This window comes from Nannobrachium achirus (assembly GCF_963921795.1).
Source record: "Nannobrachium achirus genome assembly, chromosome: 17".
Taxonomy (NCBI): domain Eukaryota; kingdom Metazoa; phylum Chordata; class Actinopteri; order Myctophiformes; family Myctophidae; genus Nannobrachium; species Nannobrachium achirus.
The window spans coordinates 37,084,730-37,221,546 of NC_137824.1; the positions used below are offsets into that span (position 1 = coordinate 37,084,730).

At 42.4% G+C, this 136,817-nt stretch overlaps 4 protein-coding genes across 4 annotated transcripts; 1 reads left to right on the top strand and 3 right to left on the bottom strand.

The window, feature by feature from the left end:
• The first annotated feature begins 351 nt into the window (after window positions 1–351).
• Window positions 352–25,561, top strand: elovl6 (ELOVL fatty acid elongase 6). The gene is made up of 4 exons (XM_080746277.1): window positions 352–617; window positions 19,016–19,147; window positions 20,546–20,697; window positions 23,774–25,561. Exons 1-4 carry the CDS (start codon window positions 535–537, stop codon window positions 24,211–24,213), a joined length of 807 nt encoding a protein of 268 aa, XP_080602403.1. The 5' UTR covers window positions 352–534; the 3' UTR covers window positions 24,214–25,561.
• Window positions 25,562–38,051: 12,490 nt separating this feature from the next.
• Window positions 38,052–64,422, bottom strand: egf (epidermal growth factor; the record flags this gene model as incomplete). Its single annotated transcript, XM_080746709.1, has 24 exons — window positions 38,052–38,762; window positions 39,324–39,420; window positions 39,682–39,772; window positions 41,277–41,438; window positions 42,029–42,185; window positions 42,943–43,065; window positions 43,441–43,566; window positions 44,303–44,422; window positions 44,891–45,043; window positions 45,134–45,286; window positions 45,791–45,958; window positions 47,832–48,055; window positions 48,145–48,249; window positions 48,668–48,816; window positions 49,700–49,833; window positions 50,884–51,009; window positions 51,974–52,096; window positions 54,363–54,485; window positions 54,995–55,123; window positions 55,301–55,431; window positions 56,239–56,469; window positions 57,835–58,016; window positions 58,726–58,925; window positions 64,296–64,422. The coding sequence occupies 24 exons, from the start codon at window positions 64,420–64,422 to the stop codon at window positions 38,533–38,535; spliced, it is 3,564 nt and encodes a 1,187-aa protein (XP_080602835.1). The 3' UTR covers window positions 38,052–38,532.
• A 4,949-nt stretch (window positions 64,423–69,371) lies between these two features.
• Window positions 69,372–81,793, bottom strand: lrit3a (info leucine-rich repeat, immunoglobulin-like and transmembrane domains 3a; the record flags this gene model as incomplete). Its single annotated transcript, XM_080746710.1, has 5 exons — window positions 69,372–70,453; window positions 72,852–73,157; window positions 78,829–79,096; window positions 79,543–79,741; window positions 81,672–81,793. The coding sequence occupies 5 exons, from the start codon at window positions 81,791–81,793 to the stop codon at window positions 69,372–69,374; spliced, it is 1,977 nt and encodes a 658-aa protein (XP_080602836.1).
• A 5,388-nt stretch (window positions 81,794–87,181) lies between these two features.
• gpm6aa (glycoprotein M6Aa) lies at window positions 87,182–120,788 on the bottom strand. Its single transcript, XM_080745559.1, has 7 exons — window positions 120,547–120,788; window positions 98,982–99,174; window positions 98,193–98,349; window positions 94,476–94,629; window positions 93,388–93,464; window positions 92,442–92,507; window positions 87,182–88,329 (listed from the first exon to the last, which is right to left on the bottom strand). Exons 1-7 carry the CDS (start codon window positions 120,581–120,583, stop codon window positions 88,177–88,179), a joined length of 837 nt encoding a protein of 278 aa, XP_080601685.1. The 5' UTR covers window positions 120,584–120,788; the 3' UTR covers window positions 87,182–88,176.
• Window positions 120,789–136,817: the final 16,029 nt, after the last annotated feature.

The window sequence follows — 136,817 nt, forward strand, 5'->3', positions numbered from 1 at the left end:
AAAAACAATGTTAATTTAACTCTGAGAGCGTACAAATGTTCCATTCCTAACTATCATTTATCTGGGGACCACTGGAACTCCCTCAAGGACCCCTGGGGGTCCCCGAGCCCCACCAGTGTGCTAGAGCAGTGGTTCTCAAAGTGCATTCCAGGTACTCTGTGGGTTCCTAAAGGGCAGTCTAGTGTACAAATGGAGCCAAATGAACCCGTTAGCCGGGGAGACCTTGAAATGTGAAAGTTAGCTAGAGAGTAGGTAGGTAGAGAGTAGAGACCAGGTAGAGATCTGAGTTTATACAGTGCCGTGGCAGGCTCTAGGACCCGGGGGCCTCCTCCCTGTGCAGAGGGCGTAGTCTGCCAGCCCAGCCAGCCGGCTCTTCTCTTAGAGGAAGGAACGTTACAGCAGGAGACATGCTATGAGACACGCTGCTGGAAGGAGGAAACAAACCGAGAAATACCATATAAAACGGCACTTAATGATACCGTTGCGCTTTTATTGTCGTTGTTAATTTTAGCCTGATAGGCAATAGCTCTCACCATGTCGGTACTGGCCCTGCAAGAGTACGAATTCGAGAGACAATTCAACGAAGACGAAGCCATCCGATGGATGCAAGAGAACTGGTAAGCGTTGCTGCTGCTGCTGCGATGAAATGATGAACATTTTATTTGAACCAGTTCAGTGTAAATACTGCGACTTGGCCTGTAGACTGCGTCATTATGGTCTCATTTTGGGGTAAAGGAGGTAAATGTAAACGTATTATTATCGAATATGGGCTATATGGAATATGAATGAGTACAATGCCGCCTCACGTGCTGCCTGCATCCACTAAGCAAGGATTACATCTCGCAGTGTCCTCTTATATTTATCCTATTATAATCATCATCATCCGAAAATTGTTGTTTACTGTAGGCCTACATCATGACCGATAATTCACCTTATCTGGCCAGACTGGCCTAGATCACTACTGGTTCTCAAAGTGGGGTCCGGGGACCCCCAGGGGTCCTTGAGCGAGTTACAGGGGGTCCCCAGCTAAATGATAGTTAGGACCAAATGGACCCTTATGGGTATGTAACTCGAGTGTACAAATGGAACCAAATGGACCATAACTGGTCCATATGGTTCCATTTGTACACTCAGTTAAATTAATATTATATATTATATTATATTGATTTTACAATATAAATTGTGGTCTCAGTGATAAGAAATGCCATTTAATGGGGGTCTGTAGCCTAATGTATGTCAAACTGGGGGTCCTTGACATTATAATGGTTCAGAATCACTGCTCTGTTTTGGGGTCCCTGGCATATTATTTCAAATGGGGGTCCGCTGGCTAATACTTGGGTCCTTGACACTACTTGCACTTGACTACAGCTTGTCCATCTGAGCCCGGATGATTTCTGAAGCTTTTCCATCACAGAACACTTCTCAATCCCCCCTCAGACAGGTCTGACCTTCTGTTGTGATCCGCCCGTCTGCATTTGGTTTTTGTTTAGTTTTTCTCTATTCCTTCCTTCCTATTCCTGTGGCCCCTCACAGTCACATCTCACATCACAAGCTGAGCTCTTCCTGGTATTGTAAAAGGTGATGGGCTGTTGTTTCCTGGCCGAGGAGAGAACCACATTCCTCCTTGACTCTCTCTATGGGGCCCTTTCCACCGGCAAAGAACCGGTTGGGGTTCTTTCTCCCGCCTATAAGATGGCAATGTCTTGGAACCTGGATTCGTTCTTGCGAACCGGCCGCGAACCAACTTTTACGGTTCGGAACCAACTCGGTTCTCTGTGTAAAAGCTCACCTCTGGTTCATCCCATAGGCGGGAGAAAGAACCTGAACCGGTTCTTTGCAGGTGGAAAAGGCCCCCATGTGTATAACTTAATACTGAAATGAATTACTGGACATGTGTTGTTGCAATGCAGCCTGGTTTATCAGATCAGCCTGATGGAATGTAAGACCCCCCATAACTGCATCTGTGGTGGTACACTGTGAATCCTTTTAATTTGTACACTTTCTGAGTTACAAATAGCTAAAAATGACCCTGAGGATTTTACTATGTAGGCTGTACCCGCCGTGGCTTGGCTAGTGAGCCAGCTCTGACTGAGTTATTCTGAATTAAACATGATGTTTAATGTTCTGAATTAAACATCACAGCCTGGTTTTGTGTGCCTCTCCACGGGGTCATAAGCCGGACCTTTATTCCCCCGGCAAGAATTTGGAGCGTGAAATCGGTCATAACTGTCTTTTTGATCCATGAGGATGCACAGTCAAGGAAATGGCTTTGGGCAAAAAAACTAAACAAACAAGTCATATTTAAAATAAACATCCTGATTAAACTTCCAATGGCAGCGGTTATGGCAAATTACCCAAATAAGATTAAAAGCGTTATCTCTAAATAAATGTAAAGCTTTTTAGTGGCCTTTTTAACAGCCTGCCTTAGAGTGATGACTATGTCTTTGAGGGCTGGAGGGGTCTTTTTTTGCAGATTTCTATTGCTGAGCATAGACCTGTAATGACACAGGATTGTTTGGAATAAGCTCAATTCCCTGTGAATAAGATATCCATTAAGTTAAACAATCCCTCTCATTCTGTAGCTTGTAGCAGGGAGCTGTCCATAACACAGGGCACTGTTCATGATAACATGGGGGTACTGACAACTGGCCAATGAGATTCATCTTATGATGTCTGCTGACAGAGCACCAGCCAATCGGGTGGCAGCTGAGCGGTGCTGTGGGCTGCGTGTTAACTGGGGTGTCAGAGTGAGGAGCAAGCACATGGCTGAGGATGGATGGAAAGACTTTCTGGGACGGGAGGACGTTCTTTTACACTGTTAGTTAGGGTTTTCTGGAATGATGGGGGAGGATGGGGTGTGAATGTGGAGAATAGGATTGTAAAATATGATATATGCGTGACAAATAGTAAATCTACAAGTTCACAACATGTCTCATTGTAATTGTGATGTTGTAGATCTGAATGATGTAAAAGAAAACTTGAATGTATTTGCCTAATGCCTATAATGACTTGCCCAAAATTAGGAGGCCAGGATTAATGTGCTTAACAAAAAGGTTTTATTTGAACCAATCTGTGATGGAGTATATTAACACAACATTAACACAACATAACTAGCATATTTGCAGTGGAAGGAAGAGGTCTACTCTTCCATTGAGAAATGTCCACCCTGGTGTCAAGTAGGGACACCTACTGGTGTCAAGTAGGGACACCTACTAGTTGACAATGTGTCAATAGCAGATGGCCAGATTGGACACTTTTTGTAGTTTGGATTTAGACCAGACCAAGGGACATGGGGAAGACTCTCTCCTTTGGGAGAATGAGACAGTCGACATAAAACTTCATGTTGTAGCTTTTAACTCGTACAATACTGTGCTGCTCTAGCAGTGCTACAGGCTCATTATGAGAAGTGCAGTTCTCAGACTAGATCTGACACATTCATTATCCCTAGAAGTGCAGCATACCACAGTGCAACTGCAAACGCATGCACTGTGCCGACAGCCCGGTTCAGAGCTGCAGGGTGATATATGTTAATTTGAATAAATATAATTTCTCGTTATGTTACGCTTACCGTGTGCACATCTAAAAAACTCAGTGATGAAATGTAGCTCAGTTTGCAGGTCAATACTTGCACTTTGCTTGCGTGATTTGTGTCCACAATCACATACAGCTGAACTACACATGACCTTAACCAGCCTCTAACAGAGCAAGAGGGGAACTTCCAACACAACCTAACTGTGTGTGTGTGTGTGTGTGTGTGTGTGTGTGTGTGTGTGTGTGTGTGTGTGTGTGTGTGTGTGTGTGTGTGTGTGTGTGTGTGTGTGTGTCAGATTGAGAATATGTTGGCGTGTGCATTTTCATGCCATCCAGTGAAGTGGGCACAAGGGTGTGGCTTCCTGGTTAGAATTTGTCATGTAAACTGAAAACTCATTGGTTAGAAGCACGCTTTCGTGACGCGTTGAGAGCTTTTAAACTGTTCCCCCGAGGTCGATTATTGTTATTCAAATCGGCTATCGATTATTTTCAATAATAGATTAAATGCATTAGTTAAATTAATTATTGCATCCCTAGCTGCATGTGAAAGACTGAGTCCTACTTTACATTTGCTGACAACATGACAGTCACGCATGTCAGAGATAATGTGGTGGATAGTAATTCAGGTCATTGGGGATGGGACATGGAATTGATGGGTGCCATCTGTGCATTTGCTTGGGCGCAGCACGCACATCCGAACTATTATCAATTTCCAGGTGCCGGATAAAATAATAAAGAAATAATAACAATTTAAAGAAATTAATAATATAAATGTAAAATATGGAAAATGTGAGATGTTGGCATGCAATGTATTTTATTAAACCGTATACTTAGGTGAATTGATAGCTTGGTTGCATGATTGATTCATTCCGTTATTGGCCTAATGGGACATGAGGGCAATAACACACTAAACACACACACTCTGCTAACACCACGCACAACCATAGAACACTACAGTAAGTACAGACTCCTCTAACACCAATTACAACTGTAGGACACAAGTACACACAGTCACACCAGCACCAATTACAGCTGCAACATCAAGTACAATTGTAGAGCGTTCTCCTCTAACACCAAGTACAACCGTAGAACAAGGTCTCCTACGTTACAAGAACTGCTGAGGTCAGCTGCCTAGAGTTGACCGGATAGTGCATCGACCATGTAATCGCAAAGTCCCTGGTTCGACTCCGGCTGGTGTTGCATGTCCTTCCCCCTCTCTTCCCTCAGTCTCCTGTCTCTCTAGTCTATTATATCTAAATGAAATGGCAAAAAGCTGCCTAAAATAAATATGTAACAGCTCTGACAGCTCAGAGACTATTTCTGTGATCATAGAAGACGTAGGTTGTAGTGAAACAATCACATTTCCATATTTGATGGAATCAATCTGATAATAACTTTCATGATCTTCCTTCTGGGAGCAAACCTGATACACAACATCCTTAAGGGACTGTGTGTGTGTGTGTGTGTGTGTGTGTGCGCGCGCGTGCGTGCGCACACGCATAAGGTGTTGATTTACAACACTACATCAAGCTGGCTGTTTGCCTTTCAGCAGAAACCAGATCTAGTGCTAAAGCGATCCACTGTGTAAAGTAACTTCTATTTGTTTCTTAAATCCTCAGTTTTCAATGCTTTTACAGCAGATGCTCTCAAAGTAAGGTTGTGGGATGGGGAAGGTGTGGTCACACATTGACAACTTACAAGTCGTAAAAAATAAGTAAAAGATATAGCCTGTTGAAAGCATGTACTTTGTTTCATTTAGTAAAGTTCTTCATAGCAACAGATATAGGTTATGTTTCATTTTCGAAATGTGTAGATAATCACTTTTCCCATATCTAAACTATGTTGATGTTGATTAAAGATCAGTAGGAATTTCAGTGTTGTAACTGCTTTTTTGGAGTGGCCGAAAGAGAGAGTGAAGGTGTGGGTGAGAGAGGGAGACTAATCATAACACTCAAATTCTTTGTTCTGTGTGCTGTTATGTCAGGGATTCCTGTGGCCTAGCTGGTTACCTGGTTCATGTTAGTGTTTCTTGTAGCCTAGCTGGTTACCTGGGTTCTGTCTCCTGAGAGTCTGTGTGTTCAACAACAAAGTCTGACCAGAGCCCCTGACAATTCTACAGTAGCAGGTTCTTGCAGAAGATCACTTGATTATAATGCATGGTAACTGAATTTAGCCCCTTGTAGATACACATCCACACAGTCCCTTATATTTAGCTTAAGTGTTAAATCGGAGAGGTATTTCATGATATGAAAATAGCGAGAATTCTCCCAGCCTAGTTGTTATGGTTATTCAACTGAAAAAGAAACAAATGTTGTTTTACGAATCGGACTATAGTATACCTGTAGTATATATTTTGCACGTCTTGTTCTGGCGTTGGCCCTTCTCTGTGGACCTTCTAAAGGTTTTATGAACATTGTACTTGGTTATTGTAATGGAGGAGGGCTAATGCGAGTCAGTTGTCAGTGAGAAAGCGTCTCATGTGCCCAGCGTCTGCAGTCTGACGAGGCTGGAAGTTCAGGTGTCGCATTGGGAGGAGAGATAGCTTTGTAAGATTAGTCCTGTCTGAGCGTCCAGTTTCTTAATTGTCCACTGGTCCAAAGTCTCAGTGTTCCTACAGCTCTGTAGAGATAAGACGGTATGAAGATTGTGTCACGATTATTGTGACAAAAAAATAATAATCTAAATATCCCCAACGTCCACTATCCTGGCGTGGAACATTTGGCAAAGAGATTTGGTAGAGAGTGAAAAGAATAGTCTGTTTGACCAATTATAGAGGGTTTAAATGGTACCAGATATGCAGCTCGGCAAATAAAGGGTGAATTGATCCCAATGCATTTCACCACGATAAACGATAATAACGATTATCATCCCATCCCTACAGCTCTGCCCCAGGACCATAACCCTCCCTGTTATTAGTAAGGACTTACAAGCTTACGTTCGTACATTAACATAATAAGCATCCCATAATAACTGCTTCTGACTTGACCGCCTGCTCGAACGAACACAGCTGGTATTTGCAAGTGGGAAGCCAGCAGAGGGTTGTGTCCTCGTTGCTGCGGTGTCGAGTCCTGGTTGGCTGGGGTGCATGTTTTAAGTGAGGGAGGATATCTAGGGAAGATGGTTGGAACAGCAGTAATTTTACTGCTGGTTCCCATAGTCACACATTATGCACATAATCCTTGGACAAGTTGAATGCCTTAAATTCTATACTGACATAAAGGTCTAGTCAGATTGGTTCATTCCACAGAAGATTGTCTTGCAGTTGGTGACCGTGATTGGTTCTGACTTTGTCCTAAGGTTTGTCCTGCTCTCTGACCTAAAGTAACACCCGCTCTCTGCCCTAAAGTAATATGGTTCATACTCTGAAGGTTATGAGTGTGTGATGGCCTCAGTGACCAGACGCTTTCAGGGGGTCACAGTGACTAACCTGGATGACTGACTGAACTAACAAGCGGAAACGCAGAAATACACACTGACCTCACTGTAGCCCTCCAGCTAATTTTATTTCCTGTGTCTTCATATTTATTCTCTTCAAGCCATGTACAGTTGTGATGTGACATCACATACTGTAGTTCAGTGGTTCTCAAAGTGGACTTCAGGGACTCTCTAGGTTCCTTTATGGGGGTCTAAATTGACCCTTACAAGTACTTTAGCCCCTTTTCCACTGACATGGCCCAACACCACACCACTCCACACCGCCCACTTGTGGCAGGTTTTCCACTACAAGGACCTGGGTAGAGTGGTGTGAAAGCAGTACTAAACGTGGTACTAAAAAGTATCCAATCCAGACTAGGTCTGAGCTACACAACACTTCATAATGACTGATCACTCATTGACTTTTCATTTAGACCACCAGGATATAGTTGTACTACATGATAATAGATTATATTGTGTTGAATCTAATTATCGTCGTAATATATTAATACTTTATAGTTTTATAATCACAGTTATACTCCATTATAGTGGATCGTTGTAATACAAAATAATGTATATTCTATTATAATCATAGTGAAAAGGGTACATTTGTTTCTTATCGATAGGGGTTAGGGGCTTAAGCAAATTGACCCGCATTTGTACACAGTCAAAGTTAAGGGGAGACGTCAAGTTTGAGAACCACTGCTGTAGTATGTCATGCCGCTATGTGGCAACCATTTGGACCAAGGTTAAACAATGTAAATCTTTATGCAAATGAGGAGTGTGACGGTTGCGTCTGAGAGCCATTGTCATCTTTCAAACAGGAGGCTGCAGTCTCAGTCGCAACACTGAACCCTGCCTGTATAGAACCAGAATGCAGATGCGTGAAGAAATTCAGTGATTAGTTGCACCATCATTGTTCTGAATCTGTACTCTTTTGTACTTATAGGGGAAATATATTTATATAGATCATGATTTCTATTTGGAAATCTATTTGGAGTCCACATACCACCTCTGACAGGTTGATAAACCGGTTCTGGAAATGGTTCCAAATCGTCCTCGTCATGCACTGGGATCAATTTACCTTTTTTTTTGCCGAGCTGCGGTACCACTCTTAAACCCTCTATAATTGGTAAAGGTACTTGATACTGTCTTTTTTCAGTCTATCAAATGTCTTTGCCAAAAAATAGCCGATCTACAAGCTCACAACATGTCACGTAATGCGTTGCGACGCGTTGTGAGCTTGTAGATCTGCTATTTTTTGGCACATTTTCCGCCCAGGATAATGGATTTTGATTATCGCGATATTGTAAATCGCGATTTCTTTTGCACAGTAATCGTGATATGAAATTTTCATTTAGTCCCATCCCTAATCCCAACCCTAGCTCTAGCTTGGGTCTGAAGTGGAACATAGAAATTTGCTAAATGATGCCTCTGGAATCTATCTATATAGCATTTGGAAATGGCACTGAAAGCAGCTGAAAAATGCTGTAGAGGCACAGACAGAAACATGATTTATTTTCTGTCTCCCAGATCCTGTCAGACTGGCAATGACAGAGACATAGACTTGGCACGTTGGGTGTGTGTGCATGATGTAATTTCTGTAATAAATGCGTGCTGAAGAAACATCACTGGGAAATGACAGATGATCTTTTTTGTGACAATATCATTCAGAGGATAAAAAAAATCACATGACATTCTGTTCAATTTGTTTAGAGAGACCTCATCATTATCAGCATCAACAATGATGGTTACCACCCAAAACTAAATGTATAAACCTCTACCATTTGGACCTGTTAAGTTGATTGAGTACATTATCTTTCTCAGCACATCAGAATGTTAACCTTTTGTTTAGTGGTACATTAAATCGGTGTGTAAGAGCAGAGGAGTGGTTTCAGAGCTTTTTGTTCATACTGTTCAACTGACCTGTGATCAGGGTGGGTCTTTGTAAACACTGTAATCTGTGATATCTCATATTTACATTACAGTAACAGTAGTAGGTTGAGGTATATTTTATCTACACAGCAGCACAGAGAATATAGGTACTTTGCGCACTGAGTTACTGAACAGTAACACACCACAACACTGCATAGTAACATTACATACCACCTACAGTAGGGAAAATAAGCATTTGTGATTGGCAGAGACTGGGGCGGGGGTTGGCATTAATTCTCTGTAACAGATGTGTAGAATTTATTCAGAGCTCATCCTGCAAAACTCTGTCTGGGAAGGGAAACTCTAGCCTTGGCCCTCCCCCCATCCGTCCCTTTCTTGCACTATTATGCTTGAACAGCATCTACTGTACATAGGATATAGTGTGAAGCTGAATATACCAGTAAGACGCCTAAAGGCGACAAGCGACCTCGCCCTGTGCCATGTCTTGGTTATCTGGCCAGTGATGTATATTGGACCAGTTACCCATATATGGAGACCCCTGGTACCCATATATGGAGATCAATGAATGTACTGTATATGGAGATATGCTGTGAGAACCCAAACATTCTTACTCAGTTATTCATTCTGTGAAAGTCCTATGACATATATGACATCTCACATCATACATACTTTCCCTTTCATGCCTATATATGGAGATACCTGTCTGTAGAACCAGCCACACAGATATGGGCTGTCTTCTCTAGGCCATCTGTCTTGGCCTTATATGGATTTGTTCCTCCATATATGGGCATTCCCATATAAAGTCCTGTTAGATATGGGCTTAATATTGATGACATCAGGGATCTTCATATATGGCCATGAAAGGATTCTGTTAGTGTGGTTCCCCTGACATCATAGTGATGTACATTTACAGTGTATACAAGATGTAACAATAAAGTACAACCTTGAAGAGTTCAGTGCAAAGTGATGTTCAATTAAAGTTGCATCATTTAAACGTAATATCACCATAAAGATACAAATTAATTATCAAACTTATTAAAGCATTGGTATCTGTAGAACTATGTACAGCAGTATTGGAGTTGAGCAAGACGCTTATAACTATCATTTTAAATATCATAGTATAATCTAAAATACTAAAACTAAAACAAATTTTTGTGGACTATGTGGTTGAACTTGACATTCACTGGTGCACAACACACTGATACTTGCACCTTAATGTCTACACTCAAACACTTTATTTCTAATGACACATGTATATAATGTTCGGATGGATATAATAGGTGTAACTTGTAGATACCTTTCATTTCTTTCTTTTATCTCTTCTTTCTTTTTTTCCTGAAACAATCAAAACGATGGAGCTTGCACAGAAACAAATCTACCTGTAAACCTGTGATGTGACAATAAAAGACGATTCTGATCTGTAAAGGCCACTTTTAACCGCACAGATTCGTCGACGATTCGGCGGCGGAAGGCGGCGGATAGCGTCGGTTGCCGAACGGGAGCTCATCGTCAGGTTTTCGGCAGCGGGTCGGGAACGTTATCGACCGAAAACTGGAAAACTGGACTTGCCCGGTTTTGTTGAGTCGGTCCCTTGCCCGTCGGCAGTGAAATGAGCCAACGAGAGCGGATAAAAGACAACACACAATCCGCTGATAGCTATCTGTTTGGCATACATACTGTTTCCACACAGTCACAGAGGACACCGAGACAACACACTACACACAACTGAATAAAGTGGGCTAGTAATAGTGCAGCAGCTGCCCGTGTTGTTTTTTTTTTTTTTTTCTTCTCCTCTGCACGGAGAACAGTCACGTACAGAGTGCCTCCGTGCCTACTAGTGGTTAGATTACCTCCTCTTTCAGCTGTGAAAAGCTGGATGTGTGCTTCAGCGTATGACGGTGCGTGTCGAGCATAGCAGACATACAAGCTCACAACGCTTCAAGTTCCGACATGTTGTGAGCTTGTAGCTCTGATATTTTCAATGCGCGACGTCACACCATCGTATCGTATGACAAAATAATACAACTGCACACAGCAGCGGAGGCAGAACGCTGAAGCAGCAACAAGCTGTTGTGAAAGTGTCAGATCATGATACAATTTTAAAGGATTATGATTGGTTTTAAAGGTTGTTCTACTTAATCCAAATAATAATATTAATAATAGGCTTAATAACAGCATTTTCCGACAGCGACGCCATGCAGGGACGATCAACTATGGAGTGAAAATAGCCTTTCAGACTACTGCCACCTCCTGGTTTGGAATGGTATTTCATGCGATCTCTCCGCGCAGGCGCACAATTGCATACAGTAAGTACAGTCGGCATACAGTCGGCAGACGAAGTTCTGTGCAGTTCTTTGCAGTCCTTTGCAAGTTCTTTGCAGTCCTTTGCAAGTTCTTTGCAGACTTTTTGGTGTGGAGAGGCCTTAACATTCTACCACAGCCTCTATACAACGATGCCTTGTCATAGTAATTTACAAGTCCACGTCGGGGTAATCAGGCATGCTGTGAGATTGTAACAAGTTTACTTGTCTGTGTATTGCTACGTAAAAACAATAATAAAATAAACTACCATCACATCTGGATATAATGTGTGTGAACACAAAGTCCCCATGTCACCGCAAACAGATATGGCATTGCAGCGTGCACGCATACTTAAGCATTAAGTGTTTCTTTCCAGACGTTAATATAGCCTTTTATACATTTATTTTCATAATTATTTCAGCTGACTAGTGATTCTGCCTTCAGAACATTTTAGACTGGTTGGAACCTGTTGGAATAATTTCAGGATGACGCTGCACTTTAATAATATCACCTTTTTCACTCGTTTATGACATTTAACACACACACACACACACACACACACACACACACACACACACACACACACACACACACACACACACACACACACACACACACAGCAGTGCCAAGTGTGTATTATGTAAGAGTTGAAATCTCCTGTCAGGCTAACACTGATCCAACTTCTACAGCAGGTTAGCTAACGGCTCTAATCGGTCAGCTTGTTATTCTGTCTGTGTGTATGTACTGTATATGTCAAATTTATTTTTAACGTTCTCAAAGCTAGAGTTCAGACAGCTACGTACTGTAGGCTGTACATTTATTTATTTGTTTATGTCAGTACCAGTTATCACAGCAGTTTGATGCACTGAAAGGCAGCAGGTATGGTATTTCCTTGTGCTGTACAGTACATACAGTGGTTTCTTGACTGCTGTTGGGTAGTTGACCTAACCAGAAAGTACCACTTTTATTCTGAAGAAAGCACGTATGCTGAAACGTAATAAAGAAAAGGTACATTGCGTTGTGATCAATTTAGTTATTTTTAGTATCTTTTCCAATGCACCTTTCCAACATTTCTGATGCGCGTTCTATTCATTTTGTTACATAGTTTACCTAACCAACCTGATAACCGTCCCAACCTTATTTTTGGAGTGCTTATAGGAGCTGATAAAGTCAGTCATCCCTTCAGAGTTCAGACATTATCTGCCTTTGGCTTTTTTTTTATGTCAGGCCATGCCTAGGGCTGTCACAATTATGACATTTTACATGACGATTAACTGTCACTCAAATAATTGCGATTAACGACTTAATTGTGTTTTTGTCATTACATTTCTGTTTGGCTTTTAGGCTTTGAAGTTGCACATGGCAGATATGACACATAACCTAAATATACAAAGAAATGACTGACATATTTGACTTTATACTTAAAAAATAACATTGATAGTGGAAATAGCTCAAGCTTGTATACAGTATCTGCTATTTCCACTATTTGACTTAAAAAAATATATATATGAACATTTTTCAACATGGAAATGATTATGACGATTATGTAATAATTGTAACAGCCCTAGCCATAACGCCTAGCCTAGCCCTAGCCTAAATTGCACATAATGCGGGAGGCAGCAAGATGTTGTGTTGTTGAAAACGATTGCTTCCAAACTCTTGACACTTGAAAAAATAATCACCTGCGCAGAATGTCTCGTCAGAAAGTAGCTCATAACATGTCTATGGTGGATTTTTATGAAACAAAAACTTTGCAGATAGAAAGAGGATAATTAATTCATGCTTTCAGTACAGCTGCAATGTTGGTGAGTTTAACTTTGTTTAATACAATCAGATAGGACTTTTCTGTTTGGATGTACTGTATGGGCTGTCAATGGCAGAAATGCGTTTTTTGCCACTCGGTAGGCGTTCAAACATAACTTCCAGCAACAGTGATGTCACGCACATACCCTCTATTGTGCGGCAATCCGTTCATGACTGCTCAAGATATCCTTTGAAGAGACCCACAGACGGGCAGATAGATGTGAGCAGAGGCAATGAGAGGACTTGCGGGCCCGATTTCACAATAATGTAATATCCTGTAGTGGGTTGTATGGACCTATTTGGAAGGCCATTTAGTATTGCCCACAGGCCAGGAATTTGAGACCCCTGCCTTAGCTTAGATAAACCTTTTATTGCAGCCTGTTACAGAACTCCAGTACTGTGATTTGAACAGCGGCTGCAGCTTCAGTTGAACTCTTCCCAGTCGTTTTGTGTTCAAGCTGCAGATGTCCAGAGGAGGAGAACTCCAGGCCTTTACACCACCACAGAGCATCACGTCACTGGCTCTGTTTGCTTAACACAAAACCACACACACACACACACACACACACACACACACACACACACACACACACACACACACACACACACACACACACACGCACACACACGTGCCCGCGCACTCGGCCATCGCCCAAAGTCTCGCCCTGTGAAAAGAACCATACAGAGGGAGAGAGAGCATTTGGCTTATTTCTGGTATTTCACAAACCAGATTGAAATGGTTAGTGGTTTTGATTGACTTTAATATTTGTTTTTATTTAGGCTATTTCAGAAAAATATGCAGATGTCCTTAACATCACAGCTTATAGGAAATGTAATTTTATATACAGTTCCTATAAGCGTACACTTGCAATTCAGAAATACCCCCCCACCCATTCATTTTATCTGAGGTACTCTACTCATTATATATCTACCCATTCTACACACTGCCACTTATTTTGGCTAGAGGCTTAAATCTCAACCAGTCAGTGAAGCTGATGTTGAGACAGACAGAGAGACCCTTTTGGGAACCACTGTTAAGATGTAGTGCCGTGGCTACTGTTGCATGTGACACATGCTTTTTCTCTTCATAGAATTCAGTTTGAAGTGGATGCCTATAGGCTGTTCAGTCTGAGCCACAGGCGAGGACTATGCACTCGGTGACCATTCAAGGCTGGTTGCCTATAATTTATTCATCACAGTCTCATAATCTTACGTCACAACAACGAGGAGAAAATAGAATTGGATCAACACAGCAGTTGTGGCGGCCACGCAAGGAACGACAGTTCCTTGCCGTTCCTACGCACTGTGGCTCTGTAGAACTAGTGCTGGTCGGTCTGATGATTGGATAGGACTGTTGATGATTTTTGACTATGGGTTATCACCCAAAGGCTAGGTATGTAATTAAGCCATTTAAGTGATCATCATCACTTTTATTTATACTCAAAGTGATTTTTCACTCAGGCTATATTTGTCCAACGATTCTTAGGATTCTAACTTATTATTCACACAGTGAATACTGGTCTGATACCAGTTTACACAATGGATACTTATCCATTTATTACCAGTTTACACAGAGAATACTGGACTGTGTGGTGCTGTGTTTTTCCCGGGTTTACAGGACTCATAGCTACGGGGACACTCAACTTCTCCTCTCTCTATTCCTTCTGACCTTCTCTTCCAAACCACCCCTCCCTCCCCCACGCCATGTTCCTCGCATCCTCACCTCTTCACATTCTTTGTCTCCACACTCCACAGTCCACACCTCCTTCTCCTCTTCCCATCCTCCTGCTGTCCTCAATCCCTGACTAGGTTTTTCATTTTGTGCTGCCTCGGGCAGTTTTCACCCCCCGCACTGATAAACTTCTCTGCAGTTTTGAGAAGGCCTGTGAGTTATTGCTTATTAACTCATCCAGTGCCAGGAATCTCCACTAGAGGGCGCCCAATGGCCAGAGAATCCACCATAGACATACGCTGTATATGCACAAGCCGTGCGCACTTGCGCAGCCATGACGCGCCTGAACACTTTCCTTTGTGTCATGAACAGGAACAGGATGAAGTTAGCTATTGGCACCAAGCATTTTAGAAGCCCTATTTTCGGTGATTTAGCCGTGATTAAACCTTGCGCACCTCATGGATATGCATGGAACAGAGAAAATGAGCTCTAAAGATCCTGGATTGCATTGGAGTGGACGCCAAATATCGGCGGCGCGACGCTCTCGCAGGCCGATGTAAACAGATCGCGGCCGGCGGCCGGCTCGAAGATTTAGCCCGGTGCTTCGGTAAGGCCTCTGGATGTTTTTTTTTATTTTTATAAAAAGCATAGGCACCCCGAACGATAAAAAGGCCGAAATAAAGCCGAACTAGTTCGGGATAGGCACAGTAAGAGTTAAGACTTAACTGATCAATTAATTGACTAAGGGACAGCCCTCTATACTGTATACTTTCCCCATAGAAATTAATTCCGTTCTCTCTTTGTTTGTAAAATAAATTATAATATATACTTTCCTACTACATCTTCTGCAGAAACTGTGACCTTGTGACCTTTTCCAGTGTTAACTGTTCAGTCTATCGTCCTTCCTGTCTCTGCCTGAAGGAGAAGCAGCTGTTTGATTTCTGAGTGGTTTCATCCTTTAAAACTAAAGTATCTGGTGAGGAAAATGGCCATAATCAAACAAGTTTTTTAAGGACAGAGTTGTCTTTTGTCTTTTTTTTTAAGTTGAGGAGGAGAATGACAGATATTAGGTAAGAGAGACACATGAGAGACTACTCGGGGATGCTGTACTAAGCCAAGAAAGCTCATGTGATTCCAGAGATTGGGCGTTGATGAGGAGGACACAAGTTGATGACATTGACTTCATTTTATAAAACAGGAGCAGGTGTGGCAGGTTTCTGTCCAGTGATAGTTTTTTGTAATAAATAAACCATAAAACTGATCCTTTGGTCCTTAATAAAATAAGGCAAGGCAAGGCAGGAACGCACGCATGCACACGCGCACGCAGTCTTCGAAACAGGAACACGATCCCTGAGTATATGTGACTTCGAGTTCTGTCAAATGATGAATGAGAGAATTCAATTCATAAAGTGGCAGACATCTTCATTTGAGACATTTTGCAGCAGGCAGAGCTGTGTAGAAGCAGCCCAGCTTGGACTACATGGCCACAGTGGAGCCATGATGAGAATTCACACTGATGCCTCAAACAGATTCCTGTGACTGGGGGCATAGCTAGGCTGCAGCTGCCACTCCAGAGGCTCTGCAAAGACAACAGCCCCCCCCCCCCCCCCAGACGCCACACACGCATGCGTGCGCACGTGCGCACCTACCAGCACATTTACCATTTTTTACCATGCCACAGGCTCTTTGCACCCTCAATGCAACACCTTATTAACCCCAAGAGGGTCAAAAGGGACTCTTGTTCACTCGCTATTAACCACTTAAGCCCTACATTCGTACAATGGTATTGTTCTAAAATATATAGGGACCAAAATAGGGAATCCAGACTGAAAGTGGTTAAGTGAATGCTCTGGATTTTACTGTGTTCTGTTGCTCTTAGGACTGTTCTCTCCTTTTTTTAGGTTTTAGTTTACCTGCAAAACTTATGTAGAACACAGAGAGTACGAGGATAGAATTGAAAACATGGATTGTGTAAATGAGAAAAAAAGAAACTCCCAAAGTGGCTTACCGAAGTAACTCTCCTCAAAACAGAAAACGAAAATCAAAATGAATTGTTCAGTGATGTCTGAATTAAATAGAGGAAAACAACAGCAGCAATATTGCAATTTTTAATGAGGAAAATGTCCTTGAAAAGCAGACATAATTAATGTTTTTGCACAGGGAGAAACATGCACGTTAATGATGTGTGTGCTCTCTAGTTGAGCTAATCAGATGTAAAGAAGTGTGTGTTTTAAAGGAAGATAATGATCTGAACCCTGCCACTGTACTGCCCTCTGTGACATCGCACATCACGCCATCTATCGCACCGGTGACCCTGACCTTCTTTTTTCCCCCGTTTCCAATCGAACTCGGGGGACGGCGTAAGGAGGAATGCACTGGACCGCTTGTCCAAAGGGCCTCCTGTCTTGTCCTGTCCTCCTTGGCAAAGTAGGCCAGCGTCCCTGTGTGTCCCTCTGTTCTCCTTCCCCGGCCAGAGTGGTCGGGGAACACTGATGTCATTCTGCAGTGCTGGCCCCGTTGTCATTCTGTGCCTTTGACTTTGACTGGGACGTCTTTGTCCTTTGTTCAGTGGAGGTGGGAGGTCCGAATAGCTACTGTACAGGGACACTGAGGGACGGCCACCTACATCCTGACAGTACAAATTTCACAATGGGATCCATTGTCGGCGCCAGTTAGAGCCACTGCTTTGGTACTGTTTGGATTGGATAAATTACAGCGTAACTAATTTGCTGCTTCACTGTCGTTTATTCTAATGATAATGACAGTGCAAGTAAGCTTAACTGTTCTTGTTGCATGCACAGTGAATCCTATTGATTCAGAGGAGGACGTTGGTTTCATTTGGAGAGTGGCTTGGGAGTTAAATTGACCGTTCGGTGTTAAACTGAAATCATTCTTTAGTCCATTGACCATCAGATTTCTTTTGCCCACAAGCTTTCTTCAACATCTGATCTTATCCATTGACAACATTACCTGCTTATCCAGTTACTGAACACGCCTTCAGCCCTGGGAAATGCCCAGTGTAACCACAGTCCTCTACCGTCGGTCACTGGGAGCGCCCCAGTACAGCAACCGGTGTTATCCAACAAGCAGCTTCAATGAATCATTTGCGGGTTGGTTGCCATGCTCAAGGACACACAACCCCCCTTCCCATCACAAGCTACCTTCACTAACCTTCAGGCCACTGCTGCCCCCAATTCATTTGACTCCCTTCTCGGTCTGTTAAAAGAAAAACTGCTTGTTTTGGTAAAGTGGTGTTCGTTTTTTTGTTTTTTTGTATTTTCTCAGCACGCAGCAGCTGGTCTTACTCAGCATCTAGCGTAGCCTGTCAGCTCTCACCACCTGGCTGTCAAGAGAGTGCTGAGTGCTGGGACTGCTTTGGTCTTCGCTCTGGTGGTTGGCCAGGTGGCGTTTCAGCGTGGCACGGTGGCACCGCATGTTCATGATGCACAACAACAACTCTCTGACAAGTTAATAAAAACAAACGCACGCAGTACGGTGGTAGCCTTGCAGCTACGGCAAACTCCTTAAAAAAATAAAAAAAATATATTTTTTTTTTATCCTGAATATAAATCCTGTATGTTATCCTGAGAACGTTTTTCACTTACTGCTGACGGCAGCAACCAAAATATTAAGTTACTTTATTTTGAGGTTTCAAGGGTTTTTATTGTCACCTGCTGACAATACAGATGTCGCAACATTGCAAGCAGAGCAATTCTCATACGTTCTCAACACAGTGGATATAATAATTGTAATGCAATAAAAAGAACAATAAGAAATGTTGATGGATCGGAAGAATAAAGTAAAATTGCATAATATAAACAATGGTGTACAATTAGCATGCTGTATAGCTATTTATAGCAAGAATAGTCAAATAAAATTAATTCCAATAGCATCACTACAACTGTAGATTTGTGAAATCAGAAGTGCTGTTTATGGTCTGTGAATGGCACCTTGCTCAAGGCCATAGTGGTCACTTAAAGCTTAGATAAGCAGGAATGTGACTGGAAGGTTTCCAGCTCAGTTCCCTGTGGCTGTTGGGGAAATCTCTTTAGAGGCTGTGTGGATGAGCAATGTATCAATGTTCTCAGCTTCATTTAGATCTACTGTTGAAGACAATGCCCTTGGGCAAGGCATGTAACACCCAACTGCTCCAGTGGAGCTGCAGAAGAGCCAGTAATGGAACAATGTGGTTGTACTGGTAAGCTCTCCCTCAAGAGCATGTATTAAACCAACAGTCCCCACTGAGATTATTAACCCCTGTAATTTAAATGAGACCTAGACAAATGAGATCCGCACAGACCTGAGGTGTACAGACGGCTCACACAACGGCATGCTTGCTCATCTGTAAAAATTATCCCTGTCTTTAATTAATTCTCTCCCGTGCTTGTTTGATCACAGGAAGAAGTCTTTCCTGTTCTCGGCGCTCTACGCTGCCTGTATCCTGGGAGGACGCCATGTGATGAAGCAGAGAGAGAAGTTTGAACTGAGGAAACCTCTGGTGCTCTGGTCCCTGACCCTCGCCGTGTTCAGGTGAGGATGTGTCCAGCACGGTGCAATACTTTGCTCATTTAAATAGGCCTTTCAGATGATCGTAATTGTTAACAATTTACAATTTAGGCATTTAGCAGATGCTCTTAATCCAGAGCGACTTACAATAAGCAGGTAATACATCAATACAATAAGCACAGTAATAAGCAAGATAATACGTCAATAAATCAACAACAATACAACAGTACAACATATGCATAGTTATATCAATCTCGAAAACAATAACGTAGGTAGACCACGCACCTAAGTAGTAAAAAACTATGTAAAAAACTAAAAATGCTATCTAGCTTTCATATGGTCATCGATGGTAGGCGAGTGCTACAGTAAGTACTATGGGTTTAGGTGGAGTCTGAAGAGTTGAGTTCTCAGTCCACGGCGGTAAGCTAGGGAGTGAGTCTGTAGTTCTAAGTGCGACAGGGAGTTTATTCCACAGTTTGGGGGTCAGGAGGGCGAATTGTCTAGCATGAGTGGACTTTTGTCCTTTTTTGTCAGCTGATTGTTTAGCATAATCATCCGTTTCCATGTTGAAGAATGTCAAGATATTTTCAAAACAATTGCGGAAATGGCTGATCAAGCTTTGTGAGCTTGTAGATCTTGTAGATAACCTCTGGGACAACAACATTTTTACAGAGTGGAAGACTTATGTCATTCCATGTTTCACTGGATGGCTCAATGAGTTTGTTTCACTAATACATGTGGAGAGGCTGCATTGCAATAAACAGGACAGGACAGTGTGATTGCTCCACTTTTTACTAGCTTTATATAATGTGTCCAACTCTTGTATGATAGGTTAATTACTCGTCTTTTATTTGCATTTTAGTCTGGTGTGTGTTGTTCTTGTTATGTCTTCTTGATGCATTGTTTGTATTATTTGCAATGTCAAAAAGCTACAACGCTTGACCTAGCCTAAAATGTAATTGTTAGATAGAATGTTATTTAGACAGATGCTAGGTTAATTTGTTTACCTGGCTGGCATCATAGATTCTTTGGTTTAAATGTCCATTTTTTTTTTTGATATTATATTGTTTAGACTGATGCTAGGTTCTTGGTTTACCTCTGATCCCACTATTACTGAGTGCATTTGATGTACTGTATGGTGTTTGCCTTGCTTGCTATAAGTCCATCTGGATAAAAAGCGATGCTAAATGCCTGAATTGTAAATTGTAGATCTGTCTAAGGAAGCTTAGACAGAAACCATATCATCATGTCATCATATTCCTCATGTAGCCTATTACATTTTATGTTTGTATTCCTGTTTCTTATCCCTGATTGTGGTTTGTGTGACATGGAGAATAACCTAGCCAAGTTTAAATTCCTTGTATGTGTGAACATATTGGACCACTTAACGGTCTGATTGAGTCTCGCTGTGTGTCCCTGCAGTATATTTGGTGCTGTGCGTACTGGGAGCTACATGACGTACATCCTGATGACCAAAGGACTCAAACAGTCCGTCTGTGACCAGAGTTTCTACAACGGACCAGTCAGCAAGTTCTGGGCATACGCCTTTGTGCTCAGTAAAGCACCAGAACTGGGTAAGATTACACATTATACTGACTATCCATTCATCTTTGTCGCGTTGCGTTGTGGGGCTAGTAGTTCCAGTAGAGGATCCCAGACTTTGCTTTCCTCAGCCACATTAGCCAGCTTTAACTGGGGCATCCCGAGGCATTCCCAGGCCATCATGAAGATATAATCACCCCACCTGGTCCTTGGTCTGCTCCGTTGTCTCTTACCAGCTGTGTGTGCCTCCCTGGGGAGGCACCCAGGAGGCATCCTTACTAGATGTCAGAACCACCTTAACTGACTCCTTTATAGGCAGAGAAGCAGCAGCTTTACTCCTAATTGACGGATTATTTCTTACTAATTGACAGAGCTTCTCATCGTATACGTAAGGGAGATGCCAGCCACCCTCCTGAGTAAACAGTCCTTAGCTCACTGAACTGCAGACCCTCTCCTTGGTTCATACGCTCCCACGGCCCGTTATCACATCCAGGGACTTAACTGGTTACCATGGTAACCGATAGCGCTGCGGCGTCTGCAAGTGAGCGGGAAAAAAAACGAAATTTTCTATGATTCCTAGCAGAAATAGTATTTCCGGCTCCCATTGCATTGTATACAACCTGCAGAAACATGGATATATCTCCACTTCTTTTTCCATATTGCTCGTTTGGTCAAACGTTTTCTATGGACCATAGCTTACAGTTACACACAGATCATTGAGGTTGTATTTTTTCTTCTCTGTGTGAAAGAAAAGACTTTGAACGGCTGTGAACGGCCGTGAACGGCCGTGCGCACAATGGGCGCGCGCACAATGGGCACGCGCCTCGTGCATGGAGCCATCGAAAATCTGGTAAATACAATAGTCAAAGTGTTAACTTGCGCTTCAACATTCTATCCATAAATATCGCAAACAGGATATGTGACATTATGCAGCACTGGCCTAGGCCAACCTGTTCGGCAATAACATATCTTTTGGTGTCTCACTCTCAAACACCCACTAAGTGTGTTATAACATTTTTGCCCATCCCTCAATCTCGTACAAATGACCTCCTTTAGACCAGACGGCTCAAACAGTCTTTCCTCTAGCAGGCTCTGGAGGGACTGGAGGGATTTTGTCTCTCAGACTTAATTTTCTGCCTGTGTAGTTCTTTTGTCTTTGTCCATTGCTGTGTTCAGAGGCACTGCACCCTGCCAGCTCCCTGGTTCAACCCAGAAGAGGACCTCCTCATAGGCGGAGAGGGGGTGGCTCATAGTGTGTGCTCAGCAAACCACCGGTCGACACATCTAATATCTCATGTATCTTGAGTGCTTGTTAGAACTCAGTCTTGTGACCATTCTAAATATTATACATAATATACATTATACTACTAACTAAGCCATACATCTTATCTCTGCTTTCTGAATATGTGTTCTGCGTTGTGCACTAATGTGAGTGCTCTGCTGTATGTTTATGGTATTCCTTTGTTGTGTTAAAGCCAAAAACATTTATGAGCATTGTCCGGACTACAAGAAAGATGGTGGCAGACCGTGGCACATCTAGGGTCCAATCTCATGCGCAAATAACTATTGATATTGTCAACCAGTATATATAATACCTGACACCAGGGTTAGCAATTCTCAATGGAAGAGTAGGGAGACCCCCTCCAACCACTGCAGGTGTACTAGTTATATTGTAATAAAATTTGCTAGCCTGATCTCAGACTCTCGGACTGTTCTGAGCGATTTACGGGGGAGGGACTTTTTTGCGAGCGTGCGTGCACGCGCGCGTCCGCGGCGCACGTGAGTGATCGAGACGCACGGTGGACGCGACGCACGGTCGCAGAGTGTGTGTGTGTGATTGTGTGTGTGTCTCTGTCTGTGCCAGTGACTGCTTCCACACAGAACTGTGACCAGAAACATGTAATCAACATTAACAGCTTGGTGAAATCTCACACACACACACACACACACACGCGCGCGCACGCCTTCCTCAGCCTGCCTGTGTGTGTGAACTTCGTTTGAATCGTTTCAACTGCTGTGTGGATTGGATATTCATTAGACCCACCCCCCGCGCTCATTGGATCAGCCGCAGTTTTGGTTACTCAATGCCGATTCATGTACTTGGCTCCAGACCAGAGAAAGAGTCCACTCTGAGAGTGGGCGGGGTCTATGGTCTGGAAGCAGGCTAAAAATTTGCTACAATACAGAATGGTTAAAATTACATTTAGTCATTAAAATAAGTCCTGGATTGATTAGAAAGAGTTCAGTTAACAGTTATCAGTTGAATGGCAAGAATGTAACCTGTGTGCTACTGGCTGTAGTGAGGCTCAACTGACCGACTCTCTCTCTCTCTAGTTAATGTTACGACTGGAGGCCTGGTAGATTTCCACTACCTCATCAGTCTGTATGTTTGCTATCCTACAGTAATTAGTCAACTCAAATGAAGTGCATAGTTTAGCAGCCTGGTGCTGCGTCCCTCCATGACCTAGATAGTCCCCAGGTTTCCCATGCAGTATGCAAGGAATCTTAAACTACCCTTGCATTTTAACTTAGAGCTTTTTACAAGTTCATATCTGGAGTGTTTTTGTTCGGTTCAATGTGGTAAACTGTTTAAAAATGTTACTCATATTAATGCCGAAGTGCAATATTAAAGACACCTCAATAGACAGTACAGTGGGCATCCACCTAGGGGCGCTCGGGAATACGTTGTGGGTTCAGTCAGTGTCTTGCTCCAAGGACACTTCAACAAAAAGCCAGCAGTAGCCCGGGATCGAACAGGGGCAATCAATTCGTTCATTTTCCTCTATGGGGCTGTGTCCACTAAAGAGTTTTTCCATGAGGCCAGTGTAATTCTAAATTGTTTGCAAAGGGAGTGCCACATCATAGCAGCCCAAGTGTCTCAGCTGAAATAACGTGTAAAATGCATTTATTTTTATTTTTATTGGTTGTCATGCCTTACATTCCAAACATTCCTTGTGTTTTTTTGGACTGAATCAAATACATACTAGGGCCTTTCTTTCTTCTAATGGATTCATTTTCTGCTCCCCTCTTGTCAAACACCCAACCCCCCCCCCTCTCCAATTCCCTCCTCCTCCAACCTCCCTACCCCTCCCTCCAACGCCCCTCCAGGTGACACGCTCTTCATCGTGCTGAGGAAACAGAAGCTCATCTTCCTCCACTGGTACCACCACATCACCGTGCTGCTCTACTCCTGGTACTCCTACAAGGACATGGTGGCGGGCGGCGGCTGGTTCATGACCATGAACTACCTGGTGCACGCCGTCATGTACTCCTACTACGCCATGCGCGCCGCCGGCTTCCGCGTGTCGCGCAAGTTCGCGATGTTCATCACGCTGACGCAGATCACGCAGATGGTGATGGGCTGCGTGGTGAACTACCTGGTGTACAGCTGGATGCAGCAGGGACAGGAGTGCCCGTCGCACATGCAGAACATTGTGTGGTCGTCGCTGATGTACCTCAGCTACTTTGTGCTCTTCATCCAGTTCTTCATCGAGGCCTACTTCAGCAAGACCAGAGCTGCTCCTGTCATGGCGAAGAAGGGCCAATAAATTTTACGTAATTCTTTTTTTTTTAAAGAGGACAAAAGAGGGAAAAAAGGTTATGCCATAGGCGGGAGGAGAATAGAGATGGATTAAAGGGAGGTAGAGGAATTGGAGAGCAGGGACCAATGACTGCAGCAAATCGGTGAGCAGATGGAGGGGGTGGTGTTAGTTGGGGGAGGGGGGCCTAGAAGCGGGTGTTAGGGTGAGGTTGTGGGGGGTACTTTGTGGGGGAGGGGGGGGGGCGTGTGGGAGGGGGGTTTTATGGCTGATGTTTTGTGCTTTTAGCGTCATTACTAATGAGCAGATCCAAATGCCTCCAAGGGGAGCGGGGTGCAAGTGTCCCGGCTGGGGGGCACCTGAGAAGACGGCGCCCCCTCCCCCTGTGGTGGGAGGTCGTCAGTGAGTTGTCCACCTGATGTTTCCATGTCCCCTTTTGATTCACATAAAATGTCCTTTTTTTCCTGAGGATAACAATAAAAAAGAAACGGTTGAATTACCAGAAAAAGAAGGAAGTATGTCTGCCAATAGCCTATTTTTACTTGATAAATACGAATTAATTGATCATTTGAAGACTGTTGGGCTCAACATTGGCTTGAGCAATGTGAGTGTTCTCATTTTCTTGTATGCGTCTTTCTTCAATGTTGTCTGTTGGGTCTGTTTTTCATCTGTCAAAGAAAATGTTTGAGACACTGGCTGAGTGTGTTGGCAGTTTAATAGCACTGAACTTTGTGTATCTTTCACTGCAAAACATGATCTTTTCTCAGGTCTTAGGTTATCTCTTTCTTTATATAATATGCATATCAGAAACGATAGACCTGTTTAACATCAGTGCTGGTTAGCAATATAGATGAAAGGCTTTAAAGGTCAGAACATCCAGATGTTAAGGAATGAAGCAGTTTGGAGGAAGACATGTCTTGTGACCAGTGGACGTGGTGCATGATGGGAAACCGATGCTGATCTATTGCTTATTGGGACGAAGGGAAAAGTCACCGACCACACCTGGGAAGTAACTTGCCATTGATTTCCAAAGACTCTTATTTTGAAGGAGTAGGCCGCAGAGCGGTAAAGAGGACCAGTGTTGGACACTGAATCATCCGTTTGAAACTGTTTAGAGTCATAGGCCTAAACGTATTTATGTTGAGCAACATGTAAAAACAAAAAAGAAGATACTTGCAATTGTCAAAAGTAGCTGTATTGACTTAAAAAATCTAAACTTAAAAAAAAAAAAAACATTAATGGTGTCTGTCCTGCTATTGTGCGTTTGCACTGTTATCGATGTATAAAACAAATGTTGCTGAAAATCTTTAACGTCTGAACAAAGAGTGCAAAAAAAAGAACACAATTTGTCATTCTACTTGTGGTGGTGTGTGATCATTTTTTCTGAGCTGTTAACATTGACATTACACACTTTGTTATCGCTGCTAATCCAAAGGCTGGGGATGGAGATTGTTTTTTTCACTATTGTGTCTTCCTGGCTAATCTCACAAACCACTGGCACTGGGTTTTGTGCACCTTGCCACTAGGCCAAGGAAGATAACTCCCCAAATATTTTGCCAATCCGTCTTTGACGAAGGCTATTGGACACCTCATGCCTGGAGTGGGACTAGGTGGCGAGTGGCGACATACTTAAGTCTGAGGGTCCAGTGCTCGCTATTTGGCATCAGGAGCATATATACATCCCATTAAAGGTAGGGTAAGTGAATTCATTTAAGTTTCAGTTCAGCCCTCTTCCAATCATGATCAAGTGGGGGCAGGCCTTGGGGTGCGTAAGGCCCCACTCTATCCTGATTGGTCTCCTCCACCAAAACTGAAACATCCTTTTTTCTGGTTTATAGGTGAATAGGTTGATTTCAACAGCATCCCTATTCTACACGTCATAATAGGTGAACATTTTGTTGGCAATAGGCGAACATTCAGTGACACATTTGCGACCTCGTTAGATTGTAGATTGCCTATTTCCGCCGTGGTCATCAAACTACACTCCTCATCCCATGTGAGGTATCCAGGCAAGTGCCCTCCACACCTGCAGATGATCCTGTTCTGTCAAAGCAGTCTATATAACACTGAGATATATGTAGTCCTTGACTACGTTGTACGTCTTGCTGGCAGGGGATAGCCTACTCTCTTTGCATGGCATACTTGAGCACTCCTTTTCTACTGTTTTTGGGCTTTTTTAACTACTTAAACCCTGTTTACTTACTAGTTGACCAGAGTCTCCCAGGGTTCTACACTTGGCCCCCTCCTTTTTTCCTAATACACCAAATCTCTTCACTGAAAATAGCCACGCTCACCGCAGCTTGTAGATCTGCTATTTTCGCCAAATGTTCACCCCAGAATAGGGACACTAGGATTCGTGCGGTAATTTGTATTTATTTGATCAGTAGGTTGACATGCTTTGTCATATTTAGATGAATAACAAATGAGCGCCTGTGTCATTTTAATTACGAGGCTAGTGGTGTATTTTCACTGTCAAAAATGTGTCTCCATAAAGCCTGTCACTCTGGTTACACCTTAATGATGTCATGACAGTCCTTTATTATATCCATTCCCCACAATGCCTTGTGCCTTTTCATGCATGCTAAACAGTGTCATCACAAGATTCCAGATGGAGGGAGGTAGGGCATGCCTCCTGGTGGGGTTTTGCTTTGTGCACCTTTCTATTTTTAGAGTATTGTATTAGTCTTTAGGCCAGAAATCTAGTAATTGAGGCGTCTTACAGGGTCCACAGTTTTAATAAAGACTAAAACTGCATTGGGTGTATGTAGGCCTACTCTGCAACACAGTATTACGACCATGTAGGCTCCCATTTGTTAACTTTTAACCTGTATCTATCATCAAGGGGGGATTACATTAATGTAGCCTATATGATTAATTTGTAACAGAACAAGTTAGTCAGCGTGGAGGTGTTCTGATTAAGTACAATAGTCCTCAAAGTGGGGTTCGAGCCTCGAGGACCCTCAGTGCAGTGCAGTGGTCCTTGAAGTTCCTTCCAGGGGGCCGCCCCCAGTAAAATGAAAAGTGTAGGCCTAATCCTATTCTATATTACACTTGGTTTAAGGGAGGACGGTGTTTTGTTTTAGTTTTTTTCCTCACGTAAATCAAAGGTTTTGTGGTCATGATTCACCAGGAACCTGGATGGCTTAAAATAAGTATTTTTGTAAATATAGGCCTATCTATTTGGGAAAACTGAATGGCCGATTTTTTTTTTGTGGCACCAGAAAACGGAAAACCCCATAGGCTATAGAGCAGGGGTGCCCAACCAGTCGATCGCGGTCGACCGGTAGATCGCGGGCTGGTTACCAGTGGACCGCGAGATGATTTCAAAGAAATAATTTATTAATTCGGGGGGGGGAGGACATACATCGGGCGTTTCAGTGAAACGACTCCGAGCGAGTGGATGATGTTGACTGGACTCAACTCAACGTGTAGCAGAGCATGTGAGCGGAGTGGAGCGGCAACTAAAGCCGCTCCGCGCTCCAGAGGGCTCTTGTCCCGCTCGCTCATCGCTCTGGTCGGCCACCGCACCGCTCCGCTCCCCGCCGCTCCGTCGCTCACGTTGATTTTCGCATTTCTCGCTCCGCGCTCGCTCCACGCTCCGCTCAGGGTCGTCAATCAGAGTCACCAGCCAAAATAAAAAAAGGATTTTGCTACCATATGCGAAACACTTTCTCCTTTGCTTTGCACAACAAGTGTTCCCAACACAAATGCCTGCGGTAACGTTACTTGAGCCTCGGCTTGATGGAGACCTGCGTTCACTGTTACAAAAGACGCCATCTAATCTAAGGCATTGTATTTTTTAATAAGACGGGCAATTTTAAATCCAGCTGGTTATTGATTAATCACCACAACCGAGAGACGGAGGCGAGTCGTGGCGTGTGTTTTTCAATCAGTCTCACTTGAATTCGTATCCGTTGACTGGCTGGTGATATATAACTTAACTGACACAAGGTAGGCTATGTATTATAAACATAGCCTACGTGTGTGGATGAGTGAAATCGTGATAAAGGGAATTCTCTGTCTGTTCTCCTCTCCATCTCCGCGGTGCCAACAAGGCTTCACTGCACTAGTAGGCTACTGCGCACGGCTCTGTTTTGTTGGAAACATGCGGCGCGCGGCCCCAATAGGGTCGGCTTGGAGCGGAGCGGAGCGGAGGAATGGAGCGGAGGAAATTCCTCGCTCCAAAGCCGCTCAGACCCATTTAAATTTGGATCAACCTACCTGTGTGAGTCTGCTTTTTCTCACATGAAGTTCATCAAGTCAAAGTACAGAGCCACAATGACGGATGAGCACCTTGTGGCCTGCCTAAAACTTGCAACCAGCTCATACAACCCTGACTTTGACAAGCTAGCCTCCTCTTCCCAGTGCCAGGTTTCCCACTAAGGTAGAGAGACTGACATGGAATAAAGGACAAAAAAAAAACTATAAAAAAACTATAAAAAAAACTATAAAAAAAGAAGAAAAAAAAAAACTAAACTGTGTTGTCAGTGCATAATATGCAGAGTGTGCAATAAATGGTCATGCTGTCTGTATGCCCAATGTGAGAAGTTGCAATCGTTTCATTCAATTACAATTCCTACTATACAGTATGATTACAGTACAGTACAGTGAGTACAATGTTATAATATCTATTAATATTTTCTGTTTTTTACATGTATATTGAATGGGTGTTACGGTACATTTTGGGCTGGTAGCCCTCAGCTAGGTGGCACATTTTCAAAGTAGACCTTGGGTCAAAAAAGGTTGGGCACCCCTGCTATAGAGCATCGCAGCGGAAGTGGATTGCCTGGGGTCACTTTCACTTTCACCATTCATTTTCGCCATAGACTTTTACAAAAACATTTATAACAATTATGTTAAGCCTCGAACCAAGCCATCCAGGATGGAGGTGAATCATGACCATATAACCTTTTTTTCTATGAAAAGAACATTTTGAAAATCGCTAAATAAAGGGTAGTTATTAAATGTAGTATATCAAATAATGTATGTTTTCACATAGGATCAACGGTTGTATGATCATGATTCACCTCCATCCTGGATGGCTTGGTTCGAGGCTTAACATAATTGTTATAAATATTTTTGTAAAAGTCTATGGCGAAAATTAATGGTGAAAGTGAAAGTGACCCCAGGCATCCACTTCCGCTGCGATGCTCTATTAGGGCATACACTCATCACGTTGTTGAAACGTGGTAATTAATTACACCTGTCGATTCATTGTGCCTCATAGGCTATGCTTTCAAGTGTTGAGAATGTCCATGTGAAGAAGCTCGTGGAAAAGAGGAGATATTTTGCTAAAACACACGTTTCCTCCAGAACATGCACAATAGGAAACGTATTACAATTATAGATGATCTCATCCTAAGCATCGTCAATTAATTATTGGGTGAGTTACTGTATTATAGGCAATAATAGGCCTACCGCCTACTCGCTCACTGGCCGCGTTGGCTACATAAATGCTACGCAGCATTACGCGAGGCCTCACCTACACTCTAGTCTACACAGTTAGCCTACACAAAGCATAATGATGAGTGATAATGTGTAGGCCTATATGGAATAAGCTACATGACCTAAAATCTACATTGCGTTGATTTTTGCGTTAATGTTTTTCTCATTGTAGATAAATAGGCCTATGCTATGCCTGCCTACTAACTAATCACAAGTTCACAACCAGTGAGCCGTCCCTGGCCTGCAGCATTATGTAACTTTGTTTAAGTTCAATATCGTGTAGCCTATAATAACCTTTAAGGTTTCAGCAGAAATGAAGAACTAATGTAATGTAATATATTTTCTTTTTCTTTTCTTATTCCAAAGTTCTCGTACAATGGGCTGTATTTGAATGTAATTTTAATGACATTTTAATTTTCTAGATTTCACAGTAGGCTATGGTGGAGACTGGGGAGAAATGACATCTACCTACAGTAGCCTATAGCCTATGGCCAAGCCACAAGAAGAAAAACACATGAGAAGGTGACTACTACTACATCCATGTCCATATAACAGCAGCCTATAGGCTAATACTGAACTGATACCACTTGTGGAGTAGGCCTACCTAAAGTTTCCAATTATGGGATTTTTTAGTCCCAGGGTTTATTTCGCTAAACCTCTATAGTCTCTCAAGCCAGACAAATTCCACAATATTTTAATGCTACATATAGTCTGCAACTACACTTCCTGAAATGTATTAAGATATAAATAAATAATATTCATTATAATAATATTATTTATAATATAACAGAACTTCTAGTGGTGGTTAATTGGTTAATAAGCAACTAGCGATATTAGTGGATGTCACCAGTCATCAAAAGGTTTCTAGTGGCCGTTCTGGTTGGTAACACAGGACTGGTGATAAGTTATCTCAGAACATTTGACCTGGAACCATCAACTGATAAGTTCTGTCTGGAGATAACACACTACCATTTGACTTGCCTCTCTTGTCACATCTGCAGTCTATCTACACTAATAGCTCTGAGGTAGACTTAAAATACACACAACAACCCCCATAAGACACATAAGATCACTTATTTGTACCAGGGCCTCAAAAAGTGATATGATTGCAGCATAAATAGCTGTTTAAAATATGACCTTACACTTTTTTACAATCCGACACTGCCATCTACTGGACAAAAGAGTCAACTAACTCATTGGATAACATGTCTGAAGGTTTTAATGGTAGTACAGAACAATGTAAAATAATTTGAGCAGTTTCCATGAAATATTCCTGGTTAATAATTACAGAATCAGAAGCAATTGTATTGTCACATCACAGCTTTACAGGTTTGAAGAAGTGGGTGAGTTTTTTTTTGATGAGAGGATCAGGATAGAGGAGTGTAAGAGCTGTAGAGAAAATAAAAACGGGATAGAAACAGGTCAAAATATATATTTTGAATCAAAGATACAGTATATATGTAGCAGATGGGTGTTCTTGTACCTGATATTCAGAACATGGAGAGACACCCTAACTCGGCCTTTCTCAATCAAGACATGCAGAGCTTAAAATACTACACACACACACACACACACACACACCGGACAGAGTTGTCTCTGTTCACAGGGGACTCGACTACTTACTCTGTATTCTTGAGCTTCAGGATCACGTCTACGTTCGATATGCACATTAGACACACACAATACACGCACGCACGCGCGCGCGCGCACACACACACACACACACACACACACACACACACACACACACACACACACACACCTACTTGGATACACATATTCTAAATCTACCTAAATCCCACAAACTAGTTGTACTGGGTGGTTGTGTAGAGCCGGAGGGACCAACCTGTGACCTGCAGGATCAACACAAAGCCTTTGAGTGGCTGACTAATGCCTCATTTAACCCCCTTCAGCTGGGATCCAGCCCCCCTACAGCCCCCCAGGACACCACATGCACATACACATCCATCTGACTGATGCATCACACTGCGTCTGAATGACATATCACCCAAATATATCACACTGAATTACATATCACATAATATCAGACTGAATGACATACAGCATCAAACTAATATATCATCCTGAATTTCAGTCAGTGAGATATTGGATATGTCATGTTAAATTAGATCAAACATGTCAGCCTGGATGTGATATCAGAAAAAGATATCGGATTGAGTGATGTGTGCAAAAATATTGGACAGAAACAGGACATCATACAAAGACGAGATATATCAGACTGAACTAGAAATACTGTTCCTACGCCTTTCTGTGTGGAGTTTGCATGTTCTCCCCGTGTCTCCTAGGGTAGATACCCTCACAAAAACATGCAGTAATCCTGGTCTCTATAAAGCCTCCCCCTGGCCAGCCGGGGCGCCTGATGGAGGGGAATGGAACTGGTTGGAATAACGTGTTCCTTCCACGCGCTACGTCCAACCGGGGAAGCTCCCCCTGTCAGGTGATAAGAAGCGGCCTGCTCACTCCTCATGCATTGAAGGAAGCATGAGCTCAGTTCGGGGCCCTCCCCAGGTTGGCAGAGGGAGAGTAGAGCCCAGGATCACAGCTTAGGCAATTGGCACCGGGTGAAAAAATGGGTTACAAAAATCGTGGGATAAAAATTTAGAAGTAAAAAAAAAGAAATACTGTTCCTACAGAAACAGTGTGTGCTTGCATGGAACACCATGTATGGACACAAAGATCTACCCTTTGGCTGCTCCTCATTGGCTCTGCCTTTGTACTGTCAGCTATTTTTTTTTAGAAGAATAACGTTGGTCTTAAAGTTTTGGTATAACATACTGATATAACATGCTGGTCTCGAGCCCGCGTGTTGTTGTTATTTATATCAGGTCGCACTTGTTGGTGGCGATGTCACCAAGAACGCTGCTCCTCATTGGCTTTGTAGTGTCTGTACATTTTTTGAGGAGAATAAACCTGACCCATAAAGTTTTGGTATGACATACTGGTCTCGCCTTTCAGCGAGCCCACAATGAGATGATATACTAAGACTGAATGGAATATACAAAGATACCACACTAAATTAGATTTGGGACTGAATGAGATATCAGACAAAGGCTGAATGAGATATCAGAAGATATCAGACTGTATGAAATCTCTAAGAAAACCTAGCAGACGTGGAGAGTTCAACATTTCCTTCCCAGGTATGAGGTTCTTGCACAGCTTCACCCTGCTGATCACTGCTCAGATGGTTCTGATGAACCCTCAGGGGAGCTGTTAGGGGATAAGTGTCTTGCTCAAGGACACCTCGTCACATAACCGGGGCCGGGAATCGAACCTGTGATCTACTCTTTCAGCTATGGCCACCCCAAAACAAACAGAACATAATATATGTTTTACAAGGCTATGATTGACAGACAGTACATGACATATGTATGTGGCTTCCTTCTAAAGCTGTTGTTCTGATAATGCTGCATTGTGTGCTCTTTGTTGTACAGTCTTTAGATGCTTGAAATATTCGAATAGACGCGCTTTCTAACGTCTTTCATACCGCCTGTTTGTCTCCATGTGGTCTGTCCTTTCTGTCGCACCTTCTGTCTCTCTCTCTCTCTCTTGCTCTCTCTCGCTCTCTCAGGGTGAATTAGATCACAGCTCTCATCTGTGTTTAATTCCTACCAGCTGAGGCCAGAATGGGGGGCAGCACTCATCTCCAAACCATCTACCAGAGAGGACAGGAGAAGATAACTTCAGCTGGAGGTATACAGGTATACATAATTCTTTCTCTCCCTCTCTGCCTGAGCGCTGATGCTGATGATGACATTAACTAAATTATTCAGGTTGGTGGAGAAAAAAAGACAATAAATGAAAAATATGATAAGAAAATTAATCACTTAAAAATTGTCTGTATTGAGGCTGGTGTGGTCCTTACTCTGCACACCAATAAACTAAAACGGAATAAAACGAATACCCCTAATGATACCATTATGAAGAGCAGAGCTTTGTGGTTGGAAACGTAACTACTGAAGTAAATTCTACATTGATTGCACTTTAAACACTTAAAGCTTAATCAGTTAGATTATTGTTTAAGGCAACACCAAAATGTTCCATGTAAAAGTTCAAGTGTTCCTATTAGTTACCAGTGAGTCTGGCCCCTATTACCCCCATTGAGAGGAGTAATATAAAATAAATTGACGCTGGGCCCCAATTTCATCTTTTGTTGAGAGTCAATCTTTGCTGCTGTTTAGAGTGGAGCCCTAACCTCTCTGTTAGCTCCTAATGGGGGCCAATGTGTATCTAAGTGTGGCTCGGCAGGACAAATCAATATCGATGTGGCCCCTGATGGTCTCTGAGTGAAAGTGGTTTTCGAAACAGAGAGGAGGTTGTGGGTGCCTCTCCATTAAAGATCCCCAGTCAACCTTGAGAGGGGCACAGACGGGGAGGCAGGAGTTAGAGATGGACTGATAGAGTGTGTGTGTGTGTGTGTGTGTGTGTGTGTGTGTGTGTGTGTGTGTGTGTGTGTGTGTGTGTGTGTGTGTGTGTGTGTGTGTGTGTGTGTGTGTGTGTGTGTGTGTGTGTGTGTGTGTGTGTGTGTGTGTGTGTGTGTGAGAAGAGACAGACGTCACCGGAGCGTTAAGTTTGATGGAGGAGAAGAAACTCCTCCATCTTCGTCTTCCCTCATCACTGGAGGAGGGAGGGAGAGAAAGAGAGAGAGAGAGAGAGTGTGTAGTCAGTGTACTATATGTCTGGAATGAGACGGGGGTAGGGGTTCATCTCTGATTTGACTGAATCAGAATAAATGATGTTTTGTTTATGAGGAAGTAAGGATGCTAAAGACAACACCGTTGAGAGGAGGACTCACTCCTCTGTATAAAGGTTATTCAGTGTTTTTTGTTGTGTAGATAACAGAAGTGATTTTATTGTCGGCCAAAATATACAAGCATGAAAATACAATTACCGTTCCAGTTCTGTGTGGTTGCTGAAAATTCGACATAATCACAGTTGAATAGAATTGGTCTAACAGTGGCTGCATTTATACTAGTCCAAATATAATGAGCACATACAGCAACGAAATGAGAACATAAATCAGTAGCATCACATTATAAATTTAACCTTCCCTTTGCCAAACCAAACTATAAACTCCAACCAACCTCCCATTTGACTTTAGCATAAAGTAAGAACCAAACACAGCTCTAAATAGTATCTTTGTATAAAAATAAATATAGCATTAACGTCGACAATCTACATTCTCACAGTTGTCATATTAGCTTGACAATGAACTTTAGTAAATGTAATTCTGGACTATAGTATTATAATACACAATGCCATAATATCATCAGATACATAAAAAAATGAAATTATCTTCTCTCTCACTTTAAACAGATCATTTAACAATGTATGGCTGACTGTAGTGGACTCGACCTCTGAGCTTGTAAAAACATAAAAAATGCGGGTGTTCTCTCCAAATCCAAAACCGTCATCAACTAACCTGTCTTAATGCTTAAACACATTAATACACCAGAAACCTCTGAAACACAATACATTGAAGACAGTGATTTCACACGAAAAATGCATCCCTTTCTAGACAAATTAAGCATCACATTCAAACTACAAAGATGTAACCTAATGTTAAATCACCTGAACAGAAAATATTTGAGACAGAGGATTGTCGATTTTTGTGTAACTGAACAAACAATTTAAATAGCCGACCAAAGCTTATTCAGGAAATAAAACATACTATACAAGCATATGACGTTTTCATCATAAATATACATTTTTCTTCCAACAGACCATGATACTACAGGTGTCCATTGAAATGACTCAGAATGTTATTTTTACGTCATTTAGGCATGGTGACCCACATAAGTTATTGTACAGCAGGGAAACAAACACATTATTGCAAAATTAAACATTAAAGTCTTATCTAATGATATCTAATATCTAATGATAATGTTTTTGGAGCACTGACAATCTAAAACTGAGCCATCTTATGTGTCTCTCTGAAAAGCCACTTAATTTGTACCGAAAAGTTTACGGCAGTAAAATCTGTGAATGTAAAAACTTTAACCTTTTCTACAAGCTATCTAGACCAGGGGTGGGCAAAATCTCTTTCCAGGGGGCCATACTGACTTTGATAAAGTGAGTGGTGGGCCACATATTGGACAATTGAAACTTGCAACACAAGCCAAATTAAGTTAAAACTACATGAATTTGATTTGGACACGACAGATTACTTTACAGTAGGGTCAAGTATTAGATTTCAACTCATTAGACATATACATTTTTAATAATTAATTGGAGTCGCGTTAAATTAATTAACCTAAAAAACATTAACATAATGCTGCCTTTTAAGATGACCATATTCACACCCCGGCCATCTTGGATCACATGACCACATAGGGTAGCAAGTAGCCAATCAGAAGCTTCCGCGGGAGGGTCTTGCCTTACCCAATATGCTGTTTTGAGCTTCTGATTGGCTGCTTGCCACCCCATGTGGTCATGTGATCCAAGATGGCCACGTTGTGAATATGGCTTTGAGGGCCGGATTGAGATGGTCGAAGGGCCCGGGTAAACGAACGCAGCATGAACAGTCTTCACAACCAGAAAATGCATGGTGAAATGAACGTAAAATTCATGAAGAGAGAAAGTTTAATCATAGTTTATAATCTACAGTATGCATGTAAAAATTAAGTTGTGAATCGCTTAGTTAGATCAACATTGTTCACGTGAAGCCTGAAGGCCATTGACCTCATCACAGTCCACATGCCCACAATCGGAGAAGGAGGTCAGTGCCATGCCAGTTAGACTCTATCTTTTTGCAGCAAAATGCTTGCCTGAGAAATGCATCACGAGAGAATAATGCCAAAAACAAAGGTTTTCATGTGATGTTGGCATAGACTATGAACAACTAATTGAAATGCACTTCAAATGCATGCTAGTGTCCTGTTAAGTAAATGTAGATTTGTTTTTATCACATTTTCCAGTTGTTATGTTGTACTGTTGTCATTAATCCAGAGGTTCCCAAAATTCTGTAGGAAATGACATGCTGAGGGATTTTCAGACATGTTTAGGTGCATGCAGGGGTGAAAGTGGGTTGGTACACAGTACTGGGTAGAAGAGGGGACATCAGCTGTCAAGTGTCAAGTTAGCAGCAGCTGGACTTCAAAATAGAATTGGGAACAGCAATAATAATAACTAGAAATACTGTTCTTACGTGTGAACAGTGTGAACTTGCATGGAACACCAAGTATGGGCACAAATATCTACCCAACAGGCACTCCAACATATATGGGCATAAAAACATTTTTAGTATCTAAAGATTTGGGAGAACATACTACAAAAGGTTTCATGTGGGTGCTGTTGTTATTGCCAGACCCATGAAATGGGTAGGCCTACATAAGCAAATGTCGGTCTGTCCGGTTTTTCTCCATAGATGGTCATGATGATGACATGATGATGACATGAGGGAGGGATAGACCGACAGACAAAGCCTTCATGTCATCACAATGACATGAGGGAGGGACAGACCGACAGACAAAGCAAAAGGCTTTGTCTGTCGGTCTGTCCCTCCCTCTTTTCTCCATATTTGGTCACAATGATGTCACAAATGATGATGACATGAGGGAGGGACAGACAGCCTATAAAGGGACAGACAGCCTATAAATGTACCATTAAATTTATAGGCCCAGAGGGTTGGCAGAACCGGGGTCTGGCACAACCAGGTTGACCTGGTCTAGTTTATATCAGGTTTACTTGTTGGTGGTGATGTCACCAAGAACGCTGCTCCCTCATTGGCTAAGGGCCCTGCTTTTGTACTGTCGGTCATTTCTTTGAGGAGAATAACCTTGACCTATAAAAATTTGGTATGACATACTGGTCTCGCCTTCCATCGAGCCCACAAGCCTTTCAGCGAGCCCACGTGTTGTTGTTATTTATATCAGGTCGCACTTGTTGGTGGTGATGTCACCAAGAACGCTGCTCCTCATTGGCTAAGGGCCCTGCTTTTGTCGGTAATGTTTTTGAGGAGAATAAACTTAACCTATAAAGTTTTGGTATGACATACTGGTCTCGCCTTTCAGTGAGCCCACAACTAGTTGGCACTCGGGGTGACAAGTGTGACCAGCAGAGCTCGAAAGTAAATGAGTTCTGTCTCGATGTGGGTGTACTTATTGGTTGGTGGTGACGTCACTGAGAACGCTGTTCCCTCATTGGCTAAAGGCCCTAATCGTTGCCACATATACTGTATACAGGTTAACTTCAAAGGCCCTGCTTCCACTACTATTTATAGTCTGGATTGTTTATCCGGGAAAATAAAACTAGACTTGAACTATAGTGTGTTGCCCTCTAGCAACCACACTAATTATAAACTACTATATATATATATATATATATATATATATATATATATATATAGAAAGATGTAATTGGAAATTGCAAGTGTGGTTGCATATTTATTGCCCGGATAGCCAGAACGTCACCACTCCCCCATAGAACCCCACTACACTAACTACACCAATCGGATTATGCCTGTACTCAATCAGATGGGCATAAACGGGCATGTGTCCGATAAGTTTGAAGATTGGTGGATTGGTGAGCTTCACATGACATTTCGGCCAACCAGACTATAAATGGGCCAATCTCCATGATTGGTCAGGTTTCACGTGACATCATAATACCTTACTGTAAAACGGGGGGAGTGGGCGCAATCCTCTAGTAATTAGAATCAGGGATACATGAAGCTGCAGGCAGGAGGAAAACAAGTGATGAAGTGAAGGTTAGTAGTTGTACAGGCAATATCCACTTTCACCCCTGTTTACGTGAATTGGAGTACTGGGTTTTAGGATTTGAGATGATGAGAAATAAGCTCATCCTTTCAAGTTTGTACGTAGGTCAAATACTGTAGTAGGTGAATGTATATGGTTCTAGAAAGGTCTAGGCCTCAGGTGAGCATGGGGCTCCAGTTTTTAGGCTTTGGGGTCCGGGGGTTGCGGTTTCCAGGTCGGTTGGCTGTGGGTCGTCGAGAAAGATGAGGTTGTCGATAGATTTGAGCTTTTGGATTCTGCCGTTGTTGGTTTCCATGGCAGCAGTAGGTACCATAGAACACTCGTATGCCTGATTGTGTCTGGGTAAGGACCCAACCTCCTCGGCCACAACAGCATCACCTGACAAAAACATAATAGTTTTTCATTTCTGGACCAAAGCGTATTACTGTAGTTACGATTTTTGTTCATTCACACAATCAGTCAAAATGAAAAATTGTTTCCCCCCATTTCTTGATGAGCTCTTATACTGTTTATCACCATAACTGTGATTTGGCCAGGCACAAAAACACACGCAGAGAAGAAGCAAATCAGTCCTTTTTTAATAATTTTAAAAGTAATCGTTATGCCAATTCCCGCCATGTTTTATAGTCCTTTCACTGTCAATCCCTACTGTTGGTCTGGGGCGGTCGATATAGACAACCAAATGGCTCATCCAATTCACGAGGAGTCGCCCCATATCCCTCCCAGTTCCACTCCTTGCCGAACAGGCACCCCAAAGCAACCTGTAGGAGTTGCTAATCTAGTGGCAAAGATCACCCTCCCCTGCCAAGTTGTGTTTGTTAAAAGTGCCTGGCCAAGTCGGAGGCACCGTGGAGTAATAACCTCAATCTTCCACGGTGGTCGTAGGTGCTTTCCCTCTGGACACCCCTGAAATAAAAGTGTTTAGTGTGTGTCATGTACCTGTTTCTGAGGAACAGGACGGACACACTGCTCGCCTGGGACAACCCGTGACATGAACGACCTTCCCCTGCCCTCCGTGTTCCAACACCACGTAGAACTGGAAGGGAAAACAACAGACAGACAAATACATTGGACAGGTCTCAGCCTACGACTCAGCCTTTAAATATTTCATACATTAAAAAAAAAAAAAAAAAAAGCAAGAAATCTACAAGCTCACAATGTGTCGTGATGCGATGCACTGTGAACTTTGAAAATGATGTTGCTTTTAGTTTTTTATTAATGAAAATAGAAATACAAGTGGATACATCGTATGTAGAACAGAGAATATTATTATTCAAATGAATTGATGTTGGCTTACCCTGGGTGTCTCTGTCACACTGTCATCTGTCGTACTTAACTCACTAATGTTGTCCACGGATGGATGCTTCTTCTGGAAACATCTTCTAATTCTGGAGAGATTAATGGATAGATATATAGATACATCATTATTTTAACTTTTGTCATTTTGTATTGGAATTCCAATAGTTCCAAAAATACAGTCATAACACCCATCTCACACCGCCTTCTCTCTGAAAACAAATCTCTTCATCAACCAACATCGTCCCCAGTGGGGTCAGCCTTATGTTCTACTCGGCCCTGTGTTCCATCCGGGTTGGGGTTGGTGGTAGGTTTGTGGTTAGAGTTAACATAGAGCTGAGGGAACTTGAAGCTGATGTACTCACAGTATGAGTTGTATTTTGTTAAGTGGCTTATAGCCATGTAAATATATGATCTCTTTAATCTTATACTGGACCTGAGGAGATGGATGTGATTTAGTGCAAAGCGTGCGTGTGTGTGTGTGTGTGTGTGTGTGTGTGTGTGTGTGTGTGTGTGTGTGTGTGTGTGTGTGTGTGTGTGTGTGTGTGTGTGTGTGTGTGTGTGTGTGTGTGTGTGTGTGTGTGTGTGTGTGTGTGTGTGTGTGTGTGTGTGTGTGTGTGTGTGTGTGTGTGTGTGTTTTTCTGTACGTCTGGTGTATGTGCATGCATGGTTTGTGTTAGGTATTTGCGGGGGGACAGATGAACATAAGAGTGTGTTTTTTTTTTCCTATCTTCAAAACGAAACCCAAACCGTGCAGTGCGAACGCCCCGCTAGCAGTGGAGTGCGAAAGGCAATTTAATGCGGCGGTATTGGCAGAGGCCATGTTGCGTTTCCACCGGGGTCATACCTCACCGGCTCCATTTTGTGGCCGAGAAATGACCTATTTTTATGTGTAATTGCAGTAGAACAAGGTAAACCAAGCATGTAATTGAAAGCGTGCCACTTCCACAGAGGGAGGCTGAGAGCACAACCCACCAGAGGGAGGGAACGGGAGAGGACCGGGAGAGAGAGAATGGGGAGGAGGAGTGTGGGAGGTTGCTTTGTGAGTCAAAGTAGTGTAGAATAGCGACAGCCTTGTCCTTAAGCCTCCAAAACAATCGTAAAACAAATCAACCCACTTAGACTCAGATCAGGTGGAAATATAGGCGAGGGGAAGGGTGGGTATAGGGGGGTTAGGTTTCCCTGTGCTCTCTCGCTCTGTGGAGAAGCGGGGTCGCATGTCGCCATTCGTTCCACCTGTGAGCGGTCCTCAGACCCTCTGCCGTGCCCAGACACCCGCATTACATGGATCACATCCCTGTGGGTTTGATAGACACCCCTCAACACTGTCAGCTTACTGGCTGTCAGGGAGGTTAATCTGTCCCGGTCTTATGATTCCAGCGTCCATAACATGAATAAAATACATGAAACATTCTCTCCCTCCCTCCCTCTTGCTTTCTTGCTTTCTTGCTTTCTTGCTTTCTTGCTTGCTTGCTTGCTTGCTTGCTTGCTTTCTTGCTTTCTTTCTTGCTCTCTTGCTCTCTTCCCCCTCTCTTTTCTCCTCACTTGTCTATCTTGACCCTTTCCACATCCAGTTTTTTTCTCCTCTCCTCTCACCCGTAACAGTAGACGGCAATGCCAGCGATGGAGAGCAGGGCAATGACCAGCATGGAGGCTGCGATGGCCACATTCCTCCTCTTCTCCTCCTGGGCCTGTTGGAGGTCCCACCACTCTAGGTCACTGAACTGACACCTCTCACCCATGTAGCCTGACATACAGCTAGGACCAAACACACACACACGCATAGATCAATAGTGACATCTAGTGGAGATACGCTGTAACAGATACTGTACATGCTGGTGTGAAAAATGGTCATAGCATCCTCCTACAGTAGAATACATACAGTACAAGGACACTTAACGCGCACAAAACAAATTAAGGGACACTTTTATGGCACAGTGGACTGATTAAAACACTTAACAGCCCATTATTATGAGCTGAGCTGTAAATACTAGTTACATGTCATAAGAAATCTAGGCTCATGACTGACAAATTTGAAATATTATTTTGTCTTTTCAAATGAATTATTACCCAGGCTGTAAATACTGATTACATGGCTTTGACATGGAATTTGTAGCCATCTGAAGTTGGATAATGTACAGTAAGGTGGTACAAAACAAACCCCCTACAGTAATCTGTAGGGGGTGTAGACAAGATCTAAAGCGATGTGTTAACATTTGTACAGACCAAATTAACCTTGATTTATACTTTGTATGGCAGCGTCACACGTCAAAAATAGACAAACAACAAGCTCACAACACGTTGCAATGTGACACTCCTGAGCTGGTGTGTGTGTTGGGGGGGTTTACTTGCAGGCGTAGGACTTCATTTCAGGGAAGTAGAAGCAGACCCCCTGGTAGAGGCAGTAGGAGTCATGTGTGGAGGGACAGCTTTGCGGTGCGTTACTGTTCTCAGTGGTGACATCGGCGGGACGCCTGGTCGTCTCTGGAGCCATGCTCTCTGCCTCTGTAGACGGACAGGGCAGGAGGGTTGTTGTCTCTTACACAGTACGGGTTCATTTGGTTCCCTTTAGTTCACACAGACTCAACGTAGCTTTTATTTGTGGCGGTTTGCAGAGGGAATTGCTCCCCCAACCCCATAAGTGTGTTAATGCCTTGCTCTACCCAATGACTACATCATGTCATTATGTGTTCACATGCACCTGCCACATGTATTCCAGTAATATTCCAGTTCCTCTCTGGTATGTTGGTTGTTCGATAGGGGTTTTTCAAGGCAGATAACTGATTCTGATATTTTAGAGAACAGGAAGGTTCGATTTGTTGTTCTCTCTCTCTCCAAGATTCAGATTCTGAATGTATTAATGTAGTGAAGTGTACGCTGTACCCTAAGACATCTGCTACTGTGTCTTTCATTCTATTCAGAAAATATTTTGTGCTGGGGACCACCATACAGTGTTTGTGGTGTTACTGTTTCAACATTTATTTTTGTGTGTGAAAATGGCAGAACTAGAACTAAAAGCTCACAACATGTTGTATTGTGATGCGTTGTGGGCCTGTAGATTGGCTATTCTCAAATCGACTAATATAGATTCAAGGCGGTTTACCTGATTTTGATGCTATATTAATACATTTTGCGGGGGACCCCCTTAGACTCCCAAGAACCCCGGGTCACAATCAATCAACCAAGGTGTTGCATAGGGAGACATGTTGCAGCGCTCCCAGCCCACTGTACATTGTTAGTAATAGTAGAAAATCTGACACACCTTGACAGACGTGTCCATTGCCGTGGTAACCAGGCTGACAGGTACAGAGGTAAGTCCCTGGGGTGTTTTGACACACTGCGTTTTGGTCGCATTGATGTGTTCCTAGTTTACACTCATCAATATCTGCAAGAGCAATGGAGAGCAGGGCAAGATGAACAGGATGATCATATAGACTTGAATGAAAATATGTGTGTGTGTGTGTGTGTGTGTGTGTGTGTGTGTGTGTGTGTGTGTGTGTGTGTGTGTGTGTGTGTGTGTGTGTGTGTGTGTGTGTGTGTGTGTGTGTGTGTGTGTGTGTGTGTGTGTGTGTGTGTGTGTGTGTAGATATATATATATATATATATATATATATATATATATATATATATATATATATATATATATATACAAGAAACAGCCTTAATGTCAAACAAAATTAAATTCAACAATGGATCTTTCTCTTCAAAATAGTTTTTTGTCAAAAACCATGAGACAGGTTGCATTAAGGTGTTGTCTCACCAGCACAGTGGCGTCCTTCTCCAGTGAAGCCAGTCTGACACTGGCAGCGATACCCTCCTTCTGTATTGATGCACTCTGAGCCCTGAGTGCTGCACAGAGACAGGCCGAACACACATTCATCCACATCTGAAACACAACAATACGTTATTAGAGGGAGTCGGCAGGTCTGTGAATCCTCTGCTATATCACGATTCGATACAAGAAGGACCATTTCTTTTCATCTGGACAACAAAGTGTAGCCTAGTTATTTCCAACAGCTCAAACAAAAATGATATAATACCAGATCAAAGCGAAGAACTTTTACATTTGACCCTCAATTGTAAAAAGTCTTCGCTTTGATGGAATCTTAGATTAGGTGTAGTTCTATTTGATGCAGAAACACAACATATTAGCAAGTGACATTAACGAGTGTCAACAAGTGTCACACCTCAGCTCTGCTGAACTGAAAGTGACTCGAGTTGAACATTTTCCCCTAAAGCCCTTGAATACCTGAAGATATGATAATGTTTACTGTGATTTTATGGTAAGCTTACATCACACACATCATACAGTAAGAACTCTGTAGCTGTAACATTTCACCAGCAAAAAAAAAAATAAGAATTGCGCCTTTTACATGAATCGATTTTTTTTGTCTGACCTTTCCTCTGTTGGTCTGGGATCAGATCCCACCAGATCCTTCTCCCCTGTGTATCCCCAATTCTCCTACATTGTCACCTTCCCAGCTTTTCTACTGTTTATCTCCTACACTATATATCGCTATCAGCTTTTCTATGAATCAATGCCTTTTTACATTACAGGATGGTTGTCCAATCACCAGGCCACCAAGCTGACCCGAACAGAGTGTACTGAGTGTGATACTGACCCATGCACAGCTTTCCATCTCCTATGAAACCCTTCAGACAGCGACAGGTGGGGCTGCCTCCTGTCTCCTGCTGGCACTGGGCGTTCACACCACAACGCAGTGAGTAGCACTCATCCTGGTCTGAAACACACAATCACATTCAGGATCTCACATTCACATTTCACACTTATGTTTTAGGGATTTTAGCTGGTCACACTTAGAGTAGATCAGTAGATCAGTAACATTACACTCACTAATAAGGAGAACAAGCGTCATTCAGATCTGACATTGGTAACATTACAATCAGACAATATTGAGTAAGGATCAAATCCTATATGAGTAACATTACACTCACTAATAGTAAGGAGAACAAGCATCATTCAGATCTGACATTGGTAACATTACAATCAGCCAATATTGAGTAAGGATCAAATCCTATATGAGTAACATTACACTCACCAATAATAAGTGAGTTCAAGGATACCAAAATGAAGAGAAGAACTACGTTTAATCAAGAACCATAATCCTTTTAGATTAATTTAATATAGCAGTTGTTCCTGGCCTTTTTTCCCCCCTTTTTTTCAGGAGGACACAGCTGTTGCTGCTCACCAGCAACCATCTTCTCTGTGGGCTGACTGCCTTCATCAGAGTGTACAGTCTGCTCTTCATCTGAGGGCCCAGGTATGACCAGAGGTGTGCTCTCATCGTTGAGTGTTTTGTTTCGGATGGAAATCTGGTCAGCCGATTCACCGTCTCCAGATTCTAAATAAAATACATTACATTTTGTGGTCATGACTACATTTTAACATTTTACATTTAACAGAAATATCCAGAGCTTTGATATATTATCACCTGTTGTCACATTGGATGCCCTGTCAACCGGCAAGCAGCCCTTCCCGTCTTCTGTTTGGACGTAGTGTGACAGACAGGAGCAGTGGGCCAATCCCAGCCGGTTCTCACACACATGGGTACAGCCTCCATTCTGGTGGAAACAAACGTCTCCCCCTGGAGGTAAGCATGGTACATGAGACGCATTGTGAGCTTGTAGATCTGCTATTTTCAAAAGATTCTCATACATTTGAAAACTTGAAATGGGACATTCTGCATAATGAGTACGTTTACTTTTGGTACTTTAGGTACATTTTGATGCCAATACTTTTGTACTCGGGTACATTTTGAATTCTGGACTTTTACTTGTAACTGACACTTTTACTTTAGTAAAACATTTGAGTACTATTTTCACCACTGATGTTGTGTTTTGATAACAGACAGAAGGAGTGACCCGTCCTGCAGTGGCGTCAGTTCAGGAAAAGCTTAAGGTATGGCAACATGACTGGTGAAGGCAACAGGCATGATGAATTTTATTTTAAGAAGTACATTTTATTTTTTCCGGCAAGATGAATATTATTTTAAGAAGTACTTTTTATTTTTTTTCCCTGTAGCCAAGGTATGGCAGCTGCCATACCTTGCCATACCCAAGTGACGCCTCTGACGTCCTGTCTTCCGTACCCGGTTTTGCCAGGGGATGCACCACTACGATGGATGCCGGTGTGACCTGGTCGCCATGGATGCGTTCCAGTTTCCTCCCGGTGCGTTTGTCGATGCTCCTCAGGTTTCTCCCCTCCCAGTCGGACACCCACAGCCTGTCCTCAAACACTGCCAGGTCGAACGGTTGCCCTGGACCAATCAAGGAGGAGAGCAACTGAACATGCTGATTACATGAGGACTTGCCTCACCTGTCCTCTTTCCTGAAACCAGGTGAGTCCAGGGAGAGCTGTTATTAAAGAGGTGGTGCCATAGTTTTGTACTTTTTATGTTTTTTATGTGTCTAGGAGGTTGACAGTACTTCATTAGACCCCCTGGTGTGGTTGTTATGAGCAATTATAATATTCCCTTTCTATTTGGGTTTTTTCCTGGAGGCTGCCACCTTGTGGGTCAAAAGTGCCGGTCCAAAAACACAGATACAATTACATCATAGAATCAACCCCTCCCATAATTACCATTCACCCAACACACGTGGGTGTGGCTAACTTCAGCTGGGTCACCACACACCACGACAACCAGGCAATAGGCATACTAATGAACTGGTGGGTTTGGCCACATAAAAACCTTTTAACTTTCTGTACACTTTTTTGGAAAAAAATCTTCCTCCTAGTATAATCATAATACCTGATAATCATGTTTTAGAGGGCTGCAAGCGTCGCCTGATTGGCTGAATGGTTTTGAACCAGGCCACCTCCCATCACGTGCCCCAAGCTTACAGCCTTGATTGGCTCGCCCTTTCTGAGGGCTGGTGGAAAAAGCTTATTTAATGTGAAGGGCCAGACTAGGAAAATCATGGCACCCCATCTTTAAACACATGAGAAGCAACGTTTGGGTCAGTGACGACAAAACATTGGTTCAAGAAATCTTATCCTGTACCGTGCAAGTTGGGTATATTTTGCCTACGCACCTAAAATCTTAAAGGCTCATGTCTCTCTATGCCCCTTTTGCAGTCCTATCTTATGGGCAGCAGTCAGCAGGCAGAGTGGGTATAGAGGCTGCCTGGGAATCAGAGGTTTCGCTGTCTAACCCTCCTATTGACCAGTCTACGTATCAAAGTGTCCCTTTGCAAGACACTTAAAGGGGAATTTCAGACTAGCCGTCTTACCACGTTAATCTGATGATGATGATATCCATGAACGATCCGTACATTTAAAAAAAATTGTTTGCAAGTCCTCGGCAGCTCTGCCCGCGAACAGTGGGATTTATTGCTGAATCGCTTATTCGTATCACTTGACAATTCATTTTCTTTGTTTACATCTGACTTTCATAATGGCGAAAATGTCTCAGTAGAGTTTCGTGTCTATGCTGCTGCTCTAACAAAGCAAACTTTTACTGCCATTTAGGGTGTTTATAGTCCGCTCACGGCCATCAAAGTAGCTTACCTTTGTGATTTTATAGAAACATATCCATCCATTATTTCTAACCGCAATCTTTTGTAAAATATCTATAAAAAGCGTATGTCTCATTGAGTTGTGAAAAAAGTTGACCGGGCGCTGCTGTTCCAATGAACTAGGCTGAAGTTTGTCCCTCGGTTGCACCAGTTGTAAAGCATAGAAATGGAGAAACTAGATCCAAGCATAGAAAACGACCAGAAAAGTGATCATTATTGTTTATGTGTGCTAAAGATTTGAGACTAGTGTCACTGGAGCTGCTGCTACTGCAGACACCCGCGCCACCCCTCATCTCAGACAGGCTCTGCCGGGGAAAGGACGAACGCTCGGTATGGCGGCCTCGCCGTGTGAAAAAAGAAACGAGCGTTCATTTGGCGGCAAAAGAGTTAATGGATGGAATAACATCAGATTGCCATAAGAAAAGCACCCTCCCCCGTGCACTCATCTGAGCCATCTGAGCAGCCATGTGCTGGTTGAATGCAGAAAAGTAATTTCCCATCCACCGGGGACCCTGATATACTCACCTTTCCCTGACATGCACATACAGTGTGCGCACGTGTACTTGTACCTGTGTCTGTATGCATTGTCGTGTGTGCGCGGCACACCAGCCTCACCTACTTGGTTCTCGGTCAGGACCCGTCTGTCTGCCCCGTCCAGGCTGGAGGTCTCCACCACGCCCCTCCTGCGGTCGCACCAGAACAGCCTGTCCTCCGTGTAGTCGATGGTCAGACCGCTGGGCGTCAGCAGGTTGCCGCTGGCCACCACCTCACGCTCCTTCCCTTCCAAAGACGACCTCTCCACCGCAGGCCTCGAGCCCTGGTCTGTCCAGAACAACTTCCTCAAAAAGCAAAGACAAGGAAGATACTGTTAAATGTGCGGTTATAACCCGTTAAATTAATCATAAAGTTGTTCAATTCAGTGTCTTACTTTGCCTGAGGATGAACTGCGATTCCTCTGGGTTTGTCCAGACCTTCGCTAATGATGGTTTCTCTGTTCAGTCCGTCTAACGTACTGTAGTCAACAGCTGACCGGCTGCAGGATAGATGATTAGATGAGTTATGCATGGTGTCCACCTGGCGGCCCTATTTTGGGCATGCCATTATAGGCAACATTCTTCCCAAATTAATTGAAAAAATAGTGGATAGCTACAAGCTCACATGTGGGTGTGCAGATTGTCTATTTTCATTGTGCGAAACGCATTCTACAAAATATAGAACAAATACAAAAAACACCTCAAGGCCGACTGTAAAATGCCTTGTATGTAGAGTTCTATTTGTATTATACAAGTGTGTAACAAGCCTATTGACAGTAGATCTAGTTTGTTTATCTAATTTTAAACAGATTTATATTTTGATGAATTTATACCCATCTATCCCAAGCTCTGAAAGGTGTTGAGAATACATGATGCAGAGATCTCAGATTTTCACACATATTTGTTACTGACAATCACCTGATATCGGTCCAGTACATCTTTCGGTTCACCCAGTCGATGGCCAGACCCTCTGGAGAATCCAGACCCTCAGAGACCACGACTTCTCTGATCCCACCACTCACATCAAACCGCTCAATGGTCTTCAGAACTGTACTGGCAAAGTACACCTAAAAACACGAAACAATACATCAACAAGCCTTAGCGAGGCTATAATATCAAAGTAGATCAGATCATTTATCATTTGTTTTAATTAGGGTAATGGGCAACTGTAATTGGGGTAGCTGTCAGCGCTACAACCATGGAATACTGGACATAAAATAATGTTTTCTGTCCAGTAGGTGGCACTGCAGTTGTTCAAAGTCCAAATACTGAACTACAGTATGTAGTTCCATTTGGGCTGTGTTTTTGAGCGGTGGTCACACCGTCTCCATAGCGTGGCCGTGTGTGTATCCGTGCGTGTGTGTGTGTGTGTGTGTCTGTCTGTGTGTCTGTAGCCTCTGGTGTATGTAGCCTGAGTACCCTGGGTGACCAGAGAGGTGCTGTTGAGTCTAGCCTGGCCTGTGCATCAACTGCAACACACACACACACACACACACACACACACACACACACACACACACACACACACACACACACACACACACACACGCACCCCCCCCCCCCCCCACCCCACCCCACCACCGCTCAGTTCACACGAGTGTGATTTTTTAACTCCTGATGACCCAAAACCTTTAAAAGCTGTTGGTTTCAATCCTAGTCTAAACAGGAATTAATTTAGGTTCAGGACACCAGGTGAATGCAGTTAATAGAATATAGATAGATTGATAGAATAGAAAACTAGCACAGTGGTTCTCAAAGTGGATTCCAGGGACTCTAGTGGTTCTCAAAGTGTATTCCAGGGACTCTATGGGTTCCTTTAGGGGGGTCTAAATTGACCCATACAAGTCTGTAACTCTGACAGTGTACAAATGGAACCAAATGAACCCGTTAGTACACTGTTAGAGTTAAAATGAGTTTGAGAAACACTGAACTATCAGTAGTTGTTCGTACATTATTTTGCACTGGGTCATAGTCCAGAGCTATGATGCTTCCTCTGGGTTCCTCCAGTAGCGTGTGGTCACTGCCATCCAGGTCAACTCTTCTGATGTCCTGCAGGTTGGCTACCAGCAGATAGGGAGGAGGTCCTGCACATGATGAATTAGGGGTGGGCGATATGGAAAAATACAATATCACAACATTTTCAGGCAGCTTGTCTGTGTGTAGGAGGAGGTGCTATGTGTATCCTTAGGTGTACATGAACTATCAACCCCGTTAAATTTGTTTCCCTGTCAATTAATTGCAATTTGTGGATTCAAATAAATAATTAAACTATCTGCGACAGACAGATGCTGATATGCATGCTTGCTGATAGATGACCAATCTATCAACAACAGACATTTGCTCATAATGTTGGTCTGGGAAATCGAATTTTCATTTTAATTTGGGTGGGTGCATCTTGTCTGTCCATCCATACATCCGTACATCTGTATATCAGTGTTTTTGAGGTACCAGTGAGATTGGGACCGGAGGGCTTGTTTTGTAGTTCACCTTATGGGCTGTCCCCGGAAGGAGGCAGTGCCATGGCATTGGTCCGATGTCTCATTGTTCCGGCATCCCATTAGTCTGACGCTGGTGAATGCTAACCTGCCGACACTGGTGAAGCTAACCTGCCAACGCTGGTGATTGCTCACCTGGTGAATGTTAACCTGCCAACACTGGTGAATGCTAACCTGGTGAATGCTAACCTGCCAACACTGGTGAATGCTAACCTGTCGACGCTGGTGAATGCTAAACTGCCGACACTGGTGAATGCTAACCTGGTGAATGCTAACATGGTGAATGCTATCCTGTTGAAGCTGGTGAATGCTAACCTGGTGAATGCTACTATGCCTAAACCTAACCCTAAACCCCTAACCTCAGTAAAAATATGCCAAAACCTAACCTGGTGAATGCTAACCTGGTGAATGTTAACCTGGTGAATGATAACCCTAACTTCAGTAGAACTATGCCTAAACCAAACCCTGTAGGACTAATGAGATGTTGGACATATGGGCGGTCCCCGGAAGGAGGCACCGCTTGCTCCACCTCGCGCCCAAAAACGAAATGAGCGCTCCTGGTCTCAATCTTACTTAATCTCAAAAACACTGTGACATGTGTACTACCTATCAGATCCTGTGTGTGTGGGTGTGACTCACCAGTGGCTGTGCAGTGTTTCCCATCCTGGCTGAGCAGGTATCCAGGCAGACAGCTGCACTCCCACACTCCTGGACTCACAATATCACACAGCTGACTACAGCCCCCCCTGTCTGCAGAATGACAACCTGCAACAGACAGACCACATGATTTATACACGCACACACACACACACACACACACACACACACACACACACACACACACACACACACACACACACACACACACACACACTCACACGCTTCTGTCTGTGATTAACACACTTCAGTTCGTCACTCTGAGTCAGTGTCAACCTGTGGCTGTTTACTCCCGCACATTCTCTCCCTCACACACTCACTCATTACAATGTGGAGCGTTATTGCGTTAAGAGTTTGACTCCATTAATGCTGCTACGGACTCATCATAGTTCTATACAGAATCTTGTGATGTTGACTAAAGGCAATCGTTTTCAACTACTACTCTACTACAACTAGTCCAAACACTTGTACTATTATTGAGTATTTTAGTTTTTGAGTTTATTTCTGAGTAAAATTGTTGGTGAAGGCGGTTTGGAGCCGTGGTTAGAGTGTCATTGCCATAACATAAAATCCACAAGTTCTAATATACTCTGACTGTGGCAGATCCCTGAAGTGCCCTTGAGCAAGACACTTTATACTTGCTCACTCATTGCAAACCCCTGTGATTTAATCGGAGCTGGTACGCAGTGGTGTACACTAGGCAGTAGCTATTATTATTTCCGATTTTCAATACTTTTACTTCTACTCCACTACATCTCAGAGACAAATATTGTACATTTCCACTACTATTATTAAAACTATTTTGATTATTATTACAAAACATACATTAACCACTTCAGCCCTATATACATTTTGGTCTTTTGAAAATTTGTGAAATGGGACATTCTGAATAAAGAGTACTTTCTACTTTTGGTACTTTAAGTACATTTTAATACCAATACTTTTACGTAAAGTACATTTTGAATTCCGGCCTTTTACTTGGAACAGAGTATATCTACATTACAGTATTGATATTTTTAGTTAAGTAAAAGAGTTATTTATCCATCACTGCTTGTACAGTAGGCCTACATACCCGTGCAGGTCCGTCCGTCCTCCTGCAGTCTGGAGCCTTCTGGACACACACAGACAGGACCCTGGTCTGTGGACAGACATCCATGACCACACTGGGTCATGTTAGCTTCACATGGGAGGATCTCTGTGGATGGATGGAGCACATCACTGTTCAGGCTGTGAACAACGGCAAAATCTCCATATTTCATGGAAAAAATAGCTTTTTGGGACCCAAAGGGACCCATAAAAATCTGTCTGCGACCCACAAATGGGTCCCAACCCACTGTTTGGGAAACAGTGTCCTAGGTTATGTTTGGACCAAGAACTGTAGTAACTTCAAACAAAGCCAGATGGTTGGACAGAAAGCTCCTTAACCTGTGCTCCGGTTCAATCCCTTTATGAAATGGGCTATAGTCCCCAAGAAATAGGAGAAAGTGTGATTACAATACAGAAAGAGGGAGAGGGAGAGGGAGAGAGAGAGACGTAGGGAGGGAGGATGTTGGTTCAAAGAAAAGTCTTTACCTGTGAAGAAATACAGTAGCCGGATAGTACAGAAACAATAACTCATTACACCTTATTTTGTGTCTTGTAATTCTGGTAATCTAGGAATTAACATTTATCCTAATTACACTGTAATCTATGGGTAAGAGCTTTGAGTAAAGGTCTAATATGTGAAATGTAAATTCAATTCTGTAAACGACAGAGTCCGTTAGTTTCAGCTACAAGAGGTCACAATATAATAGCTATAAAAGAAATAATGTGGACATGTGTGCTTACAACTACAATTACAGTGTTATAAGCAGATTATAATGCATTATAGACATAAAAAATGTTACCAAGAAGACTATGCAGATTAAGAACATGGGGATAGCCTAAAAATGACGTCAAGTGTAGGAAATGTTGTAATTGTGATCTGGGCCTATTGTCTTGGCAACACCTATACTATCTTTCCCTGCAGACCAGATTAGCGACCATGGGCTTGCTGACTAAATAATTCCCTATTACTCATGTCACCTGCTCATGTAATCCTATTGTCCCTGTGGACTGGACCTTTCTTATGGGGGGGGGGGGGGTCCTCGATGATAGTTGTTTAAGGTACAGAATAGATCCCCACAGTCAGTGTTTACATTACATCTACAGCTCTATGAAGGTAAACTGTTCATTCTGACTCCACCTCATGTACGTCATTCTGCGTATGCTCGTGGCAGATGACAGACTGGCATAAGGTTTCCAACAGAGAAGGAATTTGTTGTTGTAGACACGGACAAAAGGACATCAGTATGAAGCAGGCATACCATACAAATTTGTTACATAATATACGTCACCTTAATTGGTGGATATAAGAGATAGGGCCGGGCAATAGGGCTATATCGAATTATATATCAATTACATTGATATCGTGATAGGTGTGTGTGTGTATCTAGGCTGCTCAACAGTGGTCATCTATATATTCCTGTTTTTATAGTTAAAAAATCCGGCCACACACCGTTGTACTAATGAAACATAACTCCGTCCACGCACCATTGTTCTAAAGAAACATAGCGCGCAGCTGTTTGTACTGCATGGGATCTGTTGCGCATGCGCAGGTCCTGTTCATGCTCAAACGGGACAGGGTTGAAGACAGGTCCAGTTCATGCTCAACGGGACAGGATTGAAGACAGGGCCAGTTTTCCACACACAAAGCTAAAACGTGGGATTGCTTCACCGCTTCAAAATGTTAGGGTTTGATTTTGTCTAAAGCCCTAATAATAGGCATGGAGGTAGATGCCTAAATGAACCCTGGTAGTGTTAATGCCTTGCCTTACACAGCGAGATCCTCAGTGTTAATCTATCTCAGAGTTAAAATTTTATAAATGAATCCTGAGGATTTGACTGTGTACCCAATTGAGCTAGATCACAGGGAACGGAAGCCCTCACCCTTGTGGTGTAAATGCCCACACAGGAAAAAGAGAGTAAAAATTGGGCAGTTTTTACACACTCTGGGTTAATTTGACTCTCCATGGCAGATAGTCTGTGGTTTGACCCATGGGTCCCAACTCAAAACAGACAGCTCATATCTGTCTGCGGCCCCTAGTCTGACCCGACCCGCTTTATTGGCCTCGAGGGGCTTAGAGGTCAGGGTGTCTGACAAACACCACCTTCCTTTCATCACCACTACAGCAAAAACCAGAGCCTACTTCCACCACAAAATGTTCACTTTTTTATTTGTGGATTCGATTCATTGAGAAAAAGAAAATCAAAGAAGTAATTTTAAAAACGTGATAATTCGATTAATCGAAAGAATAATCGCTAATAAAATAATTGCCAGTTGCAGCCCTACACATACTGAGGTAAAAATAAACTGCATTTTACGTTGAAACGGCATAAACCAACAGAGCTTCACTTGTTAATGTACATTTTGTGCAGCTTACCTTGGCAGGTTCTCCTGTCCGGAAGCAGAGAGTATCCCCGTGGACAGGTACACACATAGGACCCAGGGAGATTCTCACAGCCCAGAGAACAGCCGTGGTTCCACAGCGCACACTCATTTATATCTATGGAAAACGCATCATGTTTCAACATATTATACAAAACAAACATCCACGTGGATAAAATACAGTGTATCCATCTATCCACACTGAGCACACAATCTGCTATATTCATAAATACCACCAACATTTAACCATATATCATCTCTATTCTGAGGACAAACAAATAGAATATCTACAAGCTCGTAGCTTGAGCTTGTAGATCTGTTATTTTCACCAAAGAGATTTTCATCTGTGCCTTACCCTAAACTATCCCTAAAACTGTTTTTAATTTTTTTTTTTTTTTTACAATTTTGAAAGACATTTTTAAATTCAAATAGCCGATCTACAAGCTGTAGATTGGCTAGTATTTAAAAATATTTTCCAAAGTAGTAAAAAAGGGCAAATAAGTTTAAGCGCTTGGTGTGTAGAGGGAAACAGGATGGGGTCAAGTAGAAAGCCCTCGGGTCGCCGGTCAACTAAGTATAGAGTTTAGGTGGCTGAAATGATGAGTGTTGTATCAAATGGCTACTTACCTTCACAGTAATTTCCCTGCACATTGAGGGAAAAGCCTTCACTGCATTGACAGACCCCCTGTTCCAGTGGCCCCGAGCAGACATTCACACAGTCCTCAGTCCTCTCATCACAAGCTGCATGGAGGATACATAATCAGTGATACGTACTGTATAGGTCTGGGCGATACTACTTCAAACTTTTGCCTTGATTAATGAACGATATATACTGTATATTCTTAAGTGAAAATAGCAGGTCACAATGCGACGCGTGAGCTTGTAAATATATTGTTGAGAACCACTGCTGTAGATTACAGATAAAAGTGTAACCTGGAAGTGCTGGCAGGAGGTCTTCTATTGGCTGGTTGAAGGGATGTACCACTGTGAGGTCAACAGGGGGTTTGTTCATGCGCTTGGTGTTGACATTCACTGGCTCTCCTCCAGTGTACTTATGGACTCGTCTTATGGCACGGGATGTAATATCAGTATAATACACATAGTCCAGAAAGACTGCCAGCCCCAAAGACTGAGATCTATGATAAGAGAAGAGAAGATACTGTACAACTACAGTATAATGGTCCCAAAGGGAAATGTGTGTTGTTACAGAAGCCAATAAATAATAATACTAATAGTAATATCTTTCAAGGAAAACGTACTGTAAAAACTTAAATTAATCACATCAAAGTCAAGCACATGTCATGCAGTAATTACTGCAATAAAAATAATAATTACGATAAATACATTAAAAAGTAAGAAAAGAAACACTGCAAAATAATTATTTTAAAGGATCACTTCACCCATTTTTATCTTCAAATAAATTGTCCTTACTAATCGTAATAAGTTGGCACCGTTTCTGACTACTCACTCTGTCTCTCAAGGGAGGGCTGTGGACAGTTGTTCATTAAAGTAAGAATAAGACTCTTATTTCAGTGTGCACACTTTCCAGGAGGACAAAGGCTGTAGTTTCCATTAGCTTGGAATCCCTCTCAATGATGTCATTTATTGGTAGGCTGGTGTCTGAACTGTCCACATAGTCTACCAATGAGACACAGAGTGAGTAGACGGAAATGTTGCCATTTTATAATGAGCATTTTCAGTGAAAAATTAAATAAATACTGAACATAATATCTGTATGAAATGGTTTAGATGTGTCTAAATTAGAAACTAATGGACAAGAGCTAAGAAGAGAATGGAAAGATTATTAAAGATCATATACGGTAATAGAAGTGAATAGAAGGAGATGTGGGTGATGGGGTGATTTTGCTCACCGAAGTGGCTGATCAATGCGGTTGATCAGGTTCCCGTCGTAATCACAAGAACCAATGGTGCTCTTTCCATCTGAGCTGAACTGAACCCAGAACAGCCTCCTGTCTGCGCGGTCGATGGAGAGAGCCCTCAGTCCCTCTGAGATCTTCAACAGCGTTGTCACTGTTGTCCTCCCTGCTGTGTTCGACCTCTGGATGCTGGGGTTCATCCCAGCAGACAGCCAGAACACAAACCTGCAACGCAGCTTCTGTTAGGTAGGGCTTAATGGCCATATGGACAAAACCATACATCACATTATTTTTAGTCTCGCGGAGCCAGGCTAAATCAAAATCATCTAAGCATAAATAACTTGTTGCTTATCAGAAATGGAAATACAAATAAATAAATGTAAAAGATATTTTAAAATATATTTTTGTGCCAGCTTACGTTACTCTGATTTCGGGAGGAGTAGTTCCAGGCTCTGTATAGCATTCGGAGATTGTGGAATAGTTGTCTGGCTACGTGAGACTACATCATTTTTGACAGTGGGATCTAACAACTAAATGACAAGAACCATTGCTTTACAGTGCAATGTCATGCATAGTGCATTTGAAATTCATGCTGTGAACGTCATCAAGGCAAGACATTATTTTGTTAAACAAAAAAACAAACAAAAAAAAAGCAGTAAATGGCTGGCATCTTGTAGCCTGGTCAAAATGTCTCCGTGCCGTGTCTCTGAATAGAGCTTGTTGGTATGTGAGAGTCAGTCAAGTCGTGTTGCACCTATGTGCCAGCCACGCTGGTTGGAGCACCAACGTTTCTGGAAACACACAAACAATGCCAGGGAAGTTGACAAAGAGGAGCTGCATTGTGTCATTTTATTGTGTTTTATTCTATTTGAGTTAATTTTGTAGTCATTTCACTTTTTATGGTGTTACTAAATGTGTTATATATTTCCATTGAGATAAAAAAAGAATGTCTCACCAACACAGTAGCATTATGTCATGTTTTGTGTTACGTCACATGACATGACATGACATGACATGACATGACATGACATGACAACTGTTACATAAAACTTCTTAATAACATGCTAACAGGAATGTGGTGCTTATTCTGCACAAAGCCAGCAGTCCCACAGAAGAGTTAAGGCAATATTATGCTTTAACGTATGATCATCCTTTACTGAAAATGCCATTGTTACTAAAGAAGCCATAACCAAATCAACTTTGAACTATGTCATTAATATACCTTAGAGTTGTTGTGTGGACATAAGAAAAAAGTCAGTGACATAAGCCAAAGAGTACACCTTCATGATGTCACTGATCACATGACCCCACAATCAATCCTCTAGTTCTAGGCAACACAAAAGGGGGGGGGACTTTTTTCTTATTTCCACACAACAACTCTAAGGTATAGTAATGACATAGTTCAATGTTGAAAATGAGTGGTATTCCCCTTTAACCCCAGCATCCGTATTGTGGAGAAAGCTTCCGCAGAAAATAGCAGATCAACAGGCTCACAATGCGTTGCAGCGCCTATAATGACATGCCCAAAATATGGACGCCAGTGGTTGGTGAAAGTGACTAATGTTAGACGTACCTGATAAACAGACATACCTGTTATGGGGATCAACAGCTATACAACTAGGCTGGGTCAGATGTCTTATAAAAGTCTTCTCATTTTCTCCATCAGTATCCATTCTCTTGATGGTTCCCTTTCCCTCACTGGTCCAGTACATGCGGTTCCAAAGCCAGTCCACCGCAAGGCCTGATATCTCTTTCTCCGATGAGTACAGTTTCTGGGAAAGGTTTTCAATACGAAACATTCGGTTATTTATACCGTTCACCACTTTCCCATGGATTTGTACATGACAAATAATCCAATTCCTTCCCATCTCTAATTGTGGGATTAACAATACAAAAACATTTTAAGTTGCAGGGCAGTGGCCAATGACTTGTTATTTCATTAAATGATGTAGGTGCATTGCATGGTACCGGCTCAACTCCATTAGACTGGACTGTGTTTTGGGGCTTTCTGTTTGGCAAAAGTAGCACCTAGTACCTGGTCCTTTTTGGTTTCTCCTCTGTTGAGATTCCAAGCAAAGCTGAGGCACTACCAAAAGCTAATGTGAAAACACTGCAGACTACTGAGAGAATCATCAGTGGCATAATTGCATCATTGTGTCATGATGATGGACTTTCCTACAATGCTCCCAAATACTGTTAACAAACTTAACAAACAACTAGTCGTAAATGTGATATTAGTCAATATTGAGCATGGCCTTTTTACTCAACTAAAATGTTAAGAGAATGTTTTTTTTTTTTGGGGGGAATAAGCTTTTTGTTATGGTGTACCTCCTCCAAACAACAAAACAGAACAGAACAAAAGAAACATGCAGAACTTCATGGGTTCTGGAGTCTCTGGACAGCTTCAGGTTATAGAAGGTTCTAGGAGATTTGAACAGGTACCATAAATTGTTTATGTGTGTTTGGTGAATGTGTGACCACCTGTCTCTGAGTTCCTGTCATTGATGCTTTGTAGATGACCCCAGTGTGTCTGTCCGCCCAGTAGATCCTCTCCTCTCTGAAATGGAAGTCCAGCAGAATGGAGCTCCCCACCCCTGCCACCAGTCTCCTCTGGTTCCTCCCATCCAGGTCCATGCGATGGATGGCTTTACCATGGCCAAAGATCAGGTAAGGCTCTGGAGCTTTGCAAAAACATACGTTTTAGGTACTCCACTTGGCTGATGGACACATACTAGTTGTTTGCTGGGATCAATCATGTTTGTGGATTGGATTTTACAATTACAGTTATGTAATAATTATCTATCTGAGAAAAATACCAGCCGGCTCACCCAAGAGGTTAATTAAATGGCTGTCCTTAACAAAGGCATCGCAGTTTGTTTGCATTCTGTGCTATCAATCATTTGATAGCCTGTGTTTTTTGCGAATGGTACGCAAACTATGCATATCATTTTGGGTCAGAACTCATCAAATTAGACCATTGCAATTCAAGCAATAGCCCAGACTGAGAGCATCCACGCTGGTGACCTTGGAGTGCACACTGGTGCAGTGTATCTCTCAGTCCAACCACTGAATAAAACCTGGCTTGCTTTTTGTAACGGCAGGCAGCATTTAACATCTCAATAGCTGCAGCTTCACACTTTGTGTCCCTCCGGGCTAATGGCTCGGTTAACTGTGTTGAATCAATAAGTCAATGTCGTTCTCCACACAATCTATTCATGGGTGTAACGGGGTGAAGTTCAAGGCAGCCGTGTCTCTTAGCAACACAAAGGTCCAAGCGCTTTGCTTTCACACAGTGAAAAACCTCACATATGAAGGAAGATACTCAGACCGTGGCATGGATTTTATCATCAAGATATGTTTTTTAACAAAAAATCCATTGCTTAGTCAAAAACGTGGATGGCTCTACTGTTTTTTACACTGTTGCAGCACATCTTACATTTGTGCTAAGGACAGAGAATTTGGATAAAGTTTATGCAGTTTTCTTAACTTTCTATTCATAAAAATGTATGAATTTAGGGCTGATTATTTGTAAATTGAAGAATGGCAAGTACCAGTTGGATGTCAAGTGTGTGAAAGAATATGCATTCATCTTATATTTGATTTTATATCTACATTTACGTTACAAATGAGGGGCCAAATACATATATTTCTGCAAACGCTACACATTTCTACCACAGCGCGCTGCGAGCTTGTAGATCTGCTATTCTTGAAAAATCGTGAAAAGTTTTGCAAAACTCAAATCCCTGCTTCTGGGGGTCCCTGGAACAACATACTTTTTAGATGGGGGTCCACGGCCAAATACATGTCATTTTGGGGGTCCCTGACATGAAAAAGTTTGAGAACCACTGATTTAGAAGAAGGATTTAGAAGACATTTATAGAATAGGGTCAAAATATTCAAAGACTAAAATAGCAGATCTACAAGCTCACAGCGCGGCACTCGGTGCCATGCTGTGAGCTTGTATATCTGCTATTAGTTAAAGCATAAAATAATGGTTAAAGTAATAATACGTTCCAGTAAACAAACCCAGTCAATTTAATGTTGCAGTGCCGACAAGATTTAGCCGCCTACTGGAACTGTATCCTGTGAAACATGCTGAATATTTACGTTCATATTATGGTACATGCTGTGTAGTGACCACTCCCTTTAGTCAGGCTGGGGCTATGGATTCAAAACAAACATACGCCTGTCCGAGACTCATGGTAGCTAGACGAAACACTGAACTAAACACCGTCATGTGTCACCATGGCTACTGGTCAACGATGCTCTGGAATGATCGAAAACAATGCAACAATGAGCCAGACAAGACAAACAAGAACAGAGAGCAGTTTGGGTCGAGACTCGGCTGTGACCGCTCATGACAAGTTCATGTGTCGTTGTTGACGGGTGGAAACCTTGTATGTACAAAACAGTTTGTTTTGCATTTATCATTTTATAAAAGAAATATAAAAATAGCATATCTACAAGCACACAACGTCTCGTGGCGCGAGGCGTTGTGTGCTTGTAGATCTGCTATTTTGTGCGACAGTCTTATGAAGCAGAGTTTAGCTTTACAAATGTGAAACTAGTTTTCTGCCTGACAGTGACGATAATGTGGTTCATCTTTGATTGACAAGCGCAGAGAGACACCATCTTGAATACTGTTAGGCTTCCTATAAGGTTATCTGGTCTGATTGTACCTTTGATGAATTGGGGACAATTTTACTTTGAAAATACCCCAATAAATACAACATGAAGACTAGCCATGCCTCATATACAGATTACAGAGGTTCATATGATATCTTGTGAATAGTTACATCACATGAGCCCTGTGAGATGCGCCCCAGCAAGGCATAACCCGAGCGATTACCTGAACTGAGCAACTACATGGCCTATTTCTCCCCTAAAATGTCATAAGAATGTATTTTCTGATAACTTATAGTGGGCTCTGTGCCTGTGCTTCAGGTCTGCAGCCTCGCTATTCTTGAACTGCCCAATACAACCTCTACAGTTGTCCAACTGGGAGCTGCCCAGTGCAACCTCAGTCTTCTGCTCTTGGCCACTTGGCCATTGGAAGGTGCCCAGTACAACCCCAGTGTTGTGCTGTTGGCTATTATGTGAATCCTGACCACCATTATAATAGTCTTCTACTGCTGACCATTACAGCAGTTTGTGTTAAGTGTTGTTGAGGGCTGGGTACAGTAAATCCTTCCTCAACCAGATTCATCCTGGGATTTGAACTCATGATACCTCTGCTCTGGACCCAAGCCATTTAAATAACAATTAGGGATAACAAGGCTGTGCCTACTGGCTAGATTGTTTCAGGATCTCAAATCAAACCCCCTGATAATTTTTCGGTCTATTAGACGTCTAATATATGTCTAAAGGCTAGTCTAAAATCAACGTTTAGAAATGAAAGTTTTTTAGACGTCTAAGCTATATATAGACCGTCTATATATAGCTTAGCCGTTGAAATAACGTCTAATCAACGTCTATAGTCTAAGCTTAGATGTCTAAAAAACGTTCATATCTAGACGTTGATTAGACCGATTTTAGACAGACGTCTGATAGATGACTATTGCTCACTGGGAAGCATCACTAGTCGATTACCGACCAGAATCAAAATGTTTATTTTTTGGGTCTACAGAAGGCTGGGACAGATCAGTTCAGAAGATGTATGTTATGGTTGAAATGCATCTTTAAATGCCTGACAGTTGGTGTGTATGTAGCAGAGTGACTCACAGCCTCAGCCCAATTGCTTCAAAAGTCTAGTATCTCCCTTTGTCCATAGATACAATCTATCCCTTTGGAACAATGGTTAAGTGCGGGAGACTCGAGTTTGAATCCCGGGCGTTACATGTCATGATTATGACATTTTACATGATGACTAATTGTCACTCAAATAATTGCGATTAATTATTTAATTGTGTTTTTGTCATTGACACATTTTTGCATTTGTGTTTGGCTTGTAGGCTTTGAAGTTGCACATGGCAGATATGACACAGGGCTCTATTATGATCCAGGTCTTATGCCTTATGCCTTAACTTCTTTGCCTTTCTTTTACTATTTTGAAAAACCTTTTTAAATACTTCAAATGCTGATCTACATCTGCACGTTGTGAGCTTGCAGATCAGCTATTTGAAATATTTAAAAAAATATGTATATATAGTAAAAAAAAAGGCAAAGAAGTTAAGGCATAAGGCATAAGACCTGGATCATAATAGAGCCCTTACTGTACACAGAAATGACTGACATTTTTGACAACTCTATACTTAAAAAAGGACATTGATAGTGGGATTAATAGCCGATCTACAAGCTCACAACGTGTCGCGGTCGCGATGAGCTTGTATACCAGCTATTTCCACTATTTTTGAAAGTGTTAAATATATGAACATTTTTCAATATTATGACAAAATAATTGCGATTAGACGATTATGTAATAATTGTGACAAGCCTTTCTGTCTGTCTGTCTGTCTTTATCTCTGTCTGCCTGTGTCTGTCTTTTCTGTCTCCCTCTCCCTCTCTCCCTCTCTCTCTCGCTCTCTCTCTCGCGCTCTCTCTCTCGCGCTCTCTCTCTCTCTCTCTCTGTGGTCATCTTCATTGAGCAACAGCCCTACGGAGCAGGCGGCTTGGCCTTGCGTACATCACACTGTCTGGTCAGCAAAGTGGGGAGTGTGATGCATGGAAAACTCTTGTACTCTTTCAGGGGTGACAGAGGTTTTCCTTTTGTGTGAGAAAGTGCATTTGTTTTACCAACCAAAGCCTAGCAGTCGACACTAGGGTGTCACTGTGATAACGCAGATGGAGTGGAAAAACATGTTGTTTAGTTTCACATTAAGGTATCTATTACTGAACCACCATATAGGAATGCTTACTGTAACTTTATTGTCATTAAAATGATAGCATTTTCTAAATTTTCTCCTCTATATAGAAATCATTATTGATTATTTGAAAAGTGTAGGAACAAAGTTGGCAGTTACAGACTGTGTGTGTGTGTGTGTGTGTGTGTGTGTGTGTGTGTGTGTGTGTGTGTGTGTGTGTGTGTGTGTGTGTGTGTGTGTGTGTGTGTGTGTGTGTGTGTGTGTGTGTGTGTGTGTGTGTGTGTGTGTGTGTGTAATTGACTATGTAGTCCATGAGAAATATGTCATCATTAGGGGTTATAATGTAATATTAAGAGTCAGACCCCTAGTGATATATACATTCAAACATTAATAGTGATCCATAATATAGGTAAATAGATACTATTCCCAGTATATGACAATTTAACATTGCCTATTGTTTTGTCAAGTACTGGTGAGGTTTTAAACTTAGCTATTGAACCAGTTAAGTGCTAATAACAGTAATACTTAAGTACATTACTTTGTCATACTTTGATACATTATACAAATAAAGTAAAAGTTAAAAGCTGTATTACTTCCTTAGCCAGATTGTTCTGGTTAAAGACGCCTGTATTGCAATTTAATAGCCAAGAAATCAATCATAGAGGACTGATTGTCCCTACAAACAAACCTGTCTTGGTGGACATGCATACTGCAGATACACAGGCTGTCATGGTACAGGGAGGGACCATATTCAAGAGATCATTGTGATTCCTTGTTATCCTTACACCGATGGTGGAGGCAACATTGCAATGTACCAACCTGCTCATCGGAAACAATTATGGGTTCAGTGTCTTGCTGAAGGACACTTCCACACAAAGCCAGCAGGAGCCTGGGATCGAACCAGGGACTTTTCATTTCCCAGACAGCCACTCTGCCTCCTGAGCCACTGCCGCCCCCAAAAGTTTAGATTGGACAGTACACAGCCCGCCAGCGTCACACACTGTACTGACACATGACATCACCTGTACCCTACTGAAAATCAGTGGTTCTCAAATTGGATTCCAGGGACTCTGTGGGTTCCATTGGGGGGGTCTAAATTGGCCCATACAAGTCTGTAACTCTGACAGTGTACAAATGGAACCAAATGGACCTTAAAGGGTCCATTTGGTTCCATTTGTACACTGCCAGAGTTAGGGGAGACCTTGAAATTTGAAAGTATGAGAAACACGGTAGTCCATATACTGTACTCACCCACACAGCTGCTGTTTCTACCCGCATCCGACGGCACGCGCTCCCAGCATGCTTTGCCAGGGGTCGGGGCTCCTGAGCTTTGCACCATAAAACAAATCAGCACGGCCACGACCGTGGCAACCAACATAATCCTGTGCTCCGGTGAGATGCACCACCACCAGGCGCGTCACTTCTTCTCAGGCATTCCCACAGTCGCAGCCGGCGCACGCGAAGCCCCCGAAACTCTGTGACACTCGCTGGTGGACGATCGTTGACATGCTTGTCCGAGGCTTTGGCCAGCAGAGAGAGGGAGAGCAAGAGAGCAAGAGAGAGAGACAGACAGAGAGAGAGTGAAGGCCGATTTTACATCACTGACTTAGAGAGAGGCGCAAAAAAAAAAAAGAGAAAAATGGGAAGATGCCATGTGAGCGAGGAAGGTTGTTGGTGTCTGGGCACTCGGAACAGGTTGTCTGGATCCCACTGGATCCTCGCTGCGGCCCCCGTGCTGCTCGGCTGTTTTGGAAGCAAAGTATGAAATTCCTGACACCCGTGTGGTGAATTTGACACATCCCAGATCAGCTTTAGTGGAAGGACTGGACTCTCTGAGTGGCTGTAGTCAGTCTGAGATAGAATGTGGAATATGCACCTAATGAGGCTGGCCGGAGAGAATAACACTGAAAGTCACCCTCACCCCACCCCCTGATATCTCTGTCCTTTGTGTGTGTGTGTGTGTGTGTGTGTGTGTGTGTGTGTGTGTGTGTGTGTGTGTGTGTGTGTGTGTGTGTGTGTGTGTGTGTGTGTGTGTGTGTGTGTGTGTGTGTGTGTGTGTGTGTGTGTGTGTGTGTGTGTGTGTGTGTGTGTGTGTGTGTGTGTGTGTGTGTGTGTGTGTGTGTGTGCGCGCGCTTGCGTGCGCGTGCATGCTATATTGGACACAGAGAAATGGCATCTTCTTTGGGTCTCTGAGAATTGATCTGTGGTAACCCAGCTAGCTAAACAGAACATTTACAAACACACTTTGAAAGAGCAACGCACGCAAACAGAGTAAAATAGTCCTCACATTGGCTCCCTGTATTTGAAGCCTAAAGGTTTATGAATTCAGATCCTAAGTTTAATAGCCATATCAAGTTCATAATCATCTTAAATCAAATGCCATGGTCTTATTTAAGGTCTCCCTAAAATGGCTATCAGGCTTCTAACAGCTCATTCAGAATGCATTTGCCAGAGTTCTCGGGATTTATGTATTTTACACTTTAGTCTTTTATGGATTAAGAATCTTTTGTTACTATGTTTTTTATAGTTCATTTGGATGCATTCCACCAGCATTTTCCGTCAACTCCGTGGTATATAAATAAAGGTGATTAACTAGAACTTAGAAAACGGTACATGACAGCCATTCTAAATGACTCACTGATAGCCAGTGTGTCGTCGTATTGATTTTCTTATACTCTAGGACTGGTCAAATAATTGAACATGGCGGGCAGTATTTAGATATTATGTCACATGTTTATGGTAGCAATGAGTGTCCAATGCATGTTATTGAAAGGGTATTCAGCTTACACCTGTTTCATGTTTAAGCGTATACCATATTAGTTTTTGTTTCCGAACTTGTATGCTTTTGAATACTCTTTATTTTTCCAGAAAGTCTTTTAATACCTAATAGAAAGCAATTTAAATGTGAATTGCTTTGTTATTGAAATATGCTATGCAGCCTTGAAGTTGAACTGTCTGTCTGTCTGTCTGTCTGTCTGTCTGTCTGTCTGTGCATCAGTATGTCTGTCTGTCTGTCTACCAGCCTGTCTATCTGAGTCATTAGTGGAGAACTGGGAAGGAGCGGACCTGGTTATCTAATATTATGTTTTTCCTTCTTTTTTTTTACTGCTGAGAAGGGCTTCATTCACAGCCTCCATGACTGTGGTATTGTCAGCAGCAACGTCAGTCAGTTAAGCAACCTCACAGAGGAGTTACACAGACTGCCTGAGAACGTTGTCCTGTCTCCAGTCTAAATGCTCTCTCGCTAACGGCAGGGCATTGACCTTTTCCCATGGTTTCACCCCTGACAGACAACAATGACAATCCTGGAGTGTGGAGTCTGTAAATAGTGTTGCGGTGATTCGGTGTGGTCCAATGATAATGACTCTCTCCACGAGAGTCAGCGAGTCTGGATTAAGTTCCCTAGGAAACGGAGTCTAGATGCTGGAGCTGTATTTTGAACGTGACGTTATCTGCATTTAGCCTTACCATTCAACATTTTATTTCCTGAACATTTTGTGAGGTATGACGTGACTCATCAGATGGTCGTAGTAGTGAACTGGAAAATGGAAGGTCACCACTTCAATCCACGGTAGGGATGGGACGTAATGAGGATTTCATGTCATGATTATTGTGACCAAAGAAATAGCGATTTACAATATTATTGCGATATTCAAAATCCATTGTCCTGGGGCGGAACATTTTGCCAAAAAATAGCAGATCTACAAGTTCACAATATGTCGCCTTTGGCAGAGAGATTTGGTAAAGCGTCTTTTATTTGCCGGATAATGCTTAAAGTGTGATAAAGCTTGGCAAATAAAAGGTGAATTGATCCCAGTGCACGACAGGATAATTTCACGATAAATGTAAATCTCCACAATACGATTATTATTATTTTTTTATCACGATAAACGATAATAATGATTATCGTCCTATCCCTAAGAGCGTGTGCGCGCGCACACACACACACACACACACACACACACACACACACACACACACACACACACACACACACACACACACACACACACACACACACCGCACGCACACCACACCACACCACACCACACCACACCACACCACACCACACCACACACACACACACACACACACAGAGTAGATGCATATATTGCTGTAGTATGTATGGACCAGATATACAGTTGTAGACCTACTGTATGTGTTACAGGATATCGAAAGCTTACTGTACATGAGCGTTCAAATCAAAACTATCTTTTCTCTGGTGCAGTGTATCAGGTTGCATTGTTTTAGGACAAGCACTTTCACAGATTCATGTCGTTAGCCTAGTATAATTACCTAACTAATATGGTTTTCAGGAGGGACCAAAAAAAAGTTTTGCCTTAGTCACCTACATGATTTAGTCAGAAAGTAAAAACTTTATTTATATCTGCTTAACTCTATACTCTCCTAACGCTGCTGATACATCTTGCCTTCTGGCAATCAGAATGCTTGTTACTGTACATTCAAAATCATTTCTGCCTATGTCAAGAAGTTGACTTCACTTTCTGCCTAAGTAGGAAAGTAGAGCTAGGCAAAAATGACAATTTATCCAAAAAGTGAGTTAGGCAATTATGCTATGAGGCTTACGATGTTAAACTATTATTTGTTTGATTAGCATGAATATAATCTAACATTTAGTTTGATTATTTGTTAGTTTGGGGCAGCCTTAGTTGACTTGTGTTTTCTCTGATTAGGTGTGGTAGCGCAACACAGGTATAATTCATCAAATATTCAGTTTATTAAAAATAAATCCACAGAATTGTTTATGTACAAAACGAATACATTTAGTCAGAAAGACTGAAAAGATATTTTATATACGTAAAGAAAAAGTCTTTACTATGTATTCAGGTTTTATATAGAATAAGGCAACAATGAACTTGAAGCAACCATGATGAATAGTTGACTGATGGCGATAAAGATCAGTGATGTTATACATGTTTGTAGCCAGTGTAGAAAAGCCTCTTCATGCACTGTTCTGGGATCTGTCAATAGAAGTGAGTCAGTGAACCCACACACATGGATATAAAAGCATGGGTAGGTCATAACGTGTCGTACTTCCGTGTTCACAGCCACCTACTTTGCTCTGGGAATTGATAATGCTTGTTGTTATGGATACCATAATCCAGTGGTGTTCAAACATTCTTTACTAGTGTACACCACGCCCGCTACAATATTCTTTCAGCTGAGTATGACCTTCAACAGTACTGACTCTTCCCGATACTGATGGAGTTTTGGTGATTCTGTTTTAGCTTTTTGTCCACTCATTTATCTTATTTCATAAAAAAAACTCACTTAGGCCAGGTCAGAAAATGATGCAGTGAGCTAGCGGGCAACTTGTTTTTTATTGGCAGGTGGCTGACTTATTGGCAAAATTGGTTGTATTGCAAATATATGGCATATAAAATGTTAAATATTAGTATGTCAGCTTACAGATTTAACTGTTTCCATGAATGTGAGATAAATAGAAAATAATATACTGTATGGCATACAGTATATACAGTATATTATTTTATAATTTATCTCACATTCATGAAACCAGTTAAATCTGTAAGCTGACATACTAATATTTAACATTTTATATGCATTTTTTTAATAATATATGCATACAGTGTATGCATCTATTAAAAAATAAATAAAAACATTGAGAACTCTTGAGTGACCTCTTAGGACCCAAATTACCCCTAGAGGTTCTAATACCCGCTTTTGAGAAACACTGCCCAACACATCTTCATGGAAGGGATTATTCCCCATTCCGTGTTTGACACGGAAGCCCAGCATTGCTACAAATGGACATAATTATCTTATTTATACATGTATTTGTACATGACCACGCCCCACTTGTCCCCTCACACAGCTCAGCTCAGCAAGCATACGGTAAGGTGTGAGGCCCTGCAATGGCTACTTTAAGATCTCTGAAAAAAGAAAATCATCACCATCGTATTCAACTGTGGCCCACGGTTCTATAAGAAGTTTGGCATTTAATGTAATAATAAACAACATAATTATTCTATAGTCTTTCTTTGGATGGTTTTGTTGAAGATTCAGCAAATTCCAAAAACAGTGTGGTTCTGTAATGCCAACCATCTCAACATAATGAACAAATTTAAGGCTCCATAGGTTCATAAAAAATAAGTCAATGAGTTTTATCAAATGACCAAACCCCTTCTCCACAAATGTAAGCAACCATTATACAGGCTGCCTGTGATGAGTGAATTATTAACAGGTTAGTCAATAACTCGGCAATGTCTCGTAAAAAGGCTTGTAAAAGGCAGTTAACTTAAGGTGTTCCTAGCAGTGTGTCTGCTGGATGGCTGCCTTCCCCCGGTTTCAACAGAGAAACTCAGACCTGGAGCTGTCACTCTTATAGGTCATCTGGGAGTCAATACTGGACCTGGAGCATAGCAACAAATTTCGCTCGGACTCTGCCTGAGTCTGTCTCCTGGGCCACAGCTGATTTGGGGTGGAATGAGAGTTCGAGTTCGAGTTCATTGTCCTTTCTTTCATTGTAATGGTCTCAAACTTGACATAGCTGTCAGTCATCAGCTCCTCCGGGTCCGGAGGTGTGCTGCTGCTCTGGGCGTACAGACCTATGATCTTGTAGAGCAGCAGGGCGATGAGAGGCAGCACCACGATGCAGGCCGCCGTGCCGATCACCAGTAGGAGCTCACTCTGCCCGTCGTCAACCTCTATGATGTCCAACGTGTAGAAGTCCACACAGGGGTCTTTGCCCACAGTGTTCTTTGCCACCAAACACACAGAGTACCTTAGTCCAGACACCAGCCCTTCCAGTAGCACCTTACCAGTGCCGGCAGTGGTCTCTACCGTGTCTTTGACGTCATCCTCACCGTACGGTGAGTACACGACCGTCAGCGGGGTGTCACTGGGCATCCCGTCGACCGTCCAGAGCAGCACCGCACTGTCCGACGTCTCCTCCACGATGCTCAGGTCTCGGAGCGACTTTGAAGCGTCTATCTTTTGGCTCTTTTCGTCCGCGGCCAGTTTCCTCCCGTTTCCCCCCTGCTGGACCTTGGAAGGTCTAAGGCCATCGCTGGGCTTCTTCTTGGGGGGCGGAGCGGCGGGGGGCGGTGGGGGCGGGGCAGGCTGCGTGGGGGGCGTCGTAGGCGGGGTGGTGGTGGTCGGGGGGAGGGGCGTGGTGGGCGAAGAGGTCGAGGCGGAGACGTCCGTCGAGGTGACGCCCGTTGCGTTTGGGCCAGCCGACGCCGTCTCGCTGCCGGCAGTAGGCGGGACGATGGTTGTAGTCTCTGTGCCGGCTATCGCAACTGTGATGGTGGCGACCGCTTTGCCCGCATAATTCTTGGCTGTACAGCTGTAGTCTCCAGCGTCTGTATACTGAACCCCGTATAAACTCATGATGGACCATTGCACGCCTTCCGACGGAGATTCCTGCACTGTTGAGTGACAGAAAAACATGGAAGTCAAATAACGGCAAGCGTTAGCAAATCTCAATTCCTGACCTGTTCTCTATAGGATTTATGAGGGAAATGTATCGTATTTCCTACACATCAGTCATGGCAGTACTTTTCCCCCCAATTTAGTCGTTATGCCAATTCACGATTCCCGCTGTACTCAGTCATTGCTAACTCCTACAGTTGTGCCTATGTATTTACTGGGTCATTTTATATCATTGTTCAAACATATTCTTCAAGTTGAAAACATACCCCTTTCCCTGGGTATTGGTTTCTTCCAAAGGTTTTACAACATCATCAGGTAGCATATGCACTCAGTCACTTGTAATGCAAATGTAATGCAATTAGTGATACATTATGTGATGTCAGCATTATGTCAGATGTTTTTTGGGGTGCACGATGCCCTTGGTTACATGCCCACTGAACAGGTGCCCTGATTAACCTGTAAGAGTCTAGTGACAGAACTCCCCCTTTCCCACACAGCTTCCCTTCCACAAATATGGGCAGTTCGCCCCATGCTACGTGCTTCCTAGAATTGCCACACACAATCCTACACACCGTAACTATAGTTAGGAACGCCTGTCAAGTTTTCAGCACAAGAGCAAATGGCGATGTGGTGTGCATATCATAAGTGTAGATTGGCTATTTTCTCAATTTCTGCCTCTAATATTTGACAATTTGGCCAATTTTAGAGGTATTAAAAAAAAAGATTGTCACTTTAGAAATGTGCAGATACCCTCTATACACTTAAACTTTATGTTGGTTTGTTTACTGTTAAGTGAGAAAACAATGTTGCACATTAAGTTAATCATCTGGGGACCCCTCAAAATCAACAGGTTGAGAACCACTGGTGTAGAAGACCTCACTCAACAGCTTAACCCCCATGAAGAGTAACGACTCTCTCTCTCTCCCTATCTCTCACTATCTTTCTATTTCCAAAGTCAAGGATGTTTGCGAGCTCCAGCCAGAGAAGAACCGGGGGCAGTTCTCCAACCCAGTCCCACAAACCCTGGCACACAACACAACCCACACAGCACCGTTGTTTCATGCTAAAATGAAACGGTGCTCTCCGCTAACCATGCCTTGTTCCTGTCAAATTGTCACTGAAAACCATGTCTGTGGAGGGACAAACATGCAAGCACACACACGCACGTATGCGTGGCTCATACTAAACTACTAAACGCATAGGGCCAATCGTATGTTAGATGTGCCGTTCCAAAACGTCAAGCTTTCCTATACTTTTCCTGGAAAAAACTTGTTTTCCCAAGGTCTTTTTCACTGTTTAGCCTTGCTAATTCTTCCCTTTGGTCACTGAAAACTAGTTTAACTTTTCAACACTTATTTTTATTGTAACAGAATCAGAATGGCATGTACATAACAACACCTTTGCAAATACCCTCCTTTCTCACTGTCAATGTTCTGACAATCCACTGTCTTGCCAATTACATGGCATGTGACGTTCTCAAATGGCACATCGGTATGTGCTAATGTACTGTGACTAATTCATGAGTTTCAAATGTAGTCCGTCCTACACTTGCCATCTTGGGGACCAACATGGCATTCCGTCATTGAGGTGTAGCCTACTGTACCATGGTTTTTGCATTTCAAAATATATGCATTAGTTGCAACCATAGGTCGCAGTTTAGTATTCACTAGAACTGTCACATCTTGACCGTATCTGTATGGGTAACGCTTGTCTTTTTTGTTGATTGACACTCACGCTCTGACATCATGCTCTGACATCACTGTGATGTCAGGGGAACCAAATCCCTTGTATTGCCATATATCGAGATCCCTGTGATGCCAGGGAACCAAATCCCTTTTATGCCCATATATGGAGATCCCTGATGCCACAAAACTGAGTAAGCATGTTTAGGTTCTCACGGCATATCTCCATATACATGGGTCTCCATATATGGGTAACTGGTCGACATCACTGGCCAGATGGCCAAGACATGGTGTGACCAGTCGCTTTTCACCCTTAGACGTCTTACTGGTTTATACTCTTGAGAGTGTGCTGTGTTGTACTGTGGTTCCCAAACCTTTTAGCTAGTGACCCAAAAGAGAAATTAGACGTTTGCCCGGGACCCAAACTAGTGAAAACAGCAGATCTACAAGCTCACAACACGTTGCTTTGTGCCGCATTGTGAGCTTGTAGATCGGCTATTTTCACTACTTCTTTAACATCCGTTTTCTAATTTATGTAATTTCTTCAATTCATGAAAGTCTTAGCTTTTTATGGAATGTTTTTTGAAAATGTTATGAAATAATAATAAAAACATGTAGGAAACAAAAAATTAAAGGACCCATAAAAATCTTTCCGCGACCCACAAATGGGTACCGACCCAGTGTTTGGGAACCAGTGGTGTAGTAGACCTACTTGTGCTGTTGACAAGAGAGCCATCTGATGTGGTCCAGACGAGGTTGGGGTTTGGTAAGCCTGTGGCATCGCAGCGCAGCAGGACGTTACTGCCCAGGGACGACGTGATCTTGGTGGCAGAGACCATGATTGTTGGTTTGACACAATTTTCCAATTCAACACGCTGGAAAAGGACACCGGCCATATTCTCTGGTTCAACACAGATAAGGACCTTGTCCATGAGGATCAACGGTGTGTCCGTCATCTTGGAAATCTCGATCAATTTGGAGAGGCGGCAGTCACACTGCCAGGGGTTGTCTTGCACACCTGGTGGTTAGGAGGTGAAAGATTGCGTTTATTAAGTCAGTAGTTAGTCAGTAGTCAGTTGTAGAACAAATCACAGTAGGCCTACATGGCAAGAATAAATAAAAACAGAAACGTAATCCTTTGGATTAGGGCCTACAAACAACGTAGCCTTTCCAGTGAACCCAACCTCCAACCTACCACTACATTTGTCTTTCACCTTTACCCAGGTGAAGTGGCTATCTATTCAGTTCAATTCAAAAGGACTTTATTGACCCAGTAAAAATATGTTTACATTGCCAAAGTAAAAAAAGGTAATTACAGATATAGACCTACTAGAATAAATAAAATAGGCATTTTTTTGTACCAGTGGATTCGTCTGATTCCAGGCTACTGTAACACAGGAACTTGTAAAAATTGTAAAAGAAAAATACAATTCCACAAATTGTGCTTTTGCTATTTAAAAATGCATACATGTAAGTAAAGATAACGTAAAGCTTAAACACAGTAGGGTGGGGAATGAAAATTGCCATATTTTAAAGACCTACTCAAAGATTTAATCAAGCATCCATGACAAAGTAACTATAATATATCTATATCCACATGGGCATGGCATGGTTCAACCCTTCCAGCTCACTTAGACCAGATAACAGGCTGTTTGAAAACACTTTCTTTAAAACACCCCAGCCAATGTTCCACACATCCTATAATCTTCTCCCTTCTGGGTCCCAAGCTGTGGGATAAACTCCCCCTTGCAGTCAGAACTGCAGACTCCCTCCCCATCTTCTGAAAATTCACTTCTTCAATCTCCATACATTTAGCTGAATGGGTAGAGAGGTCGCCTGGGAAACAAAAGGTCTCCGGTTTAAATCTCAGCCCTGGCAATGTATCAAGGTGTCCCTGAGCACAACATTTAATACTGCAATGTAGAAATACTCACAAATGTTTGAAAATAGCAGATCTACAAGCTCACCTTATGAGCCTTTAGATCGGCTATTTTCAGTTAGCCAAAGTATAAAATGGGGCTAAAGTGGTTTATGTATATTTTATAATATTATAATGTATATCAGCAAAATAACTTGTAGTAACTGTAGTAACTTGTAACTAAATGTAGTGGAGTAAACTAAAATATTTGCATCCGAGACCTAGTGGAGTAGAAGTAAATTATTGGAAATTGGAAATACTCCAGTAAAGTACAAATATCTAAAGATTGTATTCAGTTATACTTTAGACCACTGACCACTTCAGTGGGTGATGCTGAACACTGAATAGTATTATTCCAAGCCTTTCTCCTTGGAGATGAGAAAAGGCTGGGAATGAGACCAGTTACTCTGCCAGTCTGTTCCCAACAAGCATACTGGGGAAAGGGGTGTGTGTTAATGTGAGTGATTCAAATCACTTAACAAGCTACATGTAATCACCATGCAGAGATTCAGCAACAGCAACCAGTCAGAATGAAACAGCTAAGAGGAACAGGAAGTGTTAGTAGTACTCTATCTTAATAAGAAATCAGGGTTATTTCACTCCGTTGACTTCTGAACTCTTAACTTCTTAAGTTAAGGGTCAGCCAGTGTTTTTGTTTCATACGCTCCCTTACCCCATTGACTTCAACCACTCCTGCTGTAGGCCTACACACTGTGTGCACATGAAGGCACGTGTAGGAAAAGCCATTAGCCAGATTAGCATGTTCTTAACGGCGGCCAAACACTAAAGCTGGCCCTCTTCCACAGTGTGGTTAAGTCCCTCTTTCCATCAGCTCCCTCCCATGTTGCCATACATTTTTATAAACCATTAGTATGGTTATAATGCACTAACAACGGTGATCTTTATAAAACACATCAAACTCACTTACAGTATGCATCCGTTTAGTTTTTACTGGAAGTCACGTTGTTTAGAGAAGAAGCGCAATTGCTTCCCTTATGTTCAGTTAATCGGTGAATGCAGGTTTTGTGCTGGAATATATTTATATATTTTTAGAGTTACAGTAGATAATTATGTTGAGTTAGATTTGAAATATTATCCAAGACAACAGGTGTTTTTGCTTGTAATCTGTTTCTCCTTCGAGTACGGGCAGTGCTTTTTCAGTAGGGATTAGCTCGCTGGGCGTTAAAGACCCTCTTAACATTATCCCTCTCTCCTGTTTGCAACAGAGCTAAAGAGGCCACACTTTCATCTCTGTTGGCATGTTGTGTAGCTCTCATGCAGGACAAGGACTTGAAATTAATCATTGTCAGTGTCACTCAGAAATTGCATATGTTAAGGAAATTGAGGTGTATCTAAAGGCAGCTTAATTATAAGTATCAAAGTCTGACATCAAAACCATAATGATATTTTTCCCATTCAAAAATCTTAGACTTTATTTAAATCACTTAATATATACAGTATTTATATATTTAAAAAAAAGTCATGGCATTCTGTCTGGAAGGTGGCTTTGATACTGGTATTTATATACTTGATAGTGTGGAGATTTGTAGGGCTTGTATCTCCAGCATTATAGAGGGTATGCACGTCCACTGGGACCCGCCCCCTAATCTAGACTGAGTGGCAAAACATTGAGCAGCATGGAGCTTTGGAAGTTTGGAAGTGCTCATTGCAAATCACTCAGCGGCCCTGCATACCAACTGTTTCTAAATTGCACATAATGCAGGAGGCAGCTGGATGTTGTGTTGTTGAAAACGAGTGCTTCCAAACTCTGACACTTGGAAAAATAATCACCTGCACAGAATGTCTTGAGAGAAAGTTGCTCATAACATGTCTATGGTGGATTTTTATGAAACAAAAACTTTGCAGATAGAAAGAGAATAATCCAAGCTTTCAGTACAGCTGCAATGTTGATATGAGTTTAACTTTGTTTAATACAATCAGATAGGACTTTTCTGTTTGGATGTATGGGCTGTCAATGGCAGAAATTAGTTTTTTGCCACTCAGTAGGCATTCCCACATAACTTCCAGCAACATTAATGTCACGCGCATACCCTCATTTTTGGAACACTTATATATTTCATATCAATATATCATTTTATATATTTTTATAAAAGCTAAAAAAAATGGAATGGGAAGGATTCTTGATGACGGGGTGCATGGTTTTGATGTCAGGATTTCAGTACTCTATAGGAGGTACATTGAAACCACTTAAACCCGACATACTTTGTTGACGGGGTCTGTACTTGCCCCCCCCCCCCCCCCCCCCCCTTTTCCGCCTTTTCCCTCTTCTTAAAGGAGGACTTTGCCACTTTTCAACCCATCTTCATATAATAGGTCCTCACTAATGTTCATAATAAAATAGCACAATTTTTTTCTACTCGGTCCAAGTCTCTTAGGAGAGCTGTGGGAAGTTCAGAAATCCATCGTCTTGTGACATCATCATTTTCCAAAAAAAAAAGAAAATCAATATTTTTGAAAAAAGTATTTCGATTTTTATTATCGGGAGAACAATGGCTTCCACTTTAACATTGCAACTTTTCAGGAATAGAAAGCCTGTATTTTCTATTAGCTTGGATTCCCAATCGATGATGTCACAAGACGATGGGTTTCTGACCTGCCCACAACCCTCCAATGAGAAAAAAAAGAAAAAAAAAAGAAAAGCTATTTTTTGGTAAGGACCAATTATATGAAGATAGGTTGAAAAGTGGTGAAGTCCTCCTTTAAGTCTTGTGAGCTTGTATCTGCTGTTTTCACAGAATGTTCACCTACAGTATTATAACATGTCCAGAATAGGGACTCTAATGTTCATGTAGTTTATTTGAGCTGAAAATCATAGATTTTGGTGAAAGATTATACATTATAAACACTTTTTTAACACACAAAAAACCCTGAACGCTTTCTGAAAAAGATTGATTGTACTGCCTGAAACGATACACAGTTAGAGATTAAGTACCGGTACTTTTATTGAATGCCATGTGTCACATGACTTCACATCTGTTGTAGATGACATGACCAGGGATGCCTTTAGCCTGTGTCGTAAAAAAGGTTTACAGTTTGGTAGAGGTTTAGGTTATGCACTGTAGTTAATGCAACTCCAAATAAATATTGGTGAGATTTCTTAGATAGTTGCTACGTTGATTACAAATGTACAATTCAAAATATTCTGCCCTTTGACTTACATTGCACAGTGAAACAGGACTCCAAGACTAAAACTTCCTGATGATTTTACTATTTGAATATCTGAATCTGGATCCGTGAATCCATTCCGGATGTTCTTCCTAATTCAAATAGTAAAATGACCTGGAACTTGACATTTAAATTTACAAAAGTGTCGCTTTGCTGTCTGCTTCAAATAACTTTATTGACATTGTCAACCGGTAGGTCTCCTACCCGAGTCACCAGGGTCGAAATTTCGGACTACCACCTCCAACCACTGCAGATGTGCTAGTTACTAAGCGCATTAACCCTAGCATCCCTTCCCAAATATTCACTGTGCATAGCTATAGATTCTACGGCTCTGCCACAGATTTGAACCAAAATCACATGTGCGAAAATGTGCTGTATAAATAAACTTTGATTGATTGATATGTGGGTCCGGTTCAGTTCTGCCGTCAAGCCAATCAAACGCATTATGGGAAAATGAACTTGGAACAGGAAATGGCCTTGCCAACCTCTAGAAACCCCTAGAGTACAGTTATGTACAGACTCTATTCTGGACATGTCATAATAAGTGAACATTTGGCCAAAATAGCTGATCTACAAGTTCACAACATATTGCATTGTGACGGGTTGTGAGCTTGTAGATTGGCTATTTTTGGCAAAGAGATTTTGGTGTAGAGTAAAAAAGTAGGGGACCAAGTACAGACCTCTGGGGGATCCCAGTCAACAAAGTATATAGTCTTAATTTAACTCTAACTCTTTTTCCGTGTTTTCTGCACAAAATATGTCTGGAACTAAACATGGATTATTATAATATTATATATTCTATTATTTGTATTATTATTATTATAACATACCGGTGCAGACAAGCGCATCACACATGTATTCAAAGTGTGACATTTAATTAGCATAATGTTGTTACTGCTCCCAATAGACTAGAGCAGTGGCAATATCTCTCCCTCCCTGAAGTCGCTACCTAGATTTATGATGCACTTCTAATTAGCAGCCCGTAGATTTCACATGTAGGAGCATAGTTTCTACATGCACCCAAGACATTCATTTGTGAAGAAGACGTGTGGAAGACCAATGTATCGCCCTTAGTGAGACAAGCAGTAGAACCCCCAAGAAGGAGCCCAGGAAACAACAGATCCAGGATGAATTCAATCCCGGTCCAGGAAAGATGAAACGCAGGGGAGGGTGTTGTTTTTTGCAGGTCTTTCAGTCCGAGTGTATCAAAAAAGCAAAGCAGTGGAAGCTTGTGATTGCGCGGAGGTGCGGAAAGTCGGGGGACGGAGATGCACCTAAACCTAACCTTAACCCTAACCCTAACCTCAGTAACTAACGCTGGTGAATGCTAACCTGGTGAAATGCTAACCTGCCGACGCTGTTGAATGCTAACCTTGTGAAATGCTAACCTGCCGACACTGGTGAATGCTAACCTGGTGAATGTTAAACTGGTCGGACCAACGGTGCTTAACCCAGTTGCTTTTCTGATACACTCGGACTGAAAGACCTGCAAAAAACACTCTCCCGAAACGCAAGACCAAAGACAGGAAGTTTAAAAACCACCATCCACCCCCATCATGGCACATTGACCCTGATTATCGCTTACCTAGCACAGTTTTCTCTGAGGTATTGCTGGAGGCGGGCATTCCATTGAAGGGAGGCCAGATGTCCATAAGGTCCGAGGGCAGGGTGGCCAGTCTGTTGCTGGAGATATCCAAGTATGTGATTTTGACGAGGTACTGGATGGCCTCCACGGGGATGTTGCTCAGCTTGTTGTTGTGGAGGTCCAGCGTCCTCAGCCGAGGCATCTCCTTCAGGGACTCCCAGGGGAACCAGCTGATGATGTTCCCGTCCAGACGCAGCTCGTGGAGCACCTTGAGCAGGGACGTACAGAGGATTTTAGAGAGGCAAGGGCTGAAATTTCGAAAGGTTTCTTTTGGTGAAAATATCAAAAATAGCAGACCTCCAAGCTCACAATGCGTTGTGCTGCAACACGCTGTGAGCTTGGAGGTCGGCTATTTTCGGTACTTGATACCACACTGAACAAAGCATAATCAAGTCAATACTGGAGACATGGCGTACGGCATGGATTTCTACACAGAGAGGGCAATTCTTTCAACATAAGATGCAGCATTCAAGTTCAGGAGAGTTTAGACATGGCAATTCTCTTTGAATGCTGCCTTCAGGTATGGCATGGAAAGGGGGCATTTGCATTTCTTTTACCATAGTAATTCATGGTCTGGAGAGGGCACTTTTTGCAGATGGATAAAAGGGCAGGGGCTCAAGCCCCCTTTGGTGTCTATGTGCGCACGTGCCTGACCTTGAGGTTGTAGAAGCTCCCGACGTCCACGTAGCTGATGGAGTTGTATGTGAGCCACAGGTAGCGCAGCTCCGTCAGGTAGTAGAAGGCCTCTTTCCCGATGCGCCGCACGCCCGTCTTCTCTACGCGGAGCTTGACGGCGTCCACTGGAACGTTGACGGGAATGATGGACATGTCTGGGTTGTTGCAGAGCACCGTCCTGAGAGGAAGCAAAAATGTATACGACATGTTTCATAGGATAAACACTTCAACCCTCTACTCTACTGTATAGCCTCCCATGTTTTAATTATTATTATTTAAAAACATTTTCAAAAAACATTCCCAAAAAAGCTTAATCTTTCAACAAATTCAATACTTTTTTCTGTATTTTCATGAAGAAATAAAATATCTAAGAAATTCCATAAATTAGAAAACAAATGTTAGTGAGAAGTAGTGAAAATAGCCGGTATATATATATATATATATATATATATATATATATATATATATATATATATATATATATATATATACATACACACTAATAATTGTTTGACTGTTATTTGTCTGTACTTAGTACTTTCTTTTTTCCCCTCTGCGCCAAATCTCCAAAAATAGATTATCTACGATCTACAAGCTCACAATGTGTCGCATTGCGATATGCTTTGAGCTTGTAGATCTGCTTCTTTCTTTCCCCCAGAATAGGGATGCCAGGGTTACAGTGGTGCCAGGTCACAACATTCGGTCCTAGAATTCTGTCACGAGAGATTTCTATGATTGCTATCAATTGCCCATGCCCTGTCCCTTATATATTATTTCTATGGAATGGCACTGAATCCAGTACTGCTGTTAGTAAATCTGTTATAGCCTACTCGGAGTGCCATACAGTTTATTTTGTTATATTGGACATTAAATCTGTTATACTCTGAGTTCCGGTACAGTTGTTTTTGTTATGTTGGACAACTGTCCCAGAATTAGCTGTAGGGTTAAATTTCATCTGTAGTCCCTATTTTTATCTGTAGGCCTAGACCTCCCTGTACAGTGAGTAGGCACACTGTGGATGCACTCTTGAACATTATTTAAGTGAGTTAATAGACAAACTAAAATCTACTAGGTTAAGTATTATACTTAGATTTAACAACATATATTTTTTCTCTCATTTTGCTAAAGGCTTAGTTAATTAATTTGAGTATCTTAAAGCTAACATGAAGTTCTGCCACAGTGGAAGGTTCAGGGGTTCTCCGCCAAGCTTGTGTAGACTTCCTGGCAGGGAATCAATCCACTCACCCCCAGGAGTAAAGATCTAATTACTGCTATGGAAAGACCTAATTACAGACCATACGTCCGTGTTGGCAGCTTGTCGGCTGTTGGATTAAACAAGGAATGAGTATTTATGTACACTACCGTGGCATTTCAGGATGATGAGTCATTTACTAGAAAAAAATGACTCTGTACATAAAGCCACTATGGAAAGGTATACTATTGAGGAGGAGTAACCAGGATTAGGTTTTAGAGATAAGATAGGAGTTATTGGCACTTGTTAAAGGAACACTGTAGGTGATTTGTTTGTAAACAAGCATGCAGTGAGTCTCCTACTTGTATAGGCTTGACGCTTTGGTCTCCAGTTTTTGGAGAAAGTTGTTCATTATCACAAACGGCTGTTGAGTAATAAATAGTCTTATCTTGAGTGGCATTGCACTTTAAAGCATGATAAAATGATAAGGAGCCCTTCATAGTAGCTGGTTATGATTCAGAGCGTTCTACCAACACTGTAATGTTGTGGGCCCAAATGTGTGGTGGGAGGGGATATTCTTGATCTTGCTGTACGTGAACCCAAACCACACATGCTACCAAAAGGTCATGACCTCTCGGGGATGAGCTTTTGTTGCTATATCTCTGATTTTGAACCTGCCCTGCACACGCTGTTGACCATCCAAACAGTCCAGCAAATAAAGAAAAACATTTTAATCCTGCATAGAGGTTTATAGAAAATTAACAATTATAATTAATTCAATAAAATAAAATAAATAATGTCCCACTATAAACAATTCTGCTAGATGGGCTTTGTTGGCAAACTGTTTAAGAACAATGTTGCCAAGACACAGCAAAAGTTTAAGAAACTCTACATTTGTAAGAGTGTAAATAAATACCTCAGTGCCGCTCCGTTTATGCGTCCGTGGAAGGCACACGTACACTGGGACGGACACTGGGAGCGGACGGGGCCCGCTAGCCAGTAGAGCAGGACGGAGACATAGAGGACGCCGAGACGCATGGTTCCACCGAACGAGGACAGGTCAGGAGCCGCCCGAATGATAACACATCACCACGAGCACCCAGATGAACCAAAAAGAATGTAGGAAAAAAATAAAAATAAAAAAAATAAACAAGACAAAAAAATAAAGAACAATTCTTAGGTTGCGACGGGACACATGCTGGAGATCTCCTTGCAGGTGACCTCTGGGTGCGGTGTGTCGGGGAGGGAGGGGGTGGGGGGGATTAGCAGAGAGGATTTCTCAAGGGTTGACTGGGTCACTCAGCCCCCTTTGGGCGCGGCGCTAATCGTCTAGTTAGCACATGCAGCTACCTGGAGCTAGGAGAGGATTCCCTCTCATGCAGTGGTGGAAGTAACTAAGTACATTTACCTAAGTAATGTGCTTGAGTACATTTTGGAGGTACTTTTACTTAAAGGGGGCCTGTCACCTAAAGGGTTACTGTCACTTTAAGAATCACCTTAAAAAACAAGTTAATGGATAGATAGATAGATAGTAGATACCTTAGTCATTGTGGGGATGCGCAATTATAAGCCAATCAAATTAATTGTCTGTATAGCCTGACTGTATGACTACTTACTGTACTGGTCAGCTGTTGTTGGGCAGATTACACTGAGACAGTTTCGGACTTTTTCAGGATCCACACTGGAGAGAGACCACATGACCGACTGTATCATACTATTATAATTTCAAGGCTGACAGCGGACCTTTAACTGGAGTGTTTCTGATTTTCAATACTTTTACTTCTCCACCACATCTCAGAGGCTTTTACTCCGCTACAATTATTTTAAAACTTTAGTTACTAGTTACTTTGTAGATTTAAACTATTATTCCAAAATATACATGCATACACTTCAGCGCTATATACATTTTGGATTTTTACACATTTTATACATTTGAAAACTTGTGAACATTCTGCATAATGAGTATAGGCCTACTATCTACTTATTACTTTAAGTACATTTTGATACCAATACTTTTGTACTTTTACTCAAGTAATAGTACTTGTAACAGATTATTTCTACATTGCAGTATTGATACTTTTACTTAAGTAAACCATTTGAGTACTTTTTCCACCACTGCCTTCATGTGATGTATGCAGCCACGCCCCTGGAAAACACTTGGCTGTCCACTCCAGACTCTCTCTCTCTCTCTCTCTCTCTCTCTCTCTCTCTCTCTCTTTCTCTCACCCGCTCTTTCCCTCTCTCTCTCTTCCACTCTCTGACACTCTCTCCCTCTCTTTCCCCCCTCTCCCTGTCCTTATGTCTCTCTCTCCCTCCCCCCTTTCTTATGTTAACCTGGAATGATCTGTTCGAGGCCTGCAGAGCAGGCATGCTCCGTCGCTGGAAAGCAACGTCACATACATCCATGTACGCTCACACACTCTTAAACGTGACTGCACACACTCAGCCCAGGACAGGTCTTCTCAGGTCTCTTCATCATACACGTATCTCCTGCACAGCAATGCTTACGGTATATTGCCTTCTGTGGTTTGGCTTTGGCCCTAACACTCACGTGTCTACCGGTTGCAGACATGTATGTTTAGTGGTTGCTGGTAAAGTTGGTGAATTAGTGTTTCAAACATATTCTATGTTGCGTTCTAAACACTGGATGGGTACGACACAATCGCGATCGATGCAATCACCCCAGTGCACGTGACGTTACCACTTGGCACTTACATTGGTGCAGCAGCACAGGTATGATGAAAAGCTCGGCCAAATCTGTGAAGCCTATGTGTTGGAATGTGATGTTGATCAGTTGTACAGTACCCAAAATCTGCCCAGACACACAGTCGCAGACACAGACAGAGACAGACACACAGGTTTCTTTCTTTAGATGTCACTCTGGACAGCTCTAAATGCCGTAGATGTAAATTTGTTGCAGAGCTGTGGGCTGTGTTGTGGTTGCGTGAGGCCTTTCTGTCTGGCACCCTGGTGTAAGCTGTAACGTTGGGTGTGATTTACTACGTGACAGGGAGTACCAGAGGGGAGGAGACAGGGGCAGACTCTACCCACAGTATCTGAGTCTGAGAGTCGCACAACAACAATGCTTCATGAATACACGCACGCACGCACACACATTATTGTATAATAAAGATTATACAACGGGTAGTTCCGACCAAGCAATCTGATAAGTTGAAATAGGCTCTTTTACCCGGGCTCAAACGCCGTTCAAAAAAAAACTAATCAAAATATGCAGAGCAGATCCGGCTAAGTGGCTATGCTAGCAGTTTGGATGGGAAGTTTGCAGACATAGTTGCAAAATCTGGCATTAGTAATTACATTTAAATTTCTACAGAATACAATTTAAATTGAGCCAACAGTTAAGTTTTAACTGGCATAGAATTTGAGTTTTGGTGGTGGCTGGCCTCTCTTCCTTAGAGATAAGGTGAGAAGTTCGGTCATCTGTGAGGAACTCGGAGTAGAGCTACTGCTCCTTCACTTGGAAAGGAGCCAGCTTAGGTGGTTCAGGGCAGACATCTAGTACGGATGCCTCCCGAGCGTCTCCCTAGGGAGGTCCTGGCTACACGTCCCACTGGGAGGAGGCTCCCTGGTAGACTAAGGACCAGATAGGGGGATTATAGCTCCACACTGGCCTTGGAACGCTTCAGGATTCCCCAGAAGGAAGTGGCTAATGTTGCTTGGGAAAGAGGGACTCTCTGCCCGAACTGTTGCCCTTGGTGCCCGACTCTGGATTAACTATTCTACGTAATTATCTGTTGACTCCCCTGTAGGCTCTTTCATTTGTTTCATCAAGTCTTCATAGGCCTACTGTGTGTGAAACTTGTAGTGTTTTCTTTTCTGCAACCATACAATCAAGGATCAGTTCCTTAGTTCCTTAAAACATGCAGTAGTCAGTCAGAATTCCCATAGTCTGATTCTGAAAATTGGAGAAGAAAGCTCCTGCATTTGTCAGTGTACAAGTACGTGATAAAGAATAATGGTGAAATGATGCCCCCTTGTGGTGAGCCTGTGGATATGGCCACAGAGTAGGGGCATAAATATGGACTGTGATTAGTCTGGGATCACTTCACTTTTCGCGTTTGTAACCGGTCTGGAGCGGAAACCACAAAACGTCATGTTGTAGTACTAAAAGGACTACAATTTGCCGGAAAGATCAAACCGGATTCAGTTTTAACCCAAAATATTCCCCTGCGCTCAAGTACACACTTTTAGGGCCTACCTAATAAACTCCTTGATGCGGAGTAGTTTTGCTTTTGAAAAATTCGTTTGGTATATGCATCTTTTAGTCCAACTTTTAGCGACTGGCAAGACTACACGAGGCTACTCGAGCATTTTAATAGGGATTGTGGAAACAAACGGAGGGAACCAAATCAAAGCGACGCCGCTTCTTCTAGTGGTTTCCGCGCTTTAGGCGGAAACCAAACAGCCTGTTGTGAACGAACACCAGGCTTTCTCTCTGAAAGCCTGGTGGGGCGAGGTTAGACTGTGATAGAACTGGGGTTATACTGCAGCCCGCAGGGTGAGAAGGTGATTGATGATGACATACTGTACATACTTACATTTTTCTTTTCTTTGGGCAATTCAAAAATAGCAGATCTACAAGCTCACACTGTGTGCATCTTTTTTCGAAAAATGTTAAAGGACGACTTCACCACTTTTCAACCTAGGCTATGTTCATGTAATTGGTCCTCACTAATGTTCATGATAAAATGGCACAATGGCTGTGGGCAGTTCAGAAACCTGTCTGCCAGTGACATCATCAATGGGAAATCCAAGCTAATAGAAACGGCAGGCTTTCTATTCCTGAAAAGTTACAAGATTCCTACTCCTAAGACTAAGAGACACAGACCGAGTAGAAACATTAGTGAGGACCATTTATATGAAGATATAGGTTGAAAAGTGGTGAAGTAGTTTTTTAAGTAATCTTGACAAAATATTGACAAATATATTTGATTGGAGTTTTATTATAACCATACCTCAGATACCTCCAGCTGTTAATAGTAACAATACCTAAATAGAAACAAGAGCCCCACAATAGAACAAAAAAAAAACACCAGAGACATTGGGTATTTATTAACAAGTACACAAGTGAAATTTATTTATGCAAGCAGATTTGATCGTACAGGTCAAATAAGCCACTTCAAGCTGTTGGCACATGAATGTACAAAACAGATTCAGTTTAAAGCCGGCTACTAAGCATTCTTAGTGAAAGTACAAAAAGACTAATACAAGGAGGAAGCTGAAAGCGTATACTTCTTTTTTCAGATCATTACCGAGTAAGCAACGTTGGTACAAGTATTAGTTTCTTAAGACATGTTTGAGAGCTCATCACAAACTAAAGAGACACAACTCATAGACTACAGGCTCTATTAACAGTAGCATAATGCGGTTAGCGGGGATGGGGGGGGAGGGGGGTAGGTTTTACTGCACATATAAACAAAGGGTTGATCCAGCAAGACAGTCAAAAAGTGTAAAAAATAAACAAGTGAAATAAAAATGACCTTTTGAATCAGAAATACTATACTTATTAATGCATGTCCATGCCACGAAAAACATCTAAACTGACACTCGTTATACCTAACAGTACAAGTTATCCAACTCGAAGTTGAACACCAATGATCTTACATCTAGAGAGAGAGAGAGAGCACAGAAATGGTCAAATAAGTGCAATAAACTAGCTTCTTTTTTTAGTTTAGTTATTTAGAAATACTGACAAAACTGACAAAATAATGCCGGGCAATGAAAAGGCCGGGCCGTTGTATTATGTCTTCTGGCGTCAGTGGGATGTGTTAGCAAAACAAACCGGAAACTGGTTACTGGTCATGGACGAAAAGGTACTGGTACTGTGACACAAACATTTCTCACAGCTCCATCAAGAAGTGCCATTACACCCAACACGTTTATTTTTTAAAATCACCACGGTTTTTAGATGTTTTTTCTTTTTCCTTTTTTCCACTGAGACTGATGAGGATGGAGAGTTTTTGATTGACTCTCCGTGATCCATCTTATGCTTGATTTATAGCCCGCCATGCAGCTGTGTGTCACGCAATAGCAGATCTACAACCTCGCAACACGTCACATCGCAATGCATTGTGTGCTTGTAGATCGTCTGTATTTGGTACACGAAACTGGCATGACGACCTGTAAATCATGCTTTATTCTCACAGGTGTTGTCCTGAAATTCAAGTGCTTCACATATAAGTACGCTTTTGATATATCAATATTTACAGTGCAGAGTTCTGCAAAGAAGGAAAAGCAAACAAACACTGGATTCATACTAGTATTATTTATAAAGTTCAACTTTTTAGGAAATTAAAAAAGGGGTTATGAAAGCATGTTTGCGTGTGCTTTTTGTGGCTCGTGATTAAAGACAATGGAATCATTCACAGTCCTAAAATACATTTTAAACTGCTGCCATTCCCCTTGTATTACAAAATAACCCATATAGTAGTTAATCGACGATTACTGACTATTACTGTCTTTGATATTGATCATCGTTGCCTGTTTAACAGGCTTGGCACAGCTAGCAAATACCATTGGTTTTCCTCTATTAATTTGGTATCTATTATTGTATTGTCTTGCTATCATTTAGAAAAGGAAAACGGTAAGATTGGATCCCTTTCTCATCAAAGTGATTTGATCCCTGGGAATAGCATATTTAAAAGGCTCACGTTGATTTATCGTTGCCTCGTGAGATTTCAAATATTTGAGTCTCCATAACTCCCCCAGCCCGTCTCATACAGTACATAGTTCTTCATCATGAATCTCCACAGGAACACGGACATGAGAGAATGTGTGCTTGGCCTTGTTAAGCCCCAGTTGACCCTCTCAGAAATCAGCAAAAAAATAAATACACTGGAAAAAAAGAATAAGTGTACATTTAAATCACATACAAAATTGTGTAAAAACAAAGCAAACATACTGTATATCCTATTCAAATTGTAAAAGAAAAAATATATATTGCCGCTACGTGTGTGTGACACTAATATTTTCTGAACTACAACCTGATAAGAGAAGAGAACTGGTCTTCGGTTAGAACCGAAGATTCAAAAAGGGCCAATTACGATGACAATAATAACAACACGGTCCATGAGAGAGGTAAAGGGGCTTTCATATTTTCTGTTTTTTTTTTTTTCATCTTGAAATGCTGTTTGTGGCGGCGGGGGGAGGGGGAGGGCTTTATGTGATGTCACCCCACCCCCACGCCAACCTGTTGGTCATACGCATGTGACGCACCGGTGACATCAGCAGTGTGGCCGCGGGCCCCGCGTGCCATCCCTCCCCACGTTTGTCTGGAGGGGATGGTGGAGAGAGAGGGAGGGTGGGAGAGAGAGTTGTGTGGAGAGAAGAGAGAGAGGGGAAGAGGGGGATGGAGGGGGGGTTGGTTAGGCAGGGCCGGCAGGCCTCGTGCTGGGCGTGGTTTAGGTGTAGGCGTTGAGCCGCTCCTTGGAGCGCGTGGAGTGGATGTCGTGCAGCTCCTGCTCCTCTTTCGACTTGATGTCCTCGTACTTCTGCATCCGGCAGGCGTCCTTCACGTACGCCCAGTTGGCCGAGAGGACCATCAGGTAGTGGATCTAGAGAGAGAGAGAGCGATAGACGGGTCATGATGACCTACTGTACAGTACAAGACCCACTCGACAGTGTCGACAGTGGCTCAGGGGTAGAGTTGCTGAGGTTTCCCTAAAGGCTTAGTACAGAGATGCCTGCAATAAAGCAGAAAGCCTGCAGCACTCCAATTTAGATACAGTCTTTTCGGTGCACGGCTCAAAAGAACATGCGAGGTGAAGAAGTTGCCAGCACTCAAGGAATCTCCTTTTTGATCAGCGTTACTAACGCTGAAGTTGGTCGAAACGCGTCCGTTTTGAGCCTGTTGTGAGGTAAATAAAACTTTTTCAAAAAGGAGATTCCTTGAGTGCTGGCAACTTCTTCACTTCCCTAAAGGCTTCCGAGTTCGATCACAGGCTCCCCAGAGTTAGTGTTGAAGAAGAGTGCCTTGGTTTCTTCTTTTCTTTAGTATCTTCAGTTCCCTAAGAGCAACTTCATCACACAGTTATTTAAATCTTCCGAGCATCTTTTTCTTTCTGAATAAATCATCCTATGTTGGTTACTTGTTGACATGGTACTGTATGTATGTTATTTAGATACTTACTGTACTGTATACTGTTTCCACTTAATGTTATTTAGATGGCCTGTTGTTTAGACAGATGCTAGGTTTGATGTTAGCTGCATGTCTTTGTACATGTAGCACTTCTATCTACTTGACCATTTGTCCTTTGTTGACAGGTTTCATGCCATTTACTCACATTTTTCACTATCTAAGTCACTCTGGATTAGAGTGTCTGTTAGATGCTTAAAATGTAATTTGGCACATGAGAATGGTAAGATGAGGTTGGACAGGTAGAATCACAATGGAGAGAGATGATTTGTCTGTTCCTCTCTAAATCAATTTTAAGTATCTTCTCATCTCATGTTTTGTGATCTAAACCCTGTCATTCATTTCTTATTCAATCTCATATCTTGTGTTGTCTAAATTTAATATAGTTTCATGTTATCTCTCATCTATTTTTTTTACCAACACTATGATTCATTTTAAATTGACATGTGCACTGTAAATCCATTTTAATTGAACTGTGGCCCATCGTCATTGGACCAGCAGGTGGCGGTATTGTGCAAGGTTTGGTCTTTATCCCATTGTTTCCATGGCAGCTGAGTGAATGTATTGTATTGTATTTTAAAGGCCACTCCTTTCACCAGCAAGCATCTTCCTTTAAGAATACTTATTATTGCTTACATTACAGTAAACAACTATAGCAGAAAATCTGAAATAATACTACTACTACTATCACCACTAGTTAATAATAATAATAATCTGGGCAATTATCACTCATTGATACATTTCTTGATGAGCCATCTGTTAGATCTGATGAGTTTTTCTCGCATGGCTGAACGTGAAGCCACTTTGCACTGATTTAGTGTCCAGTTGTGCGAGGCCAGCTGTCTGACGTCGCCTGTTGCCATGTGTCTTTGTTCTACTCTTTAATTGTCCCCATCGACGATGACAGTGTTTAGGCTAAAAGAGATGTCAGCATCTCGCCACATTCTGCACCATCATCCTCCTCCAAGGAGCACAATTCTGTTCCTCAGAAAATGGCTCCTCACAAATTAATGAGCGATGTTGGCAACAAGCTCGCCTCGCAGCCTTTCTTTTCCCAGTTTCCATGACAACACTGTGACATGCCCAGCGCCTCGGAGAGAGAGAAGGAGGGAGGGAGCGATGCGAGGGGAGCGAAGGAGAGAAAGCCCCCTCGTCTTTTCACTGCGCCAAAATGCTTTCACTCTGATCTTAAGGCTATCCACACACAGGCAGCCAGAAAGCCTTGAACTGTCAACAGTCACCCCTCCCAAAACATAACAATTGTCACAAAGCTAATCCCACCGTTACGTTTATTTATAAAACTATCGCTTCCCATCACCATCAGCGCCATCAATTCGTTGCTGTCGCCCTAGAAACCGTGTCTTTGCCCACACAAAGAACCTGGCACAATGCACTCCATTCTGACTAGATCAACTTTACACATTCGTTGTTGCAGATTCCGCATTAGTCATTAGTTAGTTATTCCCTTAGGTATACAGATGAGAGGAAATATATACACACAGATTATACCTCGAAACTGTTTATTTTTGTATCCCTCAACAAGAACACTTTAGAAGATTACCAATTTAACCACTTTCAACCTGGCATCCCTAGCATATAGGAAATAAAAAACACAATGTGTTGCATCATCAGTTAGTTATTTTTGCGTATAATTGGACGTAGGTGGTTACAGGCTATAAATAATGCATTCATGACTATAAATGACCAAGTAATGAATAAAGATTGCATAATGTTGTTGTTGTATAATGTCTAATACATAACATACCAGTAAAAAAAGGAAAAAGTAGCCTAATGCAGTAATAACTCCTGCTATAGGCCTGCCTTGTCGTCAGGTTGATGGTCCTTGACCATCGTCGCGCAACCATGTCTCGCCTACACACTTCAAGGACTTTAATGTTGATTTGAACATATTTCTGCTGTTTCACAGTTGACACTGTGTTGTCACTGTTGTTATTCTTTTGTGGTTGTGTTTTGTAATGGTGAAAAGGAAGGGTTATGCCAGTACCAACAGGGGTACATGTCATATTTTTAGCTATCGCAAGTATATCTCGACCATTTACGTAGGCTGTCTGTTGTACCTTTCTTCCCGTTGCTGTAGTAGTTAAAAAAAGTCTACCCTCTCAGTCCTGTGCTATTAATACAGCCTCAACAGTTCATCATTAGTAATACATGTAATCCAAGGGATGGATAATATTGAGATTTATAACATTATTATGCTATATTAACTGGGTATTTCATCTATTTTACTCACATACTTGGCCTGTAATTAAAAGGCTTACTCTTTCTTTTATTGGGTCATATAGGCTACTTGCCCTGTTCCAGTGTATTAAACCGTGGATGTATAATGGAAAATCGTGTAAGTAATCTCGTGTACTAAGTACTGAATGACACAATTATGCCTTTAATACGGTTTTGTGCTGCAGGTTGAACAAAGAACAGTACAGTAAATATAACACAATAACTTAACATACTGTACATACAGTAGGAGTACTGTGTTAAGTACAGCAATACCAACTTAGGTTTTGTTTAAGACAGGTTTCCCAACCTTTCTGATGGCCCGGATGCCAGTTCTTAAACATTTTGCGGACCCGAAAGGAAGTATATGCCTGCTTATGTCTATATAAGTACAAATATTATTTACATATGGACCTAAGCTATATGAAACATATATTTCCTATATATATCCACATACATGCCCATATATGAACCTGAATATGGCATACAGTATATGCAGCATATACAGTATTCTGCATATACTTGCTATATGTTGGCAAATATGTTTATTAAATATTCCCGACCGTCTTCTTGCGGACCAGCGGCACACCTCTGGTCCAGGGACCGGTGGTTGGGAACCTCTGGTCACGTACTTTATGTCCCCTGGTATGTTCTCTGCTCAGCATTACTGTACCATGTGACTTGAGTTGAATACACATGAACAACTGAAAAATATATCATTCCAGGGTATACAGATATTTGTACTGTACATATTTTCATCTTTTCAAGTACTAAATCTTTTATTCAGCTACACGACTCAAGCTTCATTCATACTCCTTTGCCAGGACCGTTGGCCAAAAATGTCTGTTAATTTTGGTAAGCAACACTGTCGTGCAACTTCATTTATACATGTGTGCTTTGTGTTGAGTAGCTGAATACACACCATTACAACCCCCTGAGAAGCTGTCCGTCCAGATGGGGAGTAGGACTGCTTAAAACTCCAACTGTGTTTACACCATGTGACATCAACCACATGATATTTACGTATCCATTGTTCTAAGCGTTGCATATACAGTATATAAACAGCAATCTGTGTGTTTGATATCAGCCATAATCTATTTACATATCCATAGTTCCTAGTGTTACATAAACAAAGATGTGTTTGTTTATGTGTGTGTGTGTGTGTGTGTGTGTGTGTGTGTGTGTGTGTGTGTGTGTGTGTGTGTGTGTGTGTGTGTGTGTGTGTGTGTGTGTGTGTGTGTGTGTGTGTGTGTGTGTGTGTGTGTGTGTGTGTGTTTTGTATTGTTATGGTCTCACCATAGCGATGACAGCAGCTCCTGCTCCGGCCAGAGCGCAGATAAACAGGTGGAACGTCATGTCCAACTGGAGGCGAAACACAATACATTATTATTACTAGACTTCTTAATCTACTCTGGTTTACTAGTCTGTGAACCTCAACATCCACGGTCGCAGTTGAAAATCCTGTAGTGAACATTATAATTAACTGTAAACAATGCTGCCAGTGCCCGGTATTCCATTATAAAGCTACAGTAAAGAGTAGTCTTTCATTCAGTCATTAACCACAGCCTTGTCTGTGGTTAATGACTGAATGAAACACTACTCTTTACTGTAGCTACTTTGTTGTACAACGGTGTCATGTGGAGAAAATTGCCGATCTACAAACTCCACAAACGACTGACCAGGTTGTAGATGGGATATTTTCTAAAAATGTTTTAAGCTCTTCGCTTATAATAACAGGCCTACAGTATAGGGTGAGTAGGGCACAGGACAGCGCTAGTGTAATGGAAAACCTTTTACATCTGCCCACATGCATTACAGTCATGATCTGTATATGAAAAGAACATCAATATTATTTGCACACATACTCTTTAACCATTAACACTATATTTCGTTGACTGATGTCCCCCATCACCTTTTTCTCTCTACACCAAATATCTTATGGGCTAAGAAATTTGGCCACATTGGCGCAATGCGTAGATATTTTATTTTTTGCCAAATGTTTGCCTATTGTGATATGCCCAGAAAAGGGCATGTAATAAAGGAGTGTGCAGTATGTAGGACAAACTGTTTTGTCCTACATTTATTGCCACATTGGTAGTACTGCTGTATGTCTATAAACACATCTGTGACATCTGTTCAGTTTTTGTTTAAAAATGGACAAAGTGGTCCTGTAAGTAACACTGGTTTATTAATTTAGTTGTTCACAACATGGTTGACACCGGTACTGGTTATTTTCACCTACCTCGTTGGATTCACACATCTTGTAAAACTTCTCGGATCCAGCACAAACAGTTTTGGCCTCAGTAATGGGAACGATACCTGAAAAAGATTCCACACCCAGGTTCTGATCAACAGTAGAGCATCACTTAAAGTTCATGTTCAAAACTTTGTAATGTCCGATTCCTAATGTAATGTCCAAAATCTAGAATATTTAGAGCACATGGTGCTGGATTTATATGACTTCTACTAATTAAACACCCACAGCCGACAGTCGACTTTCGAGATGATTTCCCTTTCTTTTATGCAAAACCTGTTATTCTGTGATGACCTAGACTCATTTCTAATTGGCAGTGTGAATGCTTCATGCTCGAACACAAACACAACAAGGATGAATAACTAACAATATAAACAACTCAATAAGTAGGGCTGGACTGACAACAAGACAGATGGAGAGAGAGAAAGACATACAGTCGAACAAAGACACAAGAAGAAGATGAAAAGAAGAAAAGAATCAGAGTGGAAGTTGAGTATAGAGAGAATCAGTTTGAGAATACATTTTGAGGAGTGAAGAGGGAGAGAAGTGAAGAGGGGAAGACAGAGTAGGGGTGGGACCATAATCCATATTATCGTTTATTGTGATAAAAAACACTGACGATAATCGTATATATCGTGGAGATTTAATTTATCGTGAAATCATCCTCCGTCATGCACTGGGATTAATTCACCTTCTATTTGCCAAGCTGCATATCCGGTACCATTTAAAGTTTTAAACCCTCTATTGGTATAAGTTATAATATAAGTACTTCAGTCTTTTTTTCCCACTCTACCAAATCTCTTTGCCAAAATATAGCCGATCTACAAGCTCACAACGTGTAGCAATGCGACGCATTGTGAGCTTGTAGATCGGCTATTTTTTGGGTAACGTTCCGCCCCAGGATAATGGATGTTGGGGATACTTTGATTATCGCGATAATTATCGTAAATCGCGGTTTCTTTGGTCACAATAATCGTGATATGATATTGTCAAATTGTCCTATCCCTAGAGTGTAGTCTGTGTCAGAGAGAGAGAGTGTGACGGGTCCTGAGGGACATTTGTCGTAGCCTCCTCACCATACTGGCGTGGGTCCAGGCAGAGCTGGGCTCCCTCCAGCACAGTGGTGTTCTGACAGATGGTCCAGATGTTGAAGTACATGAAGACAGGCAGGGACGTGAAGGCTGTCACTCCCAGCCAGGCCAGCATGAAGATGTACGTCAGCATGATGAACTGCCGCGCGCACGGAGACACACACACACACACACACACACACACACACACACACACACACACACACACACACACACACACACACACACACACACACACACAATCACATTGTTTAATTTATATTGAACAAGAATGGATTGCTTATTCTGTCACCTACTGCTAAATGGTCACTGTCGGGCAGAAACCTCGTATTCCCCAATAAGTTTCAAATGTGTACCTTTTTTTGTAAAGTAAAGCCCTGATTCATCATAAAAGACTCTCGCACAAGAGAGTGGTGCGGTGCAAGGTGTTGTGTGCTTCAGTTCAGTTATTTTCACTGGTTTAAATCTTTTTCAAACGATAAATACAAAACGAACGGTTTTGGACATACAAGGTTTCCACCCGACAACGACTAAATGCTAAGCCATATGTCAGGGTTCCCCAATAGGCGGCCCGCGGGCCATTTGCGGCCCGCGGGGGGCTACTGTCTGGCCCCCACCAACCCCAGTAATAATGGTGGTATAAGAGCAGCAACAACACTAATATATCGTCGTTGTCGGGTGGAAAACCCGTATCTCAAAATGTAAACGTTCTTTCGCAAAGTAAAGCTCTGCTTGATCAAACAAGGCTGTCACACAAATGTAGTGGAAACAAGCACACAACGCCTCGCGGTGCGAGGCGTTGTGTGCTTGTAGATCGTATGTTTTCACTAGTTTAAATCATTTTTAAAATGATAAATGCAAAACGAACGGTTTTGGGCATACAAGATTTTCACCCGACAACGACGGTATCTGAACTGTCACTGGAGTAGTGGGAATGCCACCTAGACATAATTTGGCCCTTGGGGAAAAGTAATTGGGGAACCCTGCCATATGTCTTCAAATGTCTTGGTGGCCAGCAGCGTTGTCCATCTACCAGTTTGGTCCCAAACAACATATCTCAAAAACCTCCGGCCGGATTGCCGCCTCCTGGCTTTGTGTGCTTGAGCAAGACACTGAGCGCCTAACTGGTCCCTGAGCAGCACCCCTAGGTGGGTTTGGACGGTCAAATGTATTCAACCGTTTTGAACGCATTTCCCCAAAGGGATCAATTTAAGTTACCGAATTATCATGCTTTATTGAGCATGACCCTGATTGATTTTGGTGACCCCCATCTAATAGCACTCGACTTAAGCCAAAATGTACACCTAATCGTTATACTGCCTTGTAAATTTCGGATTCTGGTGACCCCATGGCCTTTTCTCTCTTGCCTTAAGTCAAACTTGTACAGGAGCAGCACTGCTAGCAGCGACTCTCATTAGTCTGGTTTGGTGATGCTCTTCCCGTACAGTGAGTGAGAAGGTAGAGATGGTGTCATCATCATCTTCCATCATGTTGATGGACATTAATTGGATGTCCTGTGCCACAGATCCAAGGTGTATTCCTGTTCTAAGAAGGGACTCTTGCATCAAGGGCGAGCAGGGGAAAGTGAAAGGCAGACACAGCAGAACGGACTGTGGTGGGATCCGGTACTAGGTCAGCAACGGAACATGTGTATCCGTGTTTGTTTGGAGCGAAAACCTGCTTACGCTATGCCTTACTGTACATAGAATGCAACTAGACACCACTGTACATTTAGTACTCTAGACGCGGCAGACAACAAATCCTGCCGAGCCTTGCTCTGCCACAGGGAGGAAAAGCAATCAAATGATGTGGTTTTGGTACTACTGGAGTTCATCAGGTTAGTTTGTCCACTGTCAGTGGTTTTACTTGTGCACAATGTGCAGCTATTTGCCCAGACGCCTATGGACATTTTTTTGTTCTGTAGAAGATAATCAATTTGGGAAGTTGTTTAATTTGGGATTTTGAGTTTTAGTACTCTATTCCCCACAGTGTCATTAGGAATGATTCTTTCCACATCTCACGCTTAGGGGCAGTGATGGAAAGTAAGTAAGTACATTTACTTATGTACTGTACTTAAGTAAAAGTTTTAGGTATTTGTACTTATTTTCTACTTCTACTCCACTACTATAGTATGTCAGAGGCAAATATTGTAATTTACTCCACTACAATTATTTGAAAACTTTAATTACTAGTTACTTTTAAAATGTGATTATTATTACAAAACATTAACCACTTCAGTACTACATACTGCACATTTCTTCCAGCTCACAATACGTTGCATCGATCTGCTATTTTCAAATGATGTTTATACATTTGAAAACTTGAAATAAGACATGAGTACTTTTACTTTTGCTACACTTTGATGCCAACAACTTTGTTCTTTTACTCAAGTAAATGTTGAATTCCAGACTTATACTTGTAACAGAATATTTCTATATTGCAGTCTTGATACTTTTACTTCAGTAAAACATTTGAGTAGTTTTTCCACCACTGCTTAGGGCTCAGAGTGCAGGAGACACCCTGGGTCAGAGCATAACAGGAAGTGGTTTGGTGGCTTCCCCTGAGCATGGACCAGGATGGAAGTGACATCCTGCATTCTGCTTATTACTGGAAAAAGTGAGGGATTCTCCCTCTCTCTCTCGTGCTGTTTTGCGAACCGACAGTGAACATCTTGCCAGAATTTCAGAATGAGGCCTCTGGTGTCACATAATTTGACAGGTTGCCAATGGTAGTGCAACACCGGTAGGAATCAATTCAATGGGTATGTTGCTGCTCCATAAATGAGACCAGTGTTTTGACAGCAAGTTTTGATTTAGCCTAGTCATAGTCTCTTGAATAAAATGTAATTTAGTTATCTTATAGGCTTAAGGGCCCACTCAGACCCACTGCCAGTCATAGGTAGACGGTGATTGGTGGTCGGCCGCCGTTCGTTGGCTAGGCGTCGCCATGGGGACATGCTTATAGCATTGGTGCCATAAGCTAGGACCCGCCCTTCATTGGTGGAGCCGCGGAGTCGTCATGGCTATGAGATTGTACAGGGACTCGCCCCGACAATTCTCTTCTCTCGCATGCTCCATGCACTTATAATGCGGGACATTCCAGCATTCTCCTCCGTTGTCTATTTAGTATTTATACTTTGTCGCAGTTGGAGCGGCCATGTTGCAAGTGTCTGTATCTATGTGTCTCTGTGCACCAGCGATCCCTGCTTGCTGCATGTGTGTTTAAGTAAAAGCACAAAAGTATCACTACAAAAGTACTCATACGTGGATTACGTGCACTTGTATGCATGTGCACGTGAGAGCGTGCATCGGAGAATGCGTTGCGCTCGAACACTAGAATGAACTCCTAGTTAGTCATATTATAGACAATTGAAAAGTTTGTTGACAAATGTATTTTGGCAGGCCTAGGTGATGTCATAATGGATGATTTTACGTTTGTTTTCATGCTGAATATAGCCGAAATAACCGATCTACAAGCTCACAAGTGCGACGTTTTGCTGGATCTCTTCTATGCTAATCCCTCCCTTAACATTTTAGTAAATTTTTTGCTGACAAAATTGTCAAATTTTAGCCTTAGTTTTAGTTATCATAGCTTAGTTTTTATTTAGTTTCGTCAGTGAAAAAGGGGAGTTGACGAACATTTTTTTTACATAGTTTTAAGTCAACGAAATGAACACTGAATGAGACTCCAATGCTCTCCTACCCAGGCGCTGACGCAGCGTCCGCAGGTGGTGATCTTGAAGTCTCCATACAAGTCCTTGATGGCTCCGCTGGTGAAGAATCCCTCCACCATTAGCAGGATGCCGTAGACGAAGAACGCAGAGGCGATGCCGTAGATGACGTACTTGATGATATCGATCCTGGAGAGGAAAATCACCCCGAAGCCAGTTAGCTACTACTACTGTATACAGTACATGTATGTATACTTTGTTGCATAATAGGCAGTGTTGTATAGCTCTGTTCACGCGGGTAATCGCCGTCCCGTATCTTTTCTGAGCAGGGGTCATGCCTCTCTCACGCACTTGGGCATAGATTGATGCCAAACAACCCTCGAGTTCACACCTCACACCTTGTGCATATGAAGTCCCGGGCTTAATATTGATGACATCAGGGATCTCCATATATGGGCATAAAAGGAATTCTGTTAGAGTGGTTCCCCTGACATCACAGTGATGTCAAAGCGTGATGACGATATGGAGATCCCTGTGATGCTAGGGGTACCCTTTTATGCCCATATATGGAGATCCCTGATGTCATCAATATTAAGCCCATATCTGTGAATGCCAATATATATAATCACTGTGATGTCAGGGGAACAAATCCCTTTTATTGCACTATATGGAGATCCCTGTGATGCCAGGGGAACCAAATCCCTTTGGCCAGATGGCCAAGACATGGTGCGACCTTTTTGCCCTTAGGCGTCTTACTGGTACTTTTACTTAAGTGAAACATTTGAGTACTTTTACCACCACTGCAGTGTACACACACTCACATAGTGAAGACGTCGAGCGTGTCCATGGGGCTCCGGGCCACCTCAAAGTAGTTCTGGAGGATGGTGACGGTCCCGGACAGAGCCTCGTGTCCACAGCCGCAGAACAGCGCCACGCCGGCATACAGCAGGATGGTGGCGATGAGGGACGGGTACGGGATCCCGCCCAGACACTTGATGCAGCACTCCAAGCATCCTACACCAACACACACACAGAAAAGGGAGGATACGGGGTCAGTTGTGCCATTTGCAAGTGACTGAATGTGACGGTTTATGGCCTGAGCGCAAATCTGAGCGCAAATCTGTGTCACTTTAGATGTTAACCCTAACCCTAACCCTAACCCTTTAACCATTATTTTATGCTTCGACTATAAAAAAAAATAGCAGATACAAGCTCACAGATATACAAGCTTGTAGATCTGCTATTTTTGGAAAAATCTTGAAAGTTTTGAATGTTTTTGACCCGATTCTATAAATGTCTTCCAAATTCTTCTTCTAAATCAGTGGTTCTCAAAGTTTTCATCTCAAGGACCCCCAACATTTAATGTATTTGGCCGTGGACCCCCCATCTCAAAATATGTTGTTCCAGGGACCACCCAGAAGCAAATGTTTGAGTTACAAATGTTCGCTTTTAAAAAAGGTATATTCAAAGACTTGCAAAAGAAAGTACTTGGTGTCTGCACCGAAAATAGCTGATCTACAAGCACACAACACCTCATCATTAGAGTAAACTTTCCAGCACAACTTCAGCGGAATTTCATAAATGCACAGAATACTGTATAGATAACTGCATATGAAACAAATACACTGAGATAATGTTGAAAATTGTGACACTGTCCCTTTAAAAAATAACACAATTTGATACACTGTTCAAAGCATTTTGTATAGAAAAATGTTTTAAAGGAGCACTTCACCCATTCAAACTAATGGAAACAGCCTTTGCAATTGTCTTCCTGGAAAGGTTCCTGAATTGTCCATATAGTCCACCTCTGATACACAGATCGAGTAGATGGGTCACTATTCAACCAAATTATACCGATTTGCTAAACTGAAATGCATCCATGTTCCCTGAAAGTACACATGGTATCTACAGTAGGAGAAACAGGTGTGGCATTGTGAGAAGGTACGCTGGCTATGTGACAAGATAGACAAAGGAATATATTCCATCGAGAGGTATATATATATTTTTCCCCACTGTACATTCGTTCTCGGTGTGCAGTTCAAAACACTGGCCTATGGATCCATATTAGCGCCTCCACTGTTCTTTGTTTTTTGGGGTGGCTTTTATGCCTTTATTGATAGGACAGTAGACTGACAGGAAATGGGGGGAGAGATGGGGTGTGACAAGCGGCAAAGGTCGTCCGGATCGGGAATCAAACCGGCGACACCACCAGGCATCCATGCCTATCTGGCAATGCCTAAGTGGTATGCGCCCAGACCAGTAGGCCAGTGGGCGCCTGCACCTCCATTGTTCTAACTGGAAAATTGCGTTTGACGTTATTTGAATGGGAGGCGGTCAATGGTCATAGTAAATAAATCACATATTTGGGTCCAGCTGCGCTCCTTAAATATTAGCACATGGTAATGGTTTAGTGTGTTCCTCCTATACTGTAAGCCTGTGTAATTCCTACAAACCTCCTCTTGACATTTATTTAACACGGAAAGAGCGTTGAACTCCGAACCTGGACTTTGACCCCACTCTGCTTAGCCTGGCTTCCTGTTTTTGGGGCCCCTTAAGGTGACTAATCTCCGCTCAGAGCTGGCTTCAATCTGTTGCCACAGTGTGTGTGTGTGTGTGTGTGTGTGTGTGTGTGTGTGTGTGTGTGTGTGTGTGTGTGTGTGTGTGTGCGTGTGCGTGTGCGTGTGTGCGTGCGCCTGCCTGCCTGCCTGCCTGCCTGCCTGTTTGCGTGTTTTGCATATGTGCTGTCTTAAATTGCATCTTCTCTCTTGTGTGACTCTCTCATATGTGTGTCTATTATTGTCTCCACCAGCCGAAGGCTGAGGGGAGACTATGTTTTCCCCTCCGTCCGTCCGTCCGTCCGTGCGTCCGTCCGTGTGTCCGTCCGTCCGTGTGTCCGTCCGTGTGTCCTCGCAGTTTGTGTGCAGCTAATCTCAGTCGCCGTTGGCCCGATCGCTGCCAAACTGAGCACACACACTCCCTGGATGCCAATCTAGAACCTCTGCCCCACATTTTTCAAATCAGCCTCATGGTGGCGCTATAACAGGCTGATTTGTGTGGCCTGGTTGTTACCAGCTAATCTCCGGCGCCGTTGGCCCGATCGCTGCCAAACTGAGCACACACACTCCCTGGATGCTAATTCAGAACCTCTGCCCCACATTTTTTAAATCAGCCTCATGGTGGCGTTATAACATGCCGATTTGTGTGGCCTGGTGGAGACCTGTGCTCGGAAGAGCACTGCTTCTAGTCTGCATGTGTGGCTTGTTAGTCCATGTGTGTGTGTTTTGGGGGAGAGGATTCTCAGTCAGTCAGAGTAACATCAACTCAACTGCAGTTCATCTGACACGACAGCCACCAGACACAATTCACAAGCTCATCTGAGTGGGAACCCGGGGGTCCCGGAGACATTTGCAAGCGGAGGGCCATTTTCTAGTATACAAAATGCTCACTGCAATCCAAAACACACAGTCCCCCACATCAATAAAGTCAGCTAACGAAATGCAGAAGTGTAATTTCATGCTTGTGCTACCACAGAATGCCTTTACATCGCCACTAGAATTCCCCTTTGATCAAATGAATTGGCGTCGCCTGTCCTGTTGTCGGACTAAACGGCATACGACTGCACAGTGGGTGCTCATTGCTTGTTATCACTCATCACGGTTGTTATCAGCCTCATCTCCTTCATGGACACCGGCTTGCCTGCTTCACATCTGAATTACTAAACTAGAGGGGCATCCCTCGTCCTTCCTCCCGCTCTCTGCCTTCCTTTGCCATGACTTGAATAACAAGTAGTCTTATACACAGTACTTGGTGTCTGCACCGAAAATATCTGATCTACAAGCGCACAGCTCGTCGTGAGCTCATAGAGCGGCTATTTTCAGTGCTCGACGCGGCATGCGTTGCAACTGTGTAAATCAGGCATGAGGCTCAGACACTCGATGCTGTTCACATCCCCTGCCTGGGGTTCGCCCAGATTATCTGCATCCTGGCAGATGTAATCCAGCTGCAGACCGTGTCGTCACTCAGCAGCCTGCTCAGCGGCTTCCCCACTTTCTACTTTTTTTTTAAAAACCTTTATCCAAGAGAGGATTGCTGCTGGCACACATGCTCTTTTACTGCAGTGCTTAATTATAGTGTAGTTAGAGATATACATTCGCCCCTGTCTACTACAACCACTGACTTTCTTGGCCAGGTCGGATTTTAAGTCATTCTTATACTGTGTTGTTTGTACCCTTTTTACCCCTTTGTTACTAGTGTTACTACTTCTCTGTTCTTCTTTATTTCATCCCTACTGTGGTGGTGCTACTTTGACATGGGTTAATTCTGGTGTCGTAGCTGCAACAGCAGTAAGCATGAATCTCAGGAGAGCATTATACAGATGAAAGTAAAGAGTAAAGATAAAATAAAATGAATAGCCATACATAAGTCTGACACTAAACATTCAAACATTTACAGACATTGGGTCTGACTGAAGTAACATAGTTATAACCACAGGCTTCTAACGTTGGTAAATGGTGCATAACGTGCATAACGCTTTTTATTCAAAGTGCTTTACATAGATTATGCACATCCACCTATTCACAAGCATTCATACAGCGATGGCAGAGGAAACCATGCAAGGCACCAACCTGCTCATCAGGAGCAATTAGGGGTTCAGAGTCTTGCTCAAGGACACTTTGACACTAACTCTGGGGAGCCCGGGATCGCCCTGGGAACCTTGCGGTTCGCCGCTCTACCAGCCACTCTACCCCTGAGCCACTGCCACTGGGACCTAACCGCCCAGTACATCCACATGTTTTTCTACAGTTGGCAACTGGGAGCTGCCCTGTACAACCAGTTTCCCTCCTCCCTGTTAGTTATTCATGTGAAGCACTTTGGTTTATAGATGAAGTATTTATAAAAATGAAAAAGGCCAAACCAGGCGTAGACTGTCTCCAAGCTGACATGTACACAAGCAGCCTTTAGTGCAGCTGATTTCATTAACAAAATGTACTTATTAGACTCTATATCTGTATCTGTGTCTTTTTCAGTTGGACACTGAGAGGAAAAACCACAGTCTTCTACTGTTGGCCTGTGTGATGTGCCCTGTAAAACCACAGTCTTCTACTGTGTAGGAGGACAGCTCATTGCTGGTGGTCGAGGGAGGGGTAATCATTACTTATTCAATCTCTCTGCCAAGCAGAAAGTCTGTACAGTAGGTCCATTTAATCAACCTTATCGCCCCGCGGCTGGGAGCAGGCGATGACAGGGGCTCTCCATGCTGCAGTGAGTGGGGCCAGAGGAAAGCAGCACAGCCAATCACAGCTGCACATGCTGCAGTGCCAGCCGAGGAAAGCAGCAGAGCCAATCACAGTTGCTCTCTTTTCTCCCGGATCCATGTCCTCCTTTCCCCCTTAATTACAGTAAAATGCTCAGCATTTATTTAACACAGAGAGTGTACACACATCCCTCTGAGTTAAATTAAGACTGAGAATTGTATTGTGTATTAAGACCCCAAGGCCTTTCTAATCCTTTGCGGAGAACTCAGTTTATTTTTTATTTATTTTTTATCTCAGAGAAAATTAAATCACCACCACTTTAATACTGGATAGGAACAGCCAAGATGGCTAAGTCTCTTGTTATTTGATTTCAGTGTTTCATATCAGCCTCATACTGAAATCAAATAAATAAAAGGGTCATTGACAGTGACATGATGAGCTGACTGCCATGGTGTCATGTGTAGAGGACATGTATATTGTAGTTTACATACTGTAAGTGGAGACTATACTTCACAGGAAGGCAAAATTGAACTGATATCATTAAAGCTCTCTGTTGTCCCTTGCAGTAGTACTGTAGTTGCGGAACTACAATAATGATGGTGGCGTATCTAGTGTCCAATGCGGTGCTTCAAATAACTTTGTTGACATTGTGAACCAGTAATATCAAAGTCTTAGTTTCTCAATGGAAAAGCAGGGTGACAACCTCCAACAACTGCAGATGTTCTCCTTATGTTGTATTAACATACTCTACCATACAGACTGGTGTAGGTTGCGTGCATTCTAGTGGCAGACCTTCCGTTACATTGTTCTTCTTGCTCGCGTCTTTCTGTGATACTTGAATAACAACATTTGAGTGTTGCGTTGCCTGAGTCTGAAACAGTAATACCTCTCTGTTCATCCTAGCCGTGGAATTTAATCGCTCGAGTCGTTGCATGTAATGAAACTGTGGTTGCGGCTGTAGCTTTGATGGAGAGCACTCCCACTACAATCAATAGGCGGCTGCCATTACTGCACAGGAGTGGAAAGGGAGCTAATAGCCAACCGGGGTGAGACGAGACTAATCAGCACGGTTAATTTGAAAATACATTATTTTATTTGGGCGTTACGTTGCGGACAATATTATCTCCAGAGAAGTCGTTATGGATTGCAGACCTGAATCACAGTCATAATAATAACACTGCGTCTGAGCAGTCGGCTCCAAGGAAATGTGTAGTCTCCATGGAAACGGCGGGGGAGAAAGGTCCGGGGAGGAGAGGGAGGAATGGATGGAGAGAGGATTAGAGGAAGGAGGGTGATATCGTTTATTGATTAGTTCTGTTCGAAATGTTGTGTCTGGTCACATGACAGCACATGATGTATGACAACCAGTTAAGGAATGGATGCATTAGTCAGGGTGCGTGTGTACGTGTCTGTGTTAGTCAGGGTGTGTGTGTGTGTGTGTGTGTGTGTGTGTGTGTGTGTGTGTGTGTGTGTGTGTGTGTGTGTGTGTGTGTGTGTGTGTGTGTGTGTGTGTGTGTGTGTGTGTGTGTGTGTGTGTGTGTGTGTGTGTGTGTGTGTGTGTGTGTGTGCACACGTGGTTAGCGTGTTATCATCTGTTCGCTCAAAAAGTATTTTCATTTGACATGATCGTTAATATATTTGTCAAACTAGTCGTACCACACATGTGACGTCTACAGTATATGCCGATCACTCTGGAAGCATAAACCTACCAAACCACCAGCATTGCAGTATAGATCCATGATCTTTATTGGTTTCTACAGCTTTGATTGAGTTTCAGGTGTCTATAGTGAGTAGCCTATAGCTTGCGGGTCAATCTCTCTCTCTCTCTCTCTGTAGCGCCTCAACATTGATCCTAACTCACTCTGCCAGATGAGAGTTGGTGAAAAATGACAAGAGCTGGTGAGAATTGACAGAGGGAGCTGCTGGGCGCTTGATTCATAATTCAGCAGCAGCAAAGCTCAGTCAAGCACAAGCCTCTCACATTCATAATTTATAGTTTTCTGCATTAGTATGACATTACCTGTGATAAAGATGAAAGATGTGCGGTTCCTAAATAGTCGATGTGATTCAATTCCATCTCGCCCGCGCGGTTTGTAGCGTGATTGTAGAACATAGTCTGTTTCAATGTATTGACTCCACGGTCACTCCACGGTTGGAAGATTGGCCTAATTGACTTGGTGGAAGTGATGACTAATACAAGCTCACATGTAGCGGTAGCATTTTGTCACTGTCGGGCAGAAACCTTGTATCTCCAAGTTTCTAATTTGTATGTTTTTTCCTAAAGAAAAGCACAGCTTCATCATAAAATGAGTGAAAATAGCAGATCTACAAGCACACAACGCCTTGTGGTGTGAGGCGTTGTGTGCTTGTAGATTTGCTATTTTCACTAGTTTAAATCATTTTTAAAATGATAAATACGGTTTTGGAAATAAAAGGTTTCCACCCGACAACTAACGGCGATTTGTTCAGATTCTTTAATAGTCACACAGGATTTAATGATATTCTCTGGTAAAAAACTAACAAAAAACGATTCCTTTATTTCAGACCAATTTGTGATGAAGAATTCCGAAAATATGCTTTATAGACTAACAAACCCACAGTTTACTAAAGACAGGCACTAATCTGCATGTCCGTACAGTATGTAAATTAAATGCCAGGGAGATCAGTAGTCCTAATTTACTAAATTAATAAACCAACTAACTAAAATCTAGCAATAGAGGGATTAGTCCATTAATGCTGAGTGAGGACAAACATCTGATGATGAAGCTTTTGCACTTCTAGACTTAGTAAAATTAGACCTGTGTTGGCTCTGTACTTAGACCACTTTTCTCCCTCTCTACACCAAACCTCTTCACCCAAAATAGCCAATCCACAAGCTCACGACACATGGTATTGTGATGCGTTATGAGCTTGTAGATCTGCTATTTTTGGCTAACATTCCTCCCCAGAATATGGTTACGGGGGTTGGTTAAAATAAACATTTCATCCTCCTCACGAAAAGCCTTCTTTTTTTAAACTCAGGGGCTGTATATTTGCCCATGACCCCGAACCTTCCTCCGTGCTCCAATCAACAGACGGCGTCTCTCTGCCATAAAGAGAAAGGACGACCCCCCTCCACCCAGAACCGCCCACCTCCCACCTCGCTCCATCTGTCGCCGTCACGTCCGACAGGAACACACATGCACGCGTGCGCTCTCTCTTAGGCCAACTCACACTCACTTTTAGGCATCACACACTCTTTCACTTCCGACTCTCTACTCCAGGGGTTTTCAACCCTTTTCATATCAAGGTTTATTCGGCATTTGAGCCACAGACCACCATTTGATGAGATTTTAGCCAGTTTTTAGACCCAAAATTATTTTGTTAATGTTAGGATTTTGTCCTCAATTCCATGCTGTATTGAATCGATGCGGTATGAGAGATTTTTACATTCTCTAATTGTGTAGACTTCTTGTAAATTAAGTAATGCAGATGTTTAACAATAATTGAACTCTAGAGAGTGTAACATTAAACCAAATGGACCTGTACTGGTCCATTTGGTTTCATTTTACACTCTCAGTTAAAGATCTATAATGGTCCATTTGGTTACCAACTCTCCATCATTTAGCTGGGGACCACCTGGAACCCCCTCAAGGACCACTGGTGGTCCCTGCACCTCTGGTTGAAAACCCACTGCTCTACTCTATTTCTCTGTGTTCTTGACATGAGATCAGTGATTAAGCACTTCACCCATTTCCAACTGCATCTTCATATAATTGATCCTCATTAATGCTCTTAATGAGCTGGCACAATTTCTGTCTCTACTCACTCTGTGTCTCATTGGTGGGCTGTGGAACAGTTCAGAAACTTGCCCACCAATTATATCATCAATGGGGATTCCAAGCTACTAGAAACAACAGCCTTTATCTTCCTGGAAAGTTAGCATGCTGAAATAGAAGCCATCGTTGTTGCATTAATACAAGAATGATTGAAATGTGTGTTTGAAATCGATGTCACCCTCCTCTGAGACAGAGTAGACACATGGTATAATAACTAAGCATAGTGGCCAGTATGAATATAATGTTGAAAACGGGTGACTCTCCTTCAAGAGCTCTGTGCTGACTAACATCTGCCTGCATCTGCTGGAGACAGTAGGTCTCCTCCTGTATGAGATGAACATTAAACCATGGACCCACATTTCAAATGGTTCTGTCCTAGGGACCTGTCACCCGCTTGTAAGAAAGCAGGTGTATGAAATTCAACTTGAGAAATTGTACATGACAAATAACAGTATTTGTGGTGATTTTTGTAATGTAATTAAAATAAATTGTTATTTGAGTTAAATTAAACTACTACTGACCCTCAAGGACACCTGGGGGTCCCCGGACCCCATGTTTAAAACCACTGGGAGTTTCTAATTATGGATGGGGACGCCCTGGAACACCCCTCAGGGACCCCACACTTAATGTTTCGAAAGCACTCTTTAGCACCTCTATAACATAATAGGGCTAACATTACTCCGAGTTCTGTTCTGGAGTGGAGATATTTTTAGTTGTATAAGTATAAGTAGTTCAAAGTTGCCAAGGAGAGCCATATGTAGCTAAAAGCAGGTCTGCGTAAAATATATGAACAAAAAGAAAACATCCATGTTAAGATATTGCAAAGTATGATATCAGTAAGTAATAATGACATAAAACATGGAGGTATACATTGTGCAGCAGTGTAAGTTTAAAGAAAACGTGATGATATGACAAAGTTGCAATCTGCTTTTGCAAGTTTCACACCCTATCATGATTGAGATGAGAACTCTATCAAGACAGAAGGGAATAGTAGGGAGACCACCTCCACCACTGCAGATGTGCTATTCTTTAAGTCAGTAACTAACTTATTCATTAAAATAAGTTACAGTTTGCAGCGTTAACCTTAGTTCCGTAAATATTGTGACACCACTTGTAGGTCTTATACTGGCCAGCACTGCCTCCAAGTAAAACAGATAGAGAAGATATTCAAAGTCTTTGAGTCACTTTTGTCCTTAGGGTTACTATGACCACAGACTGAATACTATTCTATTACTTTGACTTATAAGTACATAGGCCTACAGTACATACTATAGTTAATGTTTGTGACATTCCAACGTAGAAATAGAACCACTGCCTCTAATGCTATGATCAAAGCGAATGAGTCAAGCAACATAAATGATAGAGAGAGCTGGGGATGGAAAGACAGGAGAGAGAGAGGGGGGAGAGATAGAGACACAGAGAGGGAGAGAGTCACAGAGAGGGAGAGAGGAACATGAATATTCTCAAACCATAACACCAATCACAGCCAAAAGATGCACAGCTAACATGATCTTTGTTGGATCCCAAGACTCCCAGATGGGGGTTGGGTGTGAGAGAGAGCAGTGGGGGATGGTGTGTACGTGCGTGCACGTGTGTGCGTGTGTGTTTAAGTTTGAGTGCCCAGAGTCCCTGTGTTTCCCTATAACCCCATCCACCCCCCACCTCCCCTACCCTGAAGCAAGCAGGTTCTTTTTCAAGCACACCCCCCCCCCCCCCCCCCCCCCCCCCCAACACGCACGCACGCACGCACGCACGCGTGTACGCACGCACGCACACACACACGCACGCACGCACGCACACACACACACACACACACACACACACACACACACACACACACACATCTCCTCAGCGCGTGTTTAATCAACCACTATGGTTGCCATGTCAACCACAACGTGGAATGGGACGAGAATAGGCCAGGCTACTTCAGCACTGTGACCCACTTAGCGTACGTCAACAAATTCACTGGGACAATAGTAGAGGCAGACACATTACACAGATTAGCCCCACGGTCCCAGGAACCAACGTTGCACGGGCCAAGGCAGAAAAGACTTAGCCTCATTTCTCTTTCTCTCTCTCTCTTTAACTTTCCTTTTCCCCCCCTCTTTTTCCCTCGGAGAGACGGAGCGCTCTGAAGCTCTGCGTGTGACGACCGAGCATGGATGTGTCTTTTGTCTGAGCATCGCTTTAACTCCAGGCGGCCGGAGTGACATGTCACTAATGTAGAGGCACGAAGGAGTCTCTTTTTCTTTCACTTAACCACTTGAACCCTCTCGTCCCTATTTCTGGGGCCGACATTCACCGACTCTAATAGACGATGCTTTTTAGAGCTTGTAGATCTGCTATGTTTGGCAAAGAGATTTGGTGTATATGGAAAAGAATTAGGGTGACACGTATAGATCCCTGGTGGCCTCCAGTCAATGAAGTATAGAGTGTCAGAAAAGTGCAGCCTTTTTTGACATGTGGGTGCTTTAGTGTTGTAGTCGAGTCCACCTAAAGCGAGTCCAAGTCAAGTCCAAGTCATATGGGGTTCGAGTCCGAGTCGAGTCCGAGTCAAGAGCCCCTGGGAGGGGGCCGAGTCCGAGTCGAGTCCGAGACCAATGGGAGGCGAGTCCGAGTCGAGTCCGAGACCAATGGTAGGCGAGACCGAGCCGAGTCCAGTTTTCTTTTTTTCCCTTTTTTTTTGATAGGTAGGCTGCAGAAAACAATATATATATATTTTTTTTCGGACAGACACACACACACGCACGCACGCACGCACGCACGCACGCACGCACGCACGCACGCACGCACGCACGCACGCACGCACGCACGCACGCACGCACGCACACACACACACACACACACACACACACACACACACACACACACACACACACACCTAACCCCCCGTTAACCCCCGTTCATGTGCATTCACCTGTCTGGTGTTTCCTACCAATACCTTTCAAATTAATGGCTTGTCTTCAAATTAAATCAATAGGTCTTCCCAAATTACCTTTGGTTGCTGTCAATGCTGTGGTTTAGGTTTGAGGGAGTTTTTTGGAGAGGTAGTTTTTTCCCATACGAATTTTCTGTCTAAGAACTAGACATTTGAGTTGCTACAATTACATTTTCTCCCAGGCAGAGAACAAGTACTTTAGTGCACAAATAAGACTTGGCATATACTGCAGTACAATATCCCAAATCACAGACGATAATTAGGCCTATCCAGTCTAATATCATGATATGGATATAATATTGATGCCCATGCACCAAAAGGCCACAAATAATATTATTTAAAAAATAATTATGTCTACTACTGTAATCTATAACATTTTTAAACATTGCTGTTATAGTTGCATTGAAATAGAGCATGCATGATTTTAGCAAAACGCTTTTCAAACAAACTCTTATCTTAATATTTTATTTTGACTAAAAGCTAAAATAAATAAATAAGGTTTTCCCATTCAAACACATAGCAGTATGTGCCTGTCTGCATTTAATTGTGAGAAATGTAGGCTACCCTATGTCATTAGTCTGATGCCTTTCAAGTACAAGGCAAAACAATACCCCATGTTACTGCTTCAAGTTGTTTTGATTCGTTTTAACCTCTCTACAGGGACTTACAATGTTACACTTCTCTCTGTTGATCAGTGCACTTTAAAACTTTCGGACGAGGCTTGCTTAACGAGTAATAGACTACACCTGGAAATACAAAAAGACTAAATTCTTAATCCAGCTGTGCGGGTGGATTAAACTACACAACACATGATCACAAAGGCTTGTGTTTGGAAGCTGTTAGGACTTATTTAGTTGGGGACACAAGGATATCCTGCAGGTAAGAGGAAAGTGGACTGTTGTGCTGTTGTCTGTTTGGCGAAAAAAATAACTTCTGGGAAGATTAGATGCTTGCTGCTGTGCAGAGCGGGGCTCTGTGTGTGTGTGCATGTGTGTGCGTGTGTGCTACTACTGTGTGCCTATCAGATGCGCGTCAGAATGCTCCGTTACTTAACAAGGCAGCTCTCTTAATGTTAACGTGAATGCGCTCCTCATATGGATATAACATTTATTCCATTGCATTGTAGTGACTTGACTCGAGTGGACTCGGTGGGGGGCGAGTCCAAGTCAAATTAGACCGAGACCGAGACGAGTCCAAGTCAAATTAAGGGCGAGACCGAGACGAGACCGAGTCAGTGAAAATATGGACTTGAGTCCTGACTCGAGACGAGTCATTGACTCGAGTACTACAACACTAGGGTGCTTTATCACTCTTACTTTTGATATATTTTGCTGTTATATTCTGTGTCAGCCTACTACTCATGATTGTTATTGAAGTTAATTGGGATCTGGCAATTTAGGTCCAATGTGCCATAGGCTAACAGATTATCTTTTCACCTATCCCTGATTTATGATTAGATCATCACAGCTATGATTCATGTCATAATATATAATCCTTGAATCGTCATTGAATGAATTTGACCTGATATGAAGTGACTTTAACAGCTCACTTCATATCACTTCAAGTTTATTTCTACCTATGAGGGTGGAATGCTTTTAAATGAGAACGGAGCTTCTTTTTTCTTTTTTTACCCCAGAAAACCACAAATGTCAACAAACCACTCAGTTGATGAACTGCTCTAGTCATCTCTGCACATGGACGACTGAGTTATATATTCTATCAATAAATAGCATAAACGTACAATCCATCCCTAGTGAATATTCATGAATATACATCCATACCCAATGAATATGTGACTGAATATATTATGGCCAGACTATTATAGTCAATATGAGACTGATATATGTACAGTGAAAACTGTCAACCGGCCTTTAGCAGTGCATGGGTAGGATAATATGTACACAGTTTATCAACAGTAACAGACTATAACAGTAAGCGATCCAAGCAGACTCAGATTTATAGTACAATGGCATTCATGAGCTTCTGGGGATTGGAGAGACCTTTGTAAAGCCTGATTTATAATATTTACCTCGACATAAAATGAGCCATATGGGGTAGAGAGACTCCCCTGGAATGTCCTCGCCTGACATTATGTTTTTGACACCTGTTATCCCATGTCCCCAGTTTTCACTCTGGCCGCTGAGTCATTCCACTCGGAACAATGAGAAAACCTTCAAAAGTCTTGTGCTAATGGCCCTGAAAAACCCTGCCGAAACAATCGGAGGAACTCCCTCAACACCCAGTAGACTGGGGGCAGTGCAGTGGTGGAAAAAAGTACTCACGTTCTTTACTCAAGTAAAAAAGTAATAATAATAATAAAAACTTGGTGAAAGTTCAAAATGTACTTAAAGCACCAAAAGTAAAAGTACTCATTATGCAGAATGTCCCATTTCGAGTTGTCAAATGTACAAAAAGCTTTTGAAAATAGACGATCTACAAGCTCACAATGCGTCGCGATGCAACGCATTGTGAGCTTGTAGATGGGCTATTTTCAAATGGCCGAAATCCATACAGAGCTGAAGACATTAAGCATAATGTATGTTTTGTAATAATAATAATCTCAATCTACAAAGTAACTAACTAGTAACTAAACTGTGAGTCAGTCAGTCAGTCAGTCAGTCAGTCAGTCAGTCAGTCAGTCAGTCAGTCCGTCCGTCCGTCCGTCCGTCCGTCCGTCCGTCCGTCAGTCTGTCTGTCACACCTCACACGTCACACTATTGCCCTGCTCATATCTCCGCAACCGTTGCCCCGATCCATGCCAAATTTTGCACACACACTCCTTGCCTGCCAAACTACAACCTCCAAGGACCCCCGGAGCTCCAGGGACTGGGGGACCCCCAGATGTAAAAAATGACCAAATGTGCAAAAATGACCAAATGACCACCCCAACGGGGCTGCTCACGGGGAATTCCCGGGGACCACCGACTCCTGGTGCTCCAGAACGGAAGCAAAAGTGGTGGCGCCCCCAGTGGAGGACCCCCTCCACTGCAGCTCACATAAAATGCCGTAACTCGGGCTAGGAGCGTCCGGGAGAGCCGGGGCCGGTACCTATTCGTCCGCCAAGGCAACGCGGAGACCCCACCCCTCATTTCTCACATGGCCCTCTTCTAGCGCCACCATGAGGCCGATTCTTGCAAAACACATTTTTGGACACTGCTCCTACAGATTTTGCCCTAAAATCACACAAATCGGTACACACTATGTCTACACTCATGTCATCAACATGGATCTGTCCCATATAGCGCCACCATCAGGCCGATTTTTTCAAACACATTTTTGGACACTGCTCCTACAGATTTTGCCCTAAAATCACGCAAATCGGTACACAGTATGTCTACACTCATCTCATCAATATGGATGTCCCATATAGCGCCACCATCAGGCCGATTTTTTGAACCACATTCTTGGACACTGCTCCTACACATTTTGCCCTAAAATCACGCTGCGACCTGACGGTCGCTTATCTCCCGATTAGGGAGTCTTACTGGTAATAATAATCTCAATCTACAAAGTAACTAACTAGTAACTAAAGTTGTCAAATAATTGTAGTGGAGTAAACGTACAAAATTTGCCTCTGATTTGTAGTGGAGTAGAAGTCAAAGTATTGGAAATTGAAAATACTCCAGTAAAGTACAAATACCTCAACATTGTACTTTTAAGTACAGTACTTAGTTACTTTACACCACTGACCGGGGGCGATTGAGGATCAGAACAACAGGCATGGAGAGAGACAGAGAGGGTTGTGGTTTGTGACCACCAGAGTTGCATTTGATGTTGATCTTGTAACTTGTGGGTAGTAACTGTCCTGAAACTCAGCACTTTGTACTTGCATGCAGCAGTTTGTTCAGCACTTTATTCTGGTATTCAGCTTTTTATTATTTCATGTGATTTTAGGATTGGTAAGGTCAACCTATACTTTATAGCTGAGGCCATTGTTTTCTCAGAGTCTGCTATATTCAGGCCACACACTTCTGCAGTCCTTTTGTATTTTATTCAATTGTCTTGTATCTTTTCCACAGTATCTTTAGTTTGGCTGTGTAACAGAAGCTAGATTATCTTAATCCAAAGCAACTTGTCATGAAGGTTACACAATATACTGCATCTTAACCTCAATGTAAATGTGACATTGAAGGTTTTAAAGAGCATGGAACAGACATAATGTCTCAATGGTGGACTGAATACAGTACACCTCAAACATAGCAGTCCTCATAGTTGAACAAAACAAGCTGCTTTTAAGCTCATGCAATTTATGTAATTCTGTATTATTTTCCAGCAAGGTTTTAACATGCACACAATAATAATGTTGAATGAGATATATACACTGCAAATTGTCTCATATTTGCTCTAATTTGGTTAAATGAACACTCTGGATGTTTGTGTGTATAAGACACTATCCAATATCTTAGAGATCAACATGTTATCCCAGCATGCCTTGCTAATACCTTGATGGAACCCTTGAAGCAGAAGGACACAGTGATGACTTGCAGTGAGGCCTCTTGGCGCAGGAAGCGCTAACAGGTGTCTTTTTTCCATTCAGATTGAACAGAGGCGGAGGCGTTACTGGTGTCATATTAGACCTGGGCAATATATGAATTAACCGTTTTAGCACAATCTATATCCCTCCCTAGGCAATTCCACAATGTACTTCCATATTACTGTATCTTTATTTTACATCTTTATTCACGGTCAGACTTGCGAATAGCACTGATAAAATGAGAAGCTACAGAGAGAGGATTTTTGTGAATGATCTTTTTACAAACTGAAAACAAACACTGTTATCTCTATGCTGAATCTTTCATATTATTCATTAAAATAGCCGATATTTACTATAACAAAGAATTCAATATATCTCCCAGAGCGGCTTCATTATTACACAGCACTCTCAACCAGCTGGGAGGTCTGTGTAAATTGTCAGTCAATGCAGGTTTATAGCTCAACTCAGTCAGTGGTACCGCAGGGCGTTGGTTCGAGTCCCGGATGGCTCCTTTGGCTCAGAGTGTGCACACGGCTATTTGGCCGGCCGCTGAAGTGGGCAGAGCCCACCTGGTGCCTCTGACTCATAATCCTGCATCTACGTTCTCACAGAGGAAGACAGACGGTGCGAGTGCACTCGCTGACATCAACGCCACTTTAACCAGGCCACTACCTGTCTATTTCCATTACGTATGGCTTCTTTGCAGTGATGTCATCGTCATTAATGGACTGTTGGATGATGTTAGCACATTATCCAACAGTCATTTATCTTTGTTCACAAGAACAAAGATAAATATTTATAGTGATTAAGAAAATGCACAAAACAGTAATAGGGAGGAAAGACTATAAGCCCATACAAAAGCCGGTATGAGCAGGCGGCCATGAAACAAGCAACACAAATCCTTACATTCTCAACGTTCAGACTCCCTGTTCTCTGAATAGAAACTTCTGCCATCAATCTGTGCCAAAACTCAAACCGCTTGAAGCTTTGATCCAGCCTTCATCAAGCTGCTGAACTCAAAATCTTTGTGCAATAGTGCAATGAGCAATACATACACGAGCACTTAAGCACTAATAGTTCACTAATAACTCTTATAGTTTTGTTTTTAAGCTGTTGTGTTGCTGATGTCAAACGTGCAAACAAAATTCTCGTGTTTAAGTGAAGCAACTATCTACCGTTGTTTAACAGTTTAACCTCTTGAGCCCTATTTAATAGGTTCACACGTTTTTATTAGGCAGAAGGCGAGCGGCATTTCCGGCGTCGCAGCCGAGTGTGATCTACAAGCTCACAACGGTTGCATCTGCGACGCGACGTGAGCTTTTATGTCTGCTGTTAACCGGAAGTGTCCCGCAGATAATGCTACAGTAAAGTCTTGCGGAAACAGGTGGATATCCAATCCATAAACTCACAACATGTTGCATCGTAATACATTGTCAGCTTGACAAAAAAAGTGATGTGCCTCTGTATTAGTGCGTACAGTAAATGAGTGTGTACAGCATACAGTAGTAAATTAAAAGATGATTCATAACCTTTTGTATAGTTGGATATATTGCACTAATAATGTGTGGTTGACACAAAATCCTAAAGCACACCCGGACAAGCTCGGCACTCTGCTTGGGAACCACTGAACTATAGCACTGTGGCCATTCTGCCCAAGACAATTTCCCCCTGGAGACAATAAAACTTGATCTCCCTCTCTCTCTCCTTCCTGCAATGACAGCAGATAGAACCCTGTAACGTCCGCTGGCCTAAAGCCTGATTTATGATTTGCGAGCTTGTGGATTGGGTGTATAAATTAGGCATAAGCAGAGAACACGACAATATGTGACATTTACAGGCTTTCAAAACTGACCTGGCTATGGACAAATGAATGGTTTGTGCTGTTGGTATTGCTTAGCTCAATGCCCAGAGTTATCAGATAACCCTGGGCAAGAGTTATATCGTCCACTGCCTGGTCCTCAACAATAGACCACAATGCAAACAAACTGGTAACATTTTTTCCTTTTTTTCTTTAGTAATTCCTGGCCTCCTCGCAGTGAAAGCAAGTGCCAAAGCTGCTCCATTCACTGAGCTGAAAGGGAAGTTATTGGAGAGACATCCCAGTTACTATAGGAGCACACTGACAGAACCTCATCACAGAGAGACCTCCCTGTTAAAAGCAACCACACTGACCGCACCTCACACTGTTGAGACATCCCAGTTAGGAGCAACCACGCTAATAGTAAAGATGTGGCGTTTCAACTCTTCGGTGTTTACTGATCTTTTCCTGAAAATGTCCTGCAAATGCATTTTTTTCTAATTTGTATGGCCAATGGTGTGTGAAGTTTTGAAATGGCACATCTGTACTTCATCATTTTATTTCTTACAAAGTCTGAAATCTCACACACAAACTGTCACTATAGAGAACATGGAACAATTATTTTTAGAAAAAAATGTATATATAAAAGGGAGTAAAAAAAAAGAGAAAAGAAACCGCATTGTGTTTTCCAAATCCGGTAGCCTGAAACAAACACTTACATGAGATGAGCCAAAAAGTGACAGGAAATCTCAAAGCTTGTGAAAAATGATGGCGTTCGTCACGCTATATCAGACCAGCAAATAATGTGTCTGTCTGCTGTGATGATTTAATTTCCCTTAGGAGATGAATAAAGTTAGCTACGTAGCGGGCGATCAGTGATCTATCTCACGTCATCCCGTTATGTTGAAGCCACATGCAGAGGGAACCTGTGTCCCTACAACATGTTCTACAAACACAACCTCTGAGCAGGAAGTCCTGCCTTCCTTTATTCCAGACTGAGGCTATAACCATCTACTCCTAACTGTGCTCCCATCAGCAGATTAACCAATAAATCTGCCGAATTATCACCTCGTATGATCTAATGGCACTAAAGTGACTCTAAATCTACCGATGGCATTAGTGGGTCACCCGCAGGGCGAGTGGAGCGTAGAGGCCCGCTGCAAGTCAAGGATGTTTCTCATCACACACAGTGCAGTATAGAGGAAAGGACACTTAGGGACATGGGTTTAAAACACTGCTTCTCAACCCTTTTTCATTTCAAGAACTCGCAGTTTGATATTCATTAGGAAACACATTTGATTGTGATTTTCTATCTCTGTGACCCCAATCTATTACTGAAGAACGTTGAGAAACAGTGGTTTAAAACAGAAGTTATTAAACATATTTAACATACTATGAGGCCAAGGTGTCTAAAGACTGTAATCATGTTCCAAGAAGCTGTGAGTGAAATTTCCAGTGTATTCGATTGCAACTTTATGTTTTTTCAAAGTGATGAGAATGAAGGGAGAGGCTCTTATTGTTCATTACACAGGGCGGGTGTCACCTTCTGTAGTGACATTTCTCATTTCCAAATTCACAATCCATTTTCAAAGATTTGATTTGTCACATGCTCATACAGTATGTGTGTGTGTAGTTACAGTAAATGTCGGTGTGGCACACCCCACCAAACTGCTACAATGAATGCAAGGCATAATACAAGCACAGTACTACAAGTAGTTGTACGTAATACTGATTAATACACTTTATTCTTAATAGAAAGTAATACAGTTTTTGGAAAATCTTTTGTAGACAAAGCCTGAGCTGTTCATTATTTCATAAGGCTTGTCACGGTGTAGCGAGGTTAAAATGTCTTGCACTCAACAAATCCTTGTTTTCCGGTGAAATACCGATGCAGTTCATTAATGAACACACCATTAATCCACCGCTCTCAGCCAGCTGCTATGGCTGCATATTTCATGAACGGCTAACAAAATCTCCAGATATTACAGGAGACAAGATTTGCCTGAGAGCCATATATTTGGGCCAGAGGAGACCACTGGAGATCACAGCCAGGGGAACGAGTGGCCACCTTAGTAATTATGGATGTTGATTTCAACAAGCCAATGCTTAATTTATACTCTCCACCGTACAGCGGTATCACACGCAAAAACAAAACTAGATCTACAAGCTCACAACGAGCCGCTATTTTCAGCGCGCAACAACACTATCATATTGTCACTGTCGGGCAGAAAACTCGTATCTCCAAGTTTCAAATTTGTAACTCTTTTCATAAAGTAAAGCCCCTGATCGATCATACAAGACTGTCTGTCGCACAAGTCTAGTGAAGATAGCAAGGCGTTGTGTGCTTGTAGATTCGGCTATCTTCACTATAGTTTAAATCCTTTTTAAAATGCCACCCGACAACCACGACATGAACTATAAATCAGCCTTTAAATGAAGGGTCGTGCTGTAGAGATGCATGTGCAGCTTGTGTGATAGCCTCTTTCAGTTGGCTGAGCATCATAACCTCCACTGACTAAAACCCAGTGTCTGAATGAGAGAGAGAGAGAGAGGGGGGGGGGGCGTTGTGAACACACCTAGTAATGGCGACTGAGAGCTATTCTGTCAGAATCTGCTGTCAGGGGTTCAGCAGCAGGTGCTGTTTGTACGCGGCAGTGGACAATTGGAATTATTTATTTGTCGACAGCTTTATTGTGCAATCACAGGAGAAGTGGTCTCATTAAATCATTGTATCCATGGGTGATGGCTGCACCTACACTGTAGAATAACTCTCTCTCTCTCTCTCTCTCTCTCTCTCTCTCTCTCTCTCTCTCTGACACACACACACACACACACACACACACACACACACACACACACACACACACACACACACACACACACACACACACACACACACACACACACACACACACACACTCTTCCATGGACAAGCACATGCATATTCATAATCCACATGCACCCCACACACATGTTCAAACTTATCTCCCTCTCTCTCTCTCTCACACACACACACACACACACACACACACACACACACACACACACACGCTCCCACATTCGGCAGCGTGAACTACATGCCCACGCTATACCGAAATGTCATGAGCAGGAGAAAAGAGAATAGATAACGACCAGAGTCGGGCACTGCCATGGCAACTGCTGCTCCATCCCTCGGCTGCCTCCCCTGCCTGAGAGCAACACTGCTCTTTAAAGAAACAAGGGGAGACGGAGAGGAGAGGAGCGGAGGGGGGGGGGGGGGGGGGTGGGGGGGGGGTTAGAGAGAGAGGGACAAACGAGCCCTGTCTCACATGCACAAACTGATGGAAGCAGAGAGAGAGGAGAGGAGGATGCATCATGCACGAAGAAGGAGAGTTGGACGCGTATCGATCATGGAACGCTGTCACATTTAAAACACACTGCTAAACAGAACAATCCCTCATGTCTGTGAGGAGAAGCCCCTCATCAGACACACTCACTCAGCGGCTCATATGGAGCGCGGGGTGAATGGGAGGGAGGGAGGGAGGGAGGGGTGGTGGGGGGACTGTATGTCATAAACAGCATCCCCACTTTCACACAAAGAAAACAGTTCCCCTCCATTGACTGAACAGAACGACAGAAAGAGAACCCCCTGCACCCCCCCTGCGTCAAAAACCTCATCACCGGGTACCGCGGTGCACCTATACGGCATCTAGCAGGGAGTTTGGACACAAAAGGGCTCGGCACGGCGGAGAGAACGGTACAGGGTCCGGTCTGTGTTTCCCCTCTCAGCTGCCGCGACAAGCGTGAAACCCCCCAAACAAAAGCCAGTCTGCGCGCCCCCCCCCCCACCTCACCCCACCCCACCCCCCCTTCACCCCAAGGCAGTTCACACACCCCCTAGCCACCAAAACACACGGACACGCTCTTCAGTCTGAGAGCTGGCACTCAATGGACAAAGGAATTACTCCGAACAGCTGCTCTCCTATTCAGAAAAACAATCATTGGTGTAAAAAAAAGGGGTTCCATTTGCACCACAGTCTTTGCAAGCGCACACAGCCGACGCGCAGACAAAGCATCAAGTCATACATCTACTACAGGGAAATAAACCCTTATATTTCTCTCACCTTTCTGAGTTTGGCTTTCGTCCATGTCCTCTTCCATTGTGCACGTCCTACAGTGTTATATAGACGCAGAGGGTGAAATCAAAGATTGATTCAAAATCTGTGTTTCTCTCTTTGGGTTTGCCGGGCTTGATGAATATAGTCCACAGAGCACCCTTTCCTTCTCGTTGCTGCTTTCCTCTCTCTCTCTCTCTTCCACCCTGTCTCGATCTCTCACTCTATTGTCTACTGATCTCTTCAGAGGGGCTGACTGTCAGCTGTGATCTCTGTCAAGGGAAGCCTGTCTGAGGGGAAGAGAAGCGGTTGAGGTCTACCGCGCTAGGCGCTGGCCATCACTGTACACAGCCTCTGTTGGCTAGAGTGCTGTGAGCCTGGCAGTCTCAGACGGAGGAGGAGAGGAGCGGAGGAGAGGAGAGGAGAAAGGAGGGAGAGAGGGGTGATTTCTGTGATAGGCAGGAGGGGGGCTGTGTGTATGAAAGGAGGAGGCAGACAGGGTTGGCGCACCAAATTCTGGGCCCTGGGTACAAGGATTCACTGCGGGCCCCCGCACAATTATTTTGTGCTTTAACTATTGAAAAATAGCAGATCTACAAGCTCACTGCGAGCTTGTAGATCTGCTAATTGTTTTTAAAATTGTGACAATTTGTGCAAGTCTTTGAATATTTCAAATCCTTCTAAGGTTTTTGAAAAACCTATGTTTCTATGTCAGTGGTGCTCAAACCTTTTCATGTGAAGGACCCCCAAAATTATATGTATTTGGCCACGGACCGACCATCTCAAAATATTAAGTTCCAGGGACAAATGTTCGCTTAAAAAGTACATATATATTTTCAAAAATAGCAGATCTACAAGCTCGCAGCGCGGCACTCGGTGCCGCGCTGTGAGCTTGTATATCTGCTATTTTTTAATAGTTAAAGCATTCAATAATAAAGGCCCCTCCACCTTGGGCCCTAGTAACTAGTAAGTCCCACTCCCCCCCTTGTGACGCCCCTGGAGGCAGTGATGGTGGGTAGTCAATACAAAAAAAAAAGGAATGCTGTTTACAAAGGGGATAGCGAGCAGCTGTGGAGAGCACAGTGCGAGCAGTGAACGTAGCCTTAAACCCTCCTCATGTTCCACAGGGGAAGAAGAGAAGTGGTGTCTGTTATTAGACTTCCTCTCCCAGCCCACGCTCGCCCATAGCCCCCCGTAAGTATGAAAGACTGGTAGAGGCTACCCCCCATCCCCCCCACAACCCCCCAACCCTCAGAGCATTGGTTCTACTGCATTAAGTTAACCTCTCCTTAAATAAGAGGAGGGGGGGGGGGGGGGCTGTGTTTTCCAAATAGGATTCTCCTAATCTTATTAGCCATCCAGATTCAATTATACCATCACAAAGGAAGTGTCACTGGATTCCTATGCACGTTCATGCATAGCAGTTATACAGACTAACGCAGTAAAGGCCTGTAATGTTACGGTAAAATGCATTGTATTACTGCCACTCTGTTAGAACAATGGTGCGCATACGATCTGCTCATGTATCTATACCATGTAGGAATGTGCTACAACTCCGAGGTTGTAGGGGCCATGTGTGGATGTGCTGTAACTTATTCTCCTCCTGATATGTGTGTAAGGTTGGATGTTCTCTCTGGTGAAATCTCACTATTTCTATGTGTCATTACTTTGACTGCGGGAGTCGGCAGGTTAGGTCAGGGTTACTGAGGTTAAGGTTAGGGTTTGGGTTAGGTTTAGGCATAGAGGTTACAGGGTTCCCACGGTCATGAAATTCCTGGAAATATTTTGAAATTAGAAAAATATTTTTCCAGTACTGGGAAAGTTTTGGAATTTATCAAGGGTCCTGGAAGGTCCTGGAAAAAATAGCTATGCATTGTCTTTGGTTATTGATTTTGTTAATGCCTCTGAAATGACAAATTAAACATGGGCCAAATTGTCAAATATTAGAGGCAGAAATTGTGAAAATAGCCGATCTACATGCTCACAACGCGAGGCGTTGTGAGCATGTAGATGTAGATCAGCTATTTTCACAATAGAACCGTGTTATACAAAATTCCTCAACTCTTAGTGCTTGTCAGGGTGCCGGGTCCCCAGTTCAAATATGATTATTTCGGGGGTCACGGCCTGAAAAGGTTGAGAACCACTGGCATACACTTCCTGTCTTTGGGCATTGCGCATAGGAGTAAGCTACCTGTTATTGAGCTGAATTATTGTTGTATAGTCCTGGAAATTGGGTTAAATATTCTGGAAAAGTTTGGGAAAAGTTTGGGAAATTAATTGGTAAAAATGTGTGGGAACCTTGAGGTTAACATTCACCAGCGTCGGCAGGTTAGCTACTCTCCAGCATCGGCAGGTTAGCATTCACCCACGTCGGAATACTGGGACGTAGAATACATTTTGAAATATCGACGCGCGCCCTTTCTCTCTGTTGCTGGTATAGGTGTGATGTGCTGTAACTTATTCTTGTCCTGTTTTGTGTTGGATGTTCTCTCTGCTGCTGGGTGGGTGTGATGTGCTGCAGGTGTGTTTAGCAGTTTGAGTGAATAGGTGGTTGAGAATGGAGGTGGGAATGCTATTGTGTTATATGTTACTGTATCCATAGGAGGCGGCACGTTAGGGAGCGTGATAGAGTGAAAAATATGTATTGTACTACTTCCTACTTGGGAAGCCCCTTCGGGCGAGGTGTTGTCACATTCAAATGCAGACAGAAAACCACATTTCGACACCTAGCTAGGGGACGTGCATCGCTATAGTCATTAGTCTCCTGGGATCGAATCCCGCAGCTGCCACTACTTTTCCAACAACCAAGCGAACTTGAGCCATGAGAGGCACCGCCGAGCGAGCTAAAGCGAGCGAGCTGCCATGCTGAACATTGTGAAGTTCGCTTCAGCGGCATCAGAGTTACGTTCCGATAGGTCCAACGGAACACAGTGAACACTCCAACCCCATGACGGCCCGCCTCAGCCAATCACAAGTGGCGGCCGACGTCTCGTCTCCTATAAACACAATACTGACTTCCAGTAGAGGGGTATAAGAGGCCGGTTGTCCCAGATGCTGTGTGTGGGCTTTTCACCATGTCCTCTTCTTTCTTGTATTGTTTGAAGTTACTGACCGAGTTTACAGATGGGTTTTGGCAGGGGTGGGTTGCATTTCTTTCGGTTGACCTTTTCTTCTGTTTTGTGGTTAGGAGTTTGTAAGGAACACAGATTTGTTAAGGTGTTAAATCTGGGGTTTAAGATGTGCAGTAGATGACACTATGGCAAACTACATATTGATGCTGATCTACTTTCTCATGCAGGTTTAGTGTGAACATGATATATGTGGTATACAGTATTCATGACACATAAGGTGAGTCATCACTCACAGTAATGGATACAAACAGCTCAAAATAGTATGGATGGATGACGTATGGATGGAAAGACAGACAGACGGATGGTCAAACAGACGGATGGATGAACTACTGCAGTGGTTCTCAAACTTGAGGTCGGGACCCCAAGTGGGGTCCCCAAATTATTTTCCCAGATGATTAGACGTCAGCAAGGGGGAGAAGACGACAGCCAGCCCCATGGCCTCCCCTAAGTAACAAGAAATCTTGTGAAATAAAATGTTGTCAACCAATCATCAAGGATGATGATACACGAAAGAAGAAGAAGCTTAATGTCATTATTTTTCTCACTCAATGGTAAACGAACCAACATACAGTATAAGTGTATACAGAGTATCTGCACATTAATAAAGTGACAATTTAAGGACTTTCAAGACCGTTTTACAGTTTACAGTTACAGTTTTGGCATTTAGCAGACGCTTTTAATCCAAAGCGACTTACAATAAGCAGGTAATAATAGGTTATAATAAGCAAGATAATATGTCAGTACATCAACAACAATATAACAAATGCATAGGAATATCAATCTAGGAAAACAATAATATAGGTAGACCATGCACCTAATCAGTAAAAAAACGTTTCTAAAACCTAAAAAAAATCTAACTAGCTTCATGTATGGTCAATTCGTGTTATAGTAGTGCTATGGGTTTAGGTGGAGTCTGAAGAGGTGCGTCTTCAGTCCACGGCGGAAGCTAGGGAGTGAGTCTGCAGTTCTAAGTGCGACAGGGAGTTTATTCCACAGTTTGGGTGCCAGGAGGGCAAATTGTCTAGGACGAGTGGATTTTTGTCCTGGGGTTTTTAGCGAGGGTTCTGTCAGCATCCCTGTGTTGGCTGATCTGAGCGAATGGGTGGTGTTGTAGGGGTTGATCAGGTTTTGGAGGTATGGAGGAGCTTTAATACCAAACTGGCCAAACTGTTAAATATTAAGTAAGCAAGAGGCGAACATTGTGAAAATAGCCGATCTACATGCTCACAACGCCTTGCAGTGCGAGGCGTTGTGAGCATGTAGTTCGCCTATTTTCATAATATTTATCTGTGGAACATTAAATGTAATGCCTACAATTCCAAGTGCTTGTCAGGGTGGGGGTCCCCAGTTCAAATATGTTTATTTTGGGTGTCACGGCTTAAAAAGGTTTGAGAACCCCTGAACTACTGCATTGACCAAACAACCTTGAAACTTCACTAGAGGTCTGACTGTAAACCACTATCTTCTACTAGTAACTATAAGGTTGTATCTATGTGGGAGTGAAGAAGCTCTCTGTTGTATTTACGTATAAGAGTGGGCAACCAGTGATGTCAGAGAGGTCATACATTTCACTCCACATAGAGAATACTGTATGTACACTACACTGTACTGCAGTAACTAGGCCTACAGTATGCACATGTAATGTGACACATCAATTATTTTAATCTTGAATCGTAGGCCAAACATTAATCATCTACATTGTTATGTAATATCAGATTATATAACAGTGGAAGTAAGGCTGGCAGTAAAGGCGATAATTCAAGTGTGATAGAAACTAGTGCTTGTTAACACTCATTATTGTAAGTAGGCCTAAGCCACGTGTGGTAGATTTATGACCAAATTAGCTGTAAGTAATTGGCTCTAAAAAGAACACAGTTAAACTAAAAATGAGATAATGAAATAACAGTAATAGAATCGATGTCAATTGTAATACTATCACTGTACTGTTTGATGTACAGTAGTAATAATAATGGCTAGTAGTTGTGGTAGTGGTAGTAAATCCATTTGGGGTATACTAGTAGTAGCTGTATTAACATCCTATATTAACATCAGGGATCTCCATATATGGGCATAAAAGGGACAAGGACAGCCATATATGGAGTATGACATGAGGCGTGACTGACTGACTGACTGACTGACTGACATGAGGCGGAGGTTTTGATAGCAGTAAGATGCCTAAATGGCGAAAAGCAATATATGGAGATCCCTGATACCCATATATGGAGATACATGTATATGGAGATATGCTGTGAGACGTCACCCCAGACATGCTTACTCAGTTATGTGAAAGTCCTATGATGTCTATGACGTCTGAAATCATACATACAATTCCTTTTATGCCCATATATGGAGATCCCATACATCCCCCAATAGTCCATTAAGTTCAATGTTTTTCTAACATTTTCTGTTACCCCAAAAGTCCATTGAGTCCAACAGACCTTTTCTGTCCCTTTTCTGATAGGACAATAAAATGTCGAATCATTATTTTCCAGAGGATTCCTCGCAGCTCGCGTCAGTGCAACCACACTTGCAATTTCCCAGAATTGCACCTTTCTAGCATTATGTTTTGTTTTACATTGAAGGCATTATGATAGGCTGTGAGTGCTCTGATATAATTTAGTTGCCCTGTTATTATCTTTTGTCCGTCAGCAGATCACCTCCATGTTGCAGTTATAGCGCTAAGCAACTAACACTTTATTCACAGGTCTACTGTTGCTATGAGACGATTAAAACCTGTTTCAGGCGTCTGTGAACAGGAAGTTGAGGTATTTTTAACTTGTAGTGTTGGCTGCTCCAGCTTCTGAAAACATGAAAGATTTCAGCTCTGTTTGAAAATACAGAACAGTCTTTCCATTGAAACAAATGAGAAAGTACAATTAATTATCAATTATTCAATTTTATTTAATGTTTAAAAAGGAGTGCATCTGTTTGGCAGGAATGAAAGTCCCCAACATGATGTTCTTTGGTGCAAATGCGTGACAAAATTGATTTGCAAAAAAGGGAAGAGGCACACTTGTGGAAAAATTAAAAAGTGGCAAGAATAACAAATATGCATTACGGCAACAAAGCCAGTTAATTCATCAGAGTGACTTTTTTATGTTTATTTAATTATCGGTGAAGGTAGAGTCCTCTTTTTCAATGGTGCAGAGATTACAAATGTTTAAACAAAATCAAAGCAAAAACTGAAGTGAATAAAAGTTATGTCCCATATTTAATAAACATACTGCATAATGTATATGCTATATGATGATATATTTAACTGTATTTCTTGTGCTCTATCTTGCAGTAGACTCTAGTCTTTGCTGTAGCCTAAGGGTCTGACTGAGAGTATATTACTGTTTAACTGGAGTTATCTGGCTTTAACCACTGTATCAGAGCTGATAAGAGCATGCATTTGCTGCTTTTGTTATTATAGGAAACCCCAAAGATTAAACTAAAACCGTGTTGTGAAAGAATGAACACGTTTGAAAAGGACAAAACATGGATTGGAGTCAGTCTAATCACAAACAGTAAGAAAGCTGAGAGGGAGAGCTTTTCATGGACTGTGATTACTGTGTGCACCAGAAAAGACTCTGACGTCTTACAGTTTAGACATTTCACAGACACTTTTAATCCAAAGCGACTTACAATAAGCAGGTAATACATCAATATAATAACTAATAAGCAAGATAATATGTCAGTACATCAACAACAATACTTAATCAGTCTTATACTGTACCTATACTGATATACACTGTAAAACAACCCCAGCATATATACTGTAGCAGTCCTGGGCACATGTATTTCTTTGTATGAAAATAACTTTCCAGTGGTCTTGGAAGTCTGGGAAAACCTTGCTTATTATAGGCCTATGTACTCTTGCTGTAGATTCTATAGCTGCTCATATCTCCTGGTCTACCTCAACGTAGGAGTTGAAGTAGAAGTAGATTAAAATCAAAAGAAATTGCTTCACTGTACTTCAGATGCAGACAACACACATGTTTACATGACCATATCAGGTGGTGGGGACTACGGCTCAATACAAACATTGAATAAATCCATTGAAAAAATAAATGATTGAATGTGCCCGAATTTTCTTTAATTAGACAAGGACAACGCAAAAGTAATGTTTTCGCAGCCAACAATAGGAACTATTAAAAGTCAGTGCTTGCCGAGAGCTTCAATCGGTGATGATCAAAACCACAACCCAAGCCAGAAATCATTGACTACACCAACAGCCGCATTAACACAATTACAAAGTCAACCTACTATTATGTTAACCACTTAAATACTTAGTAAACTAATACTTTTTTGTCTCTGCCTGTCAGTCTGTCTGTGTGCGTGTATGTGTGTCCGTCCGTCTGTCCATCCTTCCCTCACACGAACAACGGACAATTTTGTTTGTAGGCCTATACAGTACATCTAGATAGACGGTCGACAATGACAGATGCAACGCAGTGGATTAGAACCACCAGTTCCCAGTTTACCACTGCGCCACCCGAACGCCTAAACTAATACTTAGGTGACCAGGGTCGGCTCTGTACTTGGTGTGCTCTTTTTTCCCTCTACACCAAATTCAACCCCAGATTTAGAATATATCAAAGGATTAAAGGACTTCTGTCTCAGCAAGATTTGGAAAAACGTCATGTTCATGTTTTCATCTTCAGTAGACATCTACTGTAACAGTGTCTTTATGGGTCTCCCTGAAACAATCGACTGCAGTTAATTCAGAATGCGGCTGGTTGAGTACATACTATTACCATGAAAGTGGACCATATCACTTATTGTAAGTTCATAGATCTTCAATAAAGTTAAAGTAGATGTTGAAGATATTTACACTTAGCCTTGCGTAGCCAGACGAATCTGCCATTGTAAAGAATGGCTTCCTTCCTGTCTTTCAAAGAATATATTTCGAAATAGATGGAATGATGGTTTGTAATGTAAGGTAGTCTGGCACAGGTCAGCTTTCTCCCAAGAATACAGAACTAATTCTGGAGAAGCAGTTTTTTCTTATTTAAACCCACCACATATCTGGAACAAGCTCCCAGAAATCTGCAGGTCTGCTACCCTGTACATCTCTGTTCTTCTAAGAGCACTCTCTTAATGTCTTAATGTTTAATGTTTAGTGTAAAGCACTTTGAATTGCCCTGAAATATGCCGTACCAAGAAACCTTCCATGTCTTGCCTTAATTGAGCCTTAAAAGCACACAGGCAGTATTAAAGTTTTATGAAGCAGAATAAATAATGTATTTCAACTTCTATTTAAACACTGTCTCAATTACGGTTGTATTGTTGCACAGTCTAATGAATAATAATAGTCTCATTGTTCATTGTTGAAAAGGCATAGTTTGCTTCTCAAGTTTCACTGTCGGGCAGAAACCTTGTATCTCCATATTTCAACAATGCTATAGTGTCATAGTAAATAAGTGTCATACAGTAATGTACATAATCTGAAGAAAAAACAATTACACTTGACATTCAGTAATTGGGGCGAAAAAAAATGAAATCTAAAAGTTGCCATGGACGCAGCCAAGTCTTTGCCACAGACACATTTTGTTAGTGTACGGACATATTAGGACCCGTTTTGGGAGCATCAAGACGGTGTGCGCCTGTGTGGACCTTCTCCTTCTTTTTCATTTGATGGTCTACTCAGGTGGGGAACACCTCAGACACTTTTAAGTTGTTCGATTCACTATTAAGACATTTCATTTTCATTTTATCAGACTTGAGTGAGCTTGTATATCTGCTGCCTACTGTATCTGCTATTTTTGAATAGCCAATCTTTTTCTTTTAATGACAGTAATCTTACCGGACTGCAGTATTTTTTGTGGATCTTTCTCCTCCTTTGTCGGAAGATCTTCATAGACTGCGTCGTCTCTGTTTTGGAGATTAAGGTGGTCATACTCATAACGTCCCATGGTGGTGTCATACTCGTAGTTTGTATCTTCCTCTTGGAGCTCAATGTTATCAGAATGCCTAGCTACAGCCATTTGATTTCAATTATTTTTGCAGTTATTTGATAGGGTCACAACACTTGAAGATGCGTATCTTCACTGCCCTAAACTTAGACACTACTGTTATATTGCATATGACAGCTCACACTCCACCAATGAAAACAAACCACCGACCCACAAACACACACGCATGCACACACACACGCACACACGAGATGGCATTCTAAATAACAACCACAATGAGTACGTTGTTAACACATGTTTTTCAATACAATAACAGCTTTCTCAAAACTGCACACAAAGTGCAAAATTGAAAACACAATCATAGAAATGGAACACATCATATAGTATGAATGACAATTGACTCTGGAGACTCAACTAGGCCTACCTTTTTCATAGTCAAACATTAAACAGCACACAAATATGCAGCATTTCAGTACATGATTTAGGCATCACGCCTCTGGTTCCTGTCTGGCCAGAAGGCCTCACCCATATCACAGGCTATGTTCTCCCTGTGTGTGTGTGTGTGTGTGTGTGTGTGTGTGTGTGTGTGTGTGTGTGTGTGTGTGTGTGTGTGTGTGTGTGTGTGTGTGTGTGTGTGTGTGTGTGTGTGTGTGTGTGTGTGTGTGTGTGTGTGTGTGTGTGTGTGTGTGTGTGTGTAGTGCGTTGGACAACAAGGTGCTTACTAATCTGTGTGTTGTAGGTTGATGCTTTTACATGAGACATGTGTGCAACAACTGAACATTGAGTGTAGTGTTTAGACATCAAGGTGATGTGTAATTGACATCAGAGTGTAAAGAAGGAAAGTCAGAGTCTAATGCAGATGAAGTAGTGCCAAATCAGGTTGAGCGATAGGTACAGGTTGTGCAAATTGTGCTGAATTTTAGATTTTTGTGTGTTAGCAATCATGAAAAACTGGTGTCTCCACAAAAGAGATGTATCTCTCTATGAGGTGTTTTTAGGGAAATGTGTGTCTTGCTGAACCACAGTTTGATTTCATCCTGCTCTTCAGTTTAGATCATCTATTTATTCTTCCTGATAAGTGTGCTTTTAACCAGAATTTACAGAAACAAGAAAACTGTAGTGCTCAACTGAAAATACAAAAGCCCCTAAAGTAACAAATTAAGTTGTCAGCAGAAGTAAATAGACACATTTATAAGGGTGTGACTGTGAAGTGTGGTTTACTGTATAATACACGCCATCATGCAAGTCACGCTTCAAAGTGTGAATTTGCTACTGTAGGTTCTGCTGACAGGCTTTTTACCGGCTTATACTGCCTCATCCATTAATTATTCATCTTTATTTTGTATTACTACTTATGTACACTTTTTCTAAATATTGATTAAATATCCTGTTTTCAAATTTTGCTTTGCTAATAATATTTTTAATTCATTATTATGCAGATTGTCTGACATAAAAAAAAACATTCCTATCAAAGAATAATTTGGTGGCCCCCCTGCAGTTAGTCTACTCGGAGGACCCCCCTAGGGGTTACGGCTTGCTGAATTAACATGACTTACAGTAAATGACACCTCACACGGTACTGTAGGGCAGTGGGTTCTCAAAGGGTGTCTTTCGGCCTGGCGGAGACAATTATTGACAAGAGCGTGTAACTAAATAAATAACTACAATGGATCCGAGAAAGGTTCTTTTTTTTTCCTGAAAAGTAATGGTCTTGGACATACAAGGTTTTCACCCAACAATGATGACGTTATTATTTCCAGAACTACAATACACACAACATGTTAGTATATGTGCCTTGAATGCACACGCGCATGCACACACGCAGGCACTAGGGCATTCACGAATAGTGATTTTTAGTATTCGAATTATTCGACCTCAAAGTATTCGAATAGTCGAATATTGGACAGGACTGGCCAAACTGTCAAATATTAAGTAAGCAAGAGGCAAACATTGTGAAAATAGCCGATCTACATGCTCACAACGCCTCGCAACGCGAGGCGTTGTAAGCATGTAGATCTGCTGGAACCGAGTCACATTAAATGTAATACCTGCAATTCCAAGTGCTTGTCAGGGTGGGGGTCCCCAGTTCAAATATGTTTATTTTGGGGGTCACAGACTAAAAAGGTTTGAGAACCCCTGGTATAGAGCATTAACAAATTCATCCACCAGGGCCATTAACAACTCATTCTTATAACTTCCTATCTAGCCACGCTTTATAAAATATATATATTTTTTAAAGAGAAAACAATTAAAAAAAAAAGAAAATAAGTGAATATTCGACTTCGGTGAACAACGTCGAATAGTGACTTTATTCGAATATTTGAATATTTGGTGAATGCCCTAGCAGACACACACACACAGAGCCCCACCCATGGCTTGGATAACATGGCTGTGCTAGCTTAACATCTTAACATGGAGGTATGGAGGTGGGATATTGTTATTATTATTATGATCAGGGAGTGCAGGAGGGCTTCCAGGGGAACCCTTCCCTTACAAACCCCCCTCCTCCAACCTCCTCCCACCGGTCCCGTTCCTCTGATGAGGTCTGAACCCCTCCCCACACACGCACGCACGCACGCACGCACGCACGCACGCACACACACACACACACACACACAGCGTCACCGGAGTGCCTGTTCCTGTGTGGATAATGAGAGGGGAGAAGGCAGCAGATGGTGCAGCTCGCTGTGAGGGCACGATGATGGCCATCCACACTGGCATCATGAGTTTGCTGGCATCTCTCTCCTCATACGTAATGATGTGTGAAATATACACTGCCCCAAACTATGTGTGTGTTTGTGTGTGTGTGTGTGTGTGTGTGTGTGTGTGTGTGTGTGTGTGTGTGTGTGTGTGTGTGTGTGTGTGTGTGTGTGTGTGTGTGTGTGTGTGTGTGTGTGTGTGTGTGTGTGTGTGTGTGTGTGTGTGTGTGTGTGTGTGTGTGTGTGTGTGTGTGCATGTGCACGCTCGTGGGCAACAGAAGGAACCAAAGAAGCTCTCAGTAAGCTTATTAATGTCTCCTAGTCGCACTCCCGGTACAGGCTCGGTAGTTGCCATGGCAACCCACGAACAGCCCCCTGATATTGTCAGTTTGTAGAATAAATAACAGCACGGCTGTTATATAAATATATACATAATATGAATACAGTAATATATATACTTAACTTATGCACTGAGTGAGCACCCAGGCAACATTGACTTTCAATTAAAACAAGATTATTATCAGGATGATGGTGGATGACCTAGTGGGTGAATCATCAAATAAAATACATTTAGAAAATACAATGTATTTTTCCATCCACTAGTCTAATACTATTTGATCACTGTCGGGCCGAAACGTACAACCATAATTCTTCATATAGATATTCTTCTTCTTCTTATATTCTTCTTCTTAAATTAATGCTGTATTTCCTCGCGCAACAAAAGTTTCACAAAAGTAGCAAAAATAGCTGACCTACAAGCTTACAATGCATCGCATCCTGGCCGATGCGTGATTTTGGAGTGAGTATGCACATGTTTAGTGGTCAGATATGTGGCTCTGGAGAACCGGATCTCCATAATTCCTATAGATATGGGGTTTGTTTATGGTTATGTCTGAGTCAGAGTGACATGGCTGTGATTCGCCAGCCTGCCGGCCGGTCCTCCTTTACGCCAGTTTTAGGATAGGATAATGGATATTGAAACAGAGAAGTACGGTATTAACAAGAGCTAACAAGAGTAGTAACAGTTTGGACATACAAGGTCTACACGCGATGAATAATTATGCTTTCCATTACATGAAAAACCCAATCCGAATCTATAAAATCACCCTGAACACAGCCACTGTTTTGCTGTGACCCCCGTCAAGCTGATCGAGAGGAATCAGAATCAGAAGACGTCAGCAGGAGGTGACATTTTACAGCACCTCTAATCTAAAAGCTGTTTCTGATGGTCTCCATGGTAACCGACACAATGGGAGAGGCTAATTACAACTGGACTAGTGGGTTAAGATCTATGACTCATCAATACTGAGAAGTTTTGAATGCCGGAGCGGTGGATCTAATGATCTGCACAGTAAAATCTTTGGTGTTAATTTGATGTTGATTGAGGTTGTTATTGACAAAACGTTCATATAGCTACTGTAGGCCTACCATATATTTGTACATAATTTGTCAAATGGATAAACAGAAAAGAAAAGAAAAGAAATCCAAGAGTGTACAAATGAACCCGTGGGTATCCATTCGGTTCCATTTGTAGGCTACAGTCTCTGAGTTTTTATTTTATTTTATTCCCACTTGAAGTAGCTGAACACAGGTGCTCAATTTAATAATAGATAATAGTTATCGACTCCTCCCACAAAGGAAATTCAGTATTTTAAGCTCAACGCAGCTGATTTGCTGCCCACAAGGAGCGCATGAACAATGTATGCGATAAGGTCTTGCTGCGCAGTCATCATGGCGTATATGGACACGACGGGCTGAAGTGTCCATATACGCCATAATGATATGGACACGACAGCCTGAAGTGTCCATATACGCCATAATGACCAAGCAGCAAGACCTTATAGCTCTTATTACCCGGCTAATAAATACAATTAATAATTTGACACAAAACTAAAAACAAAATGAAGTATTTCCTTGTTCCACAAGTGTTGCGCTGGGCGTCCCCCCACGGGTCGCCTTGGAAAACAAGGAAGTGCTGATCAAATAAATCCATTTTCTGTTACTACATTGTCTATTTCTCGCCTCAAATGTTTTTAAAAACATTTGTTTTTAAAAACATTTGAGCGAGCAACATTTAGTTGTAAATGACGCTGTGTGTTTGTTTACATGGCTGACATGTTGGATACGGTACTAAATTCAAACAGTGCATCCTGACTGCAGCAGGTGTTCTGAGTCTTTGATGAGGCAGCGGTGAATTATAGAGCGGAGCGGTCATTATACGCCTATAAATCACAGCTGATTTCAGCGCTCCACCAATCAGAATCAAGCATTCCACCAAGCCGGGTAATAATAGGGGTTAAGAGTCTTGCTCAGGGACAGACATCGACATTGCTGGCCTGGCCTGGAATCAAACCTGGGACAATCAGGGGCTCTGGTTCCCCAGGCGGGCTCCCTAACCATTCAGCTATGGCCACCCCTTAATTTCAGCAATGCCCGATACACACAGACAAAAACCTGGGAGCTGACCTGTACAATCGCAGTCTTATACTGTTTTGGTCACTGTGCAGCTACGCAGTTGTAGGTAACTGGGGACTAATCACTTCCCCACCCAGGTTTCTCCTGCCAGTCCAGGGAATCAACCAGGAAACTTCTGGCAACAAACACACTCAAACATCCCAAAGGAGTTAAGAGTATATTAACACAGAGGACTTTATTTTGTACAGACTCACTTCCAATTTTCCGCTGTTGTCTGAACTGAAAAGCCACCTCTTCAGACTTCACCATGTCTCTCTATCACTTATCTCTTCTGCTTTCTCTCTCATTTCTATGTTCAAATGAAACTAAAATGGCCAACAGAGTTAAAACAGAAAGTAATACTGTCAGTCGCTTATTTTTTTGGTCAATCCTCCAACATCGGAGGATTGAGCTGTTCCCCCTTTTAAACTTTGAGTGCCTGGATCTCCAATTATTTGTATCTAAATATATATTCCGTTCCATTCAGGAGCTCTAAACTTGACACAGTTCTCATTAGTGTTGTCCTATTGTACTGTTATGTGTCTGTACTATTATGAATCACAGACTGTCTGGGCTGACAGCCAGCATCACTTATGACCCTGTCTTTCTGTTAGTTACTTAGTTTTACAGTTCAGTTATAATAAGAGGGACGGGGCTCCATGTCACTGAAATGTACTGAGTATGTAAAGACATTACCTAATATCCATTTCTTGACTTACATGTTATATCATATTCATAGGGATTTCAACATGGTTCATATCAACTTGAGTAATCAGAAAATACGTTTTCAGGTGGGCTACAAATCCTGTAATCCAATCAGGAGAGGTGAAATATATATATTTCTTTACATTTTGAGTGGAGGTAATATACCTTTATTGATCCCATGGGAATACAGTGAACCTTAATATACAGCTCAGCTCAGGACAATAAACAACACACACAGATCCACAGGACTGTACAGTCGGATATATACAAATCTAAACATATTTTTATGGATGCTTCATCAAACAGAACACTTTTCAGCCTGCCTGCTGCGTAACTATGATTTTGTCTCATGGGTGGGCCATGAGACAAAATCATAGTTACACAATGCTGCCACCTGCTGGCTCAAATATGTTTAGAAGAAACATGGTCAGAGCAAGAGTGAGAGGAAGGGTCATTTTGAATGGTAAACCAGGGATCGTCTGGCCGGCTGTCGAACCTCGATCTCCTTAAAGGGAACACTGTCTCCGCTCTGTACGGACCGCCACAGTTCTACGGTAAACAGAAAAACAGCATACAACTATTTAAAAAATGCAGAAAGGTTCTCGTATACAAACTGAATGAATGACAGGCCCCACACCAGCAGGATGACAACTGAAATCCTGCTGAAATCACGTTAAATATCCCCTATTGAGATACTGTAGTGTAGATAGTATCTCCACACACACACACACACACACACACACACACACACACACACACACGTGCCCGCACGCGCAGGCATGCACGCACATGCACAACACAAGAGAAGGGGAGATTTCTGGAAAGCGCCTTATGTCACTTTGAGGATCTGTACTCAGAATGGAGCCTCAAAGAGCATCTATTTATAAATCAAATGCATTGGGACATAAAAACACATCATAAAGGTTCTGGGACAGACGCTTCAATAGATGTTACATAACTTTCTTCAGTAGAGGTTTCTCCTCTGAATGGCGTTTCTTTGGCAACCTGCGGTGTCAGTTTATTCTCTGCGTGCTCGCTTACTGTTATTTATCAAACCAGCTTCAAAGGCAACAGCAATATAAAGATGGAACACAAATGCATACCATCAGATAATGTTATATTTCAAGTGTATTTCTGTTGACTTACTTGACGTGTTACTTGTGGAAAAGTCGACATGTTTGCTGGCCTGCCTTCCCGGGGTCAACTTCACTCTGAAACGATCTGAGACCAAACAAAACTAACTGTCTGTCACTGATTGTGTTAACCAGGTTCTTAGCATTCAGAGGAACATGATGTCATTTTGAATTGTAAAGTTTTATTTTATTGAGTCCTATTTTCTTTCAGTGTTCTTAAAAGTAAGCGGCCGAATCACTGAGTCAAGGGATAGAAGGTTC

Bases quoted from the DNA above. Each gene is read 5' to 3' on its own strand.
- elovl6 (XM_080746277.1), top strand. From the start codon at position 535: ATGTCGGTACTGGCCCTGCAAGAGTACGAATTCGAGAGACAATTCAAC. The intron at 618-19,015 runs GTAAGCGTTGCT...GTTTGATCACAG, and splicing joins CGATGGATGCAAGAGAACTG to GAAGAAGTCTTTCCTGTTCT. The intron at 20,698-23,773 runs GTAAGATTACAC...ACGCCCCTCCAG, and splicing joins CAGTAAAGCACCAGAACTGG to GTGACACGCTCTTCATCGTG.
- gpm6aa (XM_080745559.1), bottom strand. From the start codon at position 120,583: ATGGAAGAGGACATGGACGAAAGCCAAACTCAGAAAG. The intron at 99,175-120,546 runs GTGAGAGAAATA...GTGTTGGTGTAG, and splicing joins CGAAAGCCAAACTCAGAAAG to GATGCTTGGAGTGCTGCATC. The intron at 94,630-98,192 runs GTAGGAGAGCAT...TGCGCGCGGCAG, and splicing joins GACGCTGCGTCAGCGCCTGG to TTCATCATGCTGACGTACAT.